Raw genomic sequence first — 122,849 nt, 5'->3', positions numbered from 1 at the left:
AACTGAACCTCTGCTGCTCCTTCTGTCTTCACCACACCTCAGGGTGGAGGGCACCCTGCTGCCCCGGGGACAGGGACGGGCACTGCAGGGGGTTCCTACCAGCCAGGGGAACAAAAGGGCTGCTTGGCCTCAGGTCCCTATTGCTGGACCAGAGACACGGAAGTGCACATTCCCTGACTTCCCGCTGTGCCCCGATAGCGCTCACTGCTGGTCAGTCAGTCAGGATTCTCCCGAGGTGCCCAGTGGGTGATGCCACGGGCCTGGGGGTGCTCCTGAGAAGTGACTGGGATGCTGATGAATTCTCAGTGGATCCTTCCTGAACAGAGCTCAGAAGCCTCATGTCAGTGAGGAGGCAAGGTGTCCTGTCACCCCATACCCTGCCAGTCCCTAGGGGCACCTGGAGGGTCCTGTCCCTGAGTGGATGAGGAAAGACTGCTGTGCATGGGAAGGTCCTGGGCTTCCCGTGGGGAGGTGAAGGCTGGCATGGCCTCGGTTCCAGCCTGGTGGGTAAAGACTCCAGTGGGGTTGGGCCAGCATGATCTGCTCAACCAGGCTCCTGAGATGCCTGTCCCTCAGGAAGCCTGGAGCATAGGCTGAGAGCCCTGAGAACAGGGCTCTGGTCAGTGGTGGGGCTGGGGGTGAGGTGAGGGCAGACGGGACAAAGCCTCTGGCTGGGAGGGGCAGGCGGCCTCTCCTCTGTGGGCCCCTGAGCCAGTCACTGTCCCCGGTTGGTGTCTGTGTCCTCGTGAGTGATGGTGGGGGGATGACCATCCTGTGCTGCAGGCCCCACAGGGTGACCATGAGCTTGAGGGCAGGAAACGACCGAGCAGAGCTCTCTGCCCTGTTCCACCTGGAGGGCTGAGGGCGAGAACCGTGATGACAGTGATCTGACACTGAGTCCTCAAGAGAACCTGCGAGCCTGTGGCGCTCTCACACTTGCCAGAGGAGGAGAGGGGTCCAGGAGGCGAGGCCCCAGGCCCAAGGTCACACACCGAGTGGGTGTTGTAGCTGGGAGCGTTCTAGAATCAGAGCGTGCAGGAGTCAGAGTAGCACTGGTACCAGCTGGCTTGGGTCCGTTGTCCAGGGTCTGAGGTCAGGGGTGGTGGGTTGAAATGGGGTGAGGGCAGTGTGGCCTCAGTGACCCTGACCTGAACCTGGCAGTAGCGGCCCTCCAGGTTTGCCGCTCTGATGCTGAACCTCCGGGGAGCTCAGAAGTGGCCGCAGAAGAATGTGAGTGAGCCTGTCTGCTGGGAGCTCAGGGTTGGGGGAGAGTCCCAGGAGAGGGGGCACTGCCCTCCCAGCTGGAGGCCTCTAGCTCAAGAGAGGGAGAACTTTCTCCTGCAGTCCTGCCTCCTGTTCCCACAGAACCTGAAACTCTCCATTAGAAGTGACCAGAAGGAGGACCTGGAAGAACTAGGTGCAGGGTGGAGGTGGAGGTGGGGCTGGGCCTGGGACCACAGACCCTGTGATTTGCCAAATTGGGTCCTGGGAGGTGATTAGCAGAGTCTGGTATTCTTGGAGAGTGAGGGAGGGGGAATTGAGGGGAGGCTCTAAGGGTCCTGAGCTGCTCCATGTGGGTGAGGTTGGGAGTGTTTCAGGGGAGGGTCTGTGGGGGCACCTGAGAGCAGGGGCTCACCCCGATTGCCCAGTGTGTCCCCTTTCTTGGAATCTTCCTGAGTGACCTCGGGGTGCTGCGGTACAAGACTACCCTGAGGTTGGTGACTTGGGGCCTGGGCTCGGGTGGCCAGGGCTGCCACTTGGGGAGGAGAGAGCCCCTGTACTGAGCCCTGAGTTCTCAGCACAGCCATTCCTGGGAGCGGGGACATCATGCCCATCACGGGGATCCATGACTCCTCCTCTGGAGCCCAGAGCCTGGTCTGAGTCCAACTCCTGTGTTTGTGTGTTCCGCCCTCTCCTGGGTTCTGGCTGTAGTTTTACATGAGCAGGGGTGGACATAACGTGCTAGTCATGGCCGCCGGGGAGGACTCTTTCTGATGGACTTTGGCCATCTGCCTTCCAGGGACATGTGAAAAACACAGAGAAGAGAAAGGTGAGCAGCTGTGGAGCCTCCTGCAGGGCAGGGGCGGGGAGTGGAGGTCAGAGATGCCCTGACCAGCACACTCCTGGGCTCCATCCCCTGCATCTTACATTTACTGGGAGAGTTTGATGCCAGAAGGGAGAGACCCCGTCGGTCATTGGCTGGGGGTAGGAGGATGGTGTCAAGGCTAAGTTCCTGCAGGAGGGGCTGGTGATGCCCACCTCTGAGCATAGGCAGGGCCTAGATGGAATTAGGGGGAAGGAGGGTGCTCATGTGTGCAAAGGCCCAGGACCGGTCCTCTGTCCCACCCTCAACCCCATCTCCCCCAGTGTCTGCATCTTCCCCTTCCCGAGGGCCCCAGGAACTGAAGATCATGGAGGAGATAGTGCTGCTGCAGCAGGCTGCTGAACGTGTGTCCATGGCTCCCTGGTCAGCCCCAGCCCTTGTGTAGCAACTCCTGGGGCACCTGACTCTGGGAGGGACACCCGAGGTGTGGCTCCTGGGAGCTCACAGGTGTCACTCCATCCTGTAGTTACACCCTATTCTGCCAGCTGGAGCCTCGGTCCTAGTTGGCCAGCAGAACACTCAAGGCCAAGAACATCAGGCGTGAGTGTCCAGATGGGCAGTGCAACCTCGTCATCACCAATGGGGACATAGCTGGGCCCTCAGGTGCACTGGGCAGCTTCTGCTCTAGATGAAGAACAACATTAAAGGCTTTTCCTGGTGTTCCCTGAAAGTCAGGAGGGATGGGTTGAACCCTCACCTCCCTCACAGCTCTTCCCAAGGCCTATCTGTCTATGGGAGGGGCAATGGTCATTTGTTATAAGTAGGATTTGGAGTCTCCATTTGCAAAATTTTCAGGGGCAGGACAAGGTGATCAGCATCCCCTCCTCCAGGAAGTTATCCTTATCTATAAGTGAGCTTCCCTCTGGCTTGGAGAGTGCACTGTCCCCTTCCACGGAAGACTGCGTTTTCCTGCTGGAGCTGACCCACCAAAGGTGAAACAGCGAACACATCTCACTGGAGCAGAGCAGAGCAGGGCAGAGCAGAGCAGACTGGGCCAGACCAAAGTAGGCAGAGCAGAGCAGAGCTGTGTACCTGGAGAGGGGCCTAGCCAGGGCTCCTTCACGGTCGTGCTGGGCTGCTTCAAGATGGAGCTGTAACGCTATGGAGCTGTGCCACTGTCCCGCTGTTATCACAGCTGTGCCGTATCACAGCTGAGCTTGTTACAGAAACAGGGGTGTTCCAAAAAACCCCAGAGTTTGCAGCTGGGGGATGGGGAGAAGGAAGCAGCTTTTCAGAATGCCTCCACATGCCTGAGGCCGGTGGCTAGTGTCTTTTTTATGCAAAATGGCTTTAATGCATCCAAAGCCTCAGGTAGATGGGAGGAGTCTTGAACCAGGGGATGGTATGGAGAAAGCACACAGAACCTGCGTAAGGTTCTGTGAATGGTCAGAACTGGTTACCGCACCCACTACATCAGAGGATGTAGTCAGGGATTTAAAAATAAGCGGCAGACATTTTAGGCAGGCGGACTGTGCGGATTTAACTAAGGTTAAGGCGGACTGTGCGAATTGGACTAAGGCTGAGGCTGACTGCGGATTACAAAAGGACTAACTATACAGTTTACAAGGAGGCTGAGAATCCATGAGGTTCTGGATTAAAAGCTGGTGGACCCCATAACACAGACGAGGTCTCCCCAATCAGGATTGAATGATTGGCAGCTACTGGTAAAGCTGAACTGTGTTTGGAAAGTAGGGAAAGGGTTTCTCTGACTTTTCTAAAACTAGCCTGGTTTGGTAGGGGGGAGGCAAGGATATGTGTTTATGGGTGTTTTAAAGAACATAAGACTTAACAACAGAAAATCCACAAATAACTAAATCTATATAACTGTTAAATAAACTATTCTTTTTCTTTTCACTAAACTCTGGTATTGAGAGTTATAATTTTGGTGGCGGGCAATCAGGCCCCTAACTAAAGAGCCCGCGGGTTTGTTTTCAACTGGAGCAGCCCAGGGGTTCTGTAACAAGCTGATTGCACTGAAGAAAGTTTTCTTCATTGCACCCCAACCTGGGAATTCCTGTTGGCGTTGAATTGGTGCCAACGACCATTGGTTGACAGTCCATGACACCCAGAGTGGTGCTCTGAAATGATTATTCAGTCTCCTTCTGCTGTCCTGAAACCAACACATCTGACACCTGCACAAACCCCTTCTTCTCCAGCTGTCTTCCCAGTGGTACCTGAGCATCTCAGGTAAGTCCTCTCAGGTCCAAGCCCTCCCTTACTTGTGGGTGAGGGCTGAGACTTTATTTGGTTTAGGTAGGGGACCCTCATTTGGTGACCCTGGTTCATAAGTTTAGAGTGAGAGGGTCCCATCATATGATTTGGATTTGGTGGTAAACAGGGGTATCCCTCAGGCATGCTTGGCACCAGGAATGATATCCTCCAGGGAGTTCTTTCTTTCCTTATTGTTGCAGGAACACAGATCTCTGGGTAGGGGCATTCTCATGCTCCTCCGCCATGTGTCGTCCCATGACCCAGGAGATGATGAGCTAATCTTGTCTCCGCCTGTGGCCTTAAGCCGTTCAGGCCACTGGGTCATGGAATCCTGGGAACAGCGAGTTCTGTTGTGTACTCCATCTGCCTCCTTGTTAATAAAGTCTTAAAATGGAGCTGGCCTTGAGGATTAGTGGGTCTGCTTCGCTTCCCTGATAGGTGCTAGCTAAACCATGAGTTACCCTGGCTGTATTTTACATATTAATGATACTTTGTAAGAATTCTTTCACTTGTAAAATTCTGTTGTTGGCTGGAATGTCACACCCCCTGTTCTAGTAACTTTTGAAATCCTAATAAAAGGACGGTGAGGCTTCCCATGCTTTGCTGTTGGACAAAAGCAAGCCACAGTCCTCCGTTTGTTACTGGCCAGTCATCCTGCTTGCTGGATTTATCTCAGCGTCCACATCATATTCTACACTTCGCTTATGTCTGGCACCTGGGAAGGTTATCCTCTGGTAGCGTTTGGTACCGGCAAAGCTCCCTCCAGGTGGGGACTAGGCCTTGTGCATACGTTTTGTGAGGACACTCAGGCTAACAGGCGCTCAAAAGGATGCTTTCATAAGGAGGAGTACAAAATGGGTAACCTGTGCTGTCAATGTTCACATGCTAATCAGCAAGCACCTGGCACTTTCTTGGTTGATTATATGAACCATAATTATGGTCCAGAGAATTCAACTGGCTAGGCCTCTGGACAATAATCACACGAGATGATCTTAAGTTTTGTTGGCCAAAATGGTGTTTGTTTATTTGCATGCTCAGTTAGAACAAAGAAAATACTGTACCTCCCAGAAACAATGGGAGCTTTTTATTTTAAAGTGGCAACTTGAGACCTCTAAATAAAATCGAGACTATTATTGCCTCCCTTGGAAAAAATAATTCTAAAATTGGGTAAATGCCTTGATAAATTAAAAAGGATGCTGGTGCCAATGATACTAGAACAAAAGAGGATCATTGGAAAACTTTTCCTCTGACCCTTGCACTTAGGACTCTAAAGCCGAGTTTACTTAAAAAACCCTCAGTATAGCCCTCACTTACCAGCACCCCATTGCCTACCGCAGCTGTCTGCCCTCTGCACCTTTATGTTCCCTCCCCACCTTTGTCTCCAGGCAGAGAGCCACCATCTGAGGCTCAGGCTTTACCTCTGGAGCCATCTTTCAGTCTTCCTCTCCAGGAAAATCTGCTTCTTTTAGAATTCAGGCCTTTACTTTCTGAGCTTTCCAACTCTATAGGGCACACTTGCCTTCTATTTGAGGTTTGTGTTTGTTGATAAACCCACCTTAAGGAGAAACTTTACAGGAGAGAATCTGAAACCTCTCAGAGACAACAGAATGCATTCTTTGATTTTAAAAGCATCTTTAAAGAAATTCTGATAGTGTGAGAAACGCTCACAATAAAAACCGGGACACAGGACTTGAGCAGTAAAGCGAGGCCTTTATTCACGAGTCTGCAGAGCCGGGCGCACCCTCATAGCCAGGAGAATGTGCGCACCAAATCGACAAAGGAACCTGGTTTTATAGTCTTAGCTTCCCCGCCCTAACGCAACTAGTTTCCCCTCCCCTCTCCTCCTTCCCCGTTTCTCCATGACTGGATGCGTTCATCTAAATGCCCCTATTGTGGTTTGTGAATATGCTAATGCTATCCACTCCTTTCTCAGAGATCCTTTAATTACATTTGCCCTTTGTTACCAATGACTTTGCTACTGGTTTGGGAGTCACTATGACCTTGTTTCTAACAATAGCATGCAAAAACTTGGGCCATCTAAGCAAAACCTCAGCCTAGTTCATCTATCAGAAAATATTTGAATCCATAATTTTTTAAATGTTTCATATAACTGTGCTGTCTGTTTATGTGTCTATGTATGTCTGTAATACATATGGTTTATTTCTACTGCTAGATAGTACTGCCAAAATTGACTTGTAAATTCAAATTTAGATTGTAAAATGGCCCTATTCAATAGGCTTAAAACAAATCAGCTCATACAAATTGGGGAAATAGCAGAAACTAACACAATTGCATTTCAAGTGCATATGATTTAGGATTAATCTTTAGTAAATAAAAACTAGCTAAAGGATGTTGGTTTAATTAAGACATACAGTAGTTTACTGCTATTTAGCTTTGGAGCCAGCAGATCAGATGGGAAACCCACATAATAAGTTTGGAGACCTTACCATGTCATTTCACAAGACTAGAAGGGACAAGATGCCTCCATTTAAGATCCAAACACTCGTGATAAAGCATAGCTATGATATTATGGTGACTTAAAATGATTGCATAGAGAGAAAAAGGTATGTGTTTGTAAAGGACATGGAAATACATTTTTATTGAAGGAAAAGAAAGTAATTTTTTCTAAAGTAAATAATTGTTCTAGAATAAGAAAGAAAAAAGATAGGACAAAAGCTGAAAGGTTTAAGAAAGTTGCAGAAAGTTACGTATGTTGTAGAAGGTTCATGGGAAAGGAATATTTTTAAAAATCTGGTGTACGGTCAAACTAACTAAAATTGGAATGGAGTCTCTCTTGCATTTCAGGGAGAAGCTTGCACTGCGCTGCCCACCTGCCCTCAGACTGCTCCCAGTGGTCTATCGGTATCATTCTCATTGGGTGGAAGCATTCCCATGTCAAAGGGCTACAGCTTCAATAGTTACTTAAATACTTTTAGAAAGGGTTTTTCCTGCTTGGAAAATCCCCCCAAGTCACATAGAGATCGGAGAATATTTTACTAGACAAATTCTACACTGAGTGTGCAAAACTTGGCTGATATTGGACCATTTCCATTGCACTTACCATCCCCAGTCCTTAGTTTTATAGAACATACTGACAAGGTAGTTAAAATTCAATTGGTGAAACTTGTTGAATCTTTTCATTTGCTTTGTCCTAAAGTCCTTTTCTTGGTATTGCTTAACTTAACATTATTTGGTAAACATCAAGTGCCCCTCCTAAAACTGTTACTGGAAGACCTATGAGACTAGATCAAAGAATGAATGAACCTGCCTTATTAGGGAGACCTCCTAACTTATCGCAAATAACTTATAAAGGCTCTTGAAATTAATGCAAGCTTGTGAAGCAGTCTTTCCACAGCACACCCCCAGGAGACAATATTGAACATCATGGCCTATGACCTGAAGATATTATCTGTTCACAAAGGATACCTCCACAAGGACTACCTCCAGCCTCTCTGGAAGGGACCATTCTGGGTATTGTTAACTACTCCCTGAGTTGCAAGGTTAATAGATATTGATACATGAGTTTATGTTTTTCATTTAAAAAGGCTCCCACACTTGCACCTCATTCACCTGATGGAACACCCCAGCCTATAGAAGACCTCAGATGAAAGATACAGAGCAGAGAACCACTGGAACAAAAAGCAGATGGCAATTGAGGCCGATGGCTTTTCCCGGACTCTGGGACTGGGCCAATGAAGTCAACTTCTGCTATACCTAATCCTTACATTTATTTCATAATTGTCCTTTTTTCTGGATATATTAGTGATCTTAATTCTCTTGTGACAAGCCAGTCACCTTCCCTATGTTTTAGGTTGTATGTTTAGTTATTCCATATCATTAACCCTCGACTACACATTACTTTCTGATTTTTGTTGTTTTAACTCTTGTAAATGGGAAACCTTCACACAACGGTACTATGACACGTGCTTTCAAATCTTAGTTTCCTCAGGGGACCTATCTGAATGCTACATTCCATTTGATGCCTGCTGTACCTCTGATAAAACTGATGATCTATAATTATTTGTTAGCAGTTTCTCAACTGTCCCTAACTTTACTATTGATTTCATCAAACATCCCCCTACTGAAACTAATTGAGTTAAATTGCAGAAAAGTTTTACCTTCCCCCTGTGCCTATCTAAAGCCACCCTATGGATCAGTCATACCATCTCTGGGTAAAACCCAACTATCTTTCACAGTTGAATTAGTAAATATCTTAAATCTGGTTGCACCTGTATCAACCCTGACTGCTGTGGAATTCCCCTTTGTAATGCCATTGTGAGTGGAAACAGCCACACTGTGAAGAACCTAAATGTTCACCCTATGATGTTCACACATACTGGGAAGGACTTTTAGAAGGATGTTCAAAACAGACCGAACCCCGGTTGGAAATATTCTCACCTCCCTTCCTGTTAATGAACCCACAGATGAATAAACCCTTGCAGGCAATTTTTGTGCCCCCACAGGTTATATTTTTGTCTGTGGTACAAAAACCATCCTTGGGCATTTGATTGTCTAGATAGCTGGAAGCTAACTGGACAATTCCTTTTGGGTCACTTGACATCCTTTTTTATAATCCTCAATATAACAGTCACCCCTCTTAGTTCTTATCAGAGGGAAAAGAAGGCCTGATCAATAGATTACTACCTTGATGAGAACCCTCTGATTATGAAGATAATTCTTGTGGCCTTTCTTTGGGATATGACTTTCCAACAGGCTTTTCAGGACATACAGATAATCACTGTTTCATAATTGTAATTTCACAAGGTCTTGGTATATATAGCTCAACTAGACATAATAATGTAAAACTTAACTAGAACTGTCCATTGAATTGCTTGCTCAACTGCCAGAGCATTCAAGTCCAGTTAACATCTTTAGACTCCTTGGCATGAGTAGTCCTTGACAATACTCACCCTTGATTGTACTCACAGCCCAAGGAGAGGCTTGTGCCATAGCCAATACCTCCTGCTGTACCTGGATAAATATTTCTTCCCAGGTAAAATTAGAAACAACCAAATTCCTTAACCTTGCCAAATCCTTTAATAAGCATTCCAGTTTTACCTCTAGTGTCAATGGCTGGTTAAATTTTCTTTTATTTTCAGTTGGCTCCCAAATGGGCTCAGAGTTATTTTAAGGTCTGAGTTGCAGATTATTTTGCTTTTATTGTTATTTTAATTTGTTTAATATATTTCATTGTCAAGCTATTGATGTTCTGTGTAACCAAATGTTTATAACCTTCTGTAAAAACTTGAGTAATGGTTGCATGAACAATAGAAATGACTCATCAAGTGACTGTATCTCCTCTGTTTGTAATGTATACTGGCTAAAATTTTCACTCCTGATGCCAAATACCTTTTGTCAATTACCCCTAATTTCTCTTATGAGCTAAGTGCCTTTGTTATTCTTTAACTTTTCCCAAGTTGTTCTGGCTGCTTTTATGAGACTGTTTTTGTTTTTGTTTGTTTGGTTTTTTTTTAGGTTAGCAACTGCCTGTAAGACCTCTTGGAAGCAAATGGCTCTGGTTGCTTTAGTGGCTACTTTCCTGCCACAGGAGTCCCATAGAGGGACTAGCTGAAACCAGAGAAGGTAGCCAAGTCACTCTGGCACCGACAAAGGACAAAATGACCTGGCTGATCTTCAGTGCTGTCTGTTGACAGGATCTGATCAAATGAGGAAAATGTAGATCATGAGAAGGAAGATATACCTACAGAAAAGGGCTCCTGGTGACTAACTGGGCTCAAATTTAAAAGCAGAGCCTGACTGTTATTTCTAAACATGGAGTCTCTCTTGCATTTCAGGGAGAAGCTTGCACTGCGCTGCCCACCTGCACTGTGTTTCTGCCATCTGAGCCAACTTTTATAAACGAGTTCCTGCAATAGTATTTCAACCAATAACACTGAGGGTTTCCTTGCTCAATTGGAGCTGTGCAGTTATAGCCCATCAGCATCTTCACCAGCCAATCAGAGAGGTTCCATTCTGACCAATCAGAAGAGTGCTTTTTGGACCAATCAAACTATAAAAATTTGGAGTCTTCATTTGCATGAAGACAATCAGGGACAAGGGACAGGGACTCTGTCTAGAAATGTCAGTCCCGCTCTGCTAGGAGAGCGCACTTCCCCTTTCCACCAGAGACTGAAGACTGCATTTCTCCTGCTGAAGCTGAAACACTGAAAATATTTCATTGGAGCAGAGTGGATCAGATCAGTTCATGGCAGAATGAAACAGACAGGACTGGACCAGAAGAGGTAGAACAGACCATAGCAGAGCAGAGCTGTCTAGCCAGAGAGGGTCATGGCCCCAAGGCCACCTCACAGGCTTGCTGTGCTGCTTCATAATTGAGTTGAAACACTCTGCAGCTGTTCCATAGCTGTGCTGTATCACAGTCGAGCTGTTTGCACTGAATAAAGTTTTATTCTTCACTGAAACCCACAATGGGGATTCTTGTTGGCATTGAATTAGTGCCAATGACCTTTGGTTGACAATAATAAAAGCCAGATTCAATATTATTATAAAGTCCTATTTCTGTTACAACTTCGGCATTGTGGTTTGGTTCTTTCACTTCCCATGCTCCTTTCAATGAGGTTCAGACTCTCATGTTCCTCCTTGGACTATGAAATCTTGCAGTGTCATCAGCTAATTGGGTGTGGGAGACAGGAGAAGGGCCAGTCCCACCTCCTTGACTACTGAAGAGCACCTCCAAATTCCCCTTCCCCAGAGGACTGGCCCATTCTTCTGTTCTGTCAAGTCAGCTGCTTCAGGATGATGGGGAACTGGGAAAGCCCAGCAAATTCATGAGCCTGGGCTGATTGCCATACCTTATTCCTGACCAGTGAGTCCCTTGATTAGAAGCCATGCCCAGTGGAATACCAGGATGGTGGATGAGGGACTCTGTGAGTCTACAGATTGTAGCTAACAGAAACGCTGTGTGAAGGGAAGGCAACTCTGTATCCAGACTAGGTGTCTAACCAAATAAGAATGAACCAGTTTGTGTAAGATAATTAGGCATATGGGAAGGTGAAAGTTGATGAAAGACCTACATCAATACTTGTTTTTGCTAGTCAAAAAAATCTGAGGAGGATTTTCACTTTAAAAAAAGAAGAAAAGAAAGGCAAAAAGCAAAAATGGTGTTCATCCTTGAAAGAGGAAGAGGTCTCCCAGCAGCAAGAGTGGCCCCACTGACCTCCTTCCCTAGAACCATACTCCGCACCTCAGCATCCATCCCAGAGCTCTGAGCTGTCTCTGGGAGCATCTGGGCCTCATCTCCATTGATTTTGTGTGTCCATTAGCAGGTTGTGTCCTAGGGTATCAGAAATGCCAAAGACAGCTTGTAAGGGTGTTAGACTGAGCATAAAACTGGATGTAATTAAGTGTTTTGATCATAATAAACAATATAAAGCCATTGTGCCTATGTTGAATTTTGGATCTGGGAACACTCAGAAATTTTTTGATAGAAATTAAAGGTAATAATCATTTCTTCATTTTATGCCATGCTGACTTACAAAAGGTTTCACAGGAATCTCTATTTTTGGAGAGAGTGGAAAACCTGTACTTGTTGAAATAATGAGTGAATTGTAGATGACTACTTACCTCAGAATTATGAGGAGCCTGGCTGGTGTCTTACCTGAAGGATTTTCCTGTTCTTCCTGAAAAGCTTATAGGGGGCCATTCTACTGTGCATGTCCCCAGAATTATAGACTGGAGAGGAGGATAAAGAAGTGTTTTTTGGACCCTGCCAAAGAGAAGGATAACGATTCAACTTTCCCCACAGCATCCCCTGCAGTTTTGCCAACATGCTGGGAGGAAATGAGTCATACTTGGATCACATAACCACACAGGGACTTCTCTTCCCACTTCTAATAGTTCAGAGAAAAAGGCTGAAAAACTACGGTTCTAGCAAAGACTCCCAGACACGGGGTGGGCACAGGCCCAGCAAGAGTTCTTCCAAGCTAAAATTCAAGGACCTATTGTGTTGAATGCTCCATTTTAATCATGGCAAAGCTACACCTTTTATGGGGGCTATAGAGTATAAAATCACTGCTCTGTTGCTCGGGTCCTGGAATTGAAGAGAAAACCAATTTCATTTACATACTTTAAATTAACTTATAACAAGTAAAATTCTAATACTGTAAATGGTAACATTTTTTTCTTTTGGAAAGCTCTTCAAACAGCAAACTCAACTGTGGCAGTTAATGAATCATTCAAAAGACACTCTTGTAATCCGTTCAGTTACTATACTTGACTATTGAACCTGTTAATCCAAATTTAAACATCATGTCAGAGCTGGCTGACCATTATCAAATCTATTAAAATGTTCCATTGAAAGGATACAGAATTCCAGCCAAGATGGAGGCCTAGACAGACATGCTGCATCTCCCTCCACAACTAAGAAGGAATACAACTACCTCAAAACTAGAGACAACCATAAGTTCCAGAAAATCGAGCTGCATAGAAGTCCAACAAACAAAGATATAAAGAAGAAATATTCATCCAGACAGGTAGGAGGGGTGGAGCTGGGGCAGAGAGGACGTGGTGTGGTGATGGCAGTAGCGACGGCAGCAGCAGGCTGGCGGGAAGCACAGTCACATGTTTTAAAAAGTCAGGAGGGACACCTGGGGAGTGCACCCAGCACCAGGACAGACTGCGCAGCTCATGGTTCCAGCACTGGGGATAGTAAAGCCTCATTGCTTCTGAGTGAAAACCAGTCAGGGTTGGGATGGAGGAAGAAACTGCCAGTCTCTCAGCAGAATCCGCTTGTTTAAAGGGTATCCATGGTCCTAGAATATCTGCAAACCCACCCACTCTGGGAACGACGGCCAGGGCAACACCTAGAGAAGCCCTGGTCATATATGTAAGTGGGAGAAGTGCCTGGAAAAGGGGTGAGTGCTGAGCAAGCAGCATTGTTCCCTCTCAGACCCCTCCCTGTGATGCAACACCAGCCACAACGTGGTAAAAGAGGTCGCCCTGTACTGACAAATACCTAAAGCTCTGCCTCTTACAACGTAACAGTTGGGACAGCTCTACCTAAGACACAGAGGCAAACAAACACAGGAGCCTGTCAAGATGAGGAGACAGAGAAGTATGGCCCAAAAGAGGGAACAGATCAAGGTTCCAGTGGGAGAACTAAGTCACGAGGAGATAGCCAACCGAACAAACGAGGAGATAGCCATCCTTACAGACGCAGAGTTCAAAACACTGGTGATAAAGATGCTCACAGACTTGACAGATATGCTTAAGGATGACAAATGCATAAGGGAAGAAGTGAAAGCTAGGCTAAATGAAACGAAGGAAAATCCACACAAAACCAATGGTGAAGGGAAGGAAACGGGTTCAAATCGATGATTTGGAATATAAGGAAGAAAAACAAAGTCAACTAGTACAGAATGAGGAAACAAGAATTGAAAAAAATGAGAAGAGGCTTAGGAACCTCTGGGACAACCTTAAACGTGCTAACATCTGAATCATAGGGGCGCCAGAAGGAGAAGAGGATGAGCAAGAAATGGAAAGCTTATGTGAAAAAATGAAGGAAAACTTCCCAAATTTGGTGAATGAAATAGACATACGAGTCCAGGAAGCACAGAGAGACCCAAAGAGGACCACACCAAGACACATCATAATTAAAACGCCAAAGATTAAAGATAAAGAGAGAATCTTAAAAGCAGCAAGAGAAAAGCTGAGAGTTACCTACAAAGGGGTGCCTATAAGAAGACTATCAGCTGATTTTTCACAAGAAACTTTGCAGGCAAGAAGGACTAGCAAGAAGTATTCAAAGTGATGAAAAGCAACGACCTACAACAAAGATTACTCTATGCAGCAAAGCTATCATTTAGAATGGAGAGGCAGATAAAGTGCTTCCCTGACAAGGTAAAGCTAAAGAAGTTCATCATCATCAAGCCATTATTATATGAAATGTTACAGGGACTTATTTAAGAAAAAGATCAACACTATGAACATTAAAATGACAACAAACAACTATCCACAACTGAATCTAAAAAAAAAAAAAAAAAAAATAAAGCAAACAACCAGAACAGGAACAGAATCATAGATATGGGGATCATTTGGAGGGTCATCAGCTGGGAGGAGGAAGAAGGAGAAATGGGGAAATGGTGCAGGGACTAAGAAACATAATTGGTTGGTACAAAATAGACAGGGGGAAGTTGAGAATAATATAGGAAAGGGTGAAGCCAAAGAACCTATATGGAATTGTTACAGAAACAGGGGTGTTCCAGAAAAGCCCCGGAGTTTGCTGCTGGGGGATGGGGAGAAGGAAGCAGCTTTTGGAGTGCCTCCACATGCCTGAGGCTGGTGGCCGATGTCTTTCTTATGCAAGATGGCTTTGATGCATCCAAGGCCTCGGGTAGATGGGAGGAGTCTTGAACCAGGGGATGGTATGGAGAAAGCACACAGAACCTGCGTAAGGTTCTGTGAATGGTCAGAACTGGTTACCGCACCCACTACATCAGAGGATGTAGTCAGGGATTTAAAAATAAGCGGCAGACATTTTAGGCAGGCGGACTGTGCGGATTTAACTAAGGTTAAGGCGGACTGTGCGGATTTAACTAAGGTTAAGGCGGACTGTGCGGATTTAACTAAGGTTAAGGCGGACTGTGCGGATTTAACTAAGGTTAAGGCGGACTGTGCGAATTGGACTAAGGCTGAGGCTGACTGCGGATTACAAAAGGACTAACTATACAGTTTACAAGGAGGCTGAGAATCCATGAGGTTCTGGATTAAAAGCTGGTAGACCCCATAACACAGACGAGGTCTCCCCAATCAGGATTGAATGATTGGCAGCTACTGGTAAAGCTGAACTGTGTTTGGAAAGTAGGGAAAGGGTTTCTCTGACTTTTCTAAAACTAGCCTGGTTTGGTAGGGGGGAGGCAAGGATATGTGTTTATGGGTGTTTTAAAGAACATAAGACTTAACAACAGAAATCCGCAAATAATTAAATCTATATAACTGTTAAATAAACTATTCTTTTTCTTTTCACTAAACTCTGGTATTGAGAGTTATAATTTTGGCGGCGGGCAAACGGGTCCCTAACTAAAGAGCCCGTGGGTTTGTTTTCAACTGGAGTAGCCCAGGGGTTCTGTAACACAATGACCCATGAACTGAACTAAGGGAGGTGGGATTGCTGGAGAGAAGGGGGGTACTGGGAAGAGGGGAGCGAAGGGAAAAGAAATTGGGACAACTGTAACAACATAATAAAATATACTTAAAAATAAAAAAATAAACAATACAAAGTCTGGGAAAAATCTAAAGTCTCAATCAAGGACACAATGACTCTTTAACAGCGGTTTTAAAATCTTACACCCCTGCTTCTTCCTCAGCAGCTCTATTTTCCCCTCTCGCCGGTTTCCTCCTGCTAAAATAAGGTCTCTGCCAGCTTTATGTGTCTAAGGTGTTCCCATATCCGAGGCTCCAGTGTACATGATTTGGCTTATTTGTAGCCCAAAGGCCACTTAGGGATGAGACAAGAATTTCAAGCAAGGTTCAAATTTGCAATAACACCAGTGGCCCTAGTACATCAGGTTCTCAGATAACATCATTTCGTTAAAAGTAATTTTGTTATAACATTGAGGAGATGCTGTAGAAACTTAACTCTTGTTTATATCAATTACCGTGTTAAAATTGGTGTCGTTATACATTGTTTTGCGTAAAGTCACATAACCTATCGATGATACTGAGGCTGTCAAAAGTGCCTTTTTAAAATGTCTTAGAAAAAAATGTCTTAGAGCTACAGGATCATACCAAACTCACTTACAAATGAAAAAACTGAGATCGAGGGAAATTTAGTCTCTTCTGATTATCCTACTTATCTTTCAAGAGCCAGTCTCTGCTTCTACCTCACAGAGGGCGGTGCTGGACGCTGGGCACGCCTTCTCTCCTCCTCCTTGAACACGCTGCGCCGCCTGACAGTCACCACGCGCCATAGGCAGGCAGCCGCCATGGCGGATGTGTCCGAGAGGAAGCTGCAGTTGTCAGTGCTGTTGGCCTTTGTGTCCGGGGTGCTCGTGGGCTGGCAGGCGAACCGGTTGCGGAGGCGTTACCTGGACTGGAGGAAGCGGAGACTGCAGGACAAGCTGGCGGTGACGCAGAAGAAGCTGGACCTGGCCTGAGCTGGGACGTCTGCCCCGCCGGCCCCCTCGCGCCCACGTTGTTTTTTCCGCGCGGGCCTCCCGCCTGAGCCAGGCTCGCCTCACACTCCCAGTCTGCCAGAGTGTCGGTGAGCAGCACTTACAGTGGCTGTCTGGGGAGACTCTGGAGTGGGGTGCATGTCAGGGGACAGCTCACAGGAGGTGGCTTGCTCCCACAGACACCGGGAAGAGGAGGTTTTGTTTTCCCCAGTAGCTTGCACTGGTATCCTAGCTCAGTCCATTGCGTGTATTTACTGGGAATTACTACGTGCAATGTCACTGTATTTAACTTAAAATGTAAATACTGTACAGAAGGAAAGGAAAACAGACGATCCCAGGGTGTCCCTGCCACCCTTTCGCCCTCTTATCATTCTCGTCAATAATTTCCTTTTTAGCACCATAGCCTTTGCACGGGTGTTTTGTAAACTCCAGTCTGAATCCTTAGGTTACTGGCAGCCTGACAAAGTGGAAAGAGCAATGGCCTGGAAGTCGAGTCCCTCATCTAGTCCTGTCTCTTTTCATGGGAGGTGTGCAAATGCTCACGGTCTGTTTTCTTACCTGCAACACCAGATCTTGTAGTTCATGGTTTAACTCTACAATAGGATAATTTGAAGTTAATGATTATGTATTTCTCAGTTTTTTTTCTTTTCTCTTTTCAGTAGCTTCTTGAAGATGGATATTGAGCACTGGGACAAAAATGACTTCTTGCATTTATGAATCAATTTTATTTTTAAAATAAAAATTTAAACGTCTTTGTACTTTTTATTAAAAGGAAAAGGAATATCTTGCTGGCCTTGCAGTTCACTGCATCAATAGAGCTGGATTTTCAAAAATACGTTAGTGTCTTTGAGCAGATACTTTGTTTCTTAAGGAATCTGTGCTAATTCCTTGGTACAACTCTGAGGCAGAGTTGGCTTCAGCACCATTTTGAATCCTTTTGGTCAGTTGTTTTATTGGACCTGATCATGAAAATAAGAGGCTGTGTAAAAATAACTGAGCTAATGGTGATGTATGTAAGAAATTTGCACTTCCAGGAGTGACAACATAATCCAAGTACATAGTATATGTTTTTATTGGCAAAAGTTTCACTTGTGTCATTATGAAATATGCATGTGAAGGAGAAACCCTCTTGAATAGAGCTTAGTGATAAATCCCAACTATATCTAAAAATCAAGAGCAAGACATCAAGTCCCTTGTTATTTTTAGACTTGCAAGAGGTGTTTTCTAAAACACTGCCCTTGCTCATTCCTGTAAAGATTAATTTTGTGTCTTAGCCAATTTAATGGCAGCTCCATGTTAAAAAAAAAAATATTAGAAAAGTTTGTTTCCACAGTAAGCTTTATTTTTCCCATTTTACTGGGGCCATTATGCTTTGTTACGTCCAGCCTTATGTTCATTCTGTGAATGTAGTACTTGAGGACTGAAATGCTGGGTCTTAGAGCTCTGTCCCATCTGGGCTTCAGTTTGCTGAAGTACACTAGTCACCACTGCTCATTAAGGCTCCAGGAGTTGAGGCTCTTTGAGACAAGGTAGGTTTCTTGAGGTACATGGTGCTCTTAGACTGTTGGTTTGTGCCCAGTTAAGCGTCTAGGTTATGACCAGCCCTGGCTGGTTGGGCCTATTCGTGTGCCATTTTCCTTGTTCCTGGGGCACTGATTGTTCCAATGTTGCCTCCTTTCCTATTATGTGTAGCCTGCTGACACACTCATCTCCCTTTCCTGTCTCACCTCAATGTTCTGTCATCCCTGACCCTCTGGGCCTGTGCTGTACATGTCCCCCCGACCCCCCACCCCACAAAGCCCTATCTAGGTGCTTATGTGGTTTTCAGCCACCCGATGCCACTCTTAATTGTTCCCTGTTTTCTGCTTACTGCCCCTTTACACTGTGGCTGTGTGTCCCCAGCTCTGTGGTGGGCAATTCCCCTTAGCATTGCCTCTGTGACCATTTCATCTCTAGCACTCTACCCCCATGCTCTTCTTAGATGTGATTGTTTCCAACCTCCCCCCCCCCCCCAAATGCTGTTTCACATGAGATGTTCCTTTTCTCATGTTAGCTAAAATTGGCAATGAAGAGGTTGGGAGATGGGTTAGGATGTCAGTCATGTACCCTGGAAATGAAAGACTTCACTCATCAAAATACACGATCCCCCACCCTGCCCCCAATCCCACCATTTTGATGTTGATGCTGTTCCAGGACTGTAATTCTGAATATGGGACAAAAATACATAAAATCAAAGTCATCTTTCACCTGAGGTGAACAAGAGTAATAAACTTTTGCATCTTTCTCATTGCCCATATGTATACACATATTTTGGGGGTTTATTTTTTGCAACATAGAGTTAAAATTATATTCATGACCCTGTAACTTTTCCATTTAAAATATGGGAATCCCTATAAATCAGATATAGGATATCTTTCCTCATTTTATTTATAGATATATTTAAAATAAATAAGGATTTCATAAATTATGAATTGTCTTTAGTGCAATTTTTTTCTTTTTCTTACCTCTTACAAGATCACTTAGAAGTACTGATTCATCAGTACAACTTTGGGAAAATAGGCAGTATCTACTAAATTTGAACATAAAACATGACCTGTGTTCCCACTATGTATATATGTAAATAGTAGCTCTAGTTATAACAGTCATAAACTGGAAACTACTCACATGACCAGCAACAGCAGAAGGAATGAGTCTGAGTAGTACATCACACAATGAAATATCAGAATGAACAAACTACAACAAAACACACTGACACAAGTGTATCTCACGAACACATTGTGTGAAAAGCCAGACAAGCTGCCAGGACACACTACAAGTTTTGTGCTGCTAGCAATTAGGATAATGTTTACTTTTGATATTGGAGGGGTAGAGGTGGGTAGGACCTAAGAGGGTGATGTGTGGGAGTGTGTTCAGTGTGAAAATTCAGTGAGGTGGACATTTGTCACTTTATACGGCAGTTGGGCTTGTGTAATCCAATTGTGCGTGGTACTGAAGAACATTTATATTAGTGTGGTTCATCATTTGAAAAGTGAGCTCAGATCATTATTCTTAGTGTAGTGGAAAGCCTTTGGGAATTGGATTTATTATTGGGTCCAGTCCCATTTGGGGGAAATGTCATTACAACCTGAGAGTAGATGTAAAATGGGGATCATAATTATTTGCTCACAGGCTTGCTGTAGAACAAGACAGAATCACCATCCTCACAGAAATGCAAATAGAATGAAACTTCAGCAATACCATAAATTGCAAAGAACTAATCACTGACTTTTGAAAAGAGACTATGCAGCAGAACCATGGATCCATGAGGGCTATAGAGAAAAAATATCCTTGCTGTAAATTTAAGAGTAACACGCTTACATGGTATCTTAAGGTTGGTTTAGCAAACCTGGCATCAGAAAACTAGTGGCGTAACCCGAGGAATCCAGCCGTTTTGGAGGCCGTGGGAATTCCCCCACCTCCACCCCAGGCCTTTGGATTGGCCAGGAAAAGATGACCACCTGCGCTGGGCGTCTTAGAGGTTCGGACCTGCAGCGGCGGGGATACACGACAGAGGGCCACCGATCATGCTCTCTCCGACACCCCCCGCAGCGTGGGGCTGTGGGGGGAGGACGCTCGCTGATGGCGTCACCCGGTGACGTCACCTTCCGGGTCCCGGAGGCGGTTTCCCTGACGACTGGCGCGCGCCCGGAGTAGAGGCTAGGAGATGCTGGCGCGGCGATCTCGCAATTCCTTGCAGTCCTTGAAGCGCCATAGCCGAGAGCTGAAGCAGCAGGTACGTCTGGCTGTTCCTCAGGGCCTGGGCAGTGGGGCGGCCGGGGCGCTGGCGGGGCAAAAGCTGAGTATCTGAATCCTTGGAGTCGCCCAGACCACGACGACGTTCCCAACTCTAACGCTCCTATCACAGTCTCCCTCACCAAACCCAGGTTCTGACCCTCTCATCCTCCCACCCGACCTCAGGGACCCAACGTCTCGAAACGGTGACGTTCCACTGGAAGACCCTCGCCCTAACATTTCAGTCTATGAACCTGACACCTTCCTAAGCCTAGCTCAGTAACCATTTCCAGTCACGAGACCACCTGTCCTCCGGCCTTCCTCCTGCGGAGGCCGGCAGTGCCACACGGAATTCAAGCGAAATGTGTAAGAGCAAAGTACTTGAATAAGAAGACATGCACATGACAAAAGTTACCTTCACAGATAATCAAGTCCTTGCAGGATCATTTTAAAAATCACAATCCTCAGTACTGGGGAGGCTGTGATGAAACAGCCACCTGCATACCCTGCGTTCATCTATAAGGTACAGCATTTCTGGAAAGCGGTTTGAGAATATGGAGCAAATACTCATGCTCTTAGGCTGGGCGATTCCATTTCCAGGAATTTACCCTACATAATAATAAAAAGATTGGGACTGATATTAATGTGTAAAAGTGTTCATCACGGCATTACTCGTAATAGAAAAGACTGGGTACAACTTAACTGATCAATAATGGGGAACAGTTACATAACTTAGGATGAACTATAATACTGTGATTACAATTTTGTTAGAGATTTTAATGTGTTAGGTAAACTGACAAAATGTCAGTTTAGAAAAAATATAAATTGAGTATACAGTATTACAATAAGATTTAAAAATATATACATATATAGAAAAAAGAAGGAAACATGCTAGAATGGTAACTGGTAGCTTGCTGATGATTATTATGTTCCCATACATTTTAATATTTTCATGATTTTGAATACCAAATGTATATTACTTAAAAAATAAAAAGTTGTATAGTTTCTGAAATTCCTATTTCACTTTCCTAATTTTACTTTTTATTTTACATTTCATTATTACGAAGTGGTGTTTCCACTAAATAAAATTATTTTATAATCTATGGCAGATAAGAGATTTATCGAATGCTCATATTTTATCCAGTTTTGGCTCTCATTTAAAATGTACCAAAGATATGATGGATATATATTTCTTAAGTGATTTTTTTGGAATTATGGTGGTGCAAAAAAAAAAACAATACTCTTCTGGTAGAAATAAAGATAAAACTTGATGAGGCATTGACTTAAGCTGAGCTTTGGCTAGATGTTTAATATGGTTCTGTATCTAATTATAATTTAGTGGAACTTTGAGAGAACCAGGAGAAGTTTGAGATGTGAACTACAAAAATTGTTATTAAAACAAAGATGAAACAAAACAAACTATTATCAAGGTTCTTCAACCTGGAGAAGAATTGGCTCAGGATCCTTTGAAAATCTAGGAAGGGCTCTTTAATAGTGTGAGCTCATCCTTCCCTGGCCCCTCAGAGGGCACCTAAAGCGAAACACAGAACAGAGTTCCAACTTGGTGTCCAGCTCAATCATGCCTGTACTGACCCACCAGGTTTGTGAATGTTGTAATTACACTCAGACAGATGTAAAATGGTAAGAGTAGAGAAGAAGCTAGTGAACTTGTATTTCTCTTTCTTCATCTACTTTGTCTTCACATCATTTATAGAAAAGAATTCAACAGAAATATATGGCTCTTCTGAGGGTACATTGGCAAAGTTACATGTAGTGTTTGGAAAAACTAAGTCAAGGTAAAAGACATAAGAATGAGGATAAACATGGTATATTCATACAGTGAACACTACTCAGCAATAAGAAGGAATAAACTAATGATACCCATAACAAACAATATAGACTTCTCTCAAAAACATGTTGTGTGAAAGGATCACACAAAAGAATACAGCCCTGACCTATGTGGCTCAGTTGGTTGAGCATTGTCCTGCAAAGCGAAGGGTTGCTTGTTTGATGCCTGGTCAGGGGACATGCCTGGGTTGTGGGTTTGGTCCCTGTCAGGGCGCATACAAGAGGAAACTGATTGATATTTCTCTCTCACACGGATGTTTCTCTCCCTTTATTTCTCCCTCCCTTCTCCTCTCTGAAAAATAAAGAGTAAAAAAAATTATAAATAAATAAATAAATTTTAAAAAGAGTACATACTTCCTGGGAACATTCTGGGATAATGGTACTTTTCTATATGTTGATGAGGTTGGGTTACATGGGTGTATACAAATGCATATTTAATATTTGTGCATTTCGTTGTATGTATGTTTTACCCCAGAAATGAAACTCTAGTGATAACCATGGTGTATTATTTAGGGGGAAATGTATTGATGATTTCAGTTTACCTTGAAATACATAAAAAATTGGACAGACTGATGAATAGATGGATCGAATAAGTATAAGTATAGTAAAATGTTAATTGTAGAATCTAGCAGGTGGGTATATTGGTGTTCACTATAAAATTCTTTCCATTTTTTTGTATGTGTTCATTATTGGGAAAAGATTAAAATTTTATTTCCTAAGGTTATATTGTATTTAAGAATACGATATTTTAAACAGTTTCCATTTATTGTAGGTTGATAGTTTGCTTTCTGAGCATCGAATGAAAGGAACTCCAGAAGCCAGTAAAAGGCGAGATATTTACCAAAGGTAAAGCATACTAAATTTCATAAGTTTTCCAGGAACTGTATTTGTACTTCAGTGAGTTGTGTTTACAGCATAGAACTGTATGAGGCCATTTCTTTTCTTCCCTTACTTTTATTAGGTATTTTCTAAAAGGACAAAATAATAATGAAAAATAATATTGAGGTAGCAGTGAAATTTTTCAAAATGTATTTAAAAATATTTCTTGCAATTATCTATATCCAGCAAGTCTAAATATTGGAATGATAAGTTAAATTGAGAATTCGTCGTCGGCAGCCGTCCATCTCAAGAGACGATGGTGTAGCTTCTTAAGAGTCTATCTGCACCGCCGAAGATGGCTATGCAGTCCAACTCGGGAGTGACACGGTATCTGTCTCCTCCCGTGTTGAATCGACATCTTGCGATGACGCTGGAGTGTCCTCTCCAGTGAAGCTGAAGCTACAGAGCCTGGGCAGGGTGATATGGAGGGTCTGCTGTTGAGAATTACAAATGTTGAAAAGAGGCAACTTAATTTATTTTCTACTCTGTATATACTAAGCAGTGTTGTCCTCACTCAAAAAACTTTTTCTTAATTAATTTTCACAATAATACCATGAGAATATTAAGGTTCACAGTGGTTAGTTAATTTATTTAACATTATTTTGCTATAAGACATTAAAGTGGGAAGGCAATAAAAATGTTTTCAGTTTGCTAAGGAATGCGGGACTCAGTCCAGTGAGAGAGGGAACGTCATTGAGGTTGCAGTGGAGATGCAGGCTTTGGTCCATGTGAATCCAATGGAAGATTACATCATGGTATAACTTGGATCTAGGAGAAACCACCCTAAACCTGAAGGCTGTGGACTTGCTCTTGTGACAGCAACTATACAGAACTGCTCAGAGTGAACATTGGTGGCTTAGGCAGGATTCTGGTAGGTCCTTGGCCTTGTGTAGCCTCAGATCCTGTGTCCTGGTCAGAAATCTCTGTCTATTAACAGTTCCTGAGGTAGGAAAATGGACTTCTTGGTGGATGGAGGGGTGGGGTGTGTGTGTGTGTGTTTGAGAATTTTTATGTGTTTATTTGAGCTAAACTAATGACAATGCTAAGAAGCAAGATTTCAAATACTCCCGACGGATCAGTGTTTTGTTTTCCTTTTTGTTTTTCATTCCTGGAAGAGTTTAAAATTAAATAGAGTTTAAAATTATATAGTCATGATAAACTATATTGAATTAGATTATTAATACTTTTGTCTTAAGTTTAGGACATCATTAAGATAATCTGTGTGTTTGGGGTATTTAAAAGTTTATAACATTCAAAAGAACACAAGATTCATTCTACTAGTTTGAATGATTCATTAGAATTATTTGAAAAACATTTAAGTCAGGCATTCTAAGTGCTTAAAAGCAAAATTAAGTTTATATGAATTTTAAAATGTCTAAGGGAATTTAATTAACCACATTTATTAGTAGGATTGATTTTTTAAAGAAATTTAGGTCAAGTTGAATTAATTAAACAATAATGAAAGAAAAAGTGAAGGTGATTTTACTAGCTTTACCAGGTTTTAAAGTAGAATAAGATTTGTGACCTAAATTTGAAGGCCCAGGGGAAACTAGGTTTTTAAATTTTATTTTAATAAACTAATTATTTTTAAACCCAAGTAACCATAAAATAGTCTTCTCTGTGTATAAAAAGGCCTCCTCACAGCCATTTTAAAACTTTACATTGAGCTTTACATGTCTGAACATGTATTTTAGCCCATATGTTTGATTAATAATTGGCTGGAGGAAGATAAGAGTAAAAATAATTTCTATTTAAACCTTTGAAGACATTGTCAGGTTTCTTCACACCCAGGGATGCTAAGTTTGGTGACTGTTTCTTTCTAACTGACCTGTTAGGGCGCTTTTCTCTTTAGCCTTGGTGTTTTGAAATTTTATCACAATGTCTTACTTGTTTTTATCTTGTTCAACACTCAGTGCATCCTTTCAGTTTGAAAACTCATATCTCTCATGAGCTCTGGGAGTTTTTCTTTTATTAAAAGATAAGATTTTTACATTTGTGTGTCTTTATCTTCCTGAAATACCTTTGAGACAGGCATTGAACCTCCTGGACAGTTCTCTTGATCCCTTTCTGCCCATTATTAGTTTTTGTTTCTTTGTCTTTTTGTTTGCACCTGGAGATTCTCTTGACTTTTTCTTTTAACTTCCGATAGAATGTTTGATTTCAGCAGACATACTGGCAACTTACAAGTGTTTTTTCTTGTTCTTTTTTCATAGCATGTTCCTGTTCTCAGGTTATCTTTTTACTATTTTCATGATTAGGAGATTTTTAAAAAAGTTTTCTACTCTGAGTTGTCTTTGGCTCCTCTGGGCTCAGCTTATTTATTTATTTAATGGTGATTAGTCTTAAATTTTATCTTAAATGTTGCACGTTTTCTTTACCATGTCCTGCAGTCCTTGGGTTATCCATTTTTATTTAAGAATGAGGGACTAGGTTGATTATTCTAGAGAGCTTTCATTGGTTTTTATACTGTTGTTTTTACAGGTCTCTGTCCTACCTCCTGAATGAGAATAAAATTATGTGTATGTGGGCAGGGATTTCCAAGGGCCTATGAATGAGCCCTTAGCCTGTGGCATCTCCACTGCAAGAATAGGGTAGGCTGTAACCCTGGTGTACAGCAAAGTTCTTTAGTACCTATAATTCTCCCCAGTTCATTCATGAAGTTGTGAAAGAGTCCTCTGGTATGGAGGGAGAGCGGGGAAGGCTGAGCTAAGAGAAAGAGGAGCTGTCAGGCTTTCTCTAAGCAGACTTCTAAAAGTCAGACTTATAAAAGGGCCTTAACAACAACTAAACTTAATTAGTGTCTTTACTCTCTCCCTGAATAATAGAAAGACCTTAGGTGGCCTTAAGACTGATTTCCCTCTTTAGAGCTTAGTTGTTACGGACGTCATTTAATTTATATAATATAATATAAATAACATAACATAATTAATATATAAAGTAAGTCCTAGCTATAGTCCATTTAAGGTCATTTTTATACTTCTCACTTGGGAATCTAAGATATAAGCTAAATGATATGAACTGTCTATGGAATAACTAAAACACCGTACGTGAACGGACAGGCCAAGTTCAAAAAGAGCATGCGCTGTGCGAGGAAGAGGCTGCTGTAGTCCTCCGCTCTTCCTTCCTGTGGTTACGCTATGGTTGACTCTCTGTGCTCACCTTTTAGAATTTCTCTTTCTCCGTCTGGAGGGAGCATGGTTCTGAGGCTTGAAGGAGATGATGCCTGTAAATGGCTTAGCATTCTGCTTGGTGCTCAATACCTTTTAGCTGTTATCATTCTTAGAGAGTCCTCTTGGCTCAGTCCTAGGTTTGTGGATTTTAGAGTGGGAGAAACATTTTCAAGTCAAGGGCTTTCCTTATTTTAGAGTTAGGACACTGAAGCTCGGAGTCACTGAAGCTTTCTGAGCTTTGGTTATCATATCTGTGTACCATAGAACTGGGCTATGAGGATCCTAAGCTAATGGGTGGAAAAGCATTTAAATGTGTATTTTTAAATATAAGCCATGCAATTGCTAACTGCCTTGCCTGCTTAAAGACTTATGTATGATTTTATAAAATAACTTCCTGGTTGTGACAATAGAAAAATTAGTATTTTTTTTCTCTTTTTAAAAATTTAGATGTATCCAATTAAAACAAGCAATCGATGAAAATAAAAATGCTCTTCAAAAATTAAACAAAGTAAGTATTGTGATTAATGATATTAGAGAAAATCTGTTTTCACAAATATTTTTAGCAAGTGGGAATTCATTAGAGTGGGGAAGCTCTGGGTTTGCGTCAGTGGGGAAGTCTGACTGTGCTCAGCGCTGACTCCCCGGCAGGCTTACGGAGTGTGGACTTGGGAGCAGAAAAGCCCAGGCTCCAAATGCTGATAAAAGTTCTGTTGTGATGAACTCGCCTGGCATTGAGGATTCAGAAAATCCAGAAAGAAGCTATTTTTATTTTTGCATTGTGTGAGTTTTGTAGTTTAGGATTGTTTTAATTTGCATTACATTGTGGGAGGGAGGGGAAGGAGGGAGGAAGAAAGGTAGGGGGAGAGAGAGAGAGAAACACGAGGGAACATATAACCTTCCCTGAGTGAAAGTGGTAAAGAAGCTGCTTGTGTCACAGGGCAGCTCTAATGTTAGTGACTCTGCTCTGCAGAAACAGAAGGAACTAGAACTTATGCTTGGCAGTCAGTCCCTGCAGGAGTTTTTCATTGAACGTGAGCCTGAGCTTAAGGTAGGTGCTAAGGCCAGACACGCAAAAGCGTTTCAAGCAGAAGGCTGGAAGTCATGTCCAGGGTATGACTCTTCTCTACCGCAGCTGAGACAAGTGTCACTGAATGTCACTTCTGAATTTCTCCAGTGACACAGAACTCTTTAATTTAGGAGGCAGACTGACACTACATTTGAAAACCCACCCCTGTTTCACAGATGAAGAAACAGGCTTCCCAGAGGTGGAGCAGCTTTCCCAATATCTCACTGCCAAGAAGTGCCAGCACTGGGATTGGAGCCTGTCTTTATGACCAAAGTCCCTCTGCCTGGAATGTAGCCCTTACCAACTACAGATGGTCTGTGATTCCTAGCAAGGGAACAAAACGAAAAACAAGTTACAGTTTTGTTTTTCATTTGGTTTACTTTCCCCAACCTAATCATTGCATTTCCTTTTATCTTACTTCTCTAAGGGAGGCCTAGACTCATACTGAAATTTGCTTTGTCTTCCACCACTTATTGGAGTTTTTTTCTTTTAAAAAATACAGAGGACACAGATTTTTCAGTAAAATGGACTTATATTCTCTTCTAGGCTGATGAACCTGCACCTGTTGGGAACTATCATCAGAAAAAGGAGGAGGAGCTTAGTCTCTTGGATAAGCTGACCCACCAACTGCAGGAACTTGCTTTGTCCATAAGTAGAGAAAATAGAACTGAGTATGCTTCTTCCCTTTTTTCTTTCAGATATTATGTCACCAGCAGTTTTAATGTTTCACTCAGGATACAGACACATAACAGTATAGATATAAACACATGGCCATAACAGGGTAGTCAGTCAACATTGGTTTACTGAATTTGGTAGAAAGTGTGAGAGCCCAGGAGAGATGTAAAGGACCTCAATCCTGCTTGCTTGATGTTCAGTCACTTCAGAGAGCTGTTTGGATTTGCCCAGACTTTATAGCTGTTTCTAGTTAGAAGGTTAAGTCCAATACCAGCTACTTTGTCATTCTCAATACTAGAAGTCAGTGGAATTCTAGACTCCTTGCACCTACATTCTTAACATTTTTCCAGGATGCATTGTAAAAATCAGGGAACAGCATTTGAGGAATCTGAGTAGTTGATATTTTCCTTTCTGCTTTCCACAAATTGGGTTCGTGTATACCATCAGGATATCTTTGTACTTTGCAAAGGCAAAGTAGAAAACATCTATTCCAGCAGAAAAACTATACATGTTTCTTCCTCCAATTTTTGAAGAATATGAAAGGAAGAAATATGTAAGTAGATGATGCAAATAATTTTCTTCTTATATATGAACATTGACATTAAAAGCCATATCTTTATTTTTATATATTTTCACATATGTGTTTATTTAGCTTTTCAGATCTCTGCTTGTTTCCCTTAACTAGATGATAAATTACCTGAGAGAAGATTATGACAGTTATGACTTCCCTTCTTTACGTCTCTCATGGGATCTCACACTTTCTGCTTTACATCTTTGTAGGAACACTACACAGCACTTTAGTAATATGTTTGTGGACCACTTTAAATGGCCAAATTACCACCCTGGCTGGTGTGGCTCAGTGGATTGAGTGCTGGCCTGAGAACCAAAAGATCACTAGTTTGATTCCTGGTCAGAGCACTGCCTGGGTTGCAGACCAGGTGCCCAACTGAGGCCATGTGAGAGGCAACCAATTGATGTATCTCTTGCACATGGATGTTTCCCTCATTGTATGGGTCTGTTTCTGTTCTGCTTATTTATTTTGTTTTTTAGATTCAATTGTTGGTAGATATGTATTTAGTGCCATTTTACTGTTCATAGATATTTTTATTAAAGAAAGTAATTGGTTTAGTCTTTATTTTGATACTGTACATAAATATGCAAACTAATAACTCAAGAGTGCAAACCTTATTACAGTTTTTGTCTTTATTTTTCTTTTTTTGAGTATATTTTATTGATTATGCTATTACAGTTGTCCCAATTTTCCCTCTTTGCCCCGCTAAGCGCAGTACCTCCCTTCCCTCCAGCAGTCCCCCCGCTTAGTTCACGTCCATGGGTCATGCATATACATTCTTTGGCTTCTCTATTTACTTTACTATTCTTAATGGCCCCCTATTTTGTACCTACCAGCTATGCTTCTTGATCCCTGAACCTTTTCCCCTATTCTCTCCCTTCCCCCTCCCCGCTGATAACCCTCCATATGATCTCCATATCTATGGTTCTGTTCCTGTTCTAGTTGTTTGCCTAGCTTGTCTTTTTAGATTCATTTGATGATAGTTGTACATTTTTGTCATTTTAATATCCATACTTTTGATCTTTTTTTCTTCTTAAAGAAAGCCCTTTAACATTTTATATAATGCTGGTTTGATGGTGATGAATTCCTTTAGCTTTTTCTTGTCGTGGAAGTTCTTTATCTGTTTTTTGATTCTAAATGATAGCTTTGCTGGTTACAGTAATCTTGGTTGTAGGTCCTTGTTTTTCATCACTTTGAATATTTCTTGCCAATCCCTTCTGGCCTGTTGAGAAATCAGCTGACAGTTTTATGGGAGCTCCCTAGTCGGTAACTAACCCCAATATCAGCCCCTACCTGTAGCTCAGTTCCTATTTCTGTGCCTCCTCCTCCCCAGCTCCTTATAAATAACTCCAGGAACTAAGACTAAGGAGAGGATCATGTCCCTTCGGGCATGTGTCCCATGTCTGGGAGAAGAAATATACACCACTGAACATCAAGCACATGGGAGAGAGAGAGGCAGGCACCTGAAGAGGTGGATGGGCTGAGACCCTCGCCAGCCCTGAAGGAGGCACTGCTTCCAGGTGTACTTAAAAAAAGAAGAAAATCATATAACTAAAGGAGAGGGGATGTGTAAGGGTAAGAAGTTATCCCATTATACACAACATTATAAACATACACAGTCTATATTACACATGCTTGAGTCTGGTGTTTGCATGTCTGTGTCTCTGTCAGTCTGAGGGCAGGATCTCAGGAGTCTTGCCCTGCTACCCACCTCACCTATACCTACCTGCCCCTCCCGGGAATAGAACCAGGGATAAGTATGGTCCTCAATTTTGGTGGGAGGCAGCAGGCAGGACCTGGGCCTCAGCCTCCACTCTGACTCCAGAGGCCTATGTGTGTGTGTGCGCATGCCCACACACATGTGCACATGTATGTACACGGGAAACATGTGCAAGTATGTATAAGAGATAGGGTCACATCACAGAGGCAGGCAGGAGAAGCTGCTTGAGACAAAGCCTGCCTGGGGTGGCTAGCTCACAAGTAGGTACTCTGCAGGTGCTGTGATAGTGTTGCACAGAAGGCAGAGCTTCTTGGCACCCCAGGTCCACAGCCAGCACTCCTTGCAGTGCACATGCCAACACTGGATAGATGTTAGGGGCACTGAGTATGAGTCCATGCAAATGAGGCATTTGTAACAGTTCCCATGTGATAGCTGCTGTTCAAGTTCCCTGACCCAAGCCTTCAGGGCCTCAGACGTGGTCACAGCTGAATCCTCGGTTATTTTCTCCATGTTGCTGTCCTTGTAGGTCTCCTGCACGGCCTCCTTTTTGCTGCTGTCCTCATTGCTGGTGGATGGCATCTCGTCACTGGCCCTTTTAGAGAACTCAGGTGTGATGCGTGTGCTAGGAGGGCTGCGTTTAGGACTGTGCCCTGGAGTGCCTCTCTCTCTGGCTTCAAAAGCCTCCTCACCTGAGCAGGCGATGACAGCCTCCATGTAGTGTGGCTTCCCGTACTCCAGAGTGTCATCCCCATCCACATCCAAGGCAGCATCACTGTCTGGATTTTCTTTGCTGCTGCACATGACACAGGTAGAGCCTTGGCTGCCACCTTCCAGGAGAGTAGTGGCCTGTATCCACTTCTGCCTGCACCACTCAACTGCTCAAAGCGGTTGCTGTTCTCCTTCTCAATGTCCATGGCATTGTCCTCAGCCATGCAGCAGCCTTCCCTCTTAGAAAGGCAACGCTCCACTGCCTACTCATTTCCTGCTCTGATCCTGCCAGGGGGCAGTTTCACAGGAAACATAACTGCCCTTCATCTTGCTTCCTTCATTCTATTTTCCCAATCTGAGCATTCAGTCAGGTCTGCTGGTTGGCTCATACATGTAGGAAGGTTTCCTCCCTCCTGCCAGCTCCCCTGCTCTGCTGACTGCTCTGGGCCCTCAGCATAGCCACTGGGGACCCTGTGGCTACCGTGTGGTGCTGTCCCAGCCGTGGCTTCCAGCACTTTGGGCCCCTTGGCTGCCCAGCCGGTGAGGGCGATGATGTGGATGGATCCCCCCTTGTTTAGTTCTTTTTTTGGAGTTTTGTTCTGTTCTTTCATTTGGGACACATTTCTTTGTCTCCTCACTTTGGCAGCCTCCCTCTGTTTGTTTCTATGTACAGTCATACCTTGGTACTCGTTGGTTTCAGAATTCATCAAACCCTGTACTCATTGCATTTTGACAAGAAAAAATGCTTCAGCACTCAGCGCTTGCTTGGACTTGTCACGCTTGCTTGGACTTGTCACGCTTGCTTGGACTTGTCACGCTTGCTTGGACTGGTCACACTTGCTAGAACTTGTATGAGTCATGATGCAGCCCAGCAAGAGAAAATGCTTCGTCATTCAGTCCTTCTCCGTTTTGGCACTCATTACGAGTTCTGGAATGATTTAACGATGAGTACTGAGGTACCACTGTATTTAGATAGTGCTGCTACATCTTCTGAGTTTGGTAGAGTGGCCTTTTGTAGAAGGTGTTCTGTAGGGTCCAGTGACACAGCCTTCCTGATCACCCAAGTTGGGCCTTAAAGTGTTCCCCCCAATACCCTGTGTGGGCTGTGTACACCCTACTGTTGTAGTCAAGCTTTGATTGCTGTTGGCATGTCAATTAGGTTGATCAGCTGCAAGGACTGGCTGCGACCACTGACCACTAACCTCTGACCACTGTGGAGGCTCAGCTGTGCAGCCCCCTTCCCCCAACACACACAAAGCAGAACTTACTTCACTGGGGCTCTGGTGCCCTCTGAGTTCACCCCTTCAGTGTGTTGGTTGTGGAGGTGGTTGGGTGGTGGTTTTTTTTTTTTTTTAAGTATAGTTTATTGATTATGTTGTTACAGTCCTAATTATTTTTTTGCCCTTTGCTCCCCCCTTCCCAGTACTCCCTTCCCTCCAGCAATCCCACCCCCTCTTAGTTCATGTCCATGGGTCATGCATATAAGTTCTTCGGCTTCACCCTTTCCTATATTATTCTTAAATTCCCCCTGTCTATTTTGTACTAACCAATTATGCTTCTTAGTCCCTGCATCATTTCCCTATTTATCCCCCTTCCCCCTCCCAGCTTATAGCCCTCCAAATGATCCCCATACCTATGATGCTGTTCCTATTCTTTTTTTAAGTATATTTTATTGATTATATTGTGACAATAGTTCCAATTTTTTCCCCTTTGCTCCCCTCTGCCCAGCACCCCCCTCCCCCAACAATCCCCCCCCTCCAGTCCATGCCCATGGGTCACGCATACAAGCTCTTGGGTTTCTCCCTTTCCTATATTATTATTTTTTAAATAAATTAACTAATTTTTTATAACAATAAAAAATAACAATCCCCACCTCTCAGACTTAAGACCCTTTATAATCTTATAGAGGACGATGGGCGATGGTCTCATGCTCCTCTAGCTGCTTCAAGCTGGGCATGGTCGTCGTCCTACCTACCCTTGGGTCCAGAAATCCCTAATAAGAGTTGGGGTGTGGAGGGGAAGGTGGCCTTCCCACATGGGGAAGGTTCTTGCAGACTCCAGGTCGGTTGGCTGTCCCCGGACAACGCGTGCTTGGTTTAATAGGCTGGCATCCTTGTTATATTCTGGGGGCAACATTTGGCAACAGGGTTAAAAGGCATCATTCAATCCATAACCACTAGATGACAAAAGGCAGGTATTAATTTTTCAATGTCCCACATTAGGGGAAAAAAAGGGCTTCTTTGGAGGAAGGTGTGCCAGGCATGTCTCACCTGTCCAAAACCCTTTTCCCCACTATACTTAGCTTGGGCCGAGGGAAATATTTTAGGTTTCCCCTCTCTCAGACCTCTGGGTCCTTTCTGTCCAAGCCATTAGGATAGAAAAGAGAAACTAGTTTTAAAGTGAAGCCCACAGACCACTCCATACTTCACCCACCCAGCCACTTAGTTCAGCAAAACCGTTAAGTCTCATGAGGCAGCGATGCAGACAGGATTAAGTGAGGCCTATATGTACAGACAATCACTCAGGTAATGAGATCATAGGCTTATGCCCTTTGAAAACAGAAAACACATGTTAATTTATGCAATGTAACCCACAAACCAGTCTCTAAATCTGTAAGACTGTCTTATTGGAAAGACATCCAATTGCAAGGCATTTGACATTCTTCTTGTCTGTAAATTAAGTATCTTTGATGATGCCACAGACCTAGTTTAACTTACAAATGAAAAGAAACTTTAAATGAAAAGGAACTTTAAAGATGGTTAGCTGCACTACTTTATAGTGATTTTCCTTGGATCACGATTTTTCTCCCTAAGATTACCCTTCTTGTCATTAAAGGGACTGCATTAGGTCCATTTTTAATTTATCCTGTTCATTTGCATAAACACAACAGGAGTAGCGAATGATCACTTATGATCTTTAGGTCTGCTTTGCTGGAACTTACGCAAGGAACATTTAGGGTGACCTTCAGTCTGCCCTTCAGGGCATAGAAGCTGAGCCACATACCTGCCATTCAGCCTTGCCTGTATACACCTGTCTTTTTCAAGTCCTTCAGGTTTTCCATGGTGCCTTAAGGTTGCTTCTAGCCATCTTTCAGGAAAGCAACCTTCATTCCTTCCCTGGAAAGATTGCCATGGAGTGTACATCCAACCCAGGTACAAGGCCTTTTTTCTCATGGGCTTTTATTACCTTCTAAAGTCAATCTTAGTTCCTCAGGGCTTTTCGGTAACAACCAGAGCCTAAGCATGTCTCCTTTAGGCATGACATTCCAGTCAAAGTCTTGGTCAACAAAACCTCTATTCACAACAGGTTTTACTAGTTTCATGCACAGAACCTTATGTCATTACTTACTTCTTCAGAATGCCAAATTCTGGAGGGATCAGGTAGGGAGAAAAATACACAGTGTGAAGGAAAATCCTTGTCCTTCTAAGATTCACTAGAATTGCGTTTCCATTCTTTATATTTTCTTTTTTTCACCCACTAAAAATTTTTGTTTGTTTTTCTATTACATTTGTCCCACATTTTTCCCTATTGCTTTCGCACACCCAGCCCCCCCCTTTCTCCCACAGTCAGTCCCCACCCAGTTGTCCATGTCCATGGGTCATTTATACATGTTATTTGACTAGACCCTTCCCCTTCTTTCCCCCTTCTCTCCCTTCCCCGTCCACCCTTGTCACTGTTAGTCTACTCCTTGTTTACATACCCCTGGTTCTCTTTTGATCATTTGTTTGTGTTGTTCATTAGTCTCCTATAATAGGTGGTAGCATAAGGTATTTTTCTTTCGTTGCCTGGCTTATTTTGCTAAGCATAATTCTCTCTAGTTCCATCCATGTTGTTGCAAGTGGTAGAAGTTCCTTCTTTCTTTCTGCTACATAGTACTCCATTGTGGAAATGTACCACAGTTTTTTGATCCATTCACCTACAGATGGGCACTTGGGTTGTTTCCAGCACTTGGCTATTGTCAATAGTGCTGCTATGAACATAGGGGTGAATAGGTTCTTTTGAATTGGTGTTTCAGGATTCTTCTGATATAATCCTAGCAATGGAATTGCTGGTTCAACAGGCAGTTCCATTTTTAGTTTTTTGAGGAAATTCCAAACTTATCCATAGTGGCTGCACCAGTCTGCATTCCCACCAGGAGTGCACCAGGGTTCCCTTTTCTCTGCGTCTTTGCCAGCACAGGTTGTTTGTTGATTTGTTGATGATGGCCATTCTGAATGGTGTGAGGTGGTATCTCATTGTGGTTTTTATTTGCATCTCTCTGATGGCTGGTGATGTTGAGCATCCTTTCATATGTCTGTGGACCCTCTGTATGTCCTCTTTGGAGAAGTGTTTGTTCAGGTCCTTTGCCCATTTTTGAATTGGGTTGTCTGTCTTCTTGGTGTTGAGTAGTATAAGTTCTTTATATATTTTGGAGATCAATCCCTTGTCTGAGGTATCACTGGCAGATATATTTTTCCCACATGGTTGGTTTCCTTTTCATCTTGCTGATGCTTTCTTATGCTGAGCAGAAACTCTTTAGTTTGATGTAGTCCCATTTGTTTATTCTTTCCTTTATTTCCCTTGCCTTAGGAGATATATCATTGAAAATGTTGCTACGTGGGATACCTGAAATTTTCCTGCCTATGTTTTCTTCTAGAATTTTAATGGTGCACCGGCTTACATTTAAATCTTTGATCCATCTTGAGTTTATTCTGATGTATGATGTAAGTTGGTGGTCTAGTTTCATTTTTTTGCTTGTCCCTGTCCAGTTCTCCCAACACCATTTGTTGAAGAGGCTCTTCTCACTCCATTTTATGTTCCTTCCCCCTTTGTCAAATATTAGTTGACCATATAGACCTGGGTTTATTTCTGGGCTCTCTATTCTGTTCCATTGGTCTATATGTCTGTTATTATGCCAGTACCAGAATGTTTGATTACCATGACCTTGTAGTATAGTTTGATATCAGGTATTGTGATTCCTCCTACTGTGTTCTTCCTCAAGATTGCTGTGGGCTCTTTCTTGGTTCCATATAAATTTTTGAATATTTGTTCTAGGTCTGTGAAATATGTGGTTGGTATTTTAATAGGGATTGCATTGAATCTATAAGTTGCTTTGGGTAATATGGACATTTTAATGATGTTGATTCTTCCCATCCATGAACATGGTATATGCTGCCATTTATTTGTATCTTCCTTAATTTCTTTCTTCAGTGTTATGTAGTTTTCTGAGTACAGGTCTTTTACCTCCTTGGTTAAGTTTATTCCTAGGTACTTTATTTTTCTTGTTGCTACGGTAAATGGGATTTTTCTTTTAGTTTCTATCTCTGATATTTTATTGTTGGTGTACAGAAATGCCTTCGATTTCTGAATATTGACTTTGTACCCTGCTATTTCTCTAAATTCACTTATTAGGTTGAGTAGTTTTTTCATGGAGTCTATAGGGTTTTCTATGTGTACTATCATGTTGTCTTCAAGTAATGACAGCTTTACTGCGTCTTTTCCAATTTCGATGACTTTTATTTCTCTTTCTTGTCCAAGACTATGTTGAATAGGACTGGAGAGAGTGGACATCCTTGTCTTGTTCCTGACCTCGGGGGAAATGCTTTCAGTATTTGCCCCTTGAGTATGATGTTGGCTTCAGGTTTCTCATCTGTGGCCTTTATTATGTTGAGGTATGCTCCCTCTATTCCCATTTTGCTGAGTGTTTTCATCATAAATGGGTGTTGTACTTTATCAAATGCTTTTTCTGCATCTATTGATATTACCATGTGGTTTTTTTCTTTCATTTTGTTTATGTGATGTATTACATTTATTGATTTGTGAATATAACACCATCCTTGCATTCCTGGGATGAATCCCATTTGATCGTGGTGTATAATCTTTCTAATGTGTTGCTGTATCCAGTTTGCCAATATTTTGTTGAGGATTTTAGCATCTATGTTCATCAGCGATATTGGCCAGTAGTTTTCTGTCTTTGTTGTGTCTTGACCTGGTTTTGGATTTAGGGTAATACTGGCTTCTTAGAACGAGTTTGGGAGTTTTCCCTCTTCTTGGATTTTTTCGAATAGTCTGAGAAGGATAGGAGTTATTTCTTTCCTAAATGTTTTGTAAAATTCACCTGTGAAGCCATCCAGTCCAGGGCTTTTGTGTGCCGGGAGTTTTTTGATTGCTGCTTTAATTTCACTGGTTGCTATTCGTCTGTTCAGGCTTTCTGCTTTTTCTTCATTCAGTTTTGGAAGATTATATGTTTCCAGAAATTTGTCCATTTCATCTAGGTTGTCACATTTCTTGTGATACAGTTGTTCGTAATAATTTCTTATAATCCTTTGTATTTCTGTGGTATCGGTTGTGATTTCTCCTCTTTCATTTCTGATTTTATTTATTTGGGCCCTCTCTCTTTTTTTTTTTGCTGAGCCTGGTTAAAGGCTTGTGGATTTTGTTCTCTTTTCAAAGAACCATCTCCTACTTTTGTTGATCTTTTGATTTGTTTGTTTGGTCTCTATGTCATTTAATTCTGCTTTGATCTTGATGATTTCCTTCCTTGTACTCACTCTGTACTTTGCTTGTTGTTCTTCCTCTAGTTCTTGTAACTGTAGGGTTAGATTTTTTATTTGAGATTCTTCTATCCTTTTTAGGTAGGCCTGTATTGCTATGAACTTTACTCCCAGGACTGCTTCACTGTATCCCATAGGTTTTGGGTTGTTGTGTGTTCATTATCATTCATTTCCAGAACTTTTTGATTTCTTCCTTGATGTCATTGTTAACCCGTTCATTATTTAATAGCATGTTATTCATTCTCCATGTGTTTGAATGTTTTTGAGTTTTTTCCTTCAGGTTGATTTCCAGTTTTAGCCATTGTGATCTGAGAAGATGCTTGATATAGTTTCAATTTTCTTGAATTTGTTGAGGCTTGTTTTGTGTCCTACCATGAGGTCTGTGTTTGAAAATGTTCTATGTGTACTTGAAAAGAGTGTATATTTTGCTTCTTTGGGGTGAAAAGCTCTATATATATCAACTAAGTTCATTTGATCTAGAGTGTTGTTCAATGCCTCAATATCTTCGGTGTTTCTTTGCTTCGAAGATCTGTCCATTGTTGACGATGGGGTGTTAAAGTCCCCTACTATGAGTATGTTGTTGTCTATATCCTTCCTGAAGTCTTTCAAAAATTTCCTTATATATTTGGGTGCTCCTAAGTTGGGTGCATATTTGTTTATAAGGGTTATATCTTGTTAATGGATTTTTCCCTTAAATATTATGTAATGTCCTTCTTTGTCTCTTTTTATGGCCTTTGCTGTGAAATCTGTTTTGTCTGATATAAGTATTGCTACCCCAGCTTTTTTTTCATGTCCACTTGCTTGAAATACTTATTTGCATTCCTTCACTTTCAGTCTGTGTAAATCTTTTGTTTTAAGGTGTGTCTCTTGTAGACAGCATATATGTGGGTCATGTTTTCGTATTCATTCCACTACCCTATGTCTTTTAATTGGGGCATTTAATCCATTTATATTTAAGGTTATTATTGTTATGTATTTATACATTTCCCTTTGTACTTGTATTCCTCCCTCTTTTTTTCTTCTTTTTCTTAAAGCATTCCCCTTCACATCTCTTGCAATGCTAGTTTGGTGGAGATGTATTCTTTTAGTCTTCCTTTGTCTGAGAAACTCCTTATTTCACCTTCCATTTTGAATGAGATCCTTGCTGGGTAGAGTAGTCTTGGTTGTAGGCCTTTGTTTTCCATTGCTTGGAATATTTTTTGCCATTGCCTTCTGGCTTGGAGTGTTTCTATTGAGAAGTCATTTGATAGCCTTATCGGAGTTCCCTTGTATGTTATTTGCTGTTTTTCTCTTGCTGCTTTTAGGATTCTGGCTTTGTCTTTGAATGTTGCCATTTTAATTATAATGTGTCTCGGAGTGGTCCTTTTGTGTTCATCTTCATTGGGACCGTCTGTGCTTCCTGGATTTGCATGAGGTTTTCTCTCACCAGGTTGGGAAAATTTTCTGTCATTACTTTTTCAATCAGGTTTTCTATCCCTTTTTCCTCCTCTTCTCCTTCTTGTATCCCTATGATTCTGATGTTGTTTAGTTTCATGTTGCCCTGCAGTTCTCTTAAACCCTCTTCATTCTTTTTAAATCTTTTTTCATTTTGTTGTATTGTCTGGGCATTTTTTTCTACATTGTCCTCTAACTCACTGATTCAATCTTCTGGTTCGTTTAGCCTGCTTTTGATTGATTCTACTGTGTTCTGCAGTTCAGAAATTGTATTCTTCATTTTTCCTGGTTCTTTTAATAGTTTCTGTGTCCTTTTTTATGCAGGTGTAGTTCTCCGTAAGTTCCTTGTAGCTTTCCTGCAATTCTTTGTAGTTTCCTTGGAGTTGCTGGTAATTTTCCTGGAGTTTGTCATAGTTTTCTTTGAGGTTTTCAAGGTCATTGAGCTTCTTTATAACCATTTTTTTTGAATTCCATGTCTGATAGTTGGCTTATGTTTATTCCATATATCTCTCTGGGGATTCTTCTTTTCCTTTCATTCGGAGGTTGTTTCCGTGTCTCCCCACGTTGAATTCTTCTTGTTTGTTTTGTTTATTAGATTTGTCTGCTTTGATTTCCCGCTTTCGTGATATAAGATTCTTAATAGGAGACCTGGGGGATTCACTGGTGTAGTCTCTTTGATCTTCTGAGCCTAATGCTCTTGTGTTGCCCTTTATACCGTTTGTTTAGGGTGTCTGGTTGTATTTAAGTTACTCTTTGGTGAATCCTTTCCTCTGGCTAGTTGATTGAGTCACTCTGCCCACCTTGTCTTTAGTTCTTTTGTGTAGATGCTGTTAAGACATAAGCACACAACCCAGGCAAGAAACCCACACCGTCCAAAATATCCCCCACCCACAATTCCATTATCAGCAGCAAATGAGCCTGTATTAATATAAATGTAGAGAGATTAAGACTATTGTATTATAGGAGAAACAGATAGGAGTTGTTTTAAATGAAAGAAAGATGATTTTTGAGAGTGAAGGTGATAGAATAATAATAGTAGCAAGTAGGGTCATGGCTATGCGAGACAGCAAATAATATTTACACTGTATGTTTAAAAAGGAAGGGAAGAATTCAGAGTGAAGTGAGAAAGTGGAAGTGTATAGTATTAGGTTTATATAGCAGTTATATGCTATATGTTTAATGTGAGAGGGAGGATAAACAGAGCAGACAAACAGACAAAAATTAAAGCAGAAGGATATGAGGGAGAGAAGGTAGGAAACAGATTAAAGAAAGAGTTTTAAAAAAATAGAAAGAAAGGAAGAAAGAGAAAAACGAGGGAGAGAAAGAAAAGAAGGGGAAGGAAAGGAAAAGAAAAAAAGGAAAGGGAAGGAAAAGAAAGGGGAAAAAAAAAAGTTTTTACTCAGTTCGACCTTTAGGTGCAGTCTTCTTTTTTTTCTGGATCTGCCCCTGGTCAAAATTCCATGGGATTCAAATCTTTCCTGGTTGGTTGGCTGACTGTGGGGAGATCCAGCTTGATTCTGGGGTTGCTAGTCTCTTACTCATGGGCCTACTGCCGCTCTGCTGTGAGCTGTGTTTAGTTGTCCCCTCCTGCTGCACCCTTAGCCCTCCTCAGGCTTGTCTAGCAACGTTGTTCAGCTGGTGGTCCAGTGCGCATGCTAGTAATCTCTGCTCTGCCTCCAGTTGTGTCTTTGTTCCTGAGGTACAGCATTCACTCGTGTCCCTTTCTGTTCCTGTTCTTGTTGTTTGCTTAGTTTTGTTTTTATTTTTTAGATTCAGTTGATAGTTGTGAGTTTGTTGTCATTTTAATGTTCATAGTGTTGATTTTTTTTTTTTTTTTAAATAAGTCCCTTTGGCATTTCAATAATGTCTTGGTGATGATGAACCCTTTTAGCTTGACCTTGTCTGGGAAGCACTTTATCTGCCCTTCCATTCTAAATGATAGCTTTGCTGGATAGATTAGTCTTGGTTGTAGGGCTTTGCTTTTCATCATATTGAATACTTCTTGCCAGTCCCTTTCTACTTGCAAAGTTTCTTTTGAGAAATCAGCTGATAATCTTATAGGCACCCCTCTGTAGGTAACTCTGCCTTTCTCTTGCTGCTTTTAAGATTCTCTCTTATCTTTAAGCTTTTGCATTTTAAAGATGATGTGTCTTGGTGTGGTCCTCTTTGAGTCTAGCTTGTTTGGGGCTCTGTGCTTCCTGGACTTGTATGTCTATTTCCTTGGCCAAATTTGGGAAGTTTTCCTTCATTATTTTTTCACATAAGCTTTTGATTTCTTGCTGTTCCTCTTCTTCCTCTGGCACCCCTGTGATTTGGATTTCTGCATACTTAAAGTTGTCATAGAGGTTCCTAAGCCTCTCCTCATTTTTTTCAATTCTTATTTCCTCGTTTTGTACTGGTTGACTTTTTTTTCTTCCTTATATTCCAAATCATTGATTTGAACCCTGGTTTCCTTCCCTTCACTGTTGGTTTGGTGTGAATTTTCCTTCATTTCAATTAGCATAGCCTTCACATCTTCCCTTATGCATTTGCTGTACTTAAGCATATCTGTCAAGCCTGTGAGCATCTTTATCACCAGAGTTTTGAACTCTGCATCTGTTAGGTTGTCTGTCTCCTCATTTGTTAGGTTGGCTATCTTTTCATCACTTTGTTCTCCCATTGGAACCTTGATTTGTTCTCTCTCATGGGCCATACTTCTCTGTCTACTCATCTTGACAGGCTCCTGTGTTTGTTTGCCTCTGTGTCTTAGGTAGAGCTGTCACACCTGTTATGTTGTGAGGGGTGAAGCCTTAGGTATTCATCAGTACAAGGTGACCCATTTTACCACATTGTGGTGCTGTGTGGGGGAGAGGCTTGTCTGGATGAGTATTTCTTCTTTATATCTTTGTTTGTTGGGCATCCATGCAGCTCGATTTTCTGGAACTTCTGGTTGTCTCTAGTTTTTAGGTAGTTGTATTCCTTCTTAGTTGTGGAGGGAGATGCAGCATGTCTGTCTAGGCCTCCATCTTGGCCAGATGTTGCTGGGTGGTGTTTTGATGTGGTCTGAAGCTATCCGTGGGTGTTCTGGCTTTGGGCCTCCCGGGAAGTGCAGGCTAAGGTCAGCCACCACCTGTGTTCTGCCCTGGGCTACCCAGCATGAGTTATAAAGTGATCTGTGGATGACTGCCACTTCTGCTTGGCTTGGAGGTACTCAGGTGAGGCCGAGCTGTTAACCAAGGCCAGCTGCTGCTAGTGCCAGGCTTGGGGCCACTTAGTGAGAGGTATAGGGCATGCTGAGGCCAGATGCTGCTTGTCTGAGAGATTTTAAGAAAATCTATGCATGAGCCAAGACAGGTCATTTGTTTGGAAATGCCACTGGAAACAGCTTGGGTGGGCCGAAAAGTTAGATGGGGCAGGGCCTCATGGTACCACCAGAGTGGTGCAAACAGTGTTAGCCAGGTTAATGAATACTCAGATATAGTGCCCCCCTGCTGCTCTCTGAGGGGCCCATCAAAGGAACAATGACCTCTGTCAGCATTTCTGTCTGAGAGAAAGCTGCTCCACCACCCCCACCCCACTCCAAGCTCTTTCCCTGATGCCAGACAATTCAGCTCCTCCCCATTTGCCTCTGGTGCCTTTCAAGCTGCTACCTCAGAACTGGAGCTCAGAGGGAATGAATTGGAGTAAATCCATGCATGGGCCCTTTAACCTTGCAGAGGTCACTGTAAAAAAATTACAGTGTAGGTTGTGTGTATCAGAGAGATAATTTGTTACTAATATGTGCTGAAGTGCAAAAAAAAAAATTAAAAACCTGCAAATTTGCATTTATTATATTTGTATAATAAAAAATATTATTTATTTTCAGTTACAATCTAGAAGTTATTAAAGACATATAAAAACAAAAAATTTTCTTTTCAAATAACAGAAGCATAGATATTGCTAAAAAAATACAACCAAAAAAAGTTTTTAATTCATCAGAATCTTCAGTTGTTGGCTTTGCAAAAAGAAATATATATTTTAAAGTATATTTTATTGATTATGTTGTTACAGTAGTTCCAATTTTTTTCCCCTTTGCTCCCCTCTGGCCAGTACCACCTTTCCCTCCAGCAATCCCACCCCCCTTAGATCATGTCCATGGGTCGTGCATGTAAGTTTTTTGGCTTCACCCTTTCCTATATTATTCTTAACTTCCCCCTATTTTGTACCAATCGATTATGCTACTTAATCCCTGCATCATATCCCCATTTCTCCCCCTCCCACCTCCCAGCTGATAATCCTCCAAATGATCCCCCTACCTATGATTCTGTTCCTGTTCTGGTTTGCTTAGTTTGATTTTGTTTTTATTTTTTAGATTCGGTTGTTGATAGTTGTGAGTTTGTTGTCATTGTAATGTTCATAGTTTTGATCTTCTTTTTCTTAAGTAAGTCCCTTTGACATTTCATATAATAATGGTTTGGTGATGATGAACTCCTTTAGCTTTACCTTGTCTGGGAAGCACTTCATCTGCCCTTCTATTCCAAATGATAGCATTGCTGGGTAGAGTAATCCTGGTTATAGGTTGCCTTTAATCACATTGAATACTGCTTGCCAGTCCCCTCCTGCCTGCAAAGTGTCCTCTGAGAAATCAGATGATAGTCCTATAGGCAACCCCCTGTAGGCAACTCTCCACCTTTCTCTTGCTGCCCCCAGGACTCTTTATCTTTCACCTTTGGCATCTCAATTATGATGCATCCTGGTGTGGTCCCCTCTGGGTCTAGCTCTCCTGGGACCCTTGGTACTTTCAAGATCTGTATGTCCATCTCCTTCACAAAATTTTGGAAGTCTTCCTCATTTTTTTCAATTCTTTCTTCCTCATTCTGCACTAGTTGGCTGTTTTTTTTCTTCCTTATGTTCCAAATTATTGATTTGAACCTCGGTTTTCTTCCCTTTACCATTGGTTTTGTGTGGATTTTCCTTCATTTCACTTAGCATAGCCTTCAGTTCTTCTCTTATGTGTTTGCCATACTCAAACATATCTGTCAAGCCTGTGAGCATCTTTATCACCAGTGTTTCAAATTCTTCATCTGTTAGGTTGTCTGTCCCCTCATCTGTAAGGTTGGCTATCTCCTCGTCACTTAATTCTCCCACTGGAACCTTGATCCATTCCCCCTTTTCGGCCATACTTCTTTGTCTCCTCATCCTGACAGGCTCCTGTGTTTGTTTGTCTCTATGTCCCAGGTAGAGCTGTAGCTCCTTTACGTTTAAGGGGCGGAGCCTTAGGTATTTGTCAGTACAGGGAGACCTGTTTCACCACGTTGTGGCGCTGTATGTGGGGGAGGGGCCCGAGAGGGAACAATGCCACCTGCCCAACACTTGCCTCTTTTCCAGGCACCTGTCCCACTTCCGCACCAGACTGGAGCCCCTCTAGCTGCTGCCCTGACTGTCGTTCCCAGAGTGGGTGGGTCTGCGGACATTCTAGGACTTTGGGGACCCTTTAAACAAGCAGACTTTGCTGAGAGACTGGCAGTTTCTGCCTCTGCCCCAACCCCCACTGGTCTGCACAGTCAGAAGCAATGAGGCTTGATTTCCCCCCGTGCTGGGACCGTCATCTGCGAGGCCTGGTGATGAGCTGGGAAGGATCTCCAGGTGTACCTCCTGACTTTTTAAAATGTGTGACTGCACTTTCCGCCGGCCTGCCGCTGCTGCCGCTGTTGTGGCCACCACACCGCGTCCTCTTCACCCCAGTTCCGCCCCTCCTACCTGTCTGGATGAGTATTTCTTCTTTATATCTTTGTTTGCTGGACTTCCATGCAGTTTGATTTCCTGAAACTTTTGGTTGTTTCAGTTTTGAGGTAGTTGTATTCCTTATTAGTTGTGGAGTGAGATGCAGCGTTTCTGTCTACGCCTCCATCTTGGCCAGAAGTCCTTGAGAGGACTTGCAAAATATTTTTGACAGTCATTGCAAACAATATGGCTATGGTCAAGGCATAAATACTTTTCACAACACTAGCAAAACATTTTGATCGGTGGCTCATTTTGGATACATAGCACCTAACACATATTTTTCTTTTTCTGCTTGTTGAGGGAGCTGTATCTATATCATTGTTAGAACTCCCTTCAGTTTGTGTTAGAAATTGATGAAGTTTCAGGTGTAAAGGCTTACGTACACCTGTAGAGATTTCTGAATGCCTTTTTATTTGTTCAGACACTAACTGCGTTATGAGATTTCTAATAAATATTCTGTGCCTTATTTTCACATTGCTGTTTAGGATAGAAGTAGTCTTGAGTGTTCGTTCATGCAATATTCAAAATTGTGTAGAATATAACCAACCATAGGCCATCTTCTGGTGCTCTTGGTCACATTATATGTGCCTATCATTTGGTTCACAGTGTCAACTCCTGACTTCATTTGGTTGTAATATTCTATTATGTCATGCTTTTATTAATTTAAATGTACAGTGTCATTGAAATGCATACTTGAAACTAAAATTACATTTTTTCCCCCATTTTGGGTATATGAGATATAAGTGCAAATCTGCACCAAAAGCAGATAAGTTGGATTTTTTCGGTCTGTTTTTAGAAGACAGAAATTCAGGGGGTAGTTGGGATTTATTCTTACGAACAGTACCGACACATGAAAGTCGCTTCTTTTTTAAGTCAGAGATAAGATTTATATCAATTATCTGCTGTAATATACATCCTGATGAGTAAATGGGTTCTGCAAGTCTCTTGGTTACATCTGCAGGTTTATTACTAATCAAGTGAGGACCTTCAGGCTGTTTACTGGCATTTATTTCAAGATTTCCTATGTAAAATACTCTTGAATCAATCATAGCAAACATTATTATACCGTATTTACTGGACTTGGATGGGATATATTGTCTAAACCCACATTTGCATCTAAATCCAGGTAACATTTCGTCTATTATTACATTCTGTCCCATAGTTTTCTACAAAAGCTGAAAAAATGTCTCTCACAGCCACTAGTTTGTCTACTTTCAGGCGTTCCAAGTGGGCAAATTTGTCATCAAAACAATTATGAATAAATCTAAATGTCTGTAAAGATATTGTAAGTCTAAAAAGTTCAATCTTATTACCATCTGTAGCCCATAAATCCTACAAATTTAGCCAGTTGCTGCAATGTAAGCCAGCTAGATATGATACCTTAAAATGCTTTCAGTTTGGTTTTGTCTATTTGTTCAGTATCTCTTTCTCATGAAAACCAGCTCCAGATGGAATTGATGTATTTATTTGTATATAATAAGATTAAATCTAAAATATCATTTGTGATAAAGCAGATCCATGTTTCAAGTTCTGTCTCGACATTTTTTGTTTTTGGCCAAAGTAATGGAAGTTGACACAAAATATTCTGTGGCTGTTTTCTAATTTGTCTCCTTATTGGATTTTCCTTCCATTTTGATTCTTTTTCCTTTCCAAAATACACTCTTCATTCATGTTTAATTCATCTTCACTTTCTTCACTAGAAATGTCTTGCTTGGTATCCAAGTCCTCTGAACAAACTTCCACATAACCTTCATCTTCTAAATCACTTTTATTTTCACATTTGACTCTATCATTCTCATCATTGGACTTGAGTAGCATTCACTGAAGTTCGTGGATTATTGAATTGATATATATTTAGCCATTTTCAACAGTCAATTTAAAAAACAAACAAACCACAACACTAACTTTGAAGTTTGCAGGGGGGAAAAAAAAAACTACACCAACACTGACTTTGGAGTTTGTGGTATTGTTCAGATACAATTTACTATAGAATATCACATGCCCTTACGAAGCACATGTTATAACCAAAATGACGACTTAAATGTTATGGCTTAATGTTAGTCAGATACAAATTTGCAGCTAGTTATGATCTTGAACCTTTGTACCTGATATACATAACAATATTTAAGAAAAGAGTTTGTATCTCTCATATCAGCTGCGATCTCTGCAAGGTTAAGAGTAACTGCCTGGGACTCCAGAAGCCCTGTCTCCTTCAGCCTCAATTTCTGCTGGTTTCTACAGCCAGAAGTTATGGGGACTTCTATCCTGCCATTGAAACCCTGGGCTGGGGTACCTGGTGTGAGGCTGGGACCCTCATTCCATAGGGAGGACCTCCACAGCCAAGATATTCCTTCCAATTTTTATCTGCCACACATGGGTGTAGGACCAGCTCATTCCTCGTCTCTGCCCCTCCTACCGGTCTCCATGTGGCTTCTTTTTTATTCCCTAGTTGTAGGACTTCTATTCAGCCAGATTTCAGGTGGTTCTGAATGATGGTGTAATTGTAATTTTGATGTGGTCGTGGAAGGAGGCAAGTACAGCATTTACCTATACTGCCATCTGACCAGAAGCCAAAATGACTCCATTTTAAAGGTAGGCTGTAACATAAGCTGTAGGACAGCCAAGACCTATTTTTTGTTGTGTCCCAAGCACATAGTGACTCTTACACAGTAGGTGCCCTGTAAACGATTGATGACTTTTCTGAATGTTGAATGAAAAAGCTGAGAGAGATTTAGTGATTTATCCAGGCTGGTATCATTTGAACTCTCTTCCCTTCCCTTCCATTTTATGACCTTTATATCTTTCCAAAATGTCTTTTTCTTTCTTCTTAATGCTGTTTTCTTAGTTCATACTGTTGTCATGTGTCACTCTTAAGTCAGTCATCTTTCCTTTAGCACTTTCTCCAGTCTGTTCCCTATATTGTAGTCATCTTTCTAAGTGTAGAGCAGATCCTGCCCTTCCCTTACTTCATTCTTAGGGACTGCCCTAGAGATGACGTTCACATGGGCTGCATACTGTTCACCTCTTGGAAGCCTCACCTTTTCTCATTTCTTCAAGCCTTGTCCTACCATTCATGACCTCCTTGAGGTTCCCTGATCTTGAGCCTCCTTTCTCTGCTCCCTCCCCGTCCTTTCTACTTCCTTTTACCCGATCAATTTCAACTCATCTTCAAGACCTAATTCTGAATCTTTCCTGATCCCCACCCATGCAGTGGTCCTTCTTGTGCTTCCTTAGTATCCTGTGTATACCTCCATTCTAGTACCTTTTAAACTATAGTGTAATTATCCATTTTCTAGATTCTCAGTTGTAAACTTGAGGACAGTGTCTGGCTTACCTTTGTAGCCACAATTTCTGACATGGACCATCATCATCAGAGCTGACTTTTATTAAAAGCTAGCAATGGGCAGATACTGTTCCAACACTCTGCGAGTTAGTAACTCATCTAATCCTCATGAGACAGGTGCTATTATTTATCTCCACTTTACTAATGAGAAATGCAGAGCTTAAAAGAAGCCTGTAAATCATAGTTATTACTCAGTGAGGCAGGGTAGAGCCAGAATTTAAACTCTGAGCCTGTGCTCTAAGCACTGTGTAATAATGCTTAAGTAGTGTTTCCTGAGTGGATGAATCCAAGACTATAGAGTACAAGTCTCTTGGCCTCTAGTCCACACATGCTCTCCCCTGTCATTTACCTTCCTCAGATATGATCCTTTCACCACTCAGTCCCTCAAGTCCCATACTGTTAGCTAGATGGTAGGAACCATTAGCTGTGCTTTCCCCTTATTTCCTTTATTTGTCCTTTCCAAATACGGGCCAGTTCTTCTATATATAGAAGTTATACTTGATCTGTTTTTACATGTTACTTCAAGTGACCCTTGTCATAGAATTTTTTTTTTTCAGGACTGAGGCACCTACTGAAAAAGAGGAAGATGATGATTTTGCTGAAGAGGATGAAGAAGAAGACAATGATGACAAAGAAGAAAGTGAAGAAAGTGATGGGGAGGAAGAAGAAATGGAAGAGGAAGAGGAAGAGAAACAGGAAAATGAATACATTGCTGTTGGAGATTTTATTGCTCAGCAGGCTGGGGATCTTACATTTAAGGCAGGTAGAAATAAGACTGGAACTAAACTTCAGGATTAATTAGCATATCTAACAGAATAAGGAAACTACCTGTATACCTGTGTTACATATTCCTGATACTAAGTTTTTGAACACTCACTTTAAGTAAAATAAGTAATAGTAGAGTCATATGAAATTGTTGTCAAAGTTACATGGTAGTAAAATGTTAAAAGAGTAATACTCTTCTATTTATTTATTATTTATTTATTTCATTTTAAGATTTGTTAAATATTTTTCAATTACAGTTTACATTCAATATTATTTTGTATTATTTTGTATATATAGCATAACGGTTAGCAATCATATACTTTACAAAGTTGCCAGGGCCTCATTACTATTTTGTAACCATCACTTTGTATTTCTTTATCCCTTTACCTTTTTTACCCAGCCCCCCAAACCCCCTCCCCTCTGGCAACCATCAGTCTGTTCTCTGTGTCAATGAATTTGTTTCAGTTTTGTGTTATTTATTTTGTTGTTTAGATTCCACATATAAGTGAAATTATATGGTATTTGTCTTTCTCTGATTGACTTAATTAACTTAGCACAATACCTTCTAGGTCTATCCATGCTGTTGCAAATAGTAAGATTGTGTTCTATTTTATGGCCAAGTAATATTCCATTGTATATATGTACTACAGCTTTTTTTTTATCCACTTATCCATTGATAGGTACTCGGGCTGCTTCCATATCTTGGCTATTGTAAATAGTGCTGCAGTGAACATAAGGGTGCATATATTCTTTGGAATTAGTGTTTTGGGTTTTTTTGTACATATTCCTAGAAGTGGAATCACTGGGTCATAAGGCAGACTCATTTTTAATTTTTTGAGGACCCTCCATACTGTTTTCCATAGTGACTGCACCAATCTACATCCCCACCAATCGTGCACTAGGGTTCCCTTTTCTCCACATTCTTGTCAACAGTTGTTATTTGTGGATTTATTGATGATAGCCGTTCTGACAGGTGTGAGGTGATATCTCATTGTAGTGTTAATTTGCATTTCTCTGATGATTAGTGACATTGAGAATCTTTTCATATGTCTGTTGGCCACCTGTATGTTCTCTTTAGAGATGTGTCTATTCAGATCCTTTGCCCATTTTTTAATATGATTGTTTTACTGGAGTTATATGAGTTCTTTATAAATTTTGGGTTTTAACCCCTTATCAAATGTATCATCATCAGTTATCTTTCCCCATTCAGAAGGTTGGCTTTTCCTTTCGTTGATGATTTCCTTTGCTGTGAAAATACTTTTAGTTTGATATAGGCCCATATGTTTATCTTTTCTTTTGTTTTCCCTGCCCAAGGAGATATAGCAGAAAAATATTGCTAAGAGAAATGTCAGAGATTTTACTGCCTAAGTTTTCTTCTAGAAGGTTTATGGTTTCAAGTCTTACATTTAAGTCTTTAATCCATTTTGAGTTTATTCTTATGTATGTTTAAGAAGGTGATCTAGTTTTTTATTTTTTGCATTTATCTGTCCAATTTTCCCAACACCACTTATTGAATAGATTGTCTTTACCCCATTGTATGTTCTTGCCTCCTTTGTTGTGTATCAATTGACCACATAGTCATGGGTTTACTTTGGAGGTTTCTACTGTGTTCCATTGATCTATGTGTCTCTTTTTATACTAGTACCATGCTGTTTTGATTACTATAGTTTTATTGTACAGCTTATATCAGGTATCTCCAACTTGTTTTTCTTCCTTAAGATTGCTGTGGGTTGTGGTTCCATATTAATTTGGGGATTATTTGTTTTAGTTCTGTGAAAAAACGCCATTGGTATTTTGATGGAGATTGCATTGAATCTCTAGATTGATTTGGGTAGTATGGACATTTTAATGATGTTAATTCTTCCTATCCATAAATGCAGTATATGTTTCCATTTATTTGTATCTTCTTCAATTTCTTAAATAATTCTGTTTCTTTATTGATGTTAGGGAGAGAGAGGAAGCAGGGGGCAGGAGAGATTGATTTGTTGTTCCACTTATTTATGCTTTCATTGGTTGATTCTTGTATGTGCCCTGACCAGGGATTAAACCCTCAACCTTGGTGTATTGGGACAATGCTCTAAGCAACTGAGCTACCTGGCCAAAGTCGTCTTCATTTTCTTTCTCAGTGTCTTATAGTTTTCTAAGTACTGTTTTTTTACCTTCTTGGTTAAATTTATTCCTAGGTATTTTTTGATGCAATTATAAATGGGATTGTTTTCTTAGTTTCGTTTTCCAATAGTTCATAATTGGTGTATAAAAATGCAACTGATTTCTGAATATTTATTTTGTACCCTACTACTTTACTGAATTAATTTATCAGTTCCAATAGTTTTTTGGTAGAATATTTTGGGTTTTCTGAATACAGTATCATGTCATGTGCAAATAATGAGTTTTCCTTCTTCCTTTACAATTGGGATGCCTTTTATTTCTTTTTCTTGTCTGATTGCTGTGGCTAGGACTTCTAGTACTATGTTGAATAAGAGAGGTAAGAGTGGAATCCCTGTCATGGTTCTTTTATTTTTATTTTTTAAATTATATTTTATTGATTATGCTCTTATGGTTCTCCTGATTTTTTCCCCCATTGCTACCCTCCACCCAGCACCCCCCACTCCCTCAAACAACACCCAACCATTGTTCATGTCCATGAGTCATATGTATAAGTTCTTTGGCTACTCTAATTCCTATACTGTACTTTACATCTCTATAGCTATTCTGTAACTACCTATTTGTACTTCTTAATCCTCTCACCTCTTCACGCATTGCCCCACACCTCCTATCTGGCAAACATCAAAATGCATTCTGTATCTATGATTCTGTCCCTGTTCTTCTTTGATTTTTTTTTTTAAGTATATTTTATTGATTATGTTGTTACAGTAGTCCTAATTTTTTCTTCCCTTTGCTCACCTCTGCCCAGTACCCCCCTTCCCTCCAGCAATCCCCCCCCCCCCTTAGTTCATGTCCATGGGTCATGCATATAAGTTCTTTGGCTTCATCCTTTCCTATATTATTCTTAACTTCTCCTGTCTATTTTGTACCAACTGGTTATGCTTATTAATCCCTGCACTATTTCTCCCTCTCCCCACTCCCAGCTGATAACCCTCCAAATGATCCCCATACCTACAATTCTGTTCCTATTCTGGTTTGCTTGGTTGGATTTTGTTTTTATTTTTTAGATTCAGTTGTCGATAGTTGTGAGTTTGTTGCCATTTTAATGTTCATAATTTTGATCTTCTTTTTCTTAAGTAAATCCCTTTGACATTTCATATAATGGCCTGGTGAAGATGAACTCCATTAGCTTTACCTTGTCTTGGAAGCACTTCATCTACCCTTTCATTCTAAATGCTAGCTTTGCTGGATAGAGTAACCTTGGTTTTACGTCCTTGCTTTTCATCATATTGAATACCTCTTGCCAGTTCGTTCTTGCTTGCAAAGTTCCTTTTGAGAAATCAGCTGATAGTCTTATAGGCACCCCTGTGTAGGAGACTCTCTGCTTTTCTCTTGCAGCTTTTAAGATTCTCACTTTATCTTGAACATTTGGCATTTTATTTATTTATTTTTTAAGTATATTTTATTGATTATGTTGTTACAGTAGTTCCAATTTTTTTCCCCTTTGCTGCCCTCTGCCCAGTACTCCCCTTCCCTCAGGCAATCCCACCCCTCTTAGTTCATGTCCATGGGTCATGCATATAAGTTCTTTGGCTTCACCATTTCCTATATTATTCTTAACTTCCCCCTGTCTATTTTGTACCAACTGATTATGCTTCTTAATCCCTGCACCATATCCCCATTTCTCCCCCTCCCCTTTCCCAGCTGATAACCCTCCAAATGATTCCCATATCTATGATTCTGTTCCTATTCTGGTTTGCTTAGTTGGATTTTGTTTTAATTTTTTAGATTCAGTTGTTGATAGTTGTGAGTTTGTTGTCATTTTAGTGTTCATAGTTTTGATCTTCTTTTTCTTAAGTAAGTCCCTTTGACATTTCATATAATAATGGTTTGGTGATAATGAACTCCTTTAGCTTTACCTTGTCTGGGAAGCACTTCATCTGCCCTTCCATTCCAAATGATAGCCTTTCTGGATAGAATAATCCTGGTTGCAGGTTGCTTTTCATCACATTGAATACTGCTTGCCAGTCCCCTCCTGCCTGCAAAGTGTCCTCTAAGAAATCAGATGATAGTTCTATAGGCACCACCCTGTAGACAACTCTCTGCCTCTCTCTTGCTGCCCCCAGGACTTTCTCAATCATGATGCATCCTGGTGTGGTCCCTTCTGGGTCCAGCTCACCCGGGACCGTCTGTGCTTCCAGGACTTGTATGTTTATCTCCTTCACAAAATTTGGGAAGTTTTCCTCATTTTTTTCAATTTTCGCTTCCTCATTCTGTACTGGTTGACTTTTTTTTCTTCTTTATGTTCCAAATTATTGATTTGAACCCTGGTTTCCTTCCCTTCACCATTGGTTTTGTGTGAATTTTCCTTTGTTTCATTTAGCATAGCCTTCACTTCTTCCCTTATGCATTTGCTGTACTCAAGCATATCTGTCAAGCCCATGAGCATCTTTATCACCAGTGTTTTAAACTCTGCATCTGTTAGGTTGGCTGTCTCCTCATCTGTTAGGTTGGCTATCTTCTTGTCACTTAGTTCTCCCAATTGAACCTTAATCCGTTCCCCCTTTTGGACCATACTTCTCTGTCTCCTCATCCTGACAGGCTCCTGTGTTTGTTTGCCTCTGTGTCTTGGCAGAGCTGTCACACCTGTTACATTGTAAGGGGTGGAGCCTTAGCTATTCGTCAGTACAGGGCGACCTGTTTCACCACAGTGTGGCGCCGTGTTTATGGGAGGGCTCTGAGCGGGAGCAATGCGGCTTGCTCAGCACTTGCCCCTTTTCCAGGCACTTCTCCCACTTCCCTATGGGACTGATGCCTCTCTAGCTGTTTTCCTAACTTTCGTTCCTAGAGTAGGTGGGTCTGTGGACTTTCTAGGACCGTGGGGACCCCTTAAACAAGCAGACTCTACTGAGAGACTGGCAGTTTCTTCCTCCACCTCAACCCCTACTGGTTTGCTCAGTCAGAAGCAATGAGGCTTTATTTTCCCAGGCACTGGGACTGTGGGCTGTGCAGTCTGGTCTAGTTCTGGGACCACTCCCAAGATGTCCCTCCCTACTTTTTAAAACGTGTGACCACACTTTCCACCGGCCTGCCGCTGCCTCCACTGCTGCTGCCACCGCATTGTGTCCTCTCTGCCCCAGCTTCACCCCTCCTATCTGACTGGATGAGTATTTCCTCTTGATTTCTTTGTTTGTTGAACTTCCATGCAGCTTGATGTTCTAGAACTTCTGGTTGTCTCTAGTTTTGAGGTAGTTGTATTCCTTCATTTACCCTGGCTGGTTTGGCTCAGTGGATTGAGCGTCAGCCTGCGAGCTAAGTGTCGCTGGTTCGATCTTCCAGTCAGGGCACATCAGAGAAGGAAAACTCTGACTCCAAAAAACCTCCGCTGCCTTGCGGCATACCTCTTCAGGGGAAAGGCTAAGGGAGTAAACCCCGACAGAAAATCCGGAGCCGGAGTCCCTAAGGCGGTTTGACGTTGTAGTCAACACCGGCAACTCCTGCGGCGCACCTGAAGCCAAGCTGTATTGACTCCGTCTTTCCCTTGGACCCTTCAGCTGCGAAGAGAGGGGGGGTCTACTGCATGGGCAACAGCAGACCCTCCATATCACCCTGCCCAGGCTCTGTAGCTTCAGCTTCACTGGAGAGGACACTCCAGCGTCATCGCAAGATGTCGATTCAACACGGGAGGAGACAGATACCGTGTCACTCCCAAGTCGGACTGCACAGCCATTCTCGGCGGTGCAGATAGACTCTTAAGAAGCTATACCATCGTCTCTCGAGATGGACGGCTGCCGACGACGACGACAATTCCTTCATTGTTGTATAGGGAGATGCAGCATGTCTGTCCAGGCCTCCTTCTTGGCTGGAAGTAAAAAATGGTTTTAGTTTTTCCCCTTTGAGTAATATTAGCTGTGGGTTTGCCCTAAATGACCTTTATATTGAGGTATTTTCCCTGTATTCCCATTTTGCTGAGATTTTTTTTTAAATGTCGTTAATATGTGTTGGATTTTGCCAAATGCTTTTTTGCATCTATTAATGTCATATGATTTTTATCTTTCATTTTATTTAAAAATAGTTTTAATGTTGATAATCTTATTTTAGGGGTAAAATTTAATTTAAAAATCTTTTACTTTGTTTTGCTTTAAGAAAGGAGAAATTCTTCATATAATTGAAAGAAACCCTGATGGTTGGTGGATGGCTAAGAATGACAAGGAAAACAAAGGTCTCGTTCCCAGAACCTACCTGGAGGTTAGTGCTTGTTGTTTATTCTTTCCTTTTCCTTCTTCCACACCATTTTATTTTTCATAATTATTAAGCTGTATTCTTGGATTAACTGACTAGTGAATGACTTGTAGAATTTGCTTTAATTTTTGAGGGGCAGAGCATGGAGAAAATACTGTATGTTAATAGTCCTGAGACCTGTGATTGGTGTCATGCAGGTGAGCCCTAGAATGTTATCCCACAATGAAGATGCTGTGTGGATTAGTGCTGATCATAAAAACTAATAGGTGTTTATTATTTGTTGTAAAACAAAACTACAGTTAACTTTGTGTTAACTTCTACAAATATGTGATCCTGTACTAGGATATGAACATACTATATATTCACATTTGTAACCTATTGTTTTTCATATTTTATGATATAGCATGGTCATTTGTTGTGTCAATATACATAGATAATCTGTCTGGATCAGTGCTGGCCAACATAAATCTAATAATACAAACTACAAATATAATTTAAAGTTTTCTAGTAACCACATTGAGATGTCTTTTTTTTTTTCTGACATCACTTCTAACATCAACTGTGGTTTTTTTTCTGATAACAAATATGTGTTGTTTTCCGCACCAGTTGTCTAAAACCAACCAGGTGTCCAATAGTTCAGTTCAACTGTGACACTTAACTCCTAGAGTTAGGGCAGACCCCACAAATTAAAGGCTCAGTTCTACAAACTTCCGTACTTCAGACACCTATCGCAAGCCCAGGGGCCACCTGTATTTCTGAGTGACCAGCCATAAATTCAGGAGTTCCCATACCCCTCCTGGGGTTTGATAATTTGCTAGGGGACTCACAGGGCCCAGTAAAACAACTTACTTGTGTTTATCATGTTCTTATGAAGGACCCGATTCAAGAAGAGCCACATAGAAGGAGGTGCACAGGGAGAGGTATTAGGAGATGGAGGGAGTGGGACCTGGGTCTTCCACGCCTGCTCCCAGGCCACCCTCCCAGCACTTTAAAGTGGTCACCAGCCTGGAAACTCCTTAAACCCTGTTGTTTCTGGAGTTTTTATGGAGCTTTCATTACATAAGCATGAGACTAAATTCTTGCCTATTGATGATTGAATTATCTCTCCAGTTTCTTTCCCCTCCCTGAAGGTGGGGGAGGGTGTAATGAAAGTTCCAATCCTTTACCCATTTAAAAAATGGGCAAAGGACCTGAATAGACACTTCTCCAAAGAGGACATACAGATGGCCAATAAACATATGAAAAGATGCTCGACATCACTAATCATCAGAGAAATGCAAATTAAAACCATAATGAGATATCATTGCACATCTGTCAGAATTGCAATCATCAGTAAATCAACAAACAACAAGTGCTGTCAAGGATGTGGAGAAAGGGAAATGCACATTGGTGCAGCCATTGTGGAAAGCAGTATGGAGATGGCTCAAAAAATTAAAAATGGATCTGCCTTTTGACCCAGGGCTGCCACTGTTCAAAATACATATGAAGGAACTCAAAACACTAATTCAAAAGAACATAAACACCCCTATGTTCATTGCAGCATTATTTACAGTTGCCAAGATATGGAAGCAGCCCAAGTGTCGATCAGTAGATGAGTGGATAAAACAACTATGGTCCCCCTACATCCCAGATTTGGTGCCCCATGACTTCTGGCTTTTTTCAACACTAAAATCACCTTTGAAAGAGAAGAGATTTCAGACCATCAATGAGATTCATGAAAATTTGATGGGGCAGCTGATGGCGATTGGGAGAACTGTGTGAGGTCCCAAAGTGCCTACTTTGAAGGAGACTGAGGCATCGTTGTGCTGTGTACAATGTTTCTTGTATCTTCTTCAATAAATGTCTCTGTTTTTCATTAAAAACAAACAAAAAACAACAGTTATGGGACACACAATGGAATACTACTTAGCCATAAAAAAATAAGAAAATTTTACCCGTTGCAACAGTATGGGTGGACCTGGAGAACATTATGCTAAGTGAAATAAACCAGTCAGAGAAAAACAGATACCATATGATGTCACTCTTATGTAGAATCGATATGAGCAAACTGAACTAACAAGGAAAATGGGGACAGACTCATATATAGAGAACAGGATGACAGCTGGAGTGGGAGAGGTTAAGAGGTGGAAGGATTGAGCAAAAAGGAAAAAGGACTCATGGACATGGACAACAATGTGGTGATTGCAGGAGGTAGGGGGGTGTAAGACTAAATGGTAATGAAAAGTACAATAATAAGAATAAAAAATAATAAAGCACACTTATGAGGAACTTGACCCCCTCCCCCCCAAAAGTTCCAACCCTTTGATCACAGGATCGGTTCTTAGAGCAACCAGTATCCCCCTACCTAATTAGCATAAACTCAGGTGTGGTTGAAAGGGCTTGTTATGAAGAACAAAAGACATTCCTGTCACTTAGGAAATTCCAAGAGTTTTAAGAACTCTTGCCAAGAACTGGGATAAAGACCAAATATTTTTCATTATACCACATATTTTTAAAAAGTAAAAAGAAACAGGTGATATTATTATTCAATATATCAAAAATATTATCATTTCAACATATAACCAATATTAAAAAGTACTTTTCTTTTTATGGTGTATCTATAAATTCCAGTGTGTATTTTACACTTAAATGGCATACCTCAGTTTGGAGGAGTCACATTTCAAGTGTCAGCAGCCACAGGTGGCAAGTGGCTGCAGTATTGCACAGTCCAGGTCTAGATGATCTGTTTCAATGGTAGCACAGTATTCCAGTTTCATAGAAATGGACGTTTAGGTTGTTTCCATTTCATAATAGCTATCTATCAATTATGTGGCAAAGAAACTGTGTGATTAGCTTCCACTAGGAGTTATAAGAGATCCCTAAATAGTGGCTTAAATAAGGTAGAAGTGCATTTTCACATGCAAGGCAAAAGTTTGGAGGTAGCAGTCAAAGGGTGCTGAGGCCCCATCTAATATTTCATCTGTGATTAGGTGGGAGGCAGCTTTTCCAGGGGTATCTCTGTAGTTTAAATTGGCTGCTAGATCTTTAAGTGATTCCAAGCAGCAAAAGAGAAGGAAAGGGGAACAAGAAGTCAAAAGGCCTGAGCTGCCATCTTTTTTGATACCATTTCCTGGAAGTTATACAAAAAACTTCCAATTATATCTTGATCAGATATTAGTTCTTTATGGTCTGGAGTGCCCGGGGCAGAGACGAAGGTGGAAGCAGAGGTGGAGGTGCTTTGAAAGATGCTCCTGCCATAGTGTGGAATTTCTCCAAATTGAAATGAATAAAGAACGATATAAGAGCTAGATCTCCTAGATGGCAGCCTGGGTAAATACGGCTCTCCTCCTCACACAAACACATCAGAATTACGACTAAACTGTAGAACAGCCATCACTCGGAACTGGCAGAAAGCGAGTTGAATGGAGGTCCTGCAACCACAGAATTCATGAAGAAACCACATCCATCCATACTGGTAGGCAGGTAGAGATGCAGACATATGGAATGGGCTGGCCCTACACCCATGTGCGGCAGATAATAATCACATGGCAAACAAAAATCGGGAGGGATATCTCAGGAGTGAGGGGCCCCAGACCCACACCAGGTCCATCAGCCCAGGGTTTCAGTGCCTGGAGGAAAAGTCCCCATGGCTTCTGGCTGTAAAAACCTGTGGAGATTGAGTCGGTGGAAGAAACTGCTGGATTCCTAGGCAGCTCCTCTTAAAGGGCCTGCATATGGACTTCCTCAGACTTGTTCCTGCTGAGCTCCAGCATTTGGTCAGCAACCTAAAAGTTACCAGGGAGGAACTGAAGTTTCTGACATCAGGGCAAGAGCAGGGGGAAAGCTTTCTCCAAGACAACTGCTGGCAGAGGCCCATTGCTCCTTTTGACCCCTCCCCTCAACAGAGTACAGGGTAGAGGGCACCATATCTGAGACTCCATCAACCTGGCTCACATTGTTTTCCGAGCCCTGGTGATTCCCTGAGACTCAGCCCCACTCAACTTATGGATGTACCCAAGTGGCTTTTCCATACAAATGTCTTAGCACATGCTTCTGATCTTCCTAAATTCTCTCAAACAAGCAACAGCTGGCCTCAGTGAGCCCCTAAGTGGCCTCATGCCCTGCACTAGCAGCAGCTGGCCTTAGTTCACAGCCTGGCCCAGCACAAACCTAGCACAAGATGCAGTCTGATGCTAATTGCTTTATAACTTATGCCAAGTGGCCCAAGACAGAACATAAGGGGACACCAGAGCCATACTGAAGTAAGCGCTGCTCTGTGGAGTGGGCCAGTGCATAGCTGATCCTCCACAGAGCGTGGAGGTTGGAGGAGAGTGGTCACAGCCAGTTCTCACAGCTCATTGGCCTGCGTGAATCCCTCTCATTGACCTGCCAACAGCAATAAGGCTCAACTATAACAGGAGGGTGTACACAGCCTATACAGAGGGCACATCTCAAGTACCCAACTTGGGTGATAGGGGAGGCTGTGCCACTGGGTGCTACAGGACACCTACTAGTTTAGGCCACACTACCAAGATGGGTCATAGCAGCTTTACCTAATATGCAGAAACAAACACAGGGAGGCTGCCAAAATGAGGAGATAAAGAAGCACGGTCCAGATAAAAGAACAGAACACAACTCCAGAAAAAGAACTAAACAAAATGGAGATAAGCAATCTTATCAGATGCATTGTTCAAAACACTGGTTATAAGGATGCTCAAGGAACTTAGGGAAAACTTTAGCAACATAAAAAAGATCCAGTCAGAAATGATGGAAACACTGACTGAAATAAAGAACAATTTACAGGGAATCAATAGCATGGATGAAGCTGATAATCAGATCAATGACTTGGAACATAAGAAAGCAAAAAACAACCAAACAGAATAGCAGAAGAAAAAAGAATCCAAAAAAACGAGGATAGTATAAGCAGCCTCTGGCACAACTTCAAGCATTCCAACATTCCCATCATAGGGGTGCCAGAAGGAGAAGAGAAAGAGCAAGAAATTGGAAATCTATTTGAAAAAATAATGAAAGAAAACTTCCCTAATTTGGCGAGGGAAATGGACGTACAAGTCCAGAAAGCACAGAGAGTCTTAAATAAGATGGATGCTAAGAGGCCCACTCGAAGCCACATCATAATCAAAATGCCAAAAGTTAAAGAGAGAATCTTAAAAGCACAAGAGAAAAACAGATAGTTAGCTACAAAGGAGTTCCCATAAGACTATTAGCTAATTTCTCAAAAGAAACTTTGCAGTCTAGAAGGAATTGGCAAGGAATATTCAAAGTGATGAAAAGCAAGGACCTACTACCAAGATTACTCTATCCAGCAAAGCCATCGTTTAGAATGAAAGAGCTGATAAAGAGCTTCCCAGACAAGAAAAAACTAAAGGAGTTCATCATCACCCAACCATTATTATACGAAATGTTAAAAGGACTTATTTAAGAAAAAGATCAAAACTATGAACAATAAAATAGCAAAAAATACCTATCAACAATTGAATCTAAAAAATAAATGAAGCAAACAAGCAGAACAGAAACAGAATCATAGATGTGGAGAATGGTTTGATGGCAGCCAGATGGGAGGGGAGTTTGGGGGAATAGGTGAAAAGGTGAAGGGATTAAGAAGCACGAACTGGTATAGTCATGGAGATGTAAAGTACAGTGTAAGAAATGGAGAAGCTGTAGAACTTCTACGCATGACCCATGGACATGAACAGAGGTGTGGGAATTGCCTGAGGGAGTGGGGGGTGCTGGGTGGAAGGGGCAAAGGGGAAAAAATTGGGACAACTGTAATAGCATAGTCAATAAAATATAATTAAAAAAATAGAATTTAGTTCTTTTCAACAACTAGCCGAAATGAGGGATTGGAAACTGTAGTCTTTTTGCCAGCTCCTTGCTAATGAGGGATTCTGTTAGAAAAGAAGATGTGGTGATTTAGCAGTAGACAACCCTCAACCTCTGTAATGACCAGTCTGTCCAGGCATCTTTGTAGACTTCTCTCATTGTTCCTCTTGGATAAATTCCCCGATGCTCTGTGCTGGTTCAGACGGGTTATACCTTTATATTTTGACTGAATTTGCCATTTTGTCTCTCAGGAAAGTTAGGCCTATATTTATTCCCACTCTTAGCATCTGAGAGAATGTGCTTCCCCCCCCCCCCCATATTACCAGAGATGTTATCACCAATCATTCTGCTAATGTGATAGGCAAAAAAGGCTCATGATTGTTTTTATTTGCATTCATTGTCCTGCTAATGGAGTTGAGCATCACTTCATATGTTTTATGATCATTCTTTATCTTTTTTGTAAATTGCCTTTTCAGTTAGTTTGACCATTTTTATAAGGGATTTTAAAAACTTATTGATTTATAGGAGGTTTGGTAATATTTTAATATTAAGGATATTAACCCTTGGGAATTTGTGACAGATACTGTCTTTGTTGGCTTTCAACTGTGTTAATTTTTTATGTAGCTAAGATGGTCAAGTGTTTTCATGCATGATTTCTGGTCTGGGCATCATAATTGGAAAGGACTTTCCCATCTCAGGATTATTTTCTCCTAATGCTTTTAGAGTTCTTTTATTTCTACCTTCTATTTTTTTTTCATTTGAGTAAATTCTACCTGGAATTAATTAATTTTGATTAAACTTGCTCTTTTTCTCTATCCTTGTAATTTTGTCAAACAGTGAAGTGATCAACCACACGGTGAAATCTTTTTCCCACTGATTTTTTTAAAAGATTTTATTTATTTTTAATTTTAGAGAGTGGGGAAGGGAGGGAGGAGAGGGAGACACATCAGTGTGAGAGAGAAACATCAATCGGTTGCCTCTTACATGTGCCCCAACTGAGGCTGAACCCGCAACCCAGGCATGTGCCCTGACCAGGAATCAACCAATGACCTTTTGGTTTGTGGGACGACATTCCAACCAACTGAGCCACACTGGTCAGGGCTCCCACTGATTTTTGATATGCCCATCATGTAAATTTCCATCTACACTTGAGTCTCTCTAAAAGTCTTTTTATTGGTTTATTTTTGCATTCAGTGAAAAAGCACCTCATATATCAATCATTTTTCAGCCCTGTCATAAAGAAGGCTCAGAGTCAAGTGAAGAAGGCAGTGAAGGAGATGGGACTTCGGTGGATGAGACCGAAGAGGGAACAGAAGTTAAACAAAGGTACAGAGGCCTGAGGGGATATCAAAGTCAAATAAATAAAAGGTTTAGGGAACTTTGTTTATTTTTACCATTGTAAATAATTCAAGAATTTTTTGCAATGGAGACAACTTGCAATTGTGAACAGTGCTTTTCATATTACTATTTTCTTAAAGACTATCGCTATTTTAATTTTGTGATTATTCTCTCTTGGTTTCATCTGGATACTGTTAGGTTTTCAGAACTTACTGACAGTTATATACTTTGTTCTTTGATTAATGAAGTTCCCTAACCGAGTGAATAGGTGTAACCTGTCTGTGCACTCACCTTGCTGTTTTGTCTCCCAGAACTGATTCTCATTGGAGTGCTCTTCAAAAAGCTCTCTCAGAGGTTGGTATCTCCTGTCCTGTCAGTGATATCTCGCTTTATTACTTAAAAGTTCTGCTAGAGTTCAGATTCAAAACCGGGTAGGGACTTTGAAAGATAGCATTGGATCTTAAACAGGGTACAGTGCATAATGTACAGAGCATGAAACATACATTTCTGGTTTAGTAAGCTGGTGCTCCAAGTAGCATTTCCCATCAGGTCCTTTCTCTAAGAAGAGTAGATATGAGGGCTTGGTAATATCTCTCACTGATTCTGCCAGAATTTTCTATCATTTGGGTAAAGACTGCTATTAAATTAAGTTAATATGAAGAATTCCAGAAATCTCAGAACAGTAAGAAATGGTTCATAGTCCTATCACTTAAAAAATTACATAACATGAAAATTTACTCCCTTCATCAATAACCACCATTAACAGTTTGGTAACTATTTTTATCCTGGGGCTCATGAGTATGTGAATGTGTGTGTGTGATACACACAGACACACACACACACACAGACACACACAGAAACAAATCCATTTAATTGTCAGTGCATATCAATTTATGATATTAACTCATCTGTTACATGGCAGTACACTGTGGTCTGGGACAGAAGAAGGGACATTAGATAAAGGATGTGCAGGAGCAGAGAGGTCTGCCCACTGGGCATGGCCTGGGGCTTAGGTCCTTGGGAGACGCCAGGATTCAGTGATGACCTCCTCTCAGGACTTTGGAGTTAAATTGCTGTGTTAGTTCACTACATCTGTACATTTGTGTTTTCCTTTCTTGGGTTGTAATTGCTATAATGATAAAGACAATAAGTGAGGGAAACATGAATGAAAACAGCGAATCAATTTGTTTTTAGCACGTTCAGCAGGTAAACACTGTTGATGTGTTGACTACGATGGGAGCCATTCCTGCCGGGTTCAGGCCTTCCACGCTCTTCCAGCTTCTGGAGGAAGGTAACAGGTGTCTGTCAGCCACCACAGACCTTTATTTAACAGTCAAGCTTTACATCTGATTTCTTTTAGCCAAAACAAGTTGTTTTGAAAGATGTAGAACTTCACATCTCATTGGTGGTCCGCTTTTCCTCATCTTTCCTGTGACAGTGGAGGGAGGACCCCTGATCCTTTCAGAGGCCAGCCTGGCTACCTGTGCTCTCGGCTCCAGCTCCCCTTTCCCTTTATTTCAAAAACATGACTCTTAATTGTCAGCTCTTTCCTGTATCTTCAGCCTGCCCCCCACACCTGTCATTTCTTCCCTCATCAGTAGTACTGCCACGCCTAATTCCTCCTGCCTCTGAAAACCAGCCTCTCCTGCCCTGTCCTTTCTAGGTGAAGACTCGCTTTCTCTTTTCCAAAGACTTATCTCCATTCATTTTTTTTTCTGTTTTCTTACTCATTCTTGGATTTCCCTGTACTTGACAATATTTATCCATAAACCTATCTTAAAAAAGAATGATGGTGGGGAGGCTGCTCTGATACCCTGAGTTGTGGAGTTATCTGTGGAAGGGCTGCTTTGAGGTTCCTCTGCAGGAAGGCTCTTCTCAGCCCCGCTGAATGCCCACTCCTTCTCTTCCTTTGGGTCTTGGCAAATTCCCCTTCCCACAGAAACCTTTCTTGAGTAATATAGGTTCCCTCTACTCCCATCCACCTGAGCACCCTTTATGGGTCTAAGTCAGCTATAATGATCTTATTTATTCTATTATCTACTTATTTTTAAAATAGTTTCCCCCACTTAACTGTAAGTGAATGAGGGCAGGCCATATTTCTGTTTACTTTTGTATTTCCTGGTTCTAGAGTAGTACCTGACATAGAGTAGGAATTCAAAGATGATTTTATGAATGAACATATAATTTTGTAATAAGTATTCTTCATGACTAAAGTATGGGAGAACAGTATAAAAATGGTTTTCTATTAAGAGGTTAAATTAACGATTATATAATTTTCTAATTTTCTAAAAAGTGTTTACAGATTTTGAGCATTGTACAAAAATATTTGAATGGATCCTCTTCATCACAGGCCATGTTATTGACCTAAGAGTCTTTCAGGTCTTAAAGCTGCTTGGAGATCAGCTCTTATGTGCTTCTAGCTGTGTTTCCTCTGTTGTTTTTGTGTGAAAATCTCTGTTGGTGCCTCTGTCTTAGGAAGCCTGTTCTTAGGAAGCAGCCTGGCTTTTTGAATGTCTGTTTCCTAATTTTCTAGCATAACATCATGGATTTTTGGTTTTGTGTTTTATCCCTTTTTTTGTAAGAAAATTAAGGAAAAATTATATTTGCAGGGACTCAATTTCGAGCAGGTTACTTCTTACAGCCAGAGCTCACTCCTTCACAGCTGACCTTCAGAGATCTCATGTGGGATGCTAAGACAGGCACGGTAAGTACAGTTGCTAAGTTACAGCTTTTCCAGATTGTGTCATGATTGCAAGTATTCCAGTAACATGTAACTTGATTAATGCATTATGGAAAACAAAGAAATGGTTTCTTTATCGTGATTTTGAAATACTCAGTGATAGTTTCACAGCTAAGACAAAAGTTGGATTTGTGACTCTGTTCCTTTTCTCCATCGCTCTCCTCTCCCATTGTTACAAGGAAATAATACTTATCTGAATCATGTTTTGTCTCAATTTCTTCATCTGTGAAAAGGGAATAATAATAATACTTCCTACATAGTGTTATTGTGAGAATTATATGTGTGAAGGGCAGAGAACAATGCCTAACACATGATAATAACTCAGGAAACATTAGCCAATATTATCATTAGTAGTAGTAGTAGTAGTAGTAGTAATAGTAATAATAGTAGTAGAAATAACTTATTTTAATTAAGTAGGAATGAGTACTTTCTGATTATACTTTTTTTGGAGGAGAGCTTAAAGGATTGCTGTATTCCCAGTATTTGAAGTAGGGAATTCTTTTGATATTTAATTCTACTCTCCATCATTTTAGCAGGTCTGCACTGCATTGGTGCACATCACACCCCTTCCTGTTTGTTTACCTTCTGCTTTTTCTTCCTTCCTCCCCCAGAACTTCAAGGGAAGAATGAAGGGACCCAGTGTGGTCAGGTTTTCCGTTGAGGGGTGGCATAGAATTTTAGTGCCCTTTTTCCTCTCAACCCAAGGATTGCCTGGAACCTTTTTGTATTTAATATCTTTTATGGCAAGTCAACATAGATGTTGTATTTGGTCTGTTTAGTGTGCTAGTACTAGAATAAATGGCATTTAATTTTATGAACTTGTACCCAGAGAACTAAATATTCAGCTGTCATTTCTTAAATTGAAAAAGTGACAGGTTTTTAGATGTCTTAGTTTTTCAATGTTATAAGTTATTTAAATGGAAAGAGCCATGACCATAAAGCAGAATGTTAAAAATCAAAGACGTTCACCCTGACTGGTGTGGCGCAGTGGGTTGGACGATGTCTCAGGGAACAAAAGGTCACTGGTTCAATTCCTGGTTGGGGCACATTCCTGGGTTGAGGACCAGGTCCCTAGGTGGGGGTAGGCGAGAGGCAACTGATCGATGTTTCTCTCACACATGATATTTCTCTCCCTCTTCTTCTCACTCTCTTCCCTCTTCCTAAAAATAAATAAGTAAAATCTTTTAAAAGAAGTATTGAAGATGTTCTTAAATTAGAAATAAGAACGCCAGTTTATTTATTGACGTTATGACCTAGACTTGTGAAGTAGAACTGAACAATCACATCTGGTGGTCAGTGCATTCTTGCATTCTCTTTCAAAACATTTGTTAAAAAGCCAAGGAATGATGTAGATAAGTGCTTGAATTTAAACCAAGGAGGAACTGGCTGGATACTATGAATGTTGGTGTGACCATCTACCCTACTCACATTGTGGAGGAATGACTGTAAATGAGCCTGGAGTACATGATTCTACGGTCAGGTCACACATTTTATCTGATTGTACGGGCTGTTTTTTTTCATCACAATTTTTTAAATTGCTGCTCTATTATAGTTGTCTCAATTTCCCCCCTGTTGCTCTTCACTGCAGTGCCCACCACTGCTCCCACAGTCAATCCTCACCCTGTTGTCCATGTCATGGGTCATTTATACATGTTCTTTGACTAGACCCTTCCTCTTCTTTCCCCTCTTCTTCCCCTCCCCCGCTCCCCTCTGGTCACTGTTTGTTCCTTATTTCTATGCCTCTGGTTCTATTTTGCTTGTTTGTTTGTTTGTTTGTTTTGTTCATTAGGTTCCTGTTATAGTGAGATCATATGGTATTTGATTTTCACTGCCTGGCTTATTTCACTTAGCATAGTACTCTCCAGTTCCACCCATGTTGTCCCAAACGGTAGGAGGGCCTTCTTCCTTTCTGCTGCATAGTATTCCATTGTGTAAATGTACTGGTTTTTTTGATCCACTCATTTACTGATGGGCACTTAGGCTGTTTCATTATTGTAGATAATGCTGCTATGAACATAGGGGTGATAAGGTTCTTTTGAATTGGCATTTCAGGATTCTTTAGGTATAAAGCCAGCAGTGGAATTGCTGGATCAAAAGGCAGTTCCATTTTTAGTTTTTTTGAGGAATTCCATACTGTTTTCCACAGTGGCTGCACCAGTCTGCATTCCCACCAGCAGTGCACTAGGGTTCCCTTTTCTCCACATCCTCGCCAGCACTTATTTGTTGATTTGTTAATGATGGTCATTCTGACTGGTGTGAGATGGTATCTCATTGTGGTTTTAATTCGCATCTCTCTCATGGATAGTAATGTTGAGCATTCTTTCATATTCTTATGGACCCTCTGTATGTCCTTCTTGGAGAAGTTTGTTCCGGTCCTTTGCCGATTTTTTAATTTATTGTTTATCTTCCTGGTGTTGAGTCGTATGAGTTCTTTATATATTTTGGAGATCTAACTCTTGTTTAAGGTATCATTAGCAAATATGTTTTCGCATATGGTTGGTTCCGTTTTCATTTTGCTGATGTTTTCTTTAGCCAAGCAGACCCTTTTTAATTTGATGTAGTCCCATTTGTTTATTTTTTTCCTTTATTTCCCTTGCCCTGGGAGGGGATATATCAGTGAAAATATTGCAGTGTGGGATATCAGAAATTTTACTGCCTATGTTTTCCCTAGGACTTTTCTATTGTCACAGCTTACATTTAAGTCTTTGATCCATCTTGAGTTTATTCTGGTGTGTGGTGTAAATTGGTGGTCTAGTTTCATTTTTTTGCTTGTCCCTGTCCAGTTCTCCCAATACCATTTGTTGAAGAGGCTATTTTCATTCCAGTTTTTGCTCCTTCCCCCTTTGTCAAATACTAACTGACCATAGAGACCTGGGTTTATTTCTGGGCTCTCTATTCTGTTCCGTTGATCTATGTGTTTGTTCTAATACCAGTTCCAGACTGTTTTGATTATAGAATGGCTTTGTAGTATAGTTTGATATCAGTTATTGTGATCCCTCCTACCTTGTTCTTCTTTCTCAAGATTACTGGCATTATTTGGGGTAGTTTTTGGTTCCATATAAATTTTTGAAGTGTTTGTTCTAGGTCTGTGAAATATGTCATTGGTATTTTAATAGGGATTGCATTGAATATATAGATTGCTTTGGGTAGTATGGACCTATTGATGATATTAATTCTTTGAATCCATTAACACAGTGTATATTTGTATCTTCCTTAACTTCTTTCTTCAGTATCCTGTAGATTTCCAAGGACAGGTCTCCTTGGTTAAGTTTATTCCTAGGTACTTTATTTTTCTTGTTACTATAGTAAATGGGATTTTTCTCCTAGTTTCTGTTTTTGATATTTCATTGTTGGTGTACAAAAATGTCTTCAATTTCTGATTATTGACTTTGTATTCCACTATTTTGCCAAATTCACTTATTAGGTCAAGTAGTTTTCTGGTGGAGCCCATAGGGTTTTCTATGTATACTATCATGTCATCTGCAGATAATGACAGTTTTACTTCCTCCTTTCTGATTTAGATGCCTTTTATTTCTTTTTCTTGTCTGCTTGCTGTGGCTAGAGCTTCAAATATTATGTTGAATAAAAGTGGTGGAAGTGGGCACCCTTGTCTTGTTCCTGATCTTAGGGGGAAAACTTTCAGTTTTTGCCCTTTGAGTGTGAACTGTTGGCTATAGGATTCTTGTATATGGCCTTTATTATGTTGAGGTATGCTCCCTCTATTCCCACTTTAAAGCTAATTTTTTCTCTCAGATTAGGTCAAGACTAGGCCGTGTTTCATTGATTCTGACCCTCTGGAGCTGTAAAATGATTCCTGTTCCGGGAGGGAGCATCCAGGTTCTCAGCAGACATGTGCGTCTTTGTCTGTTTGATGGTAGTAAGGTAAGTTTGCTGAGGAGCATATCGGTTCTTGTCAGGATGGAACACATTTTGTCCATGCCACATGTTAAACATGTACTGCATGGGGTCTTTCTTTCTCTCTGTCTTTCTCTTTATATGTATATGTGTATGTATATATGTATATGTGTGCATGTACATATAAAATAATACACGGTAGAATGCAAACCACATGAGTTCTGATGACATAGGCTTAACTCCTGGCTCTTTCTGTTGCTAGGTGTGTGATAATGGCTTACATATCACAGTTAACCCCTATGAGCCTTAGGTTTTTCACCTCAGAAGGTACTGATGCCTGCCTTCTAGTATTGTATAGCTCAGGTCTTAAGGGCACCGACTTGCATTTCTATCAAATGTATATCCCTGTATAGCCAACACCCAATCTGGATGTGGAGCATTACCCTCACCTTACAAAGTTTCATTGTGTTCTTTTCCACTTGACTCCTCCCTGATTCCTAAGAGAATATTTTATACCCAGTACCAAACAACTGATTTGAATGGCTCCTAAAAAATGAATTGATTTGTTGTGAGTTAACAGCTTAAACAGTGCTTAGGTGGAAATTTATAGCTTTAATTGCATATACTACTAGACAAGAAGAGAGATTTAAAATTTGTGATCTAAGCTACCAACTGAAGAGGCTAGAAAAGGAAAAGTAAGTTAAACCAGAAGAAAGTAGAATGGAGGAAATAATAAAGTTAGGAGTAGAAATTAATAAAATAGAAAAAAAAATGAATAAAAGAGACAATTAGAAAGGTAAAAGTATTTTTTAAAGTATATTTTATTGATTATGTTGTTACAGTATCGCAATTTTATTCCCCTTTGCTTCCCTCTGCCAAGTAACTCCCTTCCCTCCAGCAATCCCACCCCCCTTAGTTCATGTCCATGGGTCATGCATGTAAGTCCTATGGCTTCACCCTTTCCTATATTATTCATAACTTTCCTTTGTCTATTTTGTACCAACCAATTATGCTTCTTAATCCCTGCACCTTTTCCCCATTTCTCCTTCTTCCCCCTCCCAGCTGATAACCCTCCAAATTACCCCCATACCTATGATTCTGTTCCTATTCTGGTTTGCTTAGTTGAATTTTGTTTTCATTTTTTAGATTCAGGTGTTGATAGTTGTGAGTTTGTTGTCATTTTAATGTTCATAATTTTGATGGTCTTTTTCTTAAGTAAGTCCCTTTGACATTTCATATAATAGTTTGGTGATGACGAATTCCTTAAGCTTTACCTTGTCTTGGAAGCACTTCATCTGCCCTTTCATTCTAAATGATAGCGTTCATGGATAGATTAATTTTGGTTGTAAGTCCTTGCTTACACTTCTTGCCAGTCCCTTCCTGCTTGCAAAGTTCCTTTTGAGAAATCAGCTGAAAGTCTTATAGGCACCCCTTTGTAGGTAACTGTCTGCTTTTCTCTTGCTGCTTTAAAAGTTCTCTCTTTATCTTTAGCCTTTTGCATTTTAATTATGTTGTGTCTTGGTGTGGTCCTCTTTGGGTCTAGCTAATTTGGGCAGCTTTCCTTCATTATTTTCTCACGTAAGTTTTCAATTTCTTGCTCTTCCTCCTCTCCTTCTGGCACCCCTATGGTTCGGATGTTTGCATGTTTAAAGTTGTCCCAGAGGTTCCTAAGCCTCTCCTCATTTTTTTCAGTTCTTGTTTCATCATTCTGTACTAGTTGACTGTTGTTTTCCTCCTTATGTTCCAAATCATTGATTTGAACCCTGGTTTCCTTCCCTTCACCACTGGTTTTGTGTGGATTTTCCTTTGTTTCCTTTAGCATAGCTTTCACTTCTTTTCTTATGCATTTGCCATACTTAAGGCTATCTGTCAAGTCTGTGAGCATCTTTAGCACCAGTGTTTTGAACTTTGCATCTGTTGGCTATCTCCTCGTTTGTTAGGTTGGCTATCTCCTCGTCACTTAGTTCTCCCACTGGAACCTTGATCTGTTCCCCCTTTTGGGTCATACTTTTCCTTCTCCTCATTCTGACAGGCTCCTGTGTTTGTGTGCCTCTATGTCTTAGGTAGAGCTGTCGCACCTGTTACGTTGTAAGGGATGGAGCCTTAGGTATTCGTCAGTACAGGGCGACCTGTTTCACCATGTTCTGGCGCTGTATGTGGGGGAGAGGTCTCAGAGGGAACAATGCCGCTCACTCATACTCGTCCCTTTTCCAGTCACTTCTCCCACTTCTGTATGGGACTGGCGCTTCTCTAGCTGTTGCCCTGGCCGTCGTTCCCAGGGTGGGTTGGTCTGTGGATGTTCTAGGACCGTGGGTACCCTTTAAACAAGCGGACTCTGCTGAGAGACTGGCAGTTTCTTCCTCTGCCCCAACCCACACTGGTTTGCACAGTCAGAAGCAATGAGGCTTTATTTTCCCTAGCACTGGGACTGTGAGCTTTATGGTCGAGTCTGGTGCTGGGAGCGCTCCCCAGGTGTCCCTCCTGACTTTTTAAAACGTGTGACTGCGCTTTCTGCTTCCCCTACTGCTGTCACCACACCGCGTTCTCTCCACCCATGCTCCACCCCTCCTACCTGTCTGGATGAGTATTTCTTCTTTATAATCTGTGTTTGTTTGACTTCCATGCAACTGAATTTTATGGAACTTCTGGTTGTCTCTAGTTTTGAGGTAGCTATATTCCTTCTTAGTTGTGGAGGGAGACATAGCATATCTGTCTAGACCTCCATCTTGGCCTGAAGTCCCCAGAAAGATAAAAGTATTTTTTTGAAAAGATTAGTAAAATTGAGAGATGCCTACTTAGTGAAATTGATGAAGACATTGTAAACAGAGAGAAAGAAAGAAAACAAATGATTACTATCTGACATGACAATGGAACCTCACCAGGGATCCTGCTGACATTAAAAGGATATAAAGAGGTATACTGCATGATAAAAGGGATAATTCACCAAGAAGATTCGACAGTTCTAAATGTGTGTTCACCGAACTTCAGAGCTTCAAAGTACATGAAGTGAAAATTGATAGAACTGAAAGGAGAAATGGGCAAAGCCACAGTTATACTTGGAAACTTTAACACTTCTCTTTCAGTAATCTATGAAACAGGCAAGACAAAAAATTAGTACGGATATGAAAGAACTAAATAACACCATCTACAAACTGGATCTGACACTTGCACACTGTCATGGAAACCAATGCAGATTCTTTCTTTTCAGCAACTGGAAGAATATGCAAAGCAAGGTTGGGGTCTCTGATATCTCCTTTATTGCAGACATTACAGGATTCACGCATGCACTGATGCGATGGACTATCAGCTGGCCACCACCTTGCACTCCATGGCCTCCTGGACTGTGGCACTGGCCCACTGAGCCGCCACTGCCGCAGGCGTCCCTGCTGCCACCGCCTGCCTTCCACGGAGCACTTGTTGCTGTCCGTTGCCTGTTGCGCAGTCACTCCTGTGGGGGTTCCACCTCCTTTATATTTTGCACAGACAAAGCCGGCTACTAGCTAAAATATGACATCAATGCTCATATAACTGTGAGTGTGCTGCACATGCAAATCTAATTATCATATCTAAACAGCCAACGCCTGGGCATCCAGGGTGAAGGAGCCTGACAAGATTCCATTGTCCTCACATATACTTCACCCAAAAATAGTAAAATACACGCCTCTTAAGTGCATATGGAACATTCAGTAAGAGAGGTGATTCTGAACAATTAAAAGGATTCAAATCATACAATGTGTGGTCTTTGAATTAGAAATCAGTAAGAGAAAGATAAAAAATTCTTATAAACTTGGAAATAAAACAGTATATTTCTAAATAATCAAAGAGTTAAAAGGAAATTTGAAAATATTTTGCCCTGACCAAAACATAACATGTAGCACATAATCTGTGGGGTGTTGGCTAAAGCTGTGCTTAGAGGAAAGCTGATAGCACTGCACATTTACATTAGAGAAGAACTCTCAAATGAATGTTCTGACTCTGAGGAGGTGATGCTTGCTTGAGCTGAGATCTGAGGGGTGAACAGCCTTAACAAGACTCAGAAAAAGGGAAGCGTGTGCCTGGACGAAGGAGCAGTACAGGCGAAGGTCATGGTGGGAAAGGACTTGGGGAGCGGGTGTCCACCATGGCTGAGTGGAGAGAGCGAGGGAGTGTGCAGACTGGGATGGAATGGGAGACGGCAGGAAGGAGTGCTGTGTAGGACATTGTAGGCCTGGTGTACGAGTTTTGTCTTTATGTTAAGACAGCATAATTACTGGGGCAAGTGACATAATTTAGATTTGTGTTTTGGGAAGATGTCTGGTTCCTCTCTGCAGCTGGATTAGAGGGGCAGAAAGGACATGAGTAGACATTTGGGGGCTATGGCACAGTGGGGTGGTGAATGGGCAGTAAGTGTCACCTTCAGGAAAACAACTGGAGCCAGCCTGCCTAGGAGTAACCTTGTCTCCACTGGCTGCTAAGTGTGGCAAGCTGACCAAAGTTTCTGACCTTGCTCACTTTCTTTATCTGGTACATACCTAGAGTTGGTGTGAGGGCCATTTCATGGGTCAGCATAAATACATGGGTCATAGTAGGTGTGTGAGATGTTGATGGGGTCTATGTGGTGGTGACATTCGGGAACACTGAAAGCAGATCAGGTGTGGAGGAGTTTGTGGGTTTTGCTTGTTTACCCTGAGTGTAGTTCTAACTCATGGAACCAGAAGTGCCATCCTTTCTTTCACCTGGACTGGGAGTAAATAAACCCATGTTACAGGGACCCTGCCTCCTTCCACACTGCAAAGTACCTGCCACTGCCATAAATGTGCCAGTAGCTGTTGTCAGTGACCAAGAAAAGATGAATTGCCTTTTTCTTGGATCTGGTTCAGTACTTTTCACTATCCTTTTCCCTGTTCTCACCTATGAGAACATAAAACAAAGATTGGAATTTTATTCTGAATAGAAGTTATTTTACATAAAAATAATAGAATTAATTTACGTCAACTTTTCAAATTGAGAAGTTATAGAACAAATATAGATTCTATTGACTTAAAAGAGTGCTTCTTTAGTAAATCTAAGCCTAGTTACAAATAAAAAGCATTTTTGTAAAACTAATTAATGAGACACTGCTTGCTGCTACTAATGGCTGAGTAAGCTCCTCTCGGAACAACTTGCTCAGTGGTGACAACTGTAAATTCTGGGCAATAAACAAAAAGCAACTATCTGAAGGCACCAAAAAGCACCTAAAAGGCAGATGCTTTAGAGGAGTCTGAAATTGTTAGTCTGCTGGGGGTTTTCTCTCTTTATTTCCTCTCTTTTTTGTTCATCTGTTTCTTTTTCCTGCCTTGGTGTGTGTTACTTGGACATATTGTACTTTCTTAGTCTCTTCTGAATTATCTGTAGTGCTGTTGAGCGGATCTCTCTGCACAGCGTTTTATTGGTTGCTGCAGGTGTTAGCTGTACACACATAACTCGCCATAGTCTACTAGTGTCAACATTCAGGTTTGAGTCATGAATAGAAACTTCACCTCCCTTTAATTGCCGTTACTCGCTCTCCTTTCTAATAATCATCTTAACTATTTCCCTTCCTTACATTGCAAACAACATCATACAGTTTTATAATTTTTGCTTCAACAATCAAACATCATTTAGAAGCCTCAAGAGAAAACTGTTTTACTCATTCTTACTTTTACTCTTTTGGTTATTCTACTTTCCTTCCTAATAATCAGAGATTCCTTCTTTTATTGAGTCTGTCCTAATGTTTAGAGAACTTCCTTTAACCCAGCTTCTTGGGCAGGCCTGCTGGCTGCTGACTCTCTTAGTTTTCCTTTATTTGAAAATGTCTCTGTTTACCCCTCCTTTCTGAAGCATGTTTTTTCTGGAGATGGAATTCTGGGTTTGCAATTCTTTTCTTTAGCACTTGGCAAATATCATGCCATTTTCTTCTGGTTTCTGTGTTTTTGATGAGAATCCACTGTCATTAGAATTTTTTCCTCATTGGTTAATCAGTTAATCGAGCTTTTGAGATATTTGTGTTTAGTTTTCAAAAGTCTGTGATGTATCTTTGTATAAATTTCTTGGGTTTATCTTGTTTGGGCTTTGTTCATCTTCTTAAATCTATAGTTTATGGCTTTTGACAGATTTTGGGTTTTTTTCAGCCATTATTTTCTCTTAATACTTTTCAGCTTCACACTCTACTTTCTTCTGGGACCTTATAATAAATAAAATGCAGTCTCACATTAATAACTAGATAATACTCAGAAAAAGTTTGTATTCTAGGAGTTCAGTTTGAAAATATATGTTATTTTAGGGATAGTTTAAGTAAAATCACATATATTAGGTGTTGAAGGAAATGGGGACTGACTTACATGGAAAACCACTTGGCTGCCCATAAGATATTCCTAACTGCCTACCAGTAGGGACTTGGAGACCAGTGAATTCATTTGACCTAAGATGACATGTTTGGGATGATTTCTAATTACATTTTGAGCTTAGTTTTAGAAGTGCTATACTAAAATATTTTTATTAAAAAATAAAAATTGTTACTGTTCCTTTAAAAATGTCAACTTCTGCCATAATGTTACAGAATTTGAACTCTTCTTTACAGTTTTGGCTCCTTTCAATGTTTTATGTAAACTATGGGATTAACTTCTGCAGTAGCATTTTATGAGATAAATTCCAGGAAGAATATAATTTATAGGCCTAGAGATCTTAAAGAAGACAGAAATGTGTATCTGAGTTGTTAGCCTTGTCTGTCTTCGGAGCAATGTGATTGGATCACACATGAAATGCTCTTAATGGGTCATGTTTCTTAAAAGGTCATTTGTACCTGAAATTTCACTCACTTTTCTGGTAAATCTAGTTTAGATATTAAGTATTTCATGTAATATCATTTACTCTGAGTGCAAATATCTGAGTCTGAATTCATTTTATTAGTTCCTACTTTGTTTTATAAACAAATGCTTTAACACTTGTTTTTTTTGTTAATAATTGAAAAAGTTATGTATGTACTTGGTGTTAAAAGAAAAGAAATGACAGAATTGCATAAAGTAAGAGATGAAAGATTCCCCTCTCCCTCTGCTTCACACAGCATAGCCACTGTTAACTGTGAGGGGTGTGGAAGTGGTGATGTTTCAGAGAGCTTTCTATGTGATTTCAAATGGGAAAATCTCATTTCAGGTTCTGAGCAACATTCATACGGTCAGAGCCACATGGCAACCTAAAAAGCCCAAAACATGGACCTTTTCTCCCCAGGTGAGTCATCTGCTGAGTGCATGGAACGAAACATGGATTTCTTTTACCTGTTAAATGTTATGTAGTTAATATCTAAAGTGAGGCTGTCAAAGTATTTCTGAAATGACAGTTATATTTAGCACAGAATATATGCAGTCACATTTGAATCTTTAGGTTATTTAATGTTCTTTGAAACTTTGATAAAAATTACTTTAATTTCTGACTCAGCAAAGTTGTAATTCCTATGAATCATCTATTACGATTCAGTAGATTTCAGGGTTCAATTCTAAAAACTACCCTCTGATGAAAAATGAAAAAAAAAAAAGATAACATTTAGGAAATGTTTTTCAAGAACGAAATTTCCTACTGTGTTAATGAGAGCTGTGCTTTCTTCAGATAAAATCAAGGGTGACACCTAGGAGACTGGGACATCACATCCAGAGACTGTCAGGCTGAACAAAAAGGCCTAGAGTGAGGCTGGGTGGTTTCAAACGACAGTCACTACATAGGGGCCAGTGAAGACAAAGATGTCTTATGCTCTTTTTTTTGTAAAGTTGTGTTTATTGGTTCTTCTTGCAGTAAGAGTGACCATTTAACATGGGGAACCAGTAAAGATTTGTTAGGAAGGACTTGCTATGGGATTAGACCTTGTGTTAGGATTTTGAGTGTCTAGGGAAGCATTAAATTGGGTGCTTTCAGAAACTGGAGCAGTTCTATAATTTGATATCTTATTAAGTTTATCTGGGATTCAGGAGGGACAAATGAGCTTAAAACAGTTTGGTAAGGGAACAGTAGTCATTGATGTTAGCTGGGCAAATGCCATATTTGATCATTTTTGTGGTTTCTTTTCTCTGTGTTTGTCTGTTTTATCTGTGCTCAGACGTGGTTATAACGTGTCCTTTCTCTGTTTTGCCCCATCCTAGTCATAGAGAATTCTTTTCTGATGCTGGTGTCCTGTGAGATGGTTTACATTCAGCAGGAGAAGCCCTGGCCTAGCTGTGGGGCCAACCCCACTCCCAGCTGACCTCTGTCAGGGCTCCTTTTCCCTCTCTCTCTCTCTCTCTCTCTCTCTCTCTCTCTAAGTGTATGTACATGCATATGTAACCATATTCAGGACCATCTGTTGCATTGTTGTCATGTTTCATTTCTATGATGTCTATGTTCTCTTGATTAGTTGTCTGTAGTTTATTTTACTTTATTTTTTTCTTCCTCTTGCTTTACTGTTTACTTCCCTGCCACACTAGTTCCCATGTGTCACCACACCTAAGAACATTTATTACCTTCTTATGATCAAAAGATCATAAAACAAGCCCTGTCTGGGTGGCTCAGTTGGTTGGGGTATCATCCCGTACACCAAAAAGTTTGCAGGTGGGATCTCCGGTTGGGACACATACAGGAGGCAGCTGACCTGTTTCTCACATCGATGTTTCTTTTCTCTCTCTCCCTCCCCACTAAAATCAATAAACATATCCTAAGGTGAGGATTAAAAATGAAAAAAGATAAAAAATATTGTAAAACAAGACAGAGATTCAGTGAGAGGGCCCCAGACAGTGGCCTGGCCACCGCGCTATGTGCTGTGCGTATCCACATATGCCTAGCATACAATTCTCAAGACTTCCCTGTGATCCTCTGAGCACCCTACTGCTTATATTTCGGCACCACCATTCTGATATGGCATCTCTGTGTATGTGAAATGTCAGGGTAGAATTTTCTAATGTTTTTTTCAGCTATAAAAATGAATTTTTTTGAAGGATAAATAATAAGTATATGTTACTTTGTTGAATGAAATGAAGCATCTGTTTAGGTATTAGGAATTCTTTCTAGGTATTGTGGGAACTTAGATGGTACTAGCGAAGAATCCTATACACATATAATAACAATGCCTTTATTTATGGAGCTCTAACAATGTGCATTCTCTCGTGTAACCCTTAGAGTACCCTGTGGGGTAGGTATTGTTGATAACTGTCTCAATGGCAGAATGTAACAGTTAAGGGACTCCAAGTGCTGTGGAAGCACAGAGGAGGGTGAACTTAATTATACGTGCAGGAAGGTTTTGTAGAAGAGAAACTAGACCTTAAAGGATGGGTGGGATTTATAAGTTGTCCTGGGAGAGGGAACAGAATGAGCAAAAGGGAAGGGAAAGAGAAATTCTCAAGGCATGCCTCAGGAAAGCTGACCAATGTGTGTATGAAGTCTTCAATTTTAGTTCTGTTTACAAAAAACTATGGTTAGTATAAAGATCTTATATATGCAAATGATTTTGCACACCTTTGGGGACCTAGGCATAGTGCTTGTTTTACCTAACCTCTTCAAGGAGAGGGTAAGTGAGGTAAAGGCATTTCCCTTTAAAACAAAGTTAAAGTTTAAATTTCAAATCATTGCTGTAGATGAGTCCAGTCCATTTGCTTTTTGTTTCCTTTAAAAGACCTTTCCTGTGGTGTAAAGTCATAAGCCATGTACAGGTGAATGGAGCTGAAACCTCCTTCCCAGTTTTAATTTTTGTTGGTAACTTTAGTTTTCTTATTGTTTCAGGTTACTGGCACCTTGCCGTGCTTGCTTGATGGTGATTGTTTTATCAGGTCCAATTCTTCATCTCCAGATCTTGGAATATTATTTGAACTTGGAATTTCTTATATTCGCAATGTATGTCAGTTGAAAGATAAAGCTTTCTAAAGTACTGTATCAGTTAAAAAAATAAGTTTTTTTAAAAGTCTATATTATAAGTAAAATAATTGATATTTTTGTGTGTAATGGAACTTTAATCCTTGAGAAATGGGAATGGCAGTGATTTTAATTTCATAAACGTGCTGCTTATTCAGTTGCATTTAAAATTGAAGTGTAGATGGTCAACATTACTAATCACTGGGGAAATGCAAATCAGAACCATAAAATATCACCTCACACTGTTAGAATGGCTATTATAAAAAAAGACAAGAAGTAACAAGTGTTGGCGAGGATGTGGAGAAAAGGGATTGTAAATTGGTGCAGCCATTGTGGAAAATAGCATGGAGTGTCCTCAAAAAATTAAAAATTGAATTACAGTACAACCCAGCAGTTTCACTTCTGGGTATTTAATCCAAAGAAATCCAAAACACTAATTCAAAAAGATGTATGTTTCCCTATGTTTATTGTAGCATTATTTACAATAGCCAAGATATGGAAACAACTTAAGTGTTCATTAATAGACAGTTGGATAAAGAACATGTGATACATATATACAATGGAATATTATTCAGCCATAAAGGAGAATTAAATCTTTACATTTGCAACAACATAGATGGTCCTCAAGGGCATTATGCTAAGTGAAATAAGATAAGATGGAGAAAGACAAATACCATATAATTTCACTTATATGTGGAATCTAAAAAACAAAAAAAACAATCTCATAGGTACAGATGACAGATTGGTGGTTGCCAGGGGTGGTGTGTGGGAAGGTAAAAAGGGAAAAAACCTACAGTGTATTACTGAGCAACACAAGGAAGGCTTATTACTGTCTAGCGATTTGTGACCAAAAGAAATAACCTTTTCAAATAAGCAAACAGCCTCAATATTTTCTGAAACTAAATAGTGGCAACAAAGCCATGCCTCAAGTTCTAAAGGTTATCTGCCAGATAATACATAATTTATACCTAGATGAAGTATGCCACAATTCAGCAGCTATTACCCATAATCCTAAACATGACTAAGAACTTAGAAGGTGAAAAAAATAAACCAGTCTATTACCATTAAAAATATTTTCCTGAAGCATCACTCAGAAATTTTCATCTGTATCTCAATAGGTAGGTGGGACATAGGGCCACCCCTAGCTGAAAAAAAAAAATCTGGAAAGGAAATATTTTTTAGCTGGGCATATTGCCCTTCCCTCTTAAAAAAAAAAAAAAAGGTAAGGTTCTCATAGTAGTGAAAATAAAAGGGTGGAAATATTGAGCAGGAAAAAAATAAAAATAAATAAATGAGAGTGTTTTTGTATACATTTATAGCTTCAGTGAACTCCAGTGCTTTTAAAGAATGAAGATATGGAAAGGATGGGACTTTGCAGAAAGTGGTAGAAGATTTATGGTGGCATTCCACCACAGCAGTTTCCCTCTGTCTTAAAGGGTCACTTACTCTTGTGAATATGGGCTCAAGTTAAGGGACCTGGCAGAGTGGTGATTTTTAAAGGGAATACCAGAAACTTGGATTAACTTAACATCATATAAACTATTGAACCAGTGAGTGTGGGTCTGTAATATTAATTATACATCTCTGGAGTCTAATAGCTTGAAAGGTGTTCTGTATATACTGACCCTCATGGTAATCCAGAGAGCTCATTGTTCTTACACTGGTGGTATTATACCATCCTTTCATTTCTCTAAGGCAAATTCATCCCCATGTGTTGTGTGGGTAGCACAGAAGAGAGTATGTCCCCTGTGTAAGCCCCAGTGGCCACTGACAGTTGATAGCCAGGCAAAGTTCTAAGCAGAAAGACCCTGGAATGATTTAACTTGCTCATTGATCTGTCATGGAGACAAGACTTTGTGATTTTATGTGGTGTTGATGTGATTTGAGCTCATTCTATCAAATACATCACACAAGAGACTTGAGCAACAGCTGCCACGTAATCAGTCAGGTCTAGGGAGTTTCGAAAACAATTTACCTTTACGGGATTTGTGCATTTCCATGTGCTCTGCAGGCACAAAGGGGCTCTGCTGTGGTTCACTTCATTTTCTCATGAAGAGCTTTTAGTCTAAAAGTGAATACTAATTATACTAATTTTGTTCCTTTAAAAGGACCTGGTATGTGCTTATAAATTTGACTGCTTCATACATTGTTTCTTCTGCTTTTTTATTTCCTAGTCAACTGGTGAAAGAGGAGAATTAAGTTGTGGCTGGGTGTTTCTTAAACTTTTTGATGCCGGTGGAATTCCTATTCCAGCAAAGTAAGTTAGCTATGTATTCCTTCCAAATGGGTAATTTTGTAGAAATTCATATTTTAGAATCTAGATACCTCAGGTTGATTTTATGTTCTTCTAGGTAGTGTGTGAAAACAGCACATACAGTCTTACCCCAGGGAGAAGTGACAGAGAAAAGGAATTATCAAAGGTGTTTGCACCCGCTGTCTGCTGAGAATGCTGTTTAGTTATTTCCTATGGGATTAGCAAGGTTCACAGCTGAAACAGAGCCCAGTTCCCTCCGAGGGAAGCAAAGTCCGGGTCCCCAGGTCCTCTGTGACTCTGCATTCCTTTTGTAGGTGGGACAGTGAAACTGGCATGGCAGCCACTGTAAGCAAACTCAACACTTAGGACCAAAATGCAAACTGGTAGCAAATATTTGCAATACAGGGTGGGGCAAAAGTAGGTTTACAGTGTGAGTATGTGAAACAGAGTTTATTCTTATATTATTATTTAGTAATTATTGTATTATTTTTCTATATGAACAACTATAAACCTACTTTTGCCCCACCCTGTATATATATAACAGGAGATTACTATCCCTAATATAAAAAGAGCCCTCAAAACTTGAGAAGACAATTTAAATTTTAAAATGGGCATACACAGCCCTGGCTGGTGTGGCTCAGTGGATTGAGTGCTGGCCTGTGAACTGAAAGTTCACAGGTTTGATTCCTGGTCAGGGCACATGCCTGGGTTGCAGGCCAGGTCCCCTGTTGGGGGTGTGCAAGAGGCAACTGATGGGTATATCTCTTGCACATCGATGTTTCTCTCCCTCCCTTCTACTCTCTCTAAATAAAATCTTAAAAAAAATAAAATGGGCATACACACAGAAATCTATGTCTAGGATATAAACAGGAAATTCACAGAGAGATGCAGAGGGGCAGTCAGGAGGAGGATGAAGATCCCAGATTTGCATACAATTCAGTGCTCTGGTCCCACTATGTGTTTGTAACTAAGTCTACAGGCTGCAGTTTCCCCCACTTTTAGAATGTGGGATTGTCATGGTTTCTAACCCCAAAGGTTTAATTCAGGTAATGCTCCCCCCTCCACCTCTACTGAAGCCACAGGGTGGATGGGACATTCTTACCACAGGACAGAGGTAGAAGTCCTGACTCCACTAGTCCTCTGATGCCCCCCAGCAGAAGGGGGCAGGCACTTTATTACCCCTTTCCCTCACTCACCCCCGCCCAGTAGATGTAGATGATCTTGGGGTTTGGAGTTTGGGTTTTGGGGTTTGAATAATGTTGAGGGTGTTAGTTGTACTCAATCTTTCCTAAAGTGAAGTCACGGCTATTTTCTTAAATGAAGGGGAGGCCTGTGTGTTGATACGGAAACATTTCCAGTGTATATTATTATATGAAAAAAGCAAGTAGCAGAATAGTATGTGCGCTGTGACTCCACTTTAGTTCATGACAACCGGTGTGCATACGTGGGTGGGTTTACGTGACCTGGTCCCAGAGGCTGCCCCCCAGGAGCAGGAGTGGGGAGCTGGAGCAGTGGGATTAAAGAGGCCTTTTCCCTTCTGCTTTCTACACTTAAGTAGTTTGCAACTTGAAAAGACAGTGTGCTCAGTTTGAGATATACTGCTGTATGTATTTGTTTGCATTTACATAGAAAAATATAGGTCAAGGGACTACCAAACTAGAGGGGATGGGAGGGGGGAGCTTTCATTTTCTACTTTATATGCCATTCAAACTTTTTACAACAATCTACATGTAACTTTTATATTTTAAAAGTAATATAAAGTCATAATGGCTTTAATTCAGATGATGATTTAAAACATTTAAAAATCATTTCAACTAAATCCTAGGAAGCAAAATACTTTAATGACATAAAAAACACAGGGGAACAATTTTTAACAATTCCTGTTGAGTTCAATTTTTCAGCTGTTTTAGACTTAAATAGGCATGCTGAGTTCAAAACTGCAGTTAGTTTTTTTCTATCACGTCAAGTTTTTCTCTACAGTTTATCTTAATGCAACCAGTCTAGGCTGGGTCGTGCCTGGATCGAGGGAAGCACTAGTGTTCTCCTATTGGCTGAAAGCAAACCTCCCTCGAGTGGGGAGGGGTGGGGGATGACCTTGGAGACCAGCGAAAGGTTCATACTTATCTAGGCTATTCAGTTACACGTGTTCCCAAGCAGTGTGTCAAGAGTTTACAGATATGGGAACACGTGATAAATTGCCATTTGGTATACCTATGGTTTGGTGAGAGCCCAGAGATCATTCAAGTGACTTACTTTTGTATAGTGAAAACATCAGGATATAACAAGAAAAACAAATGTAAAATAGAGTATCCTAGTCTACCATCAGCTATACGCCCAGTGCCTCATTCAGCTGAAATCCCAGTGCCAGTTTTCACTGAACTACCCTCTTTCGAAAAACAGGAGTATGGTGAAGAACTAAGTCACAGCAATGATGAAGATTTTGAAATTGAAGATGACTTAGTTCATAAGGAATTTGATCAGCATGAGTTGAATGATTTGGCATGAGATTTGGGACTATCCAAAAAGTCTTCAGAACTCCTAGCATCAAGACTGCACGAGAAAAACTTGCTTGAAAAAGGAGCGAAAGCATCCTACTTTCGATCAAGAGAAAGTGCATTTCTGCAGTACTTTTGAAGTGACCGTGGCTTTGTGTATTGCCGTAACATACATGGTTTAATGGAGGAATTGGGAATTCCAATCTATAACGCAACTGAATGACGACTTCATCAATACCTTAAAGCAGAGCTTGAAGTGTGTCCTCCTCCACAATGGCAATTTATTTGGTGCAGTCCCAATTGGCCATTCAGTTTGTTTTTGTGAAGAATATGAAGACATAAAGAGAGTCATTGATCTGTTGCAATATCACAAGCACAGTTGGATCATCTGTGTTGACCTTAAAATGGTCTGCTTCCTTCTTGATCAGCAACACGGATACACCAAATAACCCTGTTTTTTGTGTATGTGGGACAGCAGAGCTCGTGAGAAGCACTGGGTGGAGTTGAATTGGCCTCCAAGATCTGATCTCAAATCTGATGATCCAAACATTCTACATGAGCCACTTGTTGACAGAAAGAACATTATATTCCCACCTCTGCACATAAAACTGGGTTGCACGAAGCAATTTGTGAAAGCTTTGCCAACTGAAAGAGACTGTTTCAAGTATCTCATTTTGGCATTTCCTAGCCTGTTGTTTGAAAAGATAAAATACCTTAATATGTATGTTTGGTATCAGAACTTTACTACTTGTACACAATTTGACTTACAGTAATAATATATAGCCTTTACATGAATAAAAGAGGAGCGTGGGATTGCTGGGGGGAAGGGGTATTGGGTGGAGGGGAGCAAAGGGGAAAAAATTCAAACTATTGTAAATATAATCAATAAAATATACTTAAAAAATAAATGAATAAACAATATTTAGGTAATTTTTTCTTTATTTTCCTTCGTATGTACATTTTGTATGATTTTTGGGACAAAGGGAGGGTATCCTGTACTTTAAAAAGTTGATATGATAGAGAAAAAGTAGGGTCAGTTTTGGATTCAGATGCCAAAAGTTAGTCAAAAACAAGTGTCAGATCTAACTCAATGAAAATTGTGTTCCCCAGTGTCATCTTTGTCATGTTAATGTGGAAAATGTATTTCTACTCTTAATAGTTAAGAAAGAGACTATTTACTGAGAATGATGCCCCACAGAAGGGTTTACTTTATTCTCAATTGTCAATGAAACATAAATAAAATGTCTATGAGTGTATCTGTGCTAAAAAATAATTGACTTGCGACTCCAGTGTTTCAGTGTGCCTGTCACAGCACACCCTTCTTTTTAGGACTTACGAGCTCCTCCTGAGTGGCGGCACCCCTTATGAAAAAGGTGTTGAAGTGGACCCGTCAGTATCCAGAAGAGGTACTACTCTTACCAGTTACTTCCTTACTTCCCTTTGAGATCAAACAAACACAAGATGCATCAGAGAAGATAGCTATATTCTAATATATAAATAATAAATTCACTTATAAAAAATGTCACTCAATATTAAAATCTTAGTCATTTTACCTGAGTGCTTAGTTTTTGGTAGCACACATGAGACTCTACTGTAGGTAATAAGGGAGTGTGAGGAGCCTGCATTTGTTCCTTCTCATGGAACAATCCGCTACATTAATAAACAGGCTAACTCAGAGATTGTCTATCGTAGTCAAAAGGCGTAGACATTTGAAGTTGTGTTGTATTTGCCAAGTTGCCCTCCAGATATATGGAGCACCTCCCAGTGTGTTCACTGCCCAGGCGCTGTCCTGGATGGCGGGTGCAGACAGACAGACAGGTGTGGTCCTTGCAGCGCAGCTCAGAGCCTGACAGTGTTGAAACTCCCTGTTCACGCCTTTGATCTCTCCGCCTTGTTCCACAAGTCAGGACACTGCTGCGGTCCCGGCCATGCCAGTCTCCCCTCCTTGGGAGTCGGAGACCCTGATACAGGTAGTTTGACCTAAAGTCAGACATACTTTTTAAACTTCCCCTTTTTTCCCTAATCCAGCAACAACTATGCAGGTGTCTGGGGCAGATATGGTGCTGAAATATTTTGTTGTGTTATAAGAAAATGCTTTAAAAAAAATTAAAATTAAATACTTTGTTATACACACTGTCCCTCACAATTAAAGTTTTAACATTTATCAATTTTTTTAAAGGACATGGCAGTGTTTTCCATCAGATGATGACACTGAGGAAGCAGCCACAACTTCTAGTAAAACTGAGGTCTTTGAGCAGAAGATCAAGAGACATACTGAGGTTGGTACAGCTCCTGCCTGTCTGGGGGCCTTGGGTCACTCAGTGTTTGAGACCTCTGCTTTCAGCTTCTCCTGCTTGGTGATCTGTTGTTGGTTACTTTTTACTTATTAATTTTATGCCAAAGATCACTAGGGAAATGGAAATAGAATAGTAATAAAGTTCAGATTAGATTGCTCTTTTTTTTAAAGTATATTTTATTGATTATATCGTTAGAATAGTTTCAACCTTCTCCCCTTTGCTCCCCTCTGTCCAGTACCCCACTCCCCCAGCAATCCAACCACCCCAGTCCATGCCCATGGGTCGTACATACAAGTTCTCTGGCTTCACCCTTCCGTGTATTTTTTTTTTAATAATTAATTATTTTTTAAACAATAAAAAATAACAATGCCCCCCTCTCAGACTTAAGACCCTTTATAATCTTATAAAGGACAATGGGCGAAGGTCTCGAGCTCCTCTAGCTGCTTCAAGCTGGACATGGTCGTCGTCCTACCTACCCTTGGGTCCAGAAATCCCTAATAAGAGTGGGGGTGTGGAGGGGAGGGTGGCCTTCCCACATGGAGAAGGATCGTGCAGACTCCAGGTCAGTCAGCTGTCCCTGGACAACAGTGTGCTTGGTTGAACAGGCTGGCATCCTTGTTGTATTCTCTGGTTCAATTTTGCTTGTTTGTTTGTGTTGTTCATTAGTCTCCTGTGATAACTGATAGCATAAGGTATTTTTCTTTTCTTGCTTGGCTTAGTTTGCTAAGCATAATTCTCTCTAGTTCCATCCATGTTGTTGCAAATGGTAGAAGTTCCTTCTTTCTTTCTGCTGCATAGTATTCCATTGTGTAAATGTACCACAGTTTTTTGATCCACTCATCTACAGACGGGCACTTAGGTTATTTCCAGCACTTGGCTATTGTCAATAGTGCTGCTATGAACATAGGGGTGCATAGGTTCTTTTGAATTGGAGTTTCAGGATTTTTTGGATATAATCCTAGCAATGGAGTTGCTGGTTCAAAAGGAAGTTCCATTTTTAGTTTTTTGAGGAAATTCCAAACTGTTTTCCATAGTGGCTGCACCAGTCTGCATTCCCACCAGCAGTGCACTAGGGTTCCCTTTTCTCCACATCCTTGCCAGCACTTGTTGTTTGTTGATTTGTTGATGATGGCCATTCTGACTGGTGTGAGGTGGTATCTCATTGTGGTTTTTATTTGCATCTCTCTGATGACTAGTGATGTTGAGCATGCTTTCATATATCTGTGGACCCTCTGTATGTCCTCTTTGGAGAAGTGTTTGTTCAGGTCTTTTGCCCATTTTTGAATTGGGTTGTCTGTCTTCTTGGTGTTGAGTAGTATAAGTTCTTTATATATTTTGGAGATCAATCCCTTGTCTGAGGTATCATTGGCAAATATGTTTTCCCATACAGCTGGTTCTCTTTTCATCTCGCTGATGTTTTCTTTTGCTGAGCAGAAACTCTTTAGTTTGATGTAGTCCCATTTGTATATTTTTTTCTTTATTTCCCTTGCCTTAGGAGATATATCATTGAAAATGTTGCTACGCGCGATACCTGAAATTTTCCTGCCTATGTTTTCTTCTAGAACTTTAATGGTGCCATGGCTTACATTTAAGTCTTTGATCCATCTTGAGTTTATTCTGGTGTATGGTGTAAGTTGGTGGTCTAGTTTCATTTTTTTTGCATGTCCCTGTCCAGTTCTCCCAACACCATTTGTTGAAGAGGTTCCTTTCACTCCATTTTATGTTCCTTCCCGCCTTGTCAAATATTAGTTGACCATATAGACCTGAGTTTATTTCTGGGCTCTCTATTCTGTTCCATTGATCTATATGTCTGTTCTTATGCCAGTACCAGAATGTTTTGATTACTGTGGCCTTGTAGTATAGTTTGATATATCAGGTATTATGATCCTTCCTACTGTGTTCTTCTTCCTCAAGATTGCTGTGGCTATTCGGGTGCTGTTTTGGTTCCATATAAATTTTTGAAGTGTTTGTTCTAGGTTTGTGAAATATGTCTTTGGTATTTTAATAGGAATTGCATTGAATCTATAAATTGCTTTGGGTAGTATGGCCATTTTAATGATGTTGATTCTTCCCATTCATGAACATGGTATTTGCTTCCATTTATTTGTATCTTCCTTAATTTCTTTCTTCAGTCTTATGTAGTTTTGTGAGTAGAGGTCTTTTACCTCCTTGGTTAAGTTTATTCCTAGGTACTTTGTTTTTCTTGTTGCTATGGTAAATGGGATTTTTCTTTTAGTTTCTATCTCTGAGATTTTATTGTTGGTGTACAGAAATGGCTTCGATTTCTGAATATTGACTTTGTACCCTGCTATTTCTCCAAATTCACTTATTAGGTTGAGTAGTTTTTTCATGGAGTCTGTAGTGTTTTCTATGTACACTATTATGTCGTCTGCAAATAATGACAGTTTTACTTCCTCTTTTCCAACTTGGATGTCTTTTATTTCTCTTTCTTGTCTGATTGCTGTGGCTAGAACTTCCAAGACTATGTTGAATAGGAGTGGAGAGAGTGGACATCCTTGTCTTGTTCCTGACCTCAGGGGGAATTGCTCTCAGTTTTTTCCCATTGAGTATGATGTTGGCTTCAGTTTTCTCATCTGTGGTCTTTATTATGTTGAGGTATGCTCCCTCTATTCCCATTTTGCTGAGAGTTTTCATCATAAATAGGTGTTGTATTTTATCAAATGCTTTTTCTGCATCTATTGATATGGTCATGTGGTTTTTGTATTTCATTTTGTTTATGTGGTGTATTATGTTTATTGATTTGCGAATATTACACCATCCTTGCATCCCTGGGATGAATCCCACTTGATCATGGTGTATAATCTTTCTAATGTGTTGCTGTATCCAGTTTGCCAATATTTTGTTGAGGATTTTAGCATCTATGTTCATCAGCGATATTGGCCTGTAGTTTTCTTTCTTTGTTGTGTCTTGACCAGATTTGGATTTAGGGTAATACTGGCTTCATAGAATGAATTTGGGAGTCTTTCCTCTTCTTGGATTTTTTTGGAATAGTCTGAGAAGGACAGGAGTTAGTTCTTTCCTAAATGTTTTGTAAAATTCACCCGTGAAGCCATCTGGTCTAGGGCTTTTGTGTGCCAGGAGTTTTTTGATTACTGCTTCAATTTCACTAGTTGTATTGGTCTGTTCAGGCTTTCTGCTTTTTCTTCATTCAGTTTTGGAAGATTATATGTTTCGAGAAATTTGTTCATTTCATCTAGGTTGTCACATTTCTTGTGATACAGTTGTTCGTAATAATTTCTTACAATATTTGTATTTCTGTAGTATCGGTTATGATTTCTCTTCTTTCATTTCTGATTTTATTTATTTGGGCCCTCTCTCTTTTTTTCTTGCTGAGCCTGGTTAAAGGCTTGTCAATTTTGTTTATCTTTTCAAAGAATCAGCTCCTACTTTTGTTGATCTTTTGAATTGTTTAGTCTCTAAGTCATTTAATTCTGCTCTGATCTTGATGATTTCCTTCCTTCTACTCGCTCTGGACTTTGCTTGTTGTTCTTCCTCTAGTTCTTGTAGCTGTAGTGTTAGATTTTATATTAGAGATTCTTCTATCCTTTTTAGGTAGGCCTGTATTGCTATGAACTTTCCTCTCAGGACTGCTTTCGCTGTATCCCATAGGTTTTGGGTTGTTGTGTGTTCATTATCATTCATTTCCAGAACTTTTTGATTTCTTCCTTGATGCCATTGTTAACCCATTCATTATTTAATAGCATGTTATTCATTCTCCATGAGTTTGAATGTTTTTGAGTTTTTTCCTTGAGGTTGATTTCCAATTTTAAGCCATTGTGATCTGAGAAGATGCTTGATATGATTTCAATTTTCTTGAATTTGTTGAGGCTTGTTTTGTGTCCTACCATGTGGTCTGCCTTTGAAAATGTTCCATGTGTACTTGAAAAGAGTGTATATTTTGCTTCTTTGGGGTGAAAAGCTCTATATATATCAACTAAGTCCATTTGATCTGGAGTGTTGTTCAGTGCCTCAATATCTTTAGTGTTTCTTTGCTTCGAGGATCTGTCCATTGTTGACAATGGGGTGTTAAGTTCCCTACTATGAGTGTGTTGCTGTCTATATCCTTCCTGAAGTCATTCAAAATTTTCCTTACATATTTGGGTGCTCCTAAGTTGGGTGCATATATGTTTACAAGGGTTATATCTTCTTGGTAGATTTTTCCCTTACGTATTATGAAATGTCCTTCTTTGTCTCTTTTTATGGCCTCTGCTGTGAAATCTGTTTTGTCTGATATAAGTATTGCTACCCCAGCTTTTTTTTCATGTCCATTTGCTTGACATACTTTTTTCCATCCTTTCACTTTCAGTCTGTGTAGATCTTTTTTTCTAAGGTGGGTAACTTGTAGGCAGCATATATGTGGGTCATGCTTTCTATTCCATTCAGCTACCCTATGTCTTTTAATTGGAGCATTTAATCCATTTACATTTAAGGTTATTATCGATAGGTACTTATTCATTGTTATTTTCCCCTGTTGTACTTGTGTTCCTCTCTGTTTCTGTTTCTTCATCTTCTTAAAGCAGACCCTTTAGCATCTCTTGCAATGCTGGTTTGGTGGAGATATATTCTTTTAGCCTTCTTTTATCTTGGAAACTCCTTATTTCACCTTCCATTTTGAATGAGAGCCTTGCTGGGTAGAGTATTCTTGGTTGTAGGCCTTTGTTTTTCATTGCTTGGAATATTTTTTGCCATTCCCTTCTGGCTTATAGTGTTTCTGCTGAGAAATCTGATGATAGCCTTATTGGAGCTCCCTTGTATGTTATTAGTTGTTTCTCTCTTGCTGCTTTTAGGATTCTCTTTGTCTTTGAATGTTGCCATTTTAATTACGATGTGTCTTGAAGTGGGCCTGTTGAGGTTCATCTTCATTGGAACCGTCTGTGCTTCCTGGACTTGTGTGACTCTTTCTCTCATCATGTTAGGGAAGTTTTCTGTCATTAGTTTTTCAAACAGGTTTTCTATCCCTTGCTCCTCTTCTCCTTCTGGAATTCCTATGATATGGATATTATTACGTTTCATGTTGTCCTGCAGCTGTCTTAAAACTTCTTCATTCTTGTTCAGTCTTCTTTCATTTTGTTGCACTGTCTGGGAATATTTTTCTACATTTTCCTCCAGGTCACTGATTCGATCTTCTGCTTCCTCTAGCTTGTTCTTAATTCCTTCTACTGTGTTCTTCAATTCAGAAATTGTACTTTTCATTTCCACCTGGCTCTTATTGATAGCTTCTATGTCCTTTTTCATGCTGGTGTAATCTTCAGTAAGTCGTTGTAGTTTTTCTGAAGTTCCTTGTAGTTTCCCTCGAGTTCTTTGTAGTTTTCCTTGAGCTCGTTGAGATCATTGAGCTTCCCCATAATCCATGTCTTGAATTCCATATCTGATAGTTTGCTTCCCTCTGTTTCATTTAACACTCTTTCTGGGGATTCTACCTTTTCTTTTGATGGAGGGTTTTTTCTCTGTATCCCCATTTTTGGGACTCTTATTGTTTGTTGCTGCTTCTTTCTCTTTTTTTCAGATTTTTATTTTTTTTATTTTTAGAGAGGTGGGAAGAGAGGGCGAATGAGAGGGAAGGAAACAGAAGTTATAGAGAAATGTCAGTTGGTTGCCTCTTGCTCATCCCCAACTGGGGATCTGGCCCACAACCCAGGCATGTGCCCTGACCAGGAATCAAACCAATGACCTTTCAGTTTCCGCTATGACACCCAACCCACTGAGCCACACCAGTCAGCGCCGATTAGCTTACTTCTCTACTTACTAGTTAGCTAGCACAAGAGATAGATTTGGTCATAAACAGTGTAAAAAACTTCTAAGTGGGATTACCAATCGATGAGCTTATCTTCAGATAAATTTTTAAAAATATTTTATTTATTTATTTATTTATTTTGAGAGAGAGGGGAAGGGAGGGAGAAGGAGAGAAATATTGATGTGAGAGAAAAAAGTAGATAGGTTGCCTTTCAAATGCCCTGACTGGGGACCAAACCTGCAATCCAAGCATGTACCCTGACTAGGAATTGAACTGGTAACCTTTCACTTTGTGGGACGATGCCCAACTGAGTCACACTGGTCGTGGCAAGAACTTTTTTAATGCTATGTTTGTGAGGTATAATTTAGTTTATTTTTAGTTTACAGTTCCCCTTTGAGTTTTGACAAGTGTATACAGTCATGTAATTGTCACCACAGTCAAGATAGAGAATGTGTCCATTACTCTAAGCTGTTATCTCTGCCACTTTATCTTTGTTGTCAACACCCCAGCCCCTAACTCAGCCCCTGCCAGTCACGCCTCTGTTTTCTTTCCCAACAGTTTTGACTTTTCCAGAATATCTTATAAATTGATAATATAGTATGTAGCCTTGTGAGTCCGGCTTTCACTCAGTGTAATGCTTTTCAGATTCATCTATGCCAATGCATGTGGTAGCAGTTTCTTCTTTGTTGTTTAACAGTACAGGCGCACCTTGGGGATACTGGGGGCTTGGATCCACACCACTGCAGTAACGCACAAACTGCAATAAAACAAGTCACATGATTTTTTTGGTTTCCTAGTGCATATAAAAGTTATGTTTACATTGTACTGTAGTATATTAAGTGTTTGATAACATGAGTCTAAAAAGCAATGTATGAATCTTAATTGAAAAACACTAATCATTAAGTGAGCCTGTTGGGAAAATGGCCAATAGAGTCACTCAACAGAGGGTTGTCACAAACCTCCAGTTTGTGAAAAACACGATATCTTCAAGGTGCAATCAAGTAAGGTGCGCCTGTGTTCCATTGGCTGGATGTACCATAGTGTGCTTATCCATTCACTAACTGATGGACATCTGTGTTGTTCCTAATTTGGGGCAGTTATGGATAAAGCTGCTCTAAATATTTGCATGAGTTTTTTGTATGTAGACACATATTTTAATTTCTCATCGGTCAGATACCTGAGAGAGGGGCATCTAGTGTTTGTTGATTTTATAAGGCCCTGCCAAACTGTTTTCCAAAGTAACACCACCATTTTACACTCTCACCAGCCATGTATTATCATTCCAGTTACCCTATATTATTGACAGCACTTTGTATTCTCAGTCTTTTTATTTGTTTTTGCTATTTTAATAAGAGTAGTGGTGTCTCATGGCTTTGATCTGCATTCTTTTCAGGGAGCTTTTACACTAGTAAAATCTAGGTAAATCAGTTTCTAACTAAGGAACCTCTTGGACAAGTCATAGAATCATCCGTCTTGGGGTCTCAATGTCTACATCTTTGAAATTGGCACAGTAGAAATGTCAACCCCATAAGCTGTAATGAGGTTAATGGAAAAAGCATACAAGGGGGGACCCAAAAAACCCAGAATTTATGAATAAAAAAATTGTGTATTTATTCTTACATGTTTAAACTTCAGTCACCTTCAGAGTACTCTCTACTTGATGCAATGCACCTATTGAGACTTTTTCCACTGCTCAAAACAGTTTTTGAGGTCATCGATTTTAGTGCTTCTGCCGTTTTTTTGTTTGTTTGTTTGTTTGTTTCACCTCTTCCACATCGGCAAAATGTTTCCCTTTGAGGACTTTTTCCATCCAGGGAAACAAACAAAAGTCTCTTGGGGTGAGATGGGGTGAATAGGGAGGGTGGGGCATGGGCATCACTCTGTTTTGGTCAAAACCTGCTGAACACTCGGCACAGTGAGGGCAGATGCACTCGTAAATCACCCATCATGAAATGGGAAAATGCATTGAAAGAGTCCTCAAAAAATAAAATTCACTGAAGCCTGGACACAGACTCTCACAGCAACACCAGCTGGTACACTGATACAGATGGGTTCCTAGAACTCTCACCTAGCAGGGGAAGCCTGTACTACAAGGGGCCCGCCCTCCAGAAGATAATTCCTGTTTTTTTTGCATCTCCCCTTGTATAAAACACTCAGCTAGTATTTATAATGCATGGCACACAGTAGAGTACAGTAAGTGTGAGCTCTAATTATTGACTACTGTAATGATTATTATCAGATAATTGTACAGATAATTGCAAATACAATGCCAGGTAGCTGGTGCAATACAGTATATGTCATAAAATTTGTCTGAATGAAGATGTGCTCCGTGGCTGGTAAGGCCAGGGGCATTGAAATCAGCTTTGCAGGATAGAGAGATGTGCCACGTGAGGATGTGGAGGAAACGGCCTTTCCACAGAAGGTGCCTGTAGACAGGGGTGGAGGGAGAGCAGGGCATGGTGACAGGACTGACGCACCCACCCAACTGTCCCAGCACGACCTGCTCGTTGTCGTAGATTATCAAGAAGCAGGGCAGCTCTGGCTGGTGTGGCTCAGTGGGTCTGGTGTTGTCCCTCAAAGTATGAAAGGTTGGTGGTTCAATTCCCAGTCAGGACACATGCCTGGGTTGTAGGCCAGGCCCCCAGTTGGGGGAGTGCAAGAGGCAACCACACATTGCTGTTTCTCTTTCTCCTTTCCTTCCTTCCCCTCTCTCTAAAAACAAATAAAATCTTCCTAAAAAAGAATTTCAAGGTTGATTTTCTAACCTCCCCTGCTGCTTGTGACTAAATGATGACCAGTGTAGTATAAGGTGTTATTCTGTATGACTCCTGAAATATGTCCTTAAAGGGAAATTGTGTCCTTCTTTTCTCCTTTACTTTTTCTGCTGGCTAAAATGTGTCATGATGGGTAGAACTCAAAAAACATCTATGACCATGGAAAATGACATGGATGGTAGAGATTGCAATGAGTTTGCTTGGGTTTTTCAGTGTCATGGAACTACTTTATTGCCTAAGTTCAGAATTATTTTCTGTGAGAAACTTTTATGTCTTTGAGACAAAAAACAAAAGCATTTCAAGGTAGAGATCTTCCTGCTAGTGTAGAAGTGTCCCTCTCAGGAGCTGTGCTCTGCTTCCTGTTGTCCCCATGAGCCCCAGCCCCACCTTGCCTTGGTGTGTGCTCCTCTCTCCTCCTAGTACCCATACAGAGACTTGAGCTCTGTGTTAAAATTGCCACTTTGCATGGTCCAGAAACATGCCCTCCTGATAGTGTCAAGTGTGGGTTGGGGCGTCCTGCTGCATGGCCCCCAGGTTCAGGCTGGCTCTCCCAGAAACCAGGCCCTGAGCGCAATGAAGCCAGAGACCCTGTGGTTGCTGCAGGGCCGCAGGCTGTGTGCTGTGAGGGCTGTGCTGTATGGGCACCAGCGTGGGTGCTGAGCCTGTAAGCCTTGGAGGTGGAGACTGAGGCAGGGCTGATCATCTGTTCCAGTCTCCTCTCCCCTGCCCTGCCACCTACCAAGAATGGAGAAGACGACAAATATGAGAAACGCAATGTCAGCCCTCCTCCTCCTCTCCTGCAAAGGTGCCTCCCACCTCTGTCTCCACCTCCCTTGCTTATGAACTTCACCTGGGTTTAGCCAAACTTCTGTGCTTAAAGGAGAAAGGACACATGCTCTGTCCATTATGCCAGGGGACATACTGCAGTGGTGCCAGGGCCACAGGTGGGCAGCCCAGTTCGGGTCTGCATTACTGCCCATTTTCACCCGGCACCTTGCTAGTTGGCCTCCCACTGCCCTCTGTCCTGCCAGCAGGCGGACGCGTGAGCGCCCTTTGATGTCGGGAGACGTGCGGAAGTGCAGTGAACCGGTGTGCGCTCGCCTCCTTTACCAAACAGCGGCAGCAGGGTCCTGCCCATGCGTCTCATTTTGTGGAGACAGTGTGATCATGGTGACCTGTCAGCATGAGACGGGGGAGCAAGTGGAGCCTTCAGTTTCCCCAAGACTTGCCTCTGATTCTGGAGCGCTTTTCTGAAGGGATTTCAGTTGGCAGGATTTGTTCAGGTGGCCCTGATGAGGGAAAGCCCTGAACTGAGACTCAGACTCCCAGTGCCTGAGTTCTGAACCAGGAAACTGGCCTGTACAAGCAGGCACGTGCCTATGGATAGACTTGCTGTCCATTTGTGTATTTTCCTTTGCCTTTTTTATGCATTTTACCTCTTTTTTACTTTAATTGTATTGTTGCTAAAAATAAATGAGGCCAGTATTTGTTGCACTTCTGCTGCCAGAGTTTGTTGGTCTATTTTTATTTATTTAGCTCAGCCAACCTTTCATAGCTCAGAGCTTTCTAGTCATCTTGGGTTGGAGAAAATCAGGATTTCCCTGAAGAAAACAGAGCAAGCAGCATTGCTTCATGTTGTGGGGAGGAGTGAAGGCCTCTAATGCAAGCTGGAGGGTATGTCTGTGAGAGAAGGAAGGGTACAGTGGAAGGAGGGAAGGTTCCACCCCTTCCCCTAGCAACATCAATGGCTGTTCTTCAGCCAGAGACCGGAGTTAGGGAATGCAGCTAAAACAGCGCCCACGCAGGCCCTGGAACAGAGGGCAGGAGGCAGAACAGCCCCTAGGATCAGAGCGTGAATGCTGGGAAGGCTGTGACAACAGCCTTCCAGCAGCCTTTGAAATCTGGGTCAGATCCACACCAGATCAGAATTTCAGCAGGGTTGGAGAGATGATTTCTAACTATATATGATTGTAAGTGTGGCAAGAGAACCTGTCTTGCATTTTTGGATGTTTCTAGAAATGCAGGGATTGGGGAGTGTTTAGGACAATTATTTAAATTCCATTAAACTGATTACCGGGGGATCCTTTGTTCCTGCACCATCACAGGGGTCACATTTATTCTGTTCTCAAGCAACAGGCTGGAAACCTGTTACCTCTGATTCATTTTTTTCTTCCAAAATTTTTATTCTAGAAATGAAAGTAAACAATTAATTTACAAAAGTTAAGATGTCTTTTAAAACCTTTATTATGACTTAAAAAAAAAAAAGGTCCTTTTGCAATAAAACTGGTTATGACTTGAAAATAAATAAACCTTTAGTGGTTTTTCTTAGCCCAAAAACATATTCCATTTTGATAGAGGACATTGTTTGCAGAGGTTCTGAGATTTATCTATATGGTCTCTCTTTATGCTTAGTGACAGTTTCTAAAAATAACCTTTAGAAAATATACATTTAGAATGATTTGAGACATTTTCTAGAGTGTCTTCTAAGGTTGACTCTTTGTGCTTAGTACATTCCCAGTAAGTATTTAATATTTGTCACATGTCAGGATTTTAAAACTCACTTGTCATGCTTCCAGATTATTATTTTGAAATCTCAGTATTGCAATTTTGTTTCTATTTTTAAATTCTTAAGTATTTTCCTATTTTCGATGCTACTGTAAATGGAATTGTTTAATTTTTTTCAAATTACTCATTGTTATTGTATAGAAATATGACTGATTTTTGTACGTTAATTTCATAGTCTTAAACTTTGCTGAATTTGTTTATTCTAACAGCTTTTTTGTGGCATCTTTAGGGTTTCCTAAGATGAGACCATGTTGTCTATGAACAAAAATAACTTTACTTCCTCCTTCCAATTTGTATGCTCTTTATTCCTTTTTCTTGCCTGATTGTTCTAGCTAGGACTTGCAGTGATATGTCAAATACAAGCAGTGAAAGTAGGAATTCTTTTCTTGTTCCTCATTTTAGACAAAAAGCTTTCAGTCTTTCACCATTAAATAGGATGTTAGCTGTGGGATTTTCATATATGACCTTTAATATGTGCAGGTGATTTCCTTCTATTCCTAGTTTGTTGAGTTTTTTTATTATGAGTTGAATTTTGTCAAATGGCTTTTTGGCATCAATTGATAACATCATGTGGGTTTTTTTCCTTCATTCTGTTAATGTAGTGTATTACCTTGATTTTGTTACATTGAGCCATCCTTGTATTCCAGAAATAAGTTCCACTTAGTCATGGTGTATAATCCTTTTTATTATGCTGCTAAACTCTGTTTGCTAGTGTTTTGCTGAAGAATTTTACATCAATGTTCATAAGGGATATTGGTCTATAGTTTTCTTTCAGGGTCTTTGGCTTTGGTATCAGGGTAATACTAGCCTTCTAGAATGATTTAGGAGCTGTTCCCTCCTCTCCTATTTTTTGAAAAAGTTTGAGAAGGATTGGTTCTTCTTTAAATATTTAATAGAATTCACCAGTGAAGCCATCAGGTCCAGGACTTTTCTTTGTTGATAGATTTTTGATTGCTGATTCAATCTCCTTACCAGTAATAGGTCAACTCAGATTTTCTCTTAATTTGTGATTTAGTCTTAATAGGTTTTGTGTTCCATTTCATCTAGGTTATCCAAATTTTTTTACTTATAATTTTTATAGTATTCTTATAATCCTTTTTATTTCTGTAGAATCAGTAGTAATATCCTCATTTTTGGTTTTGATTTAAATATTTTGATGTCTGTCTTTTCCTTAATCTGTCTAATTAAAGGTTTGTGAATTTGGTGATCTTTTCAAAGAACCAGCTTTGGGTTTTATTGATTTTCTCTATTGTTTCTCTAGTCACTATTTCATTTATCTGCTCTCTAATCTTTATTATTTTCTTCCTTTTGCTTGTGGGGGTTTAGTATGTTCTTCTCACTAGTTACTTTAAAAAAATAATTTGTTTATTTTTTTTAGAGAGAGGGAAAAGGAGAAAGAGAGGGAGAGAAACACCACTGTGTGGTTGCACTTGCGCCCCCAACTGGGGACCTGATGTGCAGTCTAGTCATGTGCCCTGACTGGGAATCAAACCAGCGACACTTGGCTTGCAGGCCGACGCTCAATCCACCGAGCCACAGCAGCCAGGTCACTAGTTTCTTAAATTGTAAAGTTAGGTTGTTGATTTGAGATCTTTCTAATTTTTTAATATGTGTTTATAGCTATACGTTTTCCCCTTAACACTGCTTTCACTTTGTCCTATAAATTTTGATATGTTGTGGGTTTTTTTCATTGATCTCTAAGTAGTTTCTGATTTTCCATGTGATGTCTTTTTTGATCCATGGTTATTTGAGTGTTTAATCTCTACACGTGTGAATTTTCCAGTTTTCCTTCTGCTCTTGATATTTAGTTTTATTCCATTGTGATCAGAAAAGATACTTTGTATGATTTCAGTTTTAATTTTTTTAATTCTCACCTGAGGACATGTTTATTGATTTTAGAGAGAAGGGAAGGGAGGGAGAGAAAGAGGGAAAGAAACATGGATGTGAGGAGAATCATCAATTGGCTGCCTCTCATATGTGCCCCAACCAGGGACCAAACCTACAACCCAGGGATGTGCCCTGACCAGGAATCAAACCCATGACCTTTCAGTTTGCAGGATGACATTCCAACTGAGCCATACTGGCCAGACCTATGATTTCAGTTTTTAAACCTATTAAGACTTAACATATGGTCTATCCCATAGAATGTTCCATGTACATTTGAGAAAAATGTATATTCTGCTGTTGTTGGACAGAGTGTGCTGTATGTGTTTGTTAGCTGTTACAATTGGTCTATAGTGTTGTTCAAGTCCACTGTATTCTTATTAATCTCTTCCTGGTTGTTCTGTCCCTTATTGAAAGTGGGGTATTAAAGTCTCTTAATGTTGTTACAGATCTATTTCTCTCTTCAATTTGTCAATTCTTGCTTTATATATTTAGGAGTTCTAATGTTTAGTGTATACATACATATATATATTTATTTATACTTGTTTTATCTTCTTGGTGAATTGACCCTTTTTTTCATTATATAATATCTTTGTCTCTTGTAACAGTTTTTGGCTTATGGACTGTTTTGTCTGATGTTATTTTTAGCTATCCCTGCTCACTTTTGTTTATTACTTGCATAGAATATCTGTCCATCCTTTCACTTTCGACCTATCAGTGTCCTTAGATCTAGAGTGGGTTTCTTGTAGTTGGGTCCTCTTATTTCCTTCTAACCTATGTCTTTTGATTGGGGAGTTTAATCTATTTACATTTAAAGCAATTACTGATAGGGCAGGACTCACTATTGCCATTTTGTTAGTAACAGTGTGTCTCATACATATTTTTGTTCCTCATTTCCTCCCTACTGCCTGCCTTCCTTTGTATTTAATTGATTTTTTAATAGTGACACATTTATTCCCTTTTCATTTTCTTTTGTGTACATTCTATGGATATTTTTGTAGTTACTATGGGGATTGCATATAACATCAAAGTTAAAATAATTATTTTAAACTGATAATAACTTAACTTCAATATTGAAATTTATTTTCTGTTTTTGAACCCTTAATGTATACCAGGCATTGCATTAAACTCTCCATACTTACCTCATTTTAATCCTTTTATTAACCTTCTGAAATGTAGGTATTACAATCTGTATTCTACAAAGAGGAAACCAAAACACAAGGAGAATAATTAATTAACCCAAGTTCCATAGCTAGGAACTAGCAAAGTCAATTCAGTCCAGATCTGTCACACCCTCCCATGTTCTGCCTAGCGCTGTGAAAAGTTGGAACTCACGTTTCCTCTGCATTCATCATATCACGTGAGGTGGCCACATAGCTTTGTTAAAACTTGTAGCTGACTGGTCTATTTCCAATACATGTAATTCATGACTTTTTAAATTTGATATTTAACGTGGGTGATAGCTAAATGGAAGCATAGACATGACAACACAGAGTGGAGACTTGAAAGTGTACACACAAACATGTAAGTTATCAAGAATCCAAGATGGCGGAGGAGTAAGTGGAAGCTACACTAACCTCCTCCCAGGAACAGTCTGGATTTACAACTTAATTTTGGAGAAATCATCTGGAATAACCAACCAAACACTAGCTGGAGAGAAGTCTTATAACCACGGAGAGACAGAAAAGGCCGCTACATCACAATGTGACCGGTAGGGAGTGCGGAGAAGCGGAAGGGCTGGCTGGGCTCACACGGGTGGCAGCTGAAGGGACTGAGAAACATCTCAGCAGCCGGGAGTTCCCCCTGAGAAGGGCAGGGTCTAAACCCCCAGCTGGGTTCCCAGCCTAGAGCAACATAGTGGGAAGTAAAATAGTATCCAGCTGTGAAAAGCGAAAAGCCACAGGTTTCTTGCTAGCCAGAGACAAACAGCTGGAGAAAAAGAGCTCTTAAGCGGATCACATACAAAAAAATTTTGGCCCCCACTTACCCTGGGCTCAAGCAGAGGGAAGGCAAAGAGGACTAGAGACACTTGGGGAGAGTTTGGCGCCATGGCTTTGAGGGGAGAACTGGGGGAGCAGCTGACCGGGTCCCAGTGCTGACTCATTCCCGATACTGCAGGCAGACCGTTCCCCTCTGAGTGGCATCAGCCTGAGGGGAAGCAAAAGCCCTGCCTACAGGAATTAAGCTGCCACACTCTCGGACCTTAAGCCTGATGGCTAATCACAGATTGAATAGATTAACAACTAAAGGAGAGAGACAAGGCAGTAGATATCTGGTAGTCTCCAACAGGCTGCTTAAGCCCAGACTGGTACACAATCTGATGCCACCAGGGGCAGATCCAGGAAGTGCAGATCAATCTAAGAGGCAGCAACAAACAATAAGAGTCACAAAAATGAGGAGACAGAGAAACAACCAACCATCAAAAGGAAAGGTAGAATCCCCAGAAAGAGTGCTAAATGAAATAGAGGGGAGCAAACTATCAGATATGGAATTCAAAACAGGGATTATGGAGAAGCTCAATGAGCTCAGCGGAAACTACAAAGAACTCCAGGGAAACTACAAGGAACTCCAGAAAAACTACAAGGCACTTACTGAAATTACACCAGCATGAAAAAAGACATAGAAGCTATCAATAAGAGCCAGGAAGAAATGAAGAATACAATCTCTGAATTGAAGAGCACAGTAGAAGGAATTAAAAGCAGGCTAGAGGAAGCAGAACGGATCAGTGAGCTGGAGGACAACGTAGACAAAAACTCCCAGACAGTGCAACAAAATGAAAAAAGACTGAACTAGACTGAAGAGGTTCTAAGACAGCTGCAGGACAACATGAAACGTAATAATATCCGTATGATAGGAATTCCAAAAGGAGAAGAAGAAGAGCAAGAAATAGAAAATCTCTTTGAAAAACTAATGATAGAAAACTTCCCTAACATGAGGAGAGAAAGAGTCATGCAAGTCCAGGAAGCACAGAGGGTCCCAATGAAGATGAACCCCAGCAGGCCCAATTCAAGACACATCATAATTAAAATGGCAACATTCAAAGACAAAGAGAGAATCCTAAAAGCAGCAAGAGAGAAACAGCTAGTAACATACAAGGGAGCTCCAATAAGGCTATCATCAGATTTCTCAGCAGAAACACAAGCCAGAAGGGAATGGCAAAAAATATTCCAAGCAATGAAAAACAAAGGCCTACAACCAAGAATACGCTACCCAGCAAGGCTCTCATTCAAAATGGAAGGTGAAATAAGGAGTTTCCAAGATAAAAGAAGGCTAAAAGAATATATCTCCACCAAACCAGCATTATAAGAGATGCTAAAGGGTCTGCTTTAAGAAAATGAAGAAACAGAGGGAGACAGAGAGGAACAAAGTACAAATGGGGAAAGTTATGCTTAGCAAAATAAGCCAGGCAATGAATGAAAAATACCTTATACAATCACCTACTACAGGAAACTAATGAACAACACAAACAAATGAGCAAAATTGAACCAGAGGTATGTAACAAGGAATAAACAATAACAAGGGGGGAGGTGGGAGGAAGAGAAAAGGGTAAGAAGGGCAAGGGTCTAGTCAAAGAACATGTATAAATGACACACGGACATGGACAACTGGGTGGGGGCTGACTGTGGGAGAAGGGGGGGCAGGGTACGGGGAAGCAAGAGGAGGGAAAAAGTGGGACAACTGTAACGGAAAAACAAACAAAACAAATTTTAGTGGGGGAAAAAATGAAAATATAAAGAATGGAAACTCAAGTTCAGTGAATATTAGGAGGACAAGGATTTTCCTTCACACTGTATATTTTTCTCCCTATCTGATCCCTCCAGAGTTTGGTATTCTGAAGAAGTAATGACATAAGGCTCTTTGCATAAAACTAATAAGACCAGTTGTTAACAGAGGTTTTTTTGACAAAGACTTTGACTGGAGAATGTCATGCCTAAAGGAGACATGCTTGGGCTCTGGTTGTTACCAAAAAGCCCTGAGGAACTGGGATTGACTTTCGAAGGTAATAAAAGCCCACGAGAAAAAAGGCCTGGTACCTTGGTTGGTTGTGCGATCCACAGCAATCTTTCCAGGGAAGGAATGAAGGTTATTTTCCTGAAAGATGGCTAGAAGGGACCTTAAGGCACAATGGAAAACCAGAAGGACTTGGAAAAGACAGGTGTTTACAGTCAAGGCTGAATGGCAGGTATATGGCTCAGCTTCTGTGCCCTGAAGGGCAGACTGAAGGTCACCCTAAATGTTCCTTGCGTAAGTTCCAGCAAAGCAGACCTAAAGATCATAAGTGATCCTTCGCTGCCCTTGTTGTGTTTATGCAAATGAACAGGATAAATTAAAAATGGACTGAATGCAGTCCCTTTAATGACAAGGAGGGTAATCTTAGGGAGAAAAATCGTGATCCAAGGAAAATCACAATGCTCAGTGGTAGACTATAAAGTAGTGCAGCTAACTGTCTTTAAAGTTTCTTTTCATTTAAAATTTGTTTTCATTTGAAAGTTAAACTATGTCTGTGGTATCATCCAAGATGTTTAATTCACAGGCAAGAAGAATGTAAAATGCCTTGCAACTGGATGTCTTTCCAATAAGACAGTCTTACAGATTTAGAGACTTATTTATGGGTTATGTTACATAAATTAACATGTGTTTTCTGTTTTCAAAGGGCATAAGCCTATGATCTCATTACCTGAGTGATTATCTGTACATATAGGCCTCACTTAATCCTGTCTGCATTGGTGCCTCATGAGACTTAACGGTTTGGCTGAACTAAGAAGCTGGGTTGGTGAAGTATGGGGTGGTCTGTGGGCTTCACTTTAAAACTAGTTTTTCTATCCTAATGGCTTGGACAGAAAGAGCCCAGAGGTCTGAGAGGGGGTAACCTAAAATATTTCCCTCAGCCCAAACTAAGTATAATGGGCAAAAGGGTTCTGGACAGGTGAGATGTGCCTTGCACACCTTCCTCCAAAGTAGCCCTTTTTTCCCCCTAATGTGGGACATTGAAAAATTAATACCTGCCTTTTGTCATCTAGTGGTTATGGATTGAATGATGCCTTTTAACCCTGTTGCCAAATGTGTTGCCCCCAGAATACAAGAAGGATGCCAGCCTGTTAAACCAAGCACGCCATTGTCTGGGGAGAGCCAACTGACCTGGAGTCTGCACGATCCTTTCCCATGTGGGAAGGCCACCCTCTCCCCCACAGCCCCACTCTTATTAGGGATTTCTGGACCCAAGGGTAGGTAGGACGACGACCATGTCCAGCTTGAAGCAGCTAGAGGAGCTCGAGACCTTCGCCCATTGTCCTTTAAAAGATTATGAAGGGTCTTAAAAAAAAGAAGAATATATGAAAGGGTGAAGCGGGAGAGCTTGTATGTACGACCCATGGGCATGGACTTGGGGGTGTTGCTGGGAGAGGGGGGTGTTGGGCAGAGGGGAGCAAAGGGGAAAAATTGGAATTATTGTAACAATATAATCAATAAAACATACTTAAAAAATGTAAGTTATCTGAAGTTTAATGTGGCCAACTTGGAATTTTCTTTATAATTGTTTCATTTTTTGTCCAATAATGTGACAAAAAGTAATAAATACACATTTTAAAAACATTGTAGGTTGGAATGTGGGAGATTGTTTAGTGAATACATTGTTTTTCTTCTTTAATAGTCTACTGCCGGAAACATTGATCGGAAGCATGAGCTACATTCATTTGTTGATATATTATCGCCAAATTCTTGGAGATGTACTGCTGAAAGACAGGATGAGTTTGCAAAGTGCTGGTAAGGGGTCTTTGCAATTTTCTTTTGTACAATAACACATCATGCTTTGAGGAAAGGTAACCTATACTTCTGCTTCTGAAAGAGACATTTGAAATAAAAATTTTTAAATAGCACCAAAGTCAATAAATTACTGCAGATGAAAGTGCTGAGTGTGAACTCAGTACATATTTAATTCTTTACAGTATACATATTTTGTTATTTCTAGTTCTGGAGCTTTGAGATCCTAAAGCTCAGATATAATTATATTTTTCCTTACTGTCTCTGAATAATATGTTTTTACCATGTGTTTGGTATTCTCATCATCTTTCTGGGAAGAGACTGAAATCACCCAAAATAACTGGTTCTTAATGCACAAACTTGAAATATGAATGGATTAGTTAAAATTGGCAAATCGAAGTAAGAGGTATTCAGGAGTTCTGTGTACTATTTTTATTCTTGCAGTTTTTTTAAGCTTGAAAAATTTTCCAAGTACAGTGCTAAAATTTTTTTTTTTAAATGAGTTGTCATACATGATCAAACTTGCAAAGAGGAAAGCATGTGTTACAAAGAGTTTAACTTTATTAGATATTCTTTGAATTCAATAGATCAATAAACAGATTGAGTGTCTACTGTATGCCAGGCAATGTGAGACAGCACGGTCATTCTTACCCTAGTGGAATGACATGCCTTAAAACACAAAATTACATGAGTAATCCTTTTCACCTTTAAAAATAAGTGTTCTGAAGGAAAATGCACAATGAGAGCATACAGTAGGAAGACTGAATTAATGTGTAGGATGAGGGAACCCTTCTCTGGGCAAGTAATGGAGGAGGTGGCAAGGATATGTTCCTTTCTGGATAGAGCCCAGCATGTCTGAACACTCAAAACAAGAATACGTAGGTGTGCTGGAGGGATTGGAATTGAAAGCAGGCCATTGGGGCTAGAGAGACAGAGTGAGAGGGAGAGCCCTGTGGTGCCTTAGGACTCTGGACAAGTAGAGTTTGTGGTTAGACAGGGTCCTCTGCCAGGGACTTACCAAATGGAACTTAAAGCCAGAGGAGCATAGACATTTCTCAAGGAGTAATCATAACTCTAAGAGAAGACAGGTAAGGTAAGCCTTTTAATCATCACTGGCCTTTAATTTATTTCAATGACTCTAGAAACAATGGATGGCATGACTCCCTACACTTAATGTCTCCAGTTGGAAGAAGTGTTTGGCTAAAGAAACACAGTCATCATTCAGCTATTGAATTCGAAAGCTTCAATAGTTTCAATGATAAAAATCTTTTTATAAAAAATTAACCCAAACAACACGATAAATTTTCATATAAAAGTAAAATTTCAGTTTAGTTTTTAATAATGGCTTAACATCTTTTTTGAATTACTGGTTTAACCTAAATTTTTAAAAACTATAATGTATTAATACACACAGCATAATGAAACATTTGAAATACCATATTTCTTAAATACTGGGGAGAACATTAATAACATTTAGCATACATTTTACATTCAAATATGGATATTAAAATAAGTGGAATGATTACTTTGAATCACTGTTTGTCAAGGTTCATGATTCATATTTTCAGATAGATTCTTTTCTTAATGCAATACCTAACATTTGATAACTTTTAAAATTAATATTTGGTCATTATGTCAAAATGCAGAAGATCCTGTAAAAGGATACGCTGTCTATGTAACAACAGCTCCAGAGTATTTTTGGGCAGTTTGATACCTTTTATATCTGAAGATAGTCTTAACCAGAAAAGTAAAAATTTAAAATTGACAAAATGGTATTTTTAAGACTTCAAAATGATAAATGATTTTAATAAAATTGGCCTCAAACTAATAAAGAAATCTGTAAACAAATCAAAATTAAATATTAGTTTAACAACAGAAACTGAATATTGACTCATTAGAAGCTGCCTCTCTACATTGATTTATTTTTAATTGTAAAATTTCCAGCAGCTCGGAGCTTAAAGTCCTTGATATTTGAAATAGTTGGGTACTTAATGAGGACATTACACTTGCTTCTAGAATTATGAAAATCTTGGCTTTATAAAATGCATCTATTCATGAAGGTGATTTCTCTAATTGGTGATCAAAATGTAAAATTTTAATATGGTACTAATATCTCACTGGTGTGTATACATGTTTCTGAGTAATTAAAAAAAAAAATAAAACCAATTCATAAGCAGAATCTATAGGTAAGGAGGTTACTTAGATTATTGACTTCATTTGAATTTGACCACCAGAATAAACATAGAAAAATCTGGAGAAAGGATTTTATTTTCCTGCTAAAGATACAGCATCATTTCCAAAGTGTTCTTCCTGGTGGGCCTCCTCACACAGGTCTTTCGGGTGCCATTACTTATTATGGAATATCATTATTCTCCCACAGTATTTGGCATGTGGCCAAATCCCCAATTCCCAACTCCTTCCAATTTCATTCCCCAGCACCCCTGACCCCCAGAAACCAGGGTTTTTCCCTACGTGCTGGTGGACTGGAGTCAGGCACCAGCAGCCTCCTTTCTGCTGGCACTTCCTGACTCCTTTACCACACCACAGTCATAGGAGGAAAGTGAGGAAGGAAAAGACATAGAAGAACACAATTTCCTGGTCTTATTCTGCTCAGAGCCGCTTTACTCCCACCCTACAAGCTCTGACTACTTGGTACAAGGCTCATTCCCGAACCCTCTGGGGTATAGGTGGAGGGGAGGGTGGGAGCTGAGGGGACAACTTTGAGTTCCTAGAGGCTAAAGCGTTAGAATGTGTTGTCAACAAATCTTGTGACACTGATTCTAATCTGAATGACAAATTTTCTGTCTATTGCAGTAAAACATATTGGATAAAGTTTGCAGAAATTGTTTTTGGTCTTTGTATTTCAGATTTAATCAGTAATCCCATACTGGCCACCTTCCCCAAGCTCCTGGAGCAGCCTGACGTGATGGATGCACTCCGGGTGGGTGGCGTCACGATGGGAACCTGGTGGGCTCTGGAAGCAGGCACACCACAGTGATGCATTCTGACATCTGCTCTAGGGTTTTTTCCCCCCTATTTGGATGACATCCCCTGATCTGTGTCCATTTTCTAGCTAACCTGGGCTCATCCTTCCTCTCTTAGCATGAGTGTTACTTTCCCAGAGTGCCCAGAACTCAGTAAGCACGGGGAGTGCATGCTATGGACACTGTTGCAATCTCTTATTTCTTGTCTGTTCCTTGACTTAAGATGGCCACTAACTGTGGTCCAAGAGCAAACATCTAAAATGGTTTGTTAGGTCAATGAACTGAATTTTCAAGGGAATGTCAGGGCATGTCTATCATTTTTGTTTAATTCTACATATACTGTCTGCTGCATGACATAGCAACTGGTTGAACCATACAAAATCTCCAATTTCTAGCCATTTTTTGACCTTCAGTTATATAAAATTCAGCTTGCTATATCAGGGTCAATGATTATTAGAAAACCTGTATGCCTACAAGGCAGATGCTCAGGTACCATGGTAGGTGCTGCAGGGGAAGTAGGATCCAGGTCCTTGAAGACTTGAAGAAGTCAGCAAATGAGGACCAGAAATTGTTCCATTGAAAGGCCCTGGCTGAGATGGACCTAAGACATAGCTGGGGCCAAGTTGGATTTGACAGGCTGAGATGGGAGTGGAATATATTACAGGTGGAGGGATCAGCTGAGCAAACCTTCTGAGCTCAGAAGGACTACAGTGTGTTCTTAAGCAGAGCAGTGATCCCCTGTGGCCTGCTGAGTGTTATTGGTAGATGGGCATGGCCTGTGTGAGTCTCATGTCCAGGTGAGGAGTGCGGTAGGGGGTGCGTGACCCGCGAAGGTTTTGCTTCAGGCAAACTCCCAAAAGCACAGAGAGGTAGAAGCGCACACTTGCAGGAGGAAGGTTAGCTGTGTTGGGAGGCAACTCCTGTTGATACGGAAGGAAGTCATGTAGGAATTAAGATTTTTAGGAGACTTTGAAACTGATTTCATGTGCTGGTTTGGCTGGTGTGGGACTGTCAACAGAAGCAATGAAGTTTTCAACAAAAACACTTGAAATGTTCATGGCATATGATTACTCATAATTTCAGACAAATTCATTTGGCACTGTAGCTAGATAATGCAGAGTTTCTCTTCCCTTATAAAGTCATTAGTATTACAATACTTATTATACAGAACATACATACATTGATTCATTTGACAAAGATTTCATGAGAGCCCACTGTGGCTGAGGCACTGTGCTGGGCACTGGAATGTTTCTCTTATTGTGGAACAGTCACAGAATTTGGGTGTTGTTAGGAGGAATCTAAGGGCTGATACAGTCTACATTCTGCACTTCCTGATGAGCAGCTGGCTCAGAGAAGGGCTGTGTCCTGACTAGCCGTGGAGCCCAGCAGTGGCCAGAGCAGGCTCTCACAGCAGGTCAGCTTTGGGTGCGTCCAGTTATGCACAGGCTCTTTGAGTTGGGTGAAGTTGTTCACATATATTATTATGTGGAAAACAATAAAATTCATTTGTTGTATAATCTATTTAAATATATACAATTATATTTATATAGCTGCCTGTGGACAGGTCAGGAAGACTAGACTAGAAAGATAACAATGATTACCTCTGTTTTCTTAATTTTTCTGCAGTGAATTATTTGTATAATAAATAACAAAATAAGAGTGGCTTGTGGCACCCTGTATGACTTAGGAGAAGCTAGACTGTGCGGCAGTCGCTAGCTCAGGTTTTGCTCCCACTCATGGTGCCTTCCCGCACAGATCTGTGGAAGACCCTGCCCCACAGTCACCCAAGGGTGCAGGCTAATAGCATCATCTGAACGAGTGGCTCCCTGTGTTCCCAGCTGCCCCTCAGGAAGAGAGAATGGGGACTTGTCCTTGGGCTTCCCTCTGCCTGTGCGCCATGGTGCCATGGGCAGCTCTGCTCACATTGCATTGACCAGAACCAGTCAAGGGCCCCACTGAACTTGAAGGGAGCTGGGAGGTGGTCTCCTGTGTGCTCCTGAGGAGGGAGAAGTGATCTTGGTGCATAGTAATGACCTCCCCTTCCCCATGCTTTCTCTGTTCCCACTGAGTTACAGTAGGTGAAACACCCTACTACTTGCTGGTAACTCAGTGAAAAGTGAGCTGAGACCTTGCCACTTAACTAACAAGCAATAGGCTAATGCCACCAGCCTGTAATAAGCCTAAAATTGCTGAGTGCTATTTGTGCTAAGCCGGATTTCTCACAGATTTCACACTGTGTCGTGTGTGAACCTCCTACTATTAACTGAGCAAAGTTCTGTTTGTTGTTGGTGCTTGGATGATGATAATGGCACCTGGCCTGTTGAGTGAAGCACTCTGGGCTCCAAGAGTCCTCTTCACACTCTCCAGGACCCCAGGTGCAGTGTCAGGAGGTTTAGGAGTCACAGAACTTTCTGGGGAGGGCCTCCTGAGGGGTGTGGCTGTGGCCTCATGGGGAACATCTTTGTTTTGTGGAGGCTCTTGTCTTGGTGCCTTGTGTCATGTTCACCCAAGGCCTCCCTACTGAGGAATGACTTACGCATGCACGGAACCCATGCAATCAGGCACCAGCAGGAGGACACCTGCCAAGAGGCGCAACATGAGACCAGGATTGAGCGGCTTGAAGCCAGGCACTCCCTTGCTTACAGTGTTCAGAGCTGGCCCCAGGAAGCTCCCATACAGACCTCTGTGGGACTAATGGAACTCCGGGTTTTTATTTCTTTAAACAAGCATTGGTGAGGCCTCATGGACAGACTGAAAATACTGTATTTGCTTGCAAAGCTGTGCTGTATTTATGTCATCCAGCTGTGGTCATCCTCCCAGCAGACAGAATTGTTGACAAGTGGGGTATTTGTCAGAATTTTATACCGTTTTTACTGTCTCACCTTAAAAGCCTGCTAGTGTTTGATTGTTCAGGTGCCATGCTTATGCAGTTTCAGTGTATGTGTTAGTGTTTCACTGATGCTGCTCTTAAATTAGTTTTAACTTGTAAGGAGCATGGGTTTCTGAGGTGTCTCTCCCTGCCTGGCCAGTCTGGTTTCTGGCTGTTAGCATAAGATGTCCACAGAATTAATTCCTTCTGTGCGTCGGTTCTCTACAGCGCTTTAAACCCTGTCCATAGGTTCAGTTACAGTAAAGTTGCAGGTGTGTGGCAAAGACTTGTTAATCCTTAGATTAATATAACATTTCTATTTCCTTTTTAGAGTTCATGGACTGAGAAAGAAAGTACATTAAAAAGATCAGTGAAGGTAATATGCTTTTCCACATGAATGTCATATTTGCAGTGTCAGTGTGTGCTTGCACATTCTAATAATGGCTTTTTTTTTTTTTTTTAGTGAAAGTAGGCATAGTCATAATCCCTCTTAATCCATTAAACTGTGTCATTATGCTTGCAAAGACACATTTCAGGAAGGGTCTGGGTGACGGACTCCTAATGTGAAAAGATCTTTCAGATCACTGAGTTTTATTTAGCTGAGGGGAAGTTCATAAACCAAAGTCTCCTGGTTGACTCTTAAGTTTATCTTATTAAAAAAAAAAATTCTTCTAGCTCTCAAAGTCTATATCAGGCAAGAAGAGGAAAAAGAAAATTGGCCTCAGGTGTATCATACATTGAAAAACACGTGGCTCGTGCTCACATTGCCACAGCAGCACAGCCATTACAAACCAGCCCCCGTGCTAGTCAGTGAGCAGTGGCTTGTCTGCTCCAATCCAGGACTCAACAAAGGTTTTCTGTACAGGGCTACATAGTAAATATTTGTAGCTTTGTGGGCCCTACGTCTCTGTCACAATGACTCAACTTTGCCATTGCAATGCAAAAGCAGCTATAGACAATATGTAAACATCCGAGCACGGCTGTTCCTATAAAACTTTGTTTATAAAAAGAGGCAGTGGGGCACACCGGACTCATGGTCTATGGTTTTTGGACTTCTGATCTGAAGTGTTAATTGTCTATGAACTAATACACCTGAAAGTGGGGGGTGGCGAAGTATAAATATTGTATCCTTACTTGAGCTTCCCTTTGACCAGTACTTCTACATTGACCTTTGCTAGAACTGGCAGGTTTAAGGCTAACCTCGTATAGCTGTGAATAAGTTTCGGGGCCTGAGCCTATAGAAATTGCCCCCTACACACAGGGTATGCTGGGAGGGACAGCATCTGTGTGCAGACTCTGCTGTGTGTGGGGCCTCCACCTTCGGGCTGCAGTGCTCTGTGATTCCCTCTCAGCCTTCGGTGTCGAGGGCTGAGTGACAGTATCTACACTGCAGACTCTTGTTACCTGGGGTGAGTCTGATAGCAAATTCTTACTCTGAGGGTCTCCTTTCTCTGAATTTCATACAAAACACTTGCTGCCCTTCCCTTATAAAAACTTGACAATTGGCCTGCGAACCAAGTGTCGCTGGTTCGATTCCCAGTCAGGGCACATGACTAGGTTGCATGTCAGGTCCCCAGTTGGGGGCACAAGTGAGAGGCAACCACACAGTGATGTTTTCCTCTCTTTCTCCTTTCCCCCTCTTTATTTTTTTAATTAATTTATCTTTTTATCGATGTGTGGTTGCCTCTCGCTCGTGCCCCCAACTGCGGACCTGACGTGCAACCTAGTCATGTGCCCTGACTGGGAATTGAACCAGCAACACTTGGCTTGCAGGCCAATGCTCAGTCCACTGAGCCACAGCAGACAGGGCCCCTCTCTTTAAATAAACAAACAAACAAATAAATACTTTTTAAAAAAACTTGACAATTCTTTGATGTGCTATAATTATAGGGTTACAGCTGACTTCACATTGTTGCATTTACTTGAACCCACACCCTTGTTACGAGAATTAGACTTCAGTACCCCATTCTCCTTGATGGCATGTGTGAGACACCCTGTGGAACTTAGGAGAGCCCTGGTCTCAGGAGTCAACCTGTAGACCCTCAGGGAGCACTGCTCCTCTCTGCTCCAGTGACTTGGTGTCTTGTTCCCACTGAGGGGGGCTGCTTCCTGATTGAGTTCTTGGTGCGCAGCCCATGACCTGCCAGGCACTGTGTCACCTCCACCCCACCTGTAATGGCTTTCAGTTAACAGAGTTCATTGAATTTAACTTAACAAATAATGATGCAGATCCATTCACAGGTATTTGTGATTTTTTCCCAGAGAGACAAAGAGTTCCTGAAGGCTATGTTTCTACTGGTTTACCATGACTGCGCGGTCCCCCTTCTCCATTCGACTCTCCTGCCCCAATTCAGGTGGGCGGAAGAAGAGACTGAGGCTGCACGGTGGAAAGTCATCACTAACTTCCTGAAGCAAAATCAAGAAAACCAGGGTGCCCTCCAAGCTCTGCTGTCACCAGAGGGAGTCCATGAACCTTTTGACATTTCAGAGCAGACCTATGACTTCCTGGATGAAGGGAGAAAGAAAGCAGCTTGAAAGTGGTGGCCATGACCCTCAGCTGCCATGAATAAAGTGACAGAAGCAGAAGTACCTGCCACATTTAACTTAGGCTTTCTCTTCTTTGTGCAGACCACATTCTGCAAGAAATTTCTATATAATAAAATAAGTTTTTATAAGAAATACTACTATACCTAAATTTAAAGAGAAGTTTTTAAAAACCAACTAATTTGTACCTATAGATTTGTATAAAAGTAAGATTTTATCAAAAACTGAATTTATGATTATCAAGAAAGTGAAACTATAATCCAGAGAATGGGAACAAGATCATATACCTTGTAAGAGTCTAGTATCCAGAATATATATATAAATGTATGATGATTGCTACTAGAATTTATGTTGTGAAATGAAGGGGAAATCAGCATAACCTATTTGAGAAAGCTGCATTATCACTTAATTAAGTCTAATCTTTGATTGGGATTTACCCTAATTAGATATAAAGGAAGAATATATAGTTTTGCCTTTTTGTATTCACATAATAGGAGCTTATAAAAAAAAAGTCCAGGTATTGGGAAGTCAGTTAACCTACTTTTCTGTCAAAGGAATACAGTACAGGTTTTGCATCCCTGAGTGGTGTGGCTCAGTTAGTTGGGTGTCATCCCGCAAAGCTAAAGGTTGCTGATTTGATTCCCTGTCAGGGCACTGCCTGGGTCGCATGTTTGGTCCCTGGTTAGGGCACATGCAAGAGGCAGGCTGAGGGATGGGGGAAGGGGAGAACTTTCAAGGTGCATTTGCATATCTATGGCTGGTAGCTAGTGTCTTAGTTATGCAAATGGCTTTGGTTCTTCCAAGGCACCAAGGAGATGGGAGGGGTTTTAACCATGAAATGGTGAGGAAAGAGCATACAGGGCCTGCGCAAGGTTCTGTGAATGGTCAGAACTGGTTACCACGCCCACTGCATCACAGGCCACAGTCAGGCATTTAAAAATAAGGTGGCAGGCATTTTTAGGAGATTAGGGGAGAATCACACAGTTTGCAGAGCAGAGAAGCATGCAGTTTGCAGGCAGAGAGGAAAGAACCATGTGGTTTGGAGAGAGAAGAGAGTAGAGAAAACCACGTGGTTTGCAGAGAGGAGAGATCCATGCGGTTTGCAGAGAGAGTAGAGGGAACTCCACGTGATTTGCAAGGAGGCAGAGAGAGAGATCCATGCAGCTTTGAAAGGGCAAAGAAAGAGCCATGCATGATCCACTGCAATATAGCACAAGTTTTGCTGGACTTTTATACGGAGGCTGATGACATCGTACCCCAGATCCTGAAGGAGACAGCTGATGGGGAACTTCTGGGCATGTTTTTGGCTTATAGCCTTTTGGGGAGCAAGGGAAATGCTGGGTCCTTTGGGAAAACTGGGCTTGAGCTGAAGTGCTCACTGCCCTCCCCAGGTTGGAATACTCTAAATAAAGACCTGTTTTCCTCAACATTAGTTGTTGGGTTTTACACCAAGGTGCCATGTGAAAGAACCCCCTTTCGCTCTGTAACAAGCATGCATCTGGTCAGATGTCTGAACAGAACTGCAGTTCTCGTAGGAAAGAAAATGGAGGCATCTGCTAGGATAAGCCACGCACAAGGGGACTAAACTTTTCATAACAAGGTGACGATTGCAGCTGCACGACACTGTCATGCTCTTGCTCCCTGCTGCATACCAGGAAACCCATTTATCATCACCCACAGCAAGAAGCAACTCCGTGACCACTGAGAGCCTACAGATCTTTTTGCAGAACCCTTGAACTCTCACAGCTGATCTCAGACTATGGAACCAAGATACTTTAAGTCCTGGGATATGGGCTGTTCTGGCTTTTTAATTCCGCTCATACAAAAAAAAAAAAAAACCCAGGTCTGGGCCCCTCGTACACTTTTGAAAGGAATGTAAAAGGATGCCGCTGCTATGGAAAACAGTGTAGGGATTCCTCAAAAAAAAAAGAAAAAAGAAAAATCACACAGAAATACCATGTAATCCAGCAACCCCACTTTCGGGTATTCACTCAAAGAACTGAAGGCAGGGTCTTGAAGCAATACGTGCACGTTCATGTTGACAGCAGTGTTATTCACAACAGCAGAAATGTGGAAGCGGCTCAGGTGTTCCACTGATGGATGAATGGGTAAATCCAATATGGTTCACCCATAAAATGGAGTCATGATTCCTCCTTAAAAGGAAGGGTATTGTGAGAGATCCAAGATAGTGGTGGAGTAGGTGGATGTCGCACTCACCTAGGACCAAACTGGAATTACAACTAAAATGTAAAGCAAGCAACATGAATAATCAACTGAAGAGTAGCTGAAGAGAATTCTTATAACTGAGGATTTACAGAAGAAGCCACATTTAGACCGGTGGGAAGGACGGAGATGTGCAAAGGGACAGACTAAGTTGTGTGGCTCTATGGCAAGGACTACTCCTCCCACCTTCCTACAGCCTGTCCAGCACCTCCAACTCACAAAAGATCCACTAGTCCTGACCACACTGCCCTGCTAAGCTCAGCCTCCCAGCAGAATCTCGGACAGGCTGATTGTGTGGCTCTAGGATAGGGACCATTTTTCCCTTGGATAGTCAACTGATGCAGAGCCATCACCTCACACAGACAAATCTTGGTCTATTTGGGTCTGATAAACTTTGCCAGCCTCACTCCAACAGCTCCCTGAGACCCCATCACACCACAAAAGTGTGTGAGCACCCAGTAGGCGGCAGGTAAACTTGGTATACCTTGGGATATTTGTTGAATGTCCTCAGATCCAGCACTGACACCGAGTTTGAACTTGTGTCAGCCTTTGAACACAACTTGCTCCCACCTGGTGACTCACTGAGAACATACTTCATGCAACTTGAGTACTGTCAGGTGCTCCTTCACTGACTGAGCCTAACAGGCAGCCAGAAGGTGGAGGCAGACAAAGATAAATCTTGGGGTCCCTTGGAGTTTTTGCTGACCTGCTCCCATCCCTGGTGCTGGTAAAAGCCAGTCTTGTTATGCAGTTTGGACCTTCCTGAACAAACCTAGGCCCAGCAGAGGCAGGCAAAAACTATGGGTCACTTTGTAGCTCCAAACAAGTTGCCCAGGGCCAGTCACAGGCAGTATCAGACATTGGTCAGTACAAAAGTCCTACCCAAGAGGCTTCAGAACTAATGCACCCACTGGCCAGCTTCTGACAACATCAGAACAAGATCCAATTACCTTCACAAGTGGCATATCCCAAAAGAAATCTTGGCAGGCACCAAACCCTGCTGAGCCAAATTCTGCCTCTTTTTTTTTATTTTTTATTTTTTATTTTTTTTTTATTTTTTTAATGTGTTTTATTGATTATAATATTACATTTGTGCCAATTTCCCTTCCCTCTGCTCCCCTCCACCCGGTGGCCCCCCTCCCTCCAGTTGTCCCCCCCTTTTAGATCATGTCCATTAGTTGTGCATACAGTTCTTCTCAACCTCTCTCTGTCTATTCCATTCCCTCCTACTATGATCCTTAATGCCTATATCATCTCCCTCCCTCTCCCCATTCCCCCTCCCTGTTGACCTCCCCCCAATATGTTCCCCGTATCTATAGTTCTTTTTCCACTCTCGTTGCCTGTTTAGTTTGCCTTTGTTTCAATTCCCTAGCTTCTGTTGTTTCTTGTGATGCAGTTTTCATTTTAGATTTCATTGTCTTGATCCTCCTTTTTCTAAACCAGTCCCTTTAACATCTCATATAACAGTGGTTTGGATCTAATGAACTCTTTCAGATTTATTTTGTCCTGGAAACACTTTCTCTGTCCTTCTATTCTGAATGACAGTTTTGCTGGATAGAGTATTCGTGGTTGTAGGTTTTGGATTTTCATTACTTTGAATATTTCTTGCCAGTCCCTTCTTGCCTGCAGGGTCTCCCTTGAGAAGTCAGCTGATAGTCTAATTGGGACCCCTTTGTACATGATTCTTTTCTTCTCTCTTGCTGCTTTTAAGATTCTCTCTTTATCTTTAATTTTTGACATTTTGATTATAATGTGTCTTGGAGTGGTTCTCCCTGGGTCCAGTTTTTTTGGAACTCTCTGTGCTTCCTGGATCTGTACATCTATTTCCTTCCCCAAGTCTGGGAAGTTCTCCTTTATTATATTTTCACTCAATTTTTCAAGTTCTAGTTCATCTTCCTCGCTCTCTGGCAAACCAATGATTCTTATGTTGGGCCTTTTATAGCTGTCCCAGAGGTTTCTGATCCTCTCATCGTTGCTTCCCATTTCCTCTCGCTGCATTGGTTGACTGCTTGTTCCTTCTCCATATTCCGGTTTGTTGAAATGAACTCTGGATTTTATTTCCTCACCATCTGTCTCGTATGTGGTTTTGTTCCTTTCGTTATGAGTGTTTTTCGCTTCTTTCTCATCTTTTTCCAAATCTTTTGTGAATTCTGTAAGCCACCTGATAACAATGGCCCAAAACTGATCACCTGACAGGTTTCTTATCTGTTCATCTGTCAGGTTCTCCATCTGTTGCCTAGTGAGCTGTGCCACCGGGATTTCTATAGTTGTCTGCCTCATTTTGACAGATGCGTTTTGTTTTCTTGGGCCGGCTGTAGGGGGCAGTGCCTGTGTATTCGTAATGACCCAGCGACCGGCGCCGTTTGGCGTCACAATCCAGCGACCGGCGCCTGTCCGCGACCTATTTCGCAGCCCTGTGGCGCTTTCTTTGGGGGCGGGGGTCCAAGATGGATTCACACAGTTATTCCGCTAGGAGACCGGGATCCGTCCTCCCGCCCCCCTGGGCCTCACTGTTCAAGGCGATGTGGTGGCTGCTTTCCCCAGCGTTGGGGTCGCGAGCTGCTGGGGGTTCGACTGCAGCCGGGGTTGTTCTCCCCGCCGCTGTCCCAGGTGCGACCGCAAACAGCTCCGCCCCCTTTCGCTCGTCCTACCTGCCCAAAGAACGCCGCTGGTTTATAACTTCATATGTTGGGCTTCCGTGTAGTTTTATTTTCTGGAATTTCTAGTTATCCTTTGTTTTGAAGTAGTTGTATTCCTCTCTAGTTGTAGAGGGAGACCTAGCGAGTCCGTCTAAGCCTCCATCTTGGCCGGAAGTCCCCAAATTCTGCCTCTTGTGAGCAGTACCTGCACAGCAGCCCATACACTGTGGGCAAGGCTGATCCTCACAGTCAGCCAGCCTGAGGGTCGAACCCATGCAAAATTAGGTCAATATAAATCAATATTGAAATAGAACAGGAGGGCCCACATAACCCACACAAGGGACATTGCTAAAGCACCTAGCCCAGGTGATCAAGGAGATAGTGTCACAGGGTCTGACAGGACACCTATTACATAAGGCCACCCTGCCAAGACTGGGAGTCAGCAGCTCTACCTAATACATATAAACAAACAAAAAGAGACAGCAAAAATGGAAAGCCAAAGAAACAAGCTCCCCCCCCTTAGAAAAAAAAAAAAATAGCTAGGGGGAGAAAGATAAATAAAATGGAGGCAAGCAATTTACCAGATACAGAGTTCTAAACAATGGTATAAGGAGGCTCCAGAACTTAGGGCAAGAATGGATGAAATAAGAACTTGAAAGAAAAAAATGGTAGACATGAAAAAGAACATAGAAATATTTTTAAAAATAACCAGTCAGCAGCCTGCAATCGCTTCCTCACCATCCCAGCTCACCCACCACTGCTTATCACTCCTGATTGTGACTGTGACTGCAACAGTGACCTCAGGCTGGCACCTTCCCAGGTGTTCTCTGGGTGCATCTGGTCAAGATGGTGGCAGAGGCAGACATGGCTCACCTCTTTGCCCAACCACATCAAAATTATGACTAAAATATAAAACATCCATCACTGAGAACCATCAGAAACCAAGCTGAATGGAAATCTGACCGCTATGGAATTAAAGAAACCACATCCAGCAAGACAAGTAGGAAGGGCACAGACGTGGAACAGGTGGTGTCTTACCCATGTGCGGTGGACAAAAATTTGGGAGGGAAATCTCCAGAGCGAGGAGTTCCAGCCTCACACCAGGCCCCCTAGCCCAGGGTTCCAGTGTCAGGAAGGTAAGTCCCCACAACCTCTGGCTGCAAAAACCAGTGGGGATTGAGTTGGTGGAAGAAACTCCTGGAGCTCCAAGCAATTCCTCTTAAAGAACCCATACACGAACTTATTCAGACTCATTTCCTCTGAGCTCCAGCACCGAAGTAGCAGCTTGAAAGGCACTAGTGTTATACAGGGAACTACAACCAATATTATACTATCCAGCAAAGCTATCATTTAGAATGGAAAGGCAGATTAAGTGCTTCCCAGACAAGGTAAAGCTACAGCAGTTCATCATCACCAAGCCATCGTTACATAAAATGTTAAAGGGACTTATTTAAGAAAAAGAAGAAGATAAAAACTATGAACATTAAAATGACAACAAACTCACAACTATCAATAACTGAATCTAAAAACAAACAAACAAAAACCTAAACAAATAACCAGGACAGGAACAGAATCATAGGTATGGGGATCATTTGGAGGGTTATCAAGCTGGGAGGGGGAAGAGGGAGAAAGGGAAAAATGATGCAGGGATCAAGAAGCATAATTGGTAAAAAAAAAAAAAAAAAAAAAAAATAGGGGGATGTTAAGAATAGTATAGGAAAGGGTGAAACCAAAGAACTTACATGCATGACCCATGGACATGAACTAAAGGGGGAGATTGCGGGAGGGAAGTGGGGTACTATGTGGAGGGGGACAAAGGGAAAAAATTGGAACAACTATAACAGCATAATCAATAAAACATACTTAAAAAATATCCAGTCAGAAATAAAGAATACAATATCTGAAAGGAAGAATGCACTAGTAAGCATACACAGTTGGATGAAGCAGAGAATTGAATCAGTGATTTGGAAGACAAGGTGACAGAAAACACCCAATCACTGTAGCAAAAATAAAAGAGAATGAAAAAAATGAAGATAGTTTAAGGGACATTTAGGACAACACAAATTGTAACAAAATCTGTGTCATATGGCTACCAAAATGGGACAAGAAAGAGCAAGGAACCAAGAACCTATTGGAAGAAATAATGTCTGAAAACTCCCCTAAACTAGTGAAGAAGAGAGACATACAAGTACCGAAAATAAAGAGTCTCAAACAAGATGAACCCAACAAAGTCCAGACCAAGACACATCATAATTAAAATAGCAAAGGTAAAAGACAAACAGAGAATCTTAAAAGCAGCAAGAGAAAGACAGTTACTTACAAGGGAGCTTCCATAAGACTGTCAGCTGATTTCTCAACAGTTACATTTCAGGTGACAAGGGATTGGCACAAAATATTCAAAGTGATTTAAAAGCAAAGACCTACAAACAGGACTACTATACTCAGTAATGTTGTTGTTTAAAATTGAAAAAGAGCCCTGACTAGTGTGGCTCAAGATGTCGGGCGTCATATTGCAAACCAAAAGACAGATGGTTTGGTTCCTGGTCAGCGCACTACTGGGAGACCGGTCTGTGTGGTATTGGAAACTGTGACCATTCTGTGAGCTGGGACCATCATATGGGCCCAGAAGTCTTATGAACAGCTGGTTGGCATGCCCCAATTGCCACACTACCGCTCTCACACTGCAGAGGGTCTTAGGAAAAAAGATAAGAATGCAATGTGCTCTTTGAAACTAGTAAAGCCTGCTTGGCTTTGTGTAACTCCTAATCTAAATCAACAGAATGTTTAACTCTGGGAGTGCAGTCTAAACTTTTGCAATGTACTCTGGCCCTGAAAGTCTGAACCACTTATCACTATATGTTGATTTATATTTCTCTTTGTCCTTCCTAATGATAGTTGGGAGGGTAGCTGCCTCCTCAAGTCATGCATTTCTGCACGTAGCCACCCTAATAGAAACTCAGACCTAAAGAAGGTTTGATAGTGTCCTCCTCTGAGAGGCACTCTCCCTTCCTCTCCAAGGCATTTCATCTCTGGGTCAATTTCTTCATCCGTGATCGGGGTACTGCAGGGTCAGGAAACCCCCACAGGTACATGCCTGGGTTGCAAGCCATGTGCTCAGTTTGGGGTGTGTGAGAAGCAACTCATTGATGTTTCTCTCATACATCAATGTTTCTCTCCCTTTCTTTATCTCCATTCACCACTCTCTAAAAATAAATGAATAAAATCGTATAAAATTGAAGGAGAAATGAAGAAATTCCAAAACAAGAAAAACGCTTAAAAAGTTTGTAACCACCAAATCAGTATTATAATAACTATTAAAGGGTCTTCTTTTAGAAAAAGAAAAAAGGAAACCAGAGGAACATAGTGAAAAGAATAAATGGCAATGAATATGTACTTATAATCTTTTAAAATGTAAGTTTAAATGCTCCATCAAAAGACATAAGGTAGCTAAGTGAATAAGAAAACAAGGTTCATATATACTCATATGCAGGCTTCAAGAGACCTACTTCAGAATGGAAGATACACAGAATAAAAGTAAAGAGATGGAAAAAATAAAAAGGAAAAAAGGTAACGTGCCTAAAGAGACAAAAAAAAGGGGGGGATGGAATAGATGTTTTATGCAAATGGAAATAAAAAAATAACTGGTATAATAATACTTACATATGACAAAATAGACTTTAAAACAAAAGCTGTGATAAGAGACAAAGATGGACACTAACTAATGATAAAAGGAACAATCCAACAAAAGGCTATAACCATTGTAAACATTTATGCAGCCAACATCAGGGCACCTAAAAATGTAAAGCAAATCTTGATAGTCATAAAAACAGAGATTGACAGTAACGGAGTCATAGTAGAGGATTGTAACACCTCATTGACATCAATGGATAAGATCCCCCAGACAGAAAATCAAAAGGAAAAAATGACACACTAGATCAGATGGATTTAATTGACGTCTTCAAAACATTTCACCCTGAAGCAGCGAATTTACATTCTTTTCAAGTGCACATGGAACATTTCTAGGACAGACCACATGCTAGGACATAAAACAAGTCTCAATAAATCTAAGGTTATTGAAATCATGTCAAGCATCTTCTCTGATCATAATGGTATGAAACTAAAAATCATCAGAAAGCAACTGAAAAACACACAAAGACATAGAGGCAAAATAACATGTTGTTAAACAATGAATGGGTTAACAATGAGATCAAAGAAGAAATCAAAAGATACTTTGAAATGAAAATGAGAACACAACTCAAAATCTATGAAAGTAGTCCTAAGAGAGAAATTCATAGCATTATGGGCCTACCTCAAGAAATGAAAAATCTCAAATAAACAATCTAACTTTACACTTAAAAGAACTAGAAGTCCTTGCCAAATAGCTCAGTTGATTAGAGCATCATCCAGATGTGCCAAGGTTGCAGGTCTAATTCCTGGTTAGGGCACATACAAGAATCAACCAAAGAATGCATAAATGAGTGGAACAATGAACTAATGTTTCTTTCTCTCTCTCCTTCATCTCTCTTTCTAAAATGAATAAAAAGAAAAAAAAAAAAAAGAAACTAGTAAAAGAACAACAAACAAAGCTCAAAGTGAGTAGAATAAAAAAAAAAAAAAATAAAGATCAGAGCACAGATTAAAAAATGGAGTCTAGCCCTGGCTGGTGTGGCTCAGTGGACTGAGCACTGGCTTGCAAACCAGAGGGTCATCAATTCGATTCCCAGTCCGGGCACATGCCTGGGTTGCAGGCCAGGTCCCCAGTTGGAGGCACACGAGAGCCAACCACACATTGATGTTTCTCTCTCTTTCTTTCTCCTTCCATTCCCCTCTCTCTAAAAATAAATAAATAAAATCCTTTTAAAAAATGGAGTCTAAAAAATACAATATAAAAGATTAATGAAACTAACAACTGGTTCTTTGAAAAGATGAACAAGATTGAAAACCATTTATCTATACTCATCAAGAAAAAAAGAGTCCTTGCCAGGTACCCTAGTGGGTTAGTTTTGTCCCAAAGTGCCAAGGTTGCGGGTTTGGTGTCTGGTAAGTGCACATACTAGAATCAACTAATAAATCCATAAATGAGTGGAACAACAAACCAATGTCTCTCTCTCTGTGCGTCTCCCTTCCATCTTCCCTCCCTCTTTCCCTCTCTCCCTCCCCATGCGTCTCT

The 122,849-nt window shown here is 40.9% G+C and overlaps 2 protein-coding genes and 1 pseudogene across 3 annotated transcripts; 2 read left to right on the top strand and 1 right to left on the bottom strand.

Moving 5' to 3' along the window:
- Window positions 1–16,227: 16,227 nt before the first annotated feature.
- MTLN (mitoregulin) lies at window positions 16,228–17,198 on the top strand. Its single transcript, XM_090280357.1, has 2 exons — window positions 16,228–16,535; window positions 17,109–17,198. Exon 1 carries the CDS (start codon window positions 16,258–16,260, stop codon window positions 16,426–16,428), a length of 171 nt encoding a protein of 56 aa, XP_090136483.1. The 5' UTR covers window positions 16,228–16,257; the 3' UTR covers window positions 16,429–16,535; window positions 17,109–17,198.
- Window positions 17,199–19,965: 2,767 nt separating this feature from the next.
- Window positions 19,966–112,876, top strand: NPHP1 (nephrocystin 1). Of its 2 annotated transcripts, XM_090281811.1 has the most exons (20): window positions 19,970–20,218; window positions 22,838–22,911; window positions 26,562–26,622; window positions 27,727–27,851; window positions 48,464–48,665; window positions 54,924–55,025; window positions 62,068–62,165; window positions 62,489–62,531; window positions 63,372–63,468; window positions 64,787–64,881; window positions 68,671–68,799; window positions 75,922–75,996; window positions 78,508–78,618; window positions 80,811–80,893; window positions 84,715–84,791; window positions 85,565–85,664; window positions 104,311–104,423; window positions 107,288–107,361; window positions 110,605–110,649; window positions 112,536–112,876. In XM_090281811.1, exons 1-20 carry the CDS (start codon window positions 20,150–20,152, stop codon window positions 112,806–112,808), a joined length of 2,046 nt encoding a protein of 681 aa, XP_090137937.1. In that variant the 5' UTR covers window positions 19,970–20,149; the 3' UTR covers window positions 112,809–112,876. The 2 variants fall into 2 exon arrangements, with proteins under 2 accessions (XP_090137938.1, XP_090137937.1); XM_090281812.1 differs by lacking the exons at window positions 26,562–26,622; window positions 27,727–27,851 and having other exon boundaries at window positions 19,966–20,218.
- LOC150006540 (E3 ubiquitin-protein ligase RNF220 pseudogene) lies at window positions 30,396–31,311 on the bottom strand (annotated as a pseudogene).
- Window positions 112,877–122,849: the final 9,973 nt, after the last annotated feature.

The sequence above is a fragment of the Furipterus horrens genome, unplaced genomic scaffold, assembly GCF_987537825.1.
Source record: "Furipterus horrens unplaced genomic scaffold, mFurHor1.1.pri manual_scaffold_6, whole genome shotgun sequence".
Taxonomy (NCBI): Eukaryota; Metazoa; Chordata; class Mammalia; order Chiroptera; family Furipteridae; genus Furipterus; species Furipterus horrens.
This window is presented reverse-complemented; position numbering and strand designations above follow the sequence as displayed.

Excerpts from the sequence above, each read along its gene's own strand:
- MTLN (XM_090280357.1), top strand. The coding sequence starts at position 16,258 with ATGGCGGATGTGTCCGAGAGGAAGCTGCAGTTGTCAGTGCTGTTGGCC.
- NPHP1 (XM_090281811.1), top strand. The coding sequence starts at position 20,150 with ATGCTGGCGCGGCGATCTCGCAATTCCTTGCAGTCCTTGAAGCGCCAT. Across the intron at positions 26,623-27,726 it reads CTCTTCAAAAATTAAACAAA|GCTGATGAACCTGCACCTGT; the intron begins GTAAGTATTGTG and ends ATTCTCTTCTAG. Across the intron at positions 55,026-62,067 it reads TTCCCAGAACCTACCTGGAG|CCCTGTCATAAAGAAGGCTC; the intron begins GTTAGTGCTTGT and ends ATCATTTTTCAG.